Source organism: Euleptes europaea, chromosome 8 (assembly GCF_029931775.1).
Source record: "Euleptes europaea isolate rEulEur1 chromosome 8, rEulEur1.hap1, whole genome shotgun sequence".
NCBI classification, from domain to species: domain Eukaryota; kingdom Metazoa; phylum Chordata; class Lepidosauria; order Squamata; family Sphaerodactylidae; genus Euleptes; species Euleptes europaea.
The window spans coordinates 96904178-97044651 of NC_079319.1; the positions used below are offsets into that span (position 1 = coordinate 96904178).

General features: G+C 45.8%; 1 protein-coding gene and 1 pseudogene across 1 annotated transcript; both read left to right on the forward strand.

Moving 5' to 3' along the window:
* The first annotated feature begins 9821 nt into the window (after positions 1–9821).
* CDH20 (cadherin 20) lies at positions 9822–93667 on the forward strand. The gene is made up of 11 exons (XM_056854150.1): positions 9822–10067; positions 32902–33196; positions 35552–35671; positions 39955–40122; positions 43996–44183; positions 67518–67771; positions 79047–79183; positions 83448–83569; positions 84998–85115; positions 91937–92188; positions 93165–93667. The coding sequence occupies exons 1-11, from the start codon at positions 9822–9824 to the stop codon at positions 93665–93667; spliced, it is 2403 nt and encodes an 800-aa protein (XP_056710128.1).
* Positions 93668–106875: 13208 nt separating this feature from the next.
* On the forward strand, positions 106876–110181 carry LOC130482176 (uncharacterized protein K02A2.6-like; annotated as a pseudogene).
* Positions 110182–140474: the final 30293 nt, after the last annotated feature.

Below are 140474 nucleotides of genomic sequence, written 5' to 3' on the forward strand. Positions count from 1 at the left end.
CATCACTAGAAAATATTAAGATGATTTGATCAGGAGCGCAGCTCTCTTGTAATCAAGGGTGTTTGAACAAGGTATGTTCACCTGGAGAGCACATTCCCCACAAAGTTCTCAGCAAACTAAATTCTACCACTAAATAGAAATACTAATAATTACCAATAAACTTCTTCTTTTTTGCCATCAAGTCACATCTGACTTATGGCAAGAGACGATCAGAGGTGATTTGCCGCTGCCTGCCTCTGTGCCACAACCCTGATATTCCTTGATGGTTTCCCATCCAAAATACTTGCCAGGGTCAACCCTTCTTAGCTTCTGAGATCTGACGAGATCAGGCTATCCTGGGCTATCCAGGTCAGGGCATTAACTTACACTCCATTAATAGGTGCAATCCATCTTCAGCCATGTATGACTAGACTAGAGGACTGTGGACTGGACTCTAGGATAGTTAGACTAAACTAGAGGACTGTGGAGTGGACCCTAGGATAGTTAGGTGGATATGGAACTGGTTGCAGAACCACACTCAAAGATTAGCTGTCAATGGCATTTCATCTGAATGGAGAGGTGTCCAGTGGGTGCCACAGGGTTTGGTTCTGGGCCCGATACTTTTCAATATTTTTATAAATGATCTGGATGAGGGTGTGGAGGGACTACTCATTAAATTTGCAGATGACACCAAACTGGGAGGAGCAGCAAACACACCAGAAGACAGAGATAGAATTCAACGAGATCTGAACACACTGGAAAAGTGGTTGGATGTGTACAGGATGCAATTCAACAAGGATAAGTGCCAAGTTCTACACCTGGGTAACAGAAATGAGGGACATACATACTGTTTGGGGATACACTTCTGGGCAGCAGTGTGTGTGAACAAGATCTTGGGGTTCGGGTAGACCGTAAGTTAAATATGAGCAGCCAGTGTGATGCAGCAACAAAAAAAGCTAATGCAGTCTTGGGGTGTATCAACAGAGGTATAACATTCAAATCGGAAGATGTCATAGTTCCGCTGTACACTGCATTGGTCTGGCCATACCTGGAGTATTGTGTGGAATTCTGGAGGCCTCACCTCAGAAAGGATGTGGCCAGAATGGAGCAGGTGCAGAGGAGAGCAACGAGGATGATCAGGGGCCTGGAGACAGAGCCCTATGAGGAAAGATCGAGGGAGTGTGAGATCTAGTTCCATGATAATCCCATAAACAGACATCCACAGACAGGCAGTCCAAAGAGAGTTGATTTATTGGAAAATTCACAGGTTAACAAGCTAAGAGTCAAATGGACACTAATGAAAACTACAAGCACAGTACAGGGCATATATGGAAGAGCATAGGGCAAATCGGGGTAGATCTGGATGCCATGGCAACCCCCCTCCCAGGAGCTGTCAGGGAGGTAGGATTCTACCGGCATTCCCACAGAGTTCAGTCTAAACACGTTGTTTGCAGGGCTATAGGTGGCCTTGGCCAGCACCTGGAGAAAACCGCAACATTCGTTTCTCAGGCCATGCCTGACGGAGTCAGGAATGTTTAGTCTGGAGAAGAGGCGGTTGAGGGGGGACATGATTGCTCTCTTTAAGTATCTGAAGGGTGGTCACTTAGAGGAGGGCAGGGAGCTGTTCCTGATGGCAGCAGAGGATAGGACTCGCAATAATGTTTAAATTGCCGGTGGAGAGGTACCAGCTGGATATTAGGGGAGGAAATTTACAGTAAGAGTTTTTTTTTTAAATAAATTTTTATTGGTTTTATATCTTTTCCATTAGACAAGCAACAATTTAAAAATATATAACATTTAAATGTCTAGGTATGTTGCCATATTCTAAGTACATAATAATAAAAAAATAAAAAATAAAAAGAAAATTTTTTTGACTTCCCCTTCACCTCCGTCTGCCTCTTAATAAAATGGTTAAATTCCGTCATGATGGGTTCTGATCCTAATTCTTTCCAATAAAACCATAACATTTTCATTCTTAAGCTATATAATCTATTCAATATTAATTATTAACATTATTATTATCACATGGATCAGATTAATAAGTATTCTTCCATTTTTCCCAGTCCTAATTCATGTTTACAGTAATTCATCCAAACCTCCCACTCCCCCGTAAATTGCTCACTGTCCTTATGATTTAAAATAGCTGTAAGTTTCGCCATTTCCACCAGTTCAAACATTTTTATAATCCAATCTTTTTTTCCAGGAATATCTGCCCCTTTCCATTTAGCTGCATACAGCAGTCTCGCAGCTGTTGTAGCATAGATCAAGAATGTCCTTTGTATTATCACATCATCTGGGATCATGCTGAGTAGCATCAATTCCGGTGTTTTGGGTACATTTCTTTGAAAAATTATTCTTATTTCATTGTAAATCATATCCCAAAAGTCTTTAGCTTTATCACAAGTCCACCACATATGATAAAAGGAACCAATTTCTTTACTGCATTTCCAACATTTAGGGGAAGTCACCTTATATATCCTTGCAATTTTCTTAGGTGTTAGATGCCATCTGTACATCATTTTATAAATATTCTCCCGAATTGATTGTGCATTTATTCCTTTCAAATCCTTTGACCATAGTCTCTCCCATTTATCTAAGGCTATATTGTGCCCCACAGTTTGCGCCCAGTCAATCATTGTTGGTTTTATTGTTTCCTGCTCGCAGTAGATTGTTAGAAGAAGACTATACATTTTAGAGATCAGTTGAGTCTTATTATCTAACAAAAGTTTGTGAAACACTGACCTATCCTTAGCAAATCCATTCTTCATATCTTGCAAAAAAACAGATTTAATTTGATAATATTGGAGCCATTGCAGGTCTTCTTTTAAGAATTGAAAGTCTTTTAATGAATATTTTGTTCCATCCCAAGCAATCAAATCTTGATAGGTTAAAAACTTGTCTGGTCTAAGTGGGCGCAAAGTTAGCATTTCTTGAGGTGAGATCCATAACGGTGTTACTGGTTCCAAAATATGTTTATACCTCATCCAAACATGAAATAAGGAGGACTTGATTATATGATTACGAAATGATGCTTGTATCTTAATTTTATTGTACCACAAATAGCCATGCCATCCACTTATATTGTCGAATCCTTCTAAATCTAACAGTCGTGTATTAGATAAATTAATCCAGTCTTTTAGCCATACTAAAGCAGCCGCTTCAGCATATAATTGAAAGTTTGATAACGCAAAACCTCCTCTAATTTTAGAGTCCACTAAGTATTTATATGCAATCCTCGGTTTCTTCCCTTGCCAAATGAAGTTTAAGATGTCTTTCCTCCAAGTATTGAGGTATTTGATATGTGAAATTATAGGTAAATTTTGAAACAGGAAGAGTATTCTTGGTAAAATGTTCATTTGGACTGTAGCTATACGTCCTAAGAGTGAAAGTTTTTTATTAGACCAGATGATCATGTCGGTTTTTATCTTTTCCCATAGCTTAAAATAATTATTGATTATCAGTTCTTTATTCTTTGCCGAGATCCAGATTCCCAAATACTTGACCTTGATAGTCTTCTCCCATCCTGTGTAAAAAATAAAGTCTCTCTGTTCCATTTCTGTCAGATTCTTAAATATCGTTTTTGTTTTTTCTCGATTAACTTTAAAACCTGAAACTTTCCCAAAAATGTCCAAAATCTCCATCAAAGCCTTCATTGATTGTGTTGGTTCTTCTAAAATCAGCAAGAGGTCATCCGCGAAAGCTCTCAATTTAAATTCATGTTTCTTAATTCTTAGTCCGCGGATGTCCTCCACTTCTCTTATTTTACAACATAATGATTCCAACACCAAAATAAAGAGTATCGGAGATAAGGGACATCCTTGTCTAGTCCCTTTTCTTATTGAACAATTATCTGACATTGATTCATTTACTAAAATTTTTGCGTACTGGGATGTGTATATTGCTGATATGCCTCTCAAAAAACGGTCTCCGAAGTTTAGTTTCTCCAATATTTTTTTCATAAAATCCCAAGAGACCATATCAAAGGCTTTTTCTGCATCCAAAAAAATAAAGGCTGCTTTTTGTTGACTATTCTGGTCATAGTATTCCAACGAGTCTAATAAGATTCTGATGTTATCTTTGATTTGCCTTCCTGGAACAAAACCCGCTTGGTCTTCATGTATTAATTCTTTAATGAAATGTTTTACTTATTCGATAAGACCGAAGCGTAAATTTTATAACCCACATTAAGTAGTGAGATAGGTCTATAATTGGAGGTTTTTTCCGGATCTCTTCCTTCCTTAGGTATCAATGATATAAATGCATGGGACCAAGTCTCTGTGGACTCCCCCTTGTCCAAAATTGTATTGCAAAGTGATAAAAAGATTTCCATTAAACTGTCTTTAAATGTTCTATAAAATAACGCAGTTATTCCATTTGGCCCGGGTGTCTTGTCCGTTTTCTGTTTCATTATTGCATCTTGTAATTCATCCTTAGTGATTGGGGCATCTATTATTTGTTGTTGGGCCATTGAAAGAGATTTCATTTGTATTGAGTTTAAAAAATTATCAATTTTCTTATTCAAAATATTGTCTCTCTGATATAGCTTAGTATAAAATGTTACAAATTCTTTTTGTATATCTGTAGTTGTATACACAGGTCCTTTAGATGATTGAATTTTTGTTATTATCCTTTTTTGAAAAGAATCTTTCAGCTGAGATGCCAAAAACTTCCCTGGCTTATTCGCATGTTCAAAATATTTCTGTTTAGGAAATTTTAAATTTCTGTTCATTTCTTCCATCGTTACCAGATTCAATTGATGTTTTGATGCAGATATCTTCATTAAAATATCTTTTTTTTCATCATCTTGTGTTGCTGTAAGGAGTTTCTGTTCCAATTTTTGTAAATCCCAAAGAATATTATTGGTAAGTTGTAGTTGAGTTTTCTTCCATGCCACATTTTTCTGTATCATAAATCCTCTTAATACTGCCTTGAATGCGTCCCAGACTGTGTTTAGAGATGTTTCTCCATTGAGATTTAGTTCAAAAAAGTCTGTGATTAAATCCTGTAATTGCTTTTGAGTCTTTACATCTTTTAAAAGTTTATCATTCAATTGCCATCTAAATGCCTGCTTGCTGTTCCACTCAATTGTAACTGGATTATGATCCGAAAAAGTTCTAGGCACAATTTGAATTTTACGTAATTGCATAAAAATTGATTTGCTGGTCCATATCATATCTATCCTGGAGTGTGAGTCGTGTCTTGCTGAATAAAAAGTAAATTCTTTGGCTGTAGTATTCATAGTTCTCCAGATGTCCTGCAGTTCCAGTTCAGAAGCCATGGAGAAGAAGGTTTTAGGTAAACATCCTTCATTTTTGTCTTTTGCTTCCGATTTTTTATCCGTAGTCGGTGAAACAACGCCATTAAAATCTCCCATCAAGAGAATCTGTTCATTTGCATATTGAGAGATTACTTCATGTAATTGTTCATAGAACTTTGCTTTCCCTTCGTTAGGTGCATATATTCCTACCACAATTGTCTTTTGCCCCAATATTTTTGTTTTAATAATTACAATTCTTCCTTCATCATCTTTGTACAATAGTTCAGGGCTCAGACTAGGATGTGCGTATATCACTACTCCCTTCGTTTTTGTTTTAGCTGAAGTGACAAATGCTTGTCCAAGCACTTGTCTATCCAAATATTTTCTGTTTCTTGTTGCAATATTAAGCAAATTAGGGAGTATTTATATTTCTGTAGATGTTTAAAATTCTGTCCCTCTTAATTTTTTCATTCAGTCCATTCACATTCCATGAGATTACTTTTGCCATACTGTAATATTATACAAAGCAAAATGTTAAATTTATTGATCAGCACCACCTTCTGCTCCCTGTGGTTCCTCTTCCTCTTCTTCGTCCTCTTCTTTTTGTTCCGAAGTTAAGCCCCTAAGTTCTCTTATATTTTCTCAGAAATTTCCCAACATCTGTTGGCGATGTGATTGTTGTCTTTATTTCTTTGTAGGTAAAGGCCAAGCCCTGTGGCATTATCCATCGATATTTGATACCATTGGCTTTCAAAACAGATACAAATTCTTTGTAATTACTCCTCTGAGAGAGCAAATGTCTTGGTATGTCCTTAAGGAGTATCAAAGAAATGTCTCTTACTGACACTGGGTTATCATAATGGATCTTCATCATCTTGTCTTTAATCCTGGTGTCATAGAAGACTATCATAAGATCCCTTGGCTTAGATCTCTTCATTCTTGCCGGTAATGGTACTCTATAGGCTCTATTTATTGCTTGGCCTAATACTTCTTCTTCCATATTAAATAAGTAAGCCAAATTGGGAAGGAGAGTCTCTTTATTCTCACCCATCGCCTCTGGTAGATTGCGTAGACGAAGATTGGTTTCTCTGACCTTCATCTCCATCATAGCAATTTGGTCCTTTGCAACAACCTGATTGCCTTGTATTGCTTCAATCTGTTTTTCTTGGGATTCTATTTTTTTCTTTGTGTCTTTATGTTCTTCCATCACCTTTTTAATTGATGTGTCCATAGCCTGCATATCCATCTGCATAGTTGACATTTGAGCCTTGACATCTTTTACATCTTCAGTAACAACATCCAATTTCTGATTAATGGCTTGGGTCGATTGACCAAGCGTAGTCATCATAGAAGTCAGTTGTGTCATCTGGGTGGCTAACATATCTTGTAATTTCTTATCCATGGTGTTCTGTGTGGTTTCTTTAAGTTTAGTGAAGGCAGGACTATGTAATGAGCTAGAACGAGGGCGGCCAGACATTTACATATGTTTAAAGCTGGGGGAAAAAATCACCTCTGGCAGGATTAGCAAACAGTCAATAAAAGGTAGGCCCCTGATCAGCTTTTTTTAAAAAAAATTCGGGTCAAATAGAGCGGTTTTCCACGTAGAAATAGTCCTTTAAAGTTTTAAAATACCAACGAGTTTCCGGACGCTCTAGGTCGGCAAAAGCAGGAAGTGCTCCGAAAGTTCCTTACACCGCGGACCTTCTACCGCCTCTTCTCGCTGGTTGTTTCCTTCAGGAACTATAACAGTGTGACGCGAGTGGGACGTGTTTCCGGTCCTGCGGGTTGGTTTCTGATGTTACTCAGATGATAGAGAGGGAGTAAACAATACAGAGTGTCTTCCGGTCTTGGATATCCCCTGTTTTACAACGTGGCTGGAGGACTCTTTAAACCAGGAAGTCCAAAAGTTGTTCTCCCTCCCCTTCCTCTAAAAGACATGCATCTTATTGGTTAGGAGTTCATTCCATCACAAGTCTATCCGTCCGGCTCGTTGTTTTGGTTATAGCTGATCAGTTTGATAAGATTCCTGCCGTTTATGCTGGTGGATCTTTTAGTCCAAATTCATCTGGTTACAATTGGGGAGGGCCAAGGCTACTGGGAATATTTTTTATACCCCCTCTGTTATTCGGTGTGCCAGTAAGGAGACGAAGAATTCTCATGTACTCACTTGGGCGCCTGGAGGTGAGGTACTTATCTTGATGTTATCCTTATGTTGTGAGTGAGATGGTGGAGGGTAGAGTCTTCAGCCGAAGTTGCGTTTTGGCAATTGTATTCCCTTGGTGCCCGCGGGACCGGCATCTAGATCTCTGGGGGACTTAAAGAAGCTCCCTCAGAGTATCTAGGAGGTCAAACCACACGGAGGGCTGCAGGGAGTTCCTGCTACCCAACCCACTTGCAAGGGTTGGGTTGGGGTGAAATAAATCACCCCTATTTAACGCGAACTTGGATTCCCCCCAGGAGCTCTGGGGGAACGTGGCACTCACCCCAGCGTCACCACCGGAAGTACAGTAAGAGTTTTTGACCATGGAATCAGCTGCCTAGGGAGGTGGTGAGCTCCCCCTCACTGGCAGTCATTAAGCAGAGGCTGGACAAGCACTTGTCAGAGATGCTCTAGGCTGATCCTGCATTGAGCAGGGGGTTGGACTAGATGACCTGTATGGCCCCTTCTAATTCAATGTTTCTATGATTCTGTGATTGCAGCCATCTCCATATCATATGGTAGAGAATTCTATAGGCTAATAAGCAATTCCTTTGGTCGGTTCTGAGCTTTTAGACATTCAATTTCATGACTGACTTTTTGTTTTTCTATTCATTTTCTACACACTGTTATTGTATAAAGTTCTGTTGTGATACCCCAATTAGTTGTACCTTTTCTAAACTAAAAACAAACAAAAAAATCCCACTAAAGCTTTATTTTTCCTGTCATCAGAAAGGTTCAAAAACACCCTTGAGACCAAACTCTGTTTAAAAGAGACGTTAGCATAGATGTAGCAGGGTAAAATGGATACCAAGAGTGTATTCATAGGTTTCCACTGGTATTTATACCCCTCCTTAGAGAGCAGTGAAAAATAATATCATAATAGTTTTTGCTCTTTTGGAAGGATTCAGTTCTGAACATAGGGATGCCAGCCTCTAGGGGGGACCTGGGGATGCCCTGGATGCTTTGGAGAATGGAGTCTATAGCACTGTACCCCCACTGAAGTCCCCTGTCCTCCCCAGGCTCAACCCCCAAATCTCAAGGAGTTTCCCAACCTGGATCTGGCAACCCTACCCCCCTACTTCCCCCACTGGTGGCTGGGGGGGACCTGGCAACCCTATCTGAATATGATAAGTCCAGCACCTCTTGTTTGTTTGTTTTATCATCTTCTCCAGATAAAACAATTAATCACTTCATAACAGACAGCAGATGAAATTTTAGTACACTTAAACCGATTTTTAAAGAGTAAATATTAAACTTCCTGAGCACTGCACTTGCCCCCTTAGGAAGCAGAGGCAAAATGTTTCCTTTTTCTTTTCCAGAAGAATATCTGAAACATTAAGCTCACTGGCTTCATTGACAGAGTAGAGGAGTGCAGGGTCACCTCATTAAACCCAGCAAAGCAGAGAAAGAAAAGAGGGCTACAAAGCGTGGCCCGGAGTGAGGTCACCAGCTAATCGAACTCGATAACAACAAAAGATCTTTGACTGATGAGAAAGTGTCCTCCGATGGAGGTCGGCATTTGTTGGCCCAAATGAGTCTTTCCGGCTGAAGGAGGGGAAATTTGTTAGCTTGACTCACTGAGGCAAATGCCACAATAGCATGCCACCACCGCCCTCTGAGAGCCCTTTTTGCCTCATATAACGATTAACTGACCATTCAAAATCCTAGAAATGTCACATTAGATGCGGTGACCAACTCCTCAGAGAGGAGTCAGTGGAGTGTGAAGCCTGGCATGAAGCAGCTAACGTTTGGGTGCAAAAAGAATAATTAAAGTCAGAAATAATTTGCAGCTGTTAAAATTAAATTGAATGTATTAGTAACATCCCATGCACATGCATGCTTCTGTAAGGTAACAAGGAGCAATTTGCAGAAGGAGAAAAAAAGACAGGAGTATTAGTTGTCTATTATAATTACTATGCAACAACTCCTTCTTCTTCTAAACATTATCAAAGGCTTCTGGTCATAAATATTTCTTAAACAATGTTCTGTTAACGAAAGCCAATCAATAATACAGTAAAAACTGGCAGCTATCTTAGCGAAGTGGTTCAGACTTCCATTCTGGCTTCTCAATCATTACCTTCGTTTGGGAGAGCAGGACTGCGGGCTATAAGGAAAGATTTTTTTCCTTTTTATGGAACCAGGCCCACCTTGTTATCACATTTTTATGAGGGAGATCAAATACTCTGAGACGCATCTCCCTCTTTTTTAACTGTGTTCAAAGTTCCATGTTAGATATTTGGTAATAGATCTTCTTTAACTTTACAGAGCCCTGTCGTCCTTAAAGCGGACAGTTCAAACTGCTTGAAGTCTTGGACACTCCAAAGGCCTGTCCATTGGATATCTTTGAAGGACCGGCACTACGCCTGGAAACACCCTGGCGTGCCCATGTGGACTTCAGGCAGAATGGGCAGTGTGAAGTGGTCCGGGTGCTCTCGCGATAACACAATTGTAATGAGGATGAACCTCATTACAATTGTGTTATCGGAGAGCACCGGACCACCCAGTAAAGGCCAAGAAGAGAGCCTGTCAGACAATTTGTTTCTGCATCAGCGAATGAAGAGGAGCTGGGTGTGGAACCAATTCTTTGTTTTGGAAGAATACACTGGAACAGATCCTTTGTATGTGGGAAAGGTAAGAGGCAAACCATCTTCAGGGCATCAGGTTGTTGCTATATCAGACCAAATGCGTATCTGTATATAGGATATAATTTGTATAGTACACAATGTGTGTGTGTGTGTGTGTGTGTTATTTCCATTCCTTCTTTACAGAGTAACCCAAACACATACCATTGTGGCTCAGCGGTAGACTATCTGCTTTGCACGCAGAAGGTCCTAAGTTCAATCCCCAGCATCTCCAGTTAAATCAGGATTGCCAGGAGGGTGGTTTTGGTGGGCAATTGCTCAGGCTGCTCCAGAGTGGGGATTGCACACGCAGCCACATGCACAATTGCCCCACCCCGCCCCCCAAAACCTCCCGGCAATGGAGAGGGGGGACCTGGCAACACTAAGTTAAACACATCTGGTAGTTGGTGATGCGAAAGGCCCTGGAGAGCTGCTGCCAGTCAGAGGAGAGAGTACTGTCCTTGATAGACCCACAATCCAACTCGCTATAAGGCAGATTTCTATGTCTTTGTGTGTCATGTGTCTAAGACATGTCCTTGCCCCAAGGAGCTGACATTGATTCAAAGGTGGCTGTGTGAGAGCACAAGACACTTCTGCTTACACAAGTGGTGTGTTCCTGGGTTGCATCCATTTCCCGTGCTGCTGAAGCCCCATAACATGCCATGGGGTGCAGGGCATACACTGTATTGTATTACCTTGATTAGTCTTAGTAAAAGCTATTATGTGACTTATCTTTTTTAAATTTTGCTGTGGACCAGTGCACCTATCTTCATTTCTTGTCCATTCGAAATAGCATCAAAGACTATATTAATTTAACTAATTAGGGGAAAGAACAGAGCAAGAGAACAGGGGAGAAAGTAAGAGGGAGATGATAGTAACAGGGGATGATACATGCTTAAGCGTAGTTCTGGGTCAAGGTAAGGGCAAAGGAATTAAGCTAAAGGCTTCACTCAAAGGGGTAGGTTTTGAGGAGGCATTTGAAAGGTGGCGCTACCCCAGTTTCTTATTCGCCTGCCTGTTCTTCCCTTGGTATGGAGCTCTGATATATTCCAGTTCCTGAGAGTTTCCAGCTATTGTCACTTTGAACTGTGAATAATGTCTGTTTTGAGAGTCTGCTGATGCTTTGCCTTCTTCCCAAAGATCAGCACTATCAGCTGTAATTGGATGTCGCTTTTGAAAATCTCCAGCTGTCTTTATAGGAACAGCTCATGTGTCATAGCACAGAAAGGTGGTATGGACCGAGAAGGATTAGGTGGGGACAAGAAGGGGTTGCAGCTTCCCAAATGTGTATATGGCCAACATTACAGGGGAAAAAGCAAAATCAAATGCAGATTTTTAAAAGCAGGTTTCTTCAAGAGACCTTCCTCTTCTTGATGCATTGCCTCTGGTTTAATGAAGAGTGATTGTAGCCAATTCATAATAAGAGAGCCTGGTGCTGGAGCTGTCATTACCAAGTGTGCAGCCAATGCCAGAAATAGCAACCGTGTGTTTAGTTGCACCCTCCCAACAACTATAATAACTCACTGCTGTTTTGGCATAGCTGGTGTATTGTCCACCCCCGCCCTCACCAATTGCAAATGACATGGACATGTGTCAGGAAAACGTGCAGCATTATGTAACACAGTGCATTCTCCTTGAAAGACCCATTTCACTTGGGTTTCAGGTACAGTTTTAGGTCTGAAACTTCCTTGGTCACCCTGGCTGATGGCCTTCACCAGAAGAGAGACAGTATTCTTCCAGACAGGTTAACCGAAATAACTTTTTGGAACAGCACATTCCAGTGGTTCTGTTCCTGCCTTGTGAGCTGATTTCAGATGTTAGTGTTGAGCAAACAACTGCTTGGCCCCAGGACTTCTCAGATCTGATGTTCTGTATGTCTCCAGCACAGTTTAGATGAAGCTGCTGGCAGAAACCATCTAGAATTCTGGTCCGAGGTTTCACTAGAGTGCAGATGGCACCCAGCTCTATTTCTCCTTTGCAATTGGGTAAGATGAGGTAGCAGATGTTGTGAACCACTGTCTGGAGGTGAAAATGGATTGCACTTGGCTGGCCACAATCTGAAATTCAATCCAAATAAGACTGAGAAACTGTAGGTTGATAATAACGCCTGACAGAGTTTCTGGATTTGCCTGGGACATGGCTGCGCTGCCCCTTAAGAAGCGGGTGTGCAGCTTGGGGAGTGTTTCTAGAGCTGGGGCTACAGGGAGCTTAAAGAGATCCTCCAGGTTCCCCCAAAATCTGAATTCAGCTGTTTGTGAAGGATCTTAGCAGGTTTATTTACATATAATACAACTTTGGTCTAGAACCTCTAATTGCAACAACTCCAGCAGCCATCTTAACAACAACACTTCTTCTTCCTAGCCACCACCAGGAGGCAGACGGCCTCTTCTCCAAACATGATCTCTTTCATAACTGTATCATCCTTTGTAACTATCACACAGATGAATGTACCGTGTTTCCCTGAAAATAAGACACTGTCTTATATTTATATTTATTTTTCCTCAACAAGACACACTATGCCTTATTTTTGGGGGATGTCTTATTTTTTATTACCATAAGTACGGTATGTGTCCCGAGTCCGCGACCCGGGGCGGACCCTCGGGACTGCGCCTCGCCCCCACCGCCACACCGGGGGACCCTCCAGGAGAACCCTAATGCCTGGGGAGGCAACCCCACTTACCAGGCCGGGGGGAAGAGGAGGCGAGGGCGGCCGAGCCCGCCGGATGCAGAGCCGGAGGGGGAAACGGGGGGAGGCCGAGCGCCGACCTTGCACCTCGGGGAGGCAACCCCACTTACCAGGCCGGGGGAAAGAGGAGGCGAGGGCGGCTGAGCCCGCCGGCGGCGCGGGTGGATGCAGAGCCGGAGGGGGAAACGGGGGGAGGCCGAGCGCTGACCTTGCACCTCGGGGGGAAGTGGGCCGGCCCGAGGCAGATGGCACGGGTCCTGGGGGTGGGGGGACAACCCGGGGGACCCGACAGAGGCCAAAGCTTGGCCCCGCATTCCAGCGGGGGAGCGAGAGTCCACCGCGAGTGGTGGCAGATCGCGGGGGGAGCTGTTGGTGGGAGAGGGGAGTGGGGAGAAGACGGGGAACGGGAGTGATCGCCCCCTGGGAGGTCGGAGCCCGAGCGCGGGAACAGGGAAAGACTGAGCCCAACGGCCCACGGAGGGTGGGGCTCAGGGGAGTTTAGTCTCTCTCTCGCCACGCCTATCACTATGTCTTATTTTCGGGGTATGGCTTATATTGTGCAAATGCTTGGAAATCCTGCTACGGCTTATTTTATGGGTATGTCTTATTTTCGGGGAAACATGGTACGTGTCTCCTGTGTGGTAGGTCACTCCTTTAATCAGCTTTGGCTGGTTTACTTAGGGTTGCCAACTCCAGATTGGGAAATTCCTGGAGATTTGGAGGGTGGAGCCTGGAGAAAATGAAGTATGGGGAGGGAAGGGAGCTCAGCAAGGAAGTGACGCCATAGAGTCTATCTGTAGGGTTGCCAGGTCCCTCTTTGCCATTGGCGGGAGGTTTTGGGGGCGGAGCCTGAGGAGGGCAGGGTTTGGGGAGGGGAAGGACTTCAATACCATATAGTCCAATAGCCAAAGGGGCCATTTTCTCCACGTGAACTGATCTTTATCGGCTGTAATAGCAGGAGATCTCCATCTAGTACCTGGAGGTTGGCTACCCTATCTACTTGCCAAGCTACCATATTCTCTGGGAGAATTGATCTCTGTAGTCTGTAGGTAAGGTGAAATTCTGGAAGAACTCCAGATTGATATCCTGAAGCTTCAGCTGGCTCAAAATGCAGCAGCTAGGCTGCTAATTGCTACTAGTTACAGGGACTGTATCTTATCTTGCCAGTCTTGACTCTGCTACCAGTTTACTTCAGGCACAAACCAAAGTGCTGGTTATTACCTATAAAACCCTTCACGGGATCAGGGTGACCAAAGGCTTTCGTCACAGGCCCTGCTGTATACAGTCCGGGGCTAGATGGAGACGGTAGCACCTGAACTGAAAATCTCCATTGGTACGGAAGCTCATCTGGAAGATGTTTTTATTCTCCATTGACTTTCAGGTATTTCCCCTTTCTTGATAAATAATTTTATTATTTGTCCTGCTTTACATAACTTCCTCTCCCCCACAGAGTTTCATTCATTTTATGTTATTGCCTTTTTAGCGCGCTCTCTCTCTCTCTCTCTCTCTCTCTCTCTCTCTCTCTCTCTCTCTCTCTCTCTCTCTCTCTCTCAGCTTTTATGCTGTGCTTTTGGTATTTTTAAGATCTTCACACAGTTGTTTTAAAATTCTGGTACAGTTTCTGGTGGTTTTATTTTTCAGTGCTGTTTTTAGTTTTACATGACACTAGTGTTTTTCATCTGCTCTTTTTAGTGTGCTGTAAACTGCCTCATGGATATTTTGTTACGAGGGGGATTAAAATATCTTTTAAAAAACATGTACTAGGTATTGCAGGGGAGAGGACTGAACATGCAGTTAGTGCCTTTAATGTAGGGTTGCCAGGTCCCCCCGGCCACTGGTAGAAGATGGGTAGGGTTGCCAGGTCCAGGTTGGGAAATACCTAGAGATTTGGGGGGTGGAACCTGAAGAAGGCAGGGTTTGGAGAGGGAAGGGACTTCAATGCCATAGAGTCCAATTTCCAAAGCAGCCACTTTCTCCAGGGGAGCTAATCTCTGTCACCCGGAGATCAGTTGTAATAGCAGGATATCTCCAGCCACCACCTGAATGTTTGCAACCCTAGGGATCTGATCTCTGTAGTCTGGAGATGAGCTGCAATTTCAGGGGATCCCCAGGTCTCACCTGGAGGCTGGCATTCCTGCTTTGGTGAGGTCCACATGTTGAATGGAACATATAAATCTAGCCTGAATCTTCTGTACCCTGATATTGTATAATGGCAGTCTCTTCGTCTGTTAAAGTAAGAACAATATATTGTTCTTCTAAATTTGAATCTAAGCAGTTATGCATCCTTCTCTCTTATAAATGGAAAGTGTTAAAACTGTAGTGAAAAATTAGGTACATTATATTCTTTACTCATAATCTTCCTTTAGGGCCAGAGAATACATTACATGGAAGATAAACACAATTGGATTTCCCCCCATATTTTCTTTCAGTTAAAATATAGAACCTAAAGGGAAGGAGAAATGGATTAGAGCTGCAGTTTATGGGGTGGTGTAAGTTGTGGGAGGCACAGACTCTAGGGTTGCCAGCTTCAGGTTGGGAAATCCCTGGAGATTTTGGGGATGGAGCCTGATGAGGGCAGGGTTTGAGGAGGGGAGAAACTTCAATGGGGTATAATGCCATAGAGTCCGCCTTCCAAAGAGGCCATTTTCTCCAGGGGAACTAATCTCTGTTGCCGGGAGATCAGTTGTAATCCCAGGAGATCTCCAGCTACCACATGGAGGTTAACAAACCAATGTAGAAAAGAAAAGAAAAAAAAATACCCCAAATATTGAAACTATCAACTATTATTATATAATGCTTACACATTAATGTCCGTGTGTAAAGTAATGAAAATCACATATATTGTTCAGGCATCACTATATTAAACAGTGGTTACAAAAGATGTTATAATTACAGACACTGCGATTACACAAAATAATACTATAACTGGCATCGAAATGTTAAAACAGTTTAACAGCTGTGACCTTGTTCCAATTAGCTGTATCTGACAACAGTCTTGTTTCTCTCTTTTTAACAAGTACTTAGGTTCAAGACTTGTTTCGTCAAAAAACTTCATCAGAAGTCTTGTATGACTACTATCCTTCCTTCCTCCTACTATCTCCCAGTAATCAGTTTTTGTTCTGAGGGGGAGAGAGAGGGATTGCTTACTTCTTGTTAGCCAGAGGGTGTTATATGGAGATTATTTTTCTCCTTCTCCAGTCCCCACTTTATTTTACCTCAGATAAAAAATATGACACCAGAATTAAACAGTATTCAAAGGATGGGTTTTGAGGGGAAACTGTATTAGAGGGAAAACACCAAAACCATATATATATGGAAACTGTATTAGAGGGAAAACACCAAAACCGTATATATATATTTACAAGATTCACTTCAGAGATGGGCAGATGGCTTAGATGGCACAAAATCGCACTTCTTGGTTACAGTTCACAGCTTCAGTTCATAGATTAAGTTCAGTTCTTAGATTTTCCCATAGATGTTCCTTTACTGGACTCTGATGCTAAGCTATCAGGAAGGGTAGAGATGAAAAACCCGTCTTTCCCAGATAACTCAGAAGTATGGAGAATCCTGCTTGACTCTCTCTTCCTGTTCTCAATACTGAACTACCCCACGCCAGTGTCAGTAGTCCCTTCATACATCCCTGTAATTGGAATATCTCCTCTAGAGCCTATTCCTTCTTTGTGACCTAAGAAAGGGCCCTTCTCCTCTCAATCTCCATCCTGTCACACCAAAGGTTGTGTTTTTCCACTTCTTAGGCCAAATGGAACCCTCAGGTTCTCAGAGTCGTCTACAGCTTCTCACGCAGGTTATCCATCCTAGAACCCCCGGCCTTTCTGTCAGAACCCAGAGAGTGAGCCACCAAGCTCTGCCCCCTCCTTGTGTCTGAGCTTCTTCTGAAGATTAACTCCTCGTCCATCATATCTTGCAATAAACCACAATTATATAATCAAATGAACACATTTTCTACATTGGATTGTTATATTTGTTATTGTTATCTTTACCCCTCCCCCTCATATTTATATTGAGACTACCTGGAGGTTGGCAGCCCTAGCAGACTTCCAGCAACACATCTAGGGTTGCCAACCTCCAGGTGGTCAGAGGCGATCTCCTGCTATTACAACTGTTCTCCAGCACATAGAGGTCAGTTCACCTGGAGAAAATGGCCGCTTTGGCAATTGGACTCTATGGCATTGAAGTCCCTCCCCTCCCCAAACCCCACCCTCCTCAGGCTCCGCCCCAAAAACCTCCCACCGGTAGCAAAGAGGGACCTGGCAACCCTAAACACATCACATACCTGGGGATGTACCAAAGGGAAAATGTATTGTCATTAGACCCTCAGCCGTGAACTTCAGTGGGGTTACTTTGTGCCAGTTATTCTCTTCCAGCATAGCCCAACTCCCAGGTTTGTTGTGTGGATGAAAGGGAGGGGAGAAGAACCAGAAAATCCCCAGAGGAAGGGCGGAGCAAAAATGTTTCAGATAGACGAAAGGTGCATAAATCTCATGTCCACTTAGTGAATAAGTGATGTGCATGCTGCGATGTCATTGGTGATGAGTAACACCACATTTCTTTCTTTTTCTGCTGCATTTGTAATTCTATTTTTCCCCTTTTTCATAAAAAGAGTGCTCATCAGTTGTTTGTTGCTTCAGCAATAGAACTCCCATCTGGCTCTAGTTTTTGGGTGTTGGGTTGTTTCTTAGTTGCAGAAAACAGCTGTCTCCTTCCCTAAACTGTTAGAACATTAACAGATCAGATCTACAAAAGTTTAAAGACACAGAAACCAAGTACCAAAATGGAAGGCTAACAATAGGAAACTGTAAGGTGGTGGCTTCTACAGTGAGGGAAAAAAGTATTTTATCCCCTGCTAAATTTGCCCGTTTGCCCTCTGATGAAGAAATGACCAGTCCATAATTTTAATGGTAGGTTTATTGTAGCTGTGAGAGACAGAATAACAACAGGAAAACCCCCAGAAACCCAGAAGACAAACGTCAGAGATTGATGTGCATTATAATGAGTGAAATAAGTGTTTGATCCCCTATCAACCAGCCGGGTTGGGGTTAGGGTTAGGGTTCTGCTGTCGACAGAAGCAATCAATCCATCAGATTCCAAACTAGCACCATGACCAAGACCAAAAACCTGTCCAAGGATGTCAGGGACAAGATTGTAGACCTGCACAAGGCTGGACTGGGCTACAAGACTATTGCCAAGCAGCTTGGTGAGAAGGTGACAACCCTAACCCTAACTCTAACTGTCAACCTCCCTCAGTCTGGGGCTCCATGCAAGATCTCATCTTGTGGAGTTGCAATGATCATGAGAACGATGATGAAGCAGCCCAGAACTACACGGGGGGAACTTGTCAATGAGCTCAGGGCAGCTGGGAAACCATGAAAACAGTTGGTAACACACTACGCCGTGAAGGACTGAGATCTTGCAGAGCCCGCAAGGTCCCCTTGCTCAAGACAGCACATGTACAGGCCTGTCTGCAGTTTGCCAATGCACATCTGAATGACCCAGAGGAGAACTGGGTGAAAGTGTGGTGGTCAGATGAGACCAAAATTGAGCTCTTTGGCATCAACTCAACTCGCCGTGTTTGGAGGAGGAGGAATGCTGCCTACGACCCCAAGAACACCATCCCCACTGTCAAACATGGAGGGGGACATATTATGCTTTGGGGGTGTTTTTCTGCTAAGGGGACAGGACACCTTCACCGCATCGAAGGGACGATGGACAGGACCATGTATTGTCAAATCTTGGGTGAGCACCACCTTCCCTCAGCCAGGGCATTGAAAATGGGTTGAGGATGGGTATTCCAGCATGACAATGACCCAAAACACACGGCCAAGGCAACAAAGGAGTGGCTCAAGAAGAAGCACATTAAGGTCCTGGAGTGGCCTAGCCAGTCTCAAGACCTTAATCCCATCGAAAATCTGTGGAGGGAGCTGAAGGTTTGAGTAGCTACACATCAGCCTCGAAATCTTACTGACTTGGAGAGGATCTGCAAAGAGGAGTGGGACAAAATACCTCCTGAGATGTGTGCAAACCTGGTGGCCACCTACAAGAAACATCTGACCTCTGTAATTGCCAACAAGGGTTTTGCCACCAAGTACCAAGTCATTTTTTGCAAAGGGATCAAATACTTATTTCACTCATTATAATGCACATCAATCTCTGACATTTGTCTTCTGGGTTTCTGGGGGTTTTCCTGTTGTTATTCTGTCTCTCACAGCTACAATATACCTACCATTAAAATTATGGACTGTTCATTTCTTCATCAGAGGGCAAACGGGCAAATTCAGCAGGGGATCAAATACTTTTTCCCTCACTGTACCTCCTTATTATGAATTGCAGCCCATGAATATACAGAACAACTGACTCTGTCATGGGGCCAAAGACAGGAGCAGCCTAAGTGGGCTGCAATAGCAGGGGGGAGGGAACAGAAGAAATCAACACCTTCCTCTTAAGAAAAATGAAGCATACATGGGATTGCCAGCTTCGGGTTGGGAAATACCTGGAGATTTTTGGGGGTGGAGCCTGAGGAGGGCGGGGTTAGGAGAGGGGAGGGACTGCAAAGTCATAGAGTCCAATGGCCAAAGCAGCCATTTTCTTTAGGGGAAGTGATCTCTGTGGCCTGGAGATCAGTTGTAATAGCGGGAGATCTCCAGCAACCACCTTAGGGCTGGCAACCCTAAGCATACAACAAGATATTATACATTAAAAATGGGGGCACTCTCTCACTAGAAAAAGACTGTAGCGAGTCTCCAATACAAGCATTCATTTTCTTTGCTTCTTTCCCATCTCTGGTGATTTTTTTTGACCACCTGAGCTTGAATGTGTACATTTGTAGATTACTTAATCAAAATTGTAATTTAAGATGGCTTGTTAAGTTGGAATCCCGGTGATGGGCTGCAGGATTGGAATTCTGGAATGACCGCCAAGCACTGAAAATGAACACAAAATATGATAGTTGTAGTGGTTAAAGTGTCAGACCAGGATCTAGGAAACCCAGGTTTGAATCCCCACTGTGCCATGGAAAGTTGCTGGATGACTTTGGGCCAGTCACACACTCTGAGCCTCAACCCCGGCAAGTATTTGGATAGGAGACCTACAAAGATTACCAGGGTTGTGACACAAAGGCAGGCAAGGGCAAACCACCTCTGAATGTCTCTTGCCTTGAAAACCCTGCAGGGTTGCCATAGGTCAGCTGTGACTTGATAGCCAAAAAAAAAAGATAGTTTGAATTGTCCCTTAAACTTTACATATTCTTTCCTTCTATGTATACCTGAATTTGTTTCTTTCTTGTGATAGAATGATCTAGTGGTATCTGATGAAGGGAGTTTTGACTCTCGAAAGTGTCTACCCTAGAAATCTTGTTGGTCTTAAGCAAATCTTTCTGGAAGCAAATCTTGCTCTTCTACCGCACAGCAACATGTCTACCCACCTGAAATTACATAGGACAGTATTTCTTGACTGCTAGCAAAGCGGAAGACCTTTTTTCTATCTTTGCTTTATTATGCAATCTAGAGAGAGAAAAGAGGGCCCATTGAGCTTCCCTGTGTTGTTTTTTCTAGTATCCAAAGGATGTTGTTTTCTAGCCAGCTTCAGTTCCTACCGTTTGTGATTCATTGTCTACCTGTTTTCATTCTTGTTGGTAGAAACATTTATCTGATTAACTGCCTTTATTTTTATCTTTGTTTTGCATCATTCTGTTCTTATACAGGTCCTTAGAACCTATATACTTTATTTGAGTTACTTGGATAACTTCTGCAAAGGCAACAATCTTACAGATACTTCTACTGTAGGGCTGTTGATTCGGTTCGTCCTGAACCGAAAAACAGCCGAATTTCCCCCAATTCAGCGCTTTTCAGTTCGAGAGGAACCAAATTCAAAAAAAGGTGGGAAAACAACGAGCCGAATTCGGTGAGTTTGGGCGATTCCCGAATAAATTTGGCAGGTTTGGCGTCCCCCGAACCTGCCTTTTCCCACTGTTGAAGACCCTCCTCCCACTTTCCCAGGAGTCCCGGGAAACTGGGCGGTGGGTGTTTAAACTGCTCCGCGCTGCCTGGGCTGGCAGCTCGGAGCAGTTTAAAGACCCCCACCCACCTTTATTCGACCGAATTGATTCAGGAACGCCGAATCTTGTGCCGAATTCCCCAGATCCGAATTGGGGGAGTTCGGACTTCGGCATTTCCCGGATCAAAAAGGGGCCGGATTTTGCCAGATCCGAATTGTACTGGGTTTTTTTTTCAACAGCCCTATTCTACTGTATGTTCAGCCCTATGGAGTGTGCAAAAAAAAAAATCGGGTAAATTTCTGGTTCAGGTTTATAGGGCCCCTTTTTCAGGTAAACCAAAATAAGCTGAATGCCCATAACAGTAAATGGGTATTCAGCATATTTCAGTTTACCTGGGCAGGCAGCGTGGAGCAGTTTAAACCCCTACCGCCCCCCTTCCTGCCACTCCCGGGAAAGCGGGCGGTGGGGGGGGGTTTAAACTGCTCCGCTGCCTGGGTTCTGATGCTCAGCTGTTGCGTCCAACAGCTGAGCATCGGGACCCAGGCAGCGGAGCAGTTTAAACCCCCCCCACTTCCTGGGAGTCCCGGGAAACCGGGCGGGGGGGTTTAAACTGCTCTGCGCTGCCTAGGCAGGCAGCGCGGAGCAGTTTAAACCCCCACTGCCCCCCTTCCCGGGAGTCCTGGGAAGGGGGGCGGTGGGTCTTTAAAGTGCTCCACGCTGCCTGGGACTGGAAGCCAGGTGGTGGTGGGGTTTAAACTGCTGCTGCCTGGGTCCCAACACTCAACTGTTGGGCGGGGTCGCACCCCACAGCTGAGTGTCGGGACCCAGGTAGCGGAGCAGTTTAACCCCCCCCCCACTGCCTGGCTTCCCGGGACTCCCGGGAAAGCGGGCGGTGGGGTCTTTAAGCCGAATTTGTTCAGGAATTCTGAATTTCCCGCCGAATTTGGCATTCCCAAACAGGGGGGGTTCGGAATTCGGCCGAACCGGACCCAAGTCGGCCCGGGTTCGGCCGAATCCGAACCGGACCGAATTTTTTTTTCAACAGCCCTAGTTGTATCCTCCCCCTAGATTAGTCCCTAGGTGGTCTTGTTGATATTAAATAGAGTTTCTTTCCCCCAAGATAGCAATTCAGCTGTGACTATTTGCCTCAGTGATTTAGGTACATCATCTAAACCCTTTCAAATCCTATACATGTAAAGTCACAAATATTTTCTAGAGGTGTATCTTTTAAAAAAAAACCTTCCATTTTTAAAAATTCACAAATGGATGCTAGCATGGTGTCAAAATTGCTGTGTCAAGCAATTTTGCAGATAAGCGCACATGAATTTATTTTTGCAAACATAGCTTTTCTTTCCATTCTTGCAGCAATACCTGTGCATGCAAATGAAAATGTTTGTTAATATTGAGGAAAGTGTGTCCATTTTTTATTAGTAGAGCTCTCATGCCTAAATATAACCCTAAACATTTCAATGCCTATTAAATAAGGATGAACCAAAACTTTTTTTTATTTTGTGCATGTATTTTTTTTTGGTCAAAAAGTGCATCTCGTTGTGAAGAAATTCACATTATTTTGGTACTGTTCTTTTTCTCTCTCCCCCCCCCCCTAGTACTGTTCTTTTCAATGCCACTTCCTTCCTCTTTGCTCTCACAGTCTTTTACTTTCACACTACGATTTAATCTTGTTGGTTGCAGCGACTCTTGTGATTTTGCCATTGACATCATGGTGCTTCAATTGACATCATGTTGTCATGGACTCTCGTAAACAAAGTCACATGGGCTGGCACAGCCAGTCATATTATACAGCAGTGAGGGCAAATGAGGACAAAGAAGCAGGGTGAGGATGCCAGTAGGAAGAAGCAGCCAGGCAAACAAAACTGTGCCAGGCGGCATCAAAACAACCCCACTGTTTGATACTGTGACTAGGTTTGCAATGATCGGATTGGCTGTCTCAAGTGTGATTTTAAAGCATAGCTCAAAATGAGAGAATATTCCGTTTAGCCAAATCTTCACAAAGAGCAGTTAAAGAGTAAGAGGTTGGGAATAATTTCCTCCTCCAAAAAGAGACCTATTCTTGGCTCCCTGATTGGTAACTATCACGTTATGGAGCTGAGAGAAGAGGAAGCTTCTTTTTTTAATTCACTGTAAGTAGTGATGCGCAGAAATTTCACTAGGGTTGCCAGGTCACTTAAATCCAGTGCCCAGCTTGGAAGTGGGGATCACATGCACCTGTGGCCACACCGATGTGATCGCATAATTTCTGGTTTACACACGAAAGCGCTGCATCGCAACAGGCCTTTTACCACTCAAACTGGGAGTTTGAGTGGTAAAAGGCCCGTTGCGATGCGGCACTTGCGGGTGTAAACCAAAAGTGATGCGATTGCATTGGCGTGGCTGTACGTACGCAATCCCTGCCTCAGCTTTGCCCCCTAAACCTCCCCCAGGGTGGGAACCAGGCAACCCTAAATTTCACCCACTCGTATCAATTTGGAGTGGTCTTTATTTAATTCTTAAAAATTCTCCTGTTTATTGCGAAATAATGCAAATTTTTCCAAGGTATCACTCCAAAGTTCATACTCTTCTCTCCTGTGACATCATAGGATATGAGCTAGGGCCTAGAAGCTCCTGTGATACATGAATCCATCGATGAACACATGAAGCTGCCTTTGGCTGTTGGCTGGTCTAATTAAACATCTTAGAGTGTAAGCTCATAGTTATTTGTTTTTGCATGGACCAAGTTGTGCATTTAGGGTTGGCCATACATGGTGCACAGTGGTTTCTTTTGTATTATTATTATTATATTCAACAAATGTGCAGAAATGGACAACTGAGGAGTGTGTCATGGAGCATGTTGCACTCAAGGATTGCCAGCTCTGGTCTGGGAAATACCTGGAGATTTTGGGGGTGGAGCCTCAGGAGGGTGGGGTTTGAGGAGGGGCTTCAATGGGGCAGAATGCCATAGAATCCACCTTCCAATGCAGCCATTTTCCCCAGGTGCACTGATCTCTGTCCCCTGGAGATTAATTGTAATACCTGTCTCCACCTGGAGGCTGGCAACCCTATTGCATTCCCCCAAAATAGCAAGTTTATAGCGTGGCTCGGAGATGCTAACTAGATTGTGAGCCGAATCTGCATGGGCACAAAGAGGCTGGATGAGGCAACATGTTTATCGTTCTTTAATTAGATTGAAATGAGATAGATCTGCAATGACAGAAAAGTCTGGGTGAGGCAACATAACTCCTGAAACGGGATGGAGGGCAAATTAATGACTTGCATGCTGTACTGGATTGAGTAAAAAAAGAAGGAGAGGAACCAGTAGTTGGTTAATGAAATAGCAACGTCCTTGGGGGGCAGACACCTCTGGGGTATGTCAGAGTATTGGGTGAGGTCTCCAGTGTTGAAAAGACTTTTGTTATTGAGCATGATTTATGCCACTGAGCTGCTTTCCTTGCAGCAACACCCTTCCTCTTCATCCCTGGGAATTGCCCATGTTATGGCTCAACCCAAGCACCTTATGAGACTCCCCCAGTTTCAGATCCCCTGGTCCTTAGGCAGTAAAAGGGGGTGTCTATTAAAACAAAGCCATAAATAAGAGGGTAACACTGCTATCTAAGGGGTTTCGGCTGGGGGAGGGGAGTGGGGTCCTCAATCTCTAGTTGCGGTCTGTAGATCTCCAGGAACTACAACTGATCTCCAGACTACCTAGAGAAAATGGTTGCTTTGGACAGTGGGCTCTATGGCATCAGTTTCCAACTTTTGGGTATGGTGACCCAGCCAAGGGCTGGCCTAAAGATGTTTGGTGCCCTTGGCACCCATCTAGTTCAGCATTCAATTTTGTACAATGGCTAACCAGATGTTTTTTTGAGAAACCAACAAACACCACACCTGCCCCCAGCATGAACCCCAAGCAAGTGGCATTCCAACATATACAGCCTTTGCCTATGGAGGTTAAGATTCCAGCCTCTGACCACCCCCTCCTTCTCCATTTCTCCCTCTAATCCCCCCTAGGATTGTAACTCACTCTAGTAACCATCGCAACACAGTTTACTTTATCAACATGTATATGCAGTGAAGAAAAAATACCTACTAACGTATGACATGGAAGATGCTGTTTTCAGGGTCAGATCTTGGTTTCCAGAATACATTATGCGGCATTCCGGTCTGATATTTCTACGCACTCTGCCTCTTTAAATCCTCAGAAGAAGCGGCGGCAAGAATCTGACATTACAACTATTCCAATGGGACTACAACCTAATACTAGCTTTAAGATTCAATTCTCTGTAACCATATAAGATAGCAATCTCACTGTTTTTTGCTCCAGTTGTAATTTGGACGCATCCATAGTAGGGCGTTAGAAAAATACGGCAATTTACACTTACACAGCTATTAATGCCCTATGAGGAGAGACTTAGGGAGTTGGGTTTGTTTATTCTGGAGAAGAGAAGGTTGAGGGGCGACATGATAGCCATGTTTAAATATTTGAAGGGATGTCATGTTGATGAGGGAACTAGCTTGTGCTCTGTTGCTTCAGAGACTAGGACACGGAGAAATGGATTTAAACTAAGAGAAAAGCGATTCCACCTAAACGTTAGGAAGAACTTTCTGACGGTGAGGGCTGTTTGACTGTGGAATGCCCTGCCTCGGGTGGGGGGTGGAGTCCTCTTCTTTGGAGGTCTTTAAGCAGAGGCTGGATGTCCATCTGTCGGGGGTGCTTTGATTGTGGGATCCTGCATGGCGGGGGGAGAGTTGAGGTCACTGGGGATGTGGGGGGGAGGTAGTTGTTAATTTCCTGCATTGTGCAGGGGGTTGGACTAGATGACCCTGGTGGTCCCTTCCAACTCTATGATTCTATGATTCTAAGTGTTTATATGTATTTATGTAGTTATAGTGTTCTTGTGGTATATGGTTAGATAGATATTTAGATAGGTCAAATATATGCTCACTCCTTTGTTATAGTAAATATTATATTGCATTCTGTACTTATTGTGTTATGTACATTCATTATAACAGGTGACAATTTTGATTAGGTCATAGTGCTGTTTTTTTTATCCAGTACCTGGAGGTTGGCAACCCTACTGAGGACTGTTATATTAATGTCATTTTAGGCTTTGGAATATTTTTCTAGGATCCCTGGCTTGCTTTGTGTCTTGTTTCATTACTGATAATTCTGACGTTTTTATTGTATTACATTGTTTTTATTTTGTGTGCTACCTTGAGCTGGTCTCCAGAGAGGCACCCTCAACATTTTCTGAATAAATAAAGAAGAGAAAGTACAGCTTGAACTTTCATAAACAGTCTAAAGGCAGAGGAAGCCAAATAGAAGTCAAAAGGAGTGCCTGCCCTCATACTGTCTGAACAGAACTTTCTTGTTGAGAATACAGATCTCATATTGTGGCACAACCTTGATCGCAGATGAGAAGTGCTGACTCTACATTGTTATTTCGACATTTTAGTCATCTTGATCCATTCCAGAGCGGCACACTGACAGCAAGCTTAGAACAGATTCCTTAGCTAAACAGAAATACATGGAGTTTTGTAATATGCTTCTTCAATTACAGCTGCAGTATTGCTGATTCAGGGTATGACCCACACCACATCTTCTGAATTCAATAAAAGCAGGAGCAGAGTTTATGTAGGCCAAAAGCAGGACACTGACAGGTTGGGAAGAACAACCCTCCCCAAAGATGCGTGTCACAAGGTCATGCTGCCTGCTTGACATGACTTAGCACTCACCTTTTGCAGTCAATAAAGCCCCACTGACAAAAGAACAAATGAGAGTTTAATTCCTCATAGGAATTTAAGATTGATCTGGCAAGAGGTATAATGCAGTCTGTTTGTTAATGAATCACAAAAAAATTATCTTGAATTTATAGCATTTTTTTCTAAGCCTGAGTATAGATGTCACATGACATTGTTATCAACTTTTAAAAATCTTTGCCAGTGATTTGTCATAGGATCTCTTTTAATCTTTCAGCCTGTTTTCTCCCTGGTAAGTTGTGTGTACATGTACATACATATATGTATAAGTGTGTATATAAATATATACACTTCTCATCTTTCTGCTCTATATGGTTGCCAGCTGCTGCTTGGGTAATACCAGGAGATTTGGGGTGCAGCCTGGGGAGATCGGGGTTTGGGAAGGTAAGGTTTGGGAAGGGACCCCGGAGGGGTATGATGCCATAGAGTCTACCCACCAAAGCAACCATTTTCTCCAGGGGAACTGCTCCATGTCAGCTGGAGATCAGTTGTAATTCCAGGAGATCTCCAGCTCCCACCAGTAGGTTGGCAACCCTAATTTCAGGCATTGTAGACAGTGGGTTGGATTCAGCCAGTCTTTTCACTCTACCTCACCCAATTTCCCTTTTTTTATTACAGCCCCCATACCAATTGGCATTTGTACATGAAGGTCCCACAATCCCTAGTGAAGCCTCTTTGTTAGAGAGGATTCCCTCCTTCCTTTTTCACCAGCAAAAAACCTGGTTGGATCCAACTCATTGTGCTGTACCTGGTATATGTACTTTACACACACACAACAAGCAGTGCTTTGAACTTGTTACGAGAGAATTAACTAAGTGAACTGGTGCCAGAAACATTTTCAGATTGCTCAAATCCCTCCCACCATATAAGGTCATATACAGAGAGCAAGAGAAAAGGGAGAGAACATTGTTATGGGGAAAGCTAAAAGCAGAGACACAATCTAATGGATTGACTTTTACTAGCATTCAGTTCACAACGCTTCTACTGTTAGTGTGATGCATAGTGGAATCACATTGCATGGAAGTAAACACAGTTCTAGGATAGGAACTAGGTGTGATAGCAACTTAGGGATTACCACAGCAGCCTGTGCAAGAGCCATGCTGCAGGGGTTTCCACACCACCAAGGAAATGTTGAAACTGTGCTTTTAAAGTTGTACCTCATGTCCACACTAATGGTATGAAGAGCGAGGCATTTGCAGGAAGGGGGTTATTATGTCTGCCACTTCCCAAGGGTTCAAAGCACAGCAATCATTGGCTCATTGAATGTGAGGAAGCTGCAAAGGACCAGGCACTTTAAGCCACTATCATGTTAACTTTTTCAGCCATCACTGTGTTCTAAGCAATTATGTGATTTCACTTTCAGGATCCCTTTAATGTTACTTCTAGCAGTTTGGGAACCACTGCAGTTTGTGGCTCATATGTATTTTTTAGCTGCCTCAGAGGCCCTGATTGGGCAAAAAGGCAGGATATCAATTTTGATATTAAATAATAAATAAATAAACCAAACTACATGAATATAGAGCCCTGTGGCGCAGAGTGGTAAGCTGCAGTACTGCAGTCAAAAGCTCTGCTCATGAGTTAAGTTCGATCCCGACAGAAGTCGTTTTCAGGTAGCCGGCTCAAGGTTGTCTCAAGCCTTCCACCCTTCCGAGGTCGGTAAAATGAGTACCCAGCTTGCTGGGGGTAGAGTGTAGACGACTGGGGAAGGCACTGGCAAACCACCCTGTAAACACAGTCTGCCTAGTAAATGTCGGGATGTGACGTGACCCCATGGGTCAGTCATGACCCAGTGCTTGCATGAATATAAAATGGAATGGCTGCCATGGCTGAGCTCCTGGGAAAGAGTGAAACACAAGTGTTACAGAGAAAATGAGTCACTCCTGTGTGCAATGATGACAATGAGCCCATCGTGCGCAGTGATGATAAAGGTCCCATGCCAGCGGCATCCCTCCAGTTACTGGGAAGAATCATATCATGTGTTCCTCCCATGTGGCCTTTGCTACAATAAAGTACTTAAGCCTCTAGCTCAATGATCCCCAGTGTGGCACCTTGGGGTCCATTTGCTTCCTCCCCACATAGGGTTGCCAGCTCCAGGTTGGGCAATACCTGAAAATTTTGGGGGTGGAGTTTGAGGAGGGTGGGATATGGGGAGTGGAGGGACCTCAGTGGGGTATTATGCCATACAGTCCACCCTCCAAAGCAGCCATTTTCTCTAGGGGTACTTTTCACTGTCACCTGGAGATCACTTGTAATAGTGGGAGATCTCTAGCCACCACCTGGAGGTTGGCAACCCTATCCCCAAAGCAAAGAGCCAATCCTTGTTTTCCTCCACCTCATTGGAGCAGAAGAACCTAGAAACAACTGTCTTCATAGTTGAAGGATGCTTGGCTTACAACTTCGCAACATTTGTGATTGGGGCGCATTTTGTGATTTGCCACATTTCCTCAGCCAGTTTGTGGTGGCAACTATTCCCTATTCTCAAAATTCTACAAGTGCCTGCAGGCTGAACAAGATTGGGGACCCCTGCAGCTAGGGGTGTATGATTTGCTTTATCAATGTCAATACAGCTGCAATTATGGTTGCCAGCTCTATATTGGGAAATACCTTGAGATTTTGTAGGTGGAGCCTGAAGAAGGAGGGGTTTGGGGAGGGGAGAGACTTCAATGTCAATGTCATAAACTTCCAAAGCGGCCACTGATCACCTGTCACCTGGAAATCAGTTGAAACAGTGGGAAATCTCCAGCCACCACCTGGAGGTTGGCAACCCTAGCTGCAATCCTACAAATATTTATAAGAAAGGAAGTCCCACTGATTTCTCTGTTCTTCTGCATAAACATGTTCTTGGTTGGGCTTTCAAGGCTTTCTGATAATTAATCTTTTTGCTTTTCTTCCCACACCGAAAAGGTGGGAAAAGCAAGTAGGCCTTAAAGGTAAAGGTCCCCTGTGCAAGCACCGCGTCATTACCCATGGGGTGACGTCACATCCCAACGTTTACTAGGCAGACTTTGTTTATGGGGTGGTTTGCCAGTGCCTTCCCCAATCATCTTCCCTTTACCCCCAGCAAGCTGGGTACTCATTTTACCAACCTTGGAAGGATGGAAGGCTGAGTCAACCTTGAGCCAACTTCCGTTGGGATCAAACTCAGGTCGTGAGCAGAGCTTGGACTGCACTACTGCAGCTTACCACTCTGCGCCACGGGGCTCTTTAAGTAGGCCTTACAGGGAAGAAATCTTCCTAAACTTATTCTGACAAGTTACCAGTTGTGGTTCCATAAACCATTTGATCAAGCCTTAAGTGATTTTCCCTCTTAATATTTTCCATTATTTCACAAGGCAGAGGTGTTTAGCAGGCATGTAACTAATTGAATCATTCTTCTTTCCTTTTGTAAAGAGATAATTGATACTGTATTTTGCTTGTCTATGTTCTGTTGCCTCCCAGATTATCAATGCCTACTCAGAACTAATTAGCCGCCATGCAGTGTGCTAATTCACTAATTCCCTTTAATATTCTAGGGTGCATTATCATCTGTAGCAGCTCTGCTGGTGTGTATATTCAGATGTTCCAAGCCGCTTTACCTGTGGCTGCTCCTTTTCAGTGGCTGTTAAAACTTTCTCGTTTCCCGATAGTTGTGTCCCCCCCCACCGCCGCCCCTTCATAGTTATTATGAATTTCTATGAAATCAATTCAGTGCCCTACTGTCAGGCTGCTTTCCTACATTAGATTTAACCTTTTGTTAATAATGAAATATTAATTTGGGGCCAAGGAGAACTGTCATAAAATATGCAAAGGAGCAGTTGCATGTTGTATGAAAAATGCGTTCCTACTAACAGTTTTATTTCTTTTATAGGCATCTTTTGTAAAACAAATTGCATATAATTGCCACTTCTGAGTATGATGATTATGATTTACTAGTTAAAAGTCTGTTGGGAATTGTGGGGGGGGGGGAGTTCCAAATAGGGTTGCCCACCTCCAGGTGGCACCTGGAGAGCTCCCACTATTACAATTGATCCCCTGATGATCAATGGAGAAAACGACTGCTTATACCCTGCTAAGGCCTATACCCTGCTAAGTTCCCTCCCCTCCCCAACCCCCATCCTCCTCAAGCCCCACCCCCAAATCTCTAAGTATTTCTGAACCCAGAGCTACCAACCCTAATTCTAGTCCTTTCCCCCAAATTACTGCCCTGGTTTTTGACTCCTACTTTCCCCCTTCCCATTAGCCATAGCAGTCATATACATGAGTCAGGGCAAGAGGCCAGGCTAGCTATGTTTACAAACCATCCCAGCAGTTTCATGTAGCTGTTTAAAAAGTATGGGAGACAAAACTGAACTCTGAGAAATCCCACAGGACATTTCCAATGAGGAAGAACAGCAGTGTTTCAGCTCTAATATGGAACGTACACTTTGAGAAAGGAATGGGAGTGCCCCCAATCCTGAAAAGAGGTTACGAAGAAACCATGGTTGATAGTTTTGAAAGCCACTGGCAGGTTACAGCAGCCTACGGCCCCAGAACCATATGTAGCTCAGTAAAGATCCAGATATGGTTCCTTTAAAAAACAAAATCTCTAAATTAAGGTATATTAGAAGGGTAGGTGGTGTGCTAGAATAACCAGTATGTGACAACGATTTTGTGGGACTCAGGATATTCTAAGAACTGCTTTACAGAAAGGAAAATGATAGAGGTGAATATTTGCCAGTAAATCCAAGCATGAACCATGCAGAGAAGTCTGCCAAGTGCCATAAAACAATCACTTGAGGCCACTCCTGTGTATATTTATCTGAGACTTCATGTGTACCATGTCCTAACAGAGGATTTGCAACCACCAGTGTTTGACCTGTATGAATTATTAATCCCCGTGTCAGCTATCAATAATGTTCAGTTGTATGTGTTGAGTGATGCAAATGAGCTTTCTTACACTGGATTGTTGACCTCTTGCTCTGAATTTTGATATAGTTCAAATCTTTAATTGTAAAAGGTATTTGTAAATTTAATTGTAAAAGGTAATTGTAGACTCCTAGTTTAGGAGAATCAGCAGGTCGAATGTCATGGAAGTGGGCAGTCTAAGAAAGCAACTAAAGATAAGTATCGGAGTTTCAGGCTGGGGTGTCATCAATATGCTGATGACACCCAGCTTTATCTACTGATGGACGGCCATCCAGACTCTGCCCCGGACACACTGGCTGGGTGTTTGGAGGCCATGACTGGATGGTTGTTGCAAAGTCGGCTGAAGTTGAATCCAGCAAAGACGGAGGTCCTGTGGCTCGGCCTGGGGTGCCAGCTCCCAGCTCTTGGCAGCGTGCAATTAACATCTGCACCTGCTGTCAAGAGTCTGGGTGAGGTCCTGGATGCCTCCTTATCTATGGAGGCCCATGTCGCAGCCGTGGTCAAGGCGGCTTTTCCCCATCTCTACCAGGCCCTGCAGCTAGTTCCTTATCTTTCCCGCCCTAACCTACCCACAATCATCCATGCAACGGTCACCTCTAGGCTGGATTACTGTAACTCGCTTTATGTAGGGCTGCCCTTGAGACTGATCCAACAACTCCAGCTGGTCCAAAATGTGGCGGTGAGACTCCTGATGGGAGCCTCGCCCAGGGAGCATATAAAGCCAGTGCTTTACCACCTGCACTGGCTCCAACTGGAGTATTGGATCAGGTTCAAGGTGCTGGTTTTGACCTTTAAAGCCTTACACAGTCTGGGACCCTCATATCATCAGGACTGCCTCTCCTGGTATATCCCCCAAAGGACATTAAGATCGTCCGATGAGAATTTACTGGTGGTCCCTGGCCCTAAGAGCATGTGGCTGTCCATGACAAGAGTCAGGGCCTTTTCAGCCCTGGCTCCAGCCTGGTGGAATGCTCTGCCTGGTAACATCAGGGCCCTGTGGGATCTGAAAGTATTCCGCAGGGCCTGCGTGACAGAGCTCTTCCACCAGGCCTACAACTGAGGACAGCCGCTGATATCAGCTTATATCATCTTATACCATCTTTACTGGCCTCCCTCCCCTTCCCTCCCTTGAATGGGAATAATATAAATTGAAGGGTTGCCACCTGTATGGTGTCTACAGTTTACTTAGAATTTGTGCGCCATTATTTTAGGGTTTTAGAGTTTTATTGTTTGGTTTTATTAAGGATTATATATATTGTTTGTTGTGCTTTTAAATGATGTTACCCACCCAGAACCAGTTTGCTGCGGAGGGCGGGTTATAAGTCAAATAAACAAATAAATAAATAAACAAATAAATTGAAATTATGACGATAATGTTTAATACGAAAATCTAAAATTAGAGGGGGGCTACAAGAAGATCAAAACTGTCCTCCCGCAATGAATCTGCTGAACAGCTCCTCGGATGTTCTGTGTGCTGAAGACTCAACTACCTCTGGTTCCTTCTTGCAGCTCCATTCTGATATGGACAGAGGAGATGGATCGATTAAATACATTCTGTCAGGAGAAGGAGCAGGTGTTGTGTTCACCATCGATGACACTACTGGGGATATCCATGCTATTCAGAGACTAGACCGGGAAGAGAGGTCCCAGTACACACTGAGAGCCCAGGCCCTGGATAGGCGGACAGGCCGGCCAATGGAACCGGAATCTGAATTTATCATCAAAATCCAAGATATCAATGATAATGAACCCAAATTCCTGGATGGGCCATATGTTGCTTCAGTACCAGAAATGTCACCAGTGGGTAAGAAAGACATTTAAAACATGATTTTAATGTTTGGAAAACTCATTAGTATACAATCTGCACAAGATTTGGAGTCTTGTTCCAGCTCCTTAGCAGGGAAAAATTCAAAAGGAAGGGTTGAAATTTGATTTTGTCAATTTCTGGCTGTTGGGGAACAACTACTTTAACGAACTACTGTATAAAACTTCAGTTGTGAAAGCATCATTTTAGTAATAGTGTCCCAATGAAGAACTGCCACACACACATACACGCACACACCAATTCCTGTAACCTCCTGACGGACTTGGAATCCTGTCCAGAGACGTGGGATCAGCCACCCTTTCTCCACATTTCCTGTTGCCCCAGCACACTGAATTTTCACAGTTTATGCCCCATGACAGCCTGCTGCTTATTGGTGATCTGGCAGGTGATTGACAAATCCCTTCTTTTGTAGTCCTAGGCAGAGGGCAAATACAGAAGATTGGTCTAGCGACGAATAGGTCACCTGTATGTGGCTTGCTGAATCATGACACGCAACCCCAATGCAGATGGTTGTTGTAGCAGTGATGCTGAGACCACATACACAGTACTGCGGATCTAGGCTTTGCCATCAGCTGCCATCGGTGCCCCGTTACAGAATGCAAAGAGCCAGACGGAACATGCCCTGATGACAAACAGCCTTGTGCTTCATTGATTTCCAAGCTATGTAGTGATCCCCTGGGACCCATTACCAGCCAGTGTAAATTAAAGCATTCATGAGCCTCAGCTGGTTTTACACCAGGAGCTAAAAGAGACTCTGACTGCCCATAGCTTAGATCGAGAGGAGGCAAAGGTGGTTTTAAAACAACCTTAAGTTCTGAAAGGTTTATGGGATATGAAATCCACTGACCAGTTGTGTAACATCAGGCACGGCACGAATTGTAATAATTCAACCCTTCGCAATTGATAAACCGATAGTGAAGTCCTGTCCACCTAACTGCAAATATTCCTCACACTGAATATATTACATTTGGGTAGGCATATAGACTACAGTTTCACATTAATATTTCTTATTTTTGTCACTGCCTTTCTGTTCCTGTTCTCAACAGCATAAGCCAAGCATACATGTGTGTCTGCTTTTGTTTTATTATAGCATCGGTCCACATTTCTTCTCCCCTCTTTATTTGTTGGTTATTGTTCATTTTGTGCTGCAAGTTCTGTAAAACTGTGATTGTGGGTTTGTTCTATCAAGCACCAAGTGTATCTATAGCTGTGTGCATGTGTCTGTGCGCATGGCACAAACATGTCTCTTTCCAGAGTAATGTAAATCACAGCTTTTATCCTTCTTAAAAAAAAAAAAAAGTGCCTAGCCCTCATGATTGCAAAGGTAAGTTTAGAAAAAAGTGTTCCAATATGTTCCTGATAACACATGATACACAGCCAAAGTTAAGCACTTTTAAAATCCTTTTGATTTAAGTGGGAAAGAACAGACTATGAACTGAATTGTGCCGTTAGCCTCAGTGGAAATTAAAAGTGCTCAGCTTTCTTTAGATCATGTCTTATAACATATGCTAGCATCACAGAGACATTATACCAGCTTCAGGTAGGAAAAAGTACATTTTTGATAGTGTTGTATACATTTTTGACTAGGGCTGTCTGGATCTGATTCATAGGAGCAACTAAAAATGGACCCTCAAAATTAGGGTTTTTAAGGTCTCACGATTCTGCACCCACACAAGCAAAACTTACAATTTCTCCATATTTTTTAAGGCAACTGTTTCTGAGTAGAGAGTAAGTGTGCCTTACTTACCAGCTTTACTTTGGAATCTACCATGACCCTGATTCTCAGTTCACATTTCAGAAGAGAGCTTCACCTGGCGTTGCATTTATAACATGGCACAAGATAGAATGTAGCTGGCAAATGATTGTGTCATGGACATTTTTTTCTTCCCATTACAATTTTGTGTTTGTTATATTCATCGTATCATTTCCAGTGGCCTATTCCAGGGTTTTGAGGAGTTGTTTTATGTGGCAATAGATTTCGCAAGGTACTGAGTGTGTTTTAAAACTGTGTTTTTGAAGGACTGCAGGATTTATAGGCCAGAAAAAAGGAGGGTGGGGAATGAACACCACCTGATTTTTAACAGACCTCGAAGGACTGCTACTTCTCTACGGATTATTTACTGGCCCATCGATGCCTGATGGATTTGTGCCTGTATCTCCCATTAGGGCTAATGACTTGAATGTATAAATCCCTCAAGCGTCACAAACGAACAGGCTCCCAAATGAAGCTTTTGTGCAACAAGACATTTATATTCACTGAACCTAGTTAGATCATATGTCCTTTCTTCACATCTACAAATCGAACAAGGTTTTGTGCTGTTTTTTTTTCCTCAGGCACCTCCGTTATCCAAGTGACAGCAACAGATGCTGATGATCCTACCTATGGGAACAGTGCCAGGGTGGTCTACAGCATCCTCCAAGGACAGCCATATTTCTCTGTGGACTCCAGAACAGGTAATTTCATTCAAGAGAAAAATCTGATGAGAATGTGACATTTCCCATTAGCTTTCATTCAGCATTCACCTTAGGCTTCATCATCAAAATCCAAGACATCAATGGCTTGCAAACGCTATTTTTTCACAATGAAGCACCAAGAAGTATTTTTTTTTTTAAAAAAAAACACCTTGAATGAGGAATAGTGTGCCCAATCCAACAGCAATTTTAAGCTCATGCAATGAAAGGGAAGGGAAGCTATTAACTTCAGTGGACAGCACATCCAATTCTTGAGAGAGCAAAACTACTTAAGTGAAAGGGAGGTTAAAAGATAGGGAATAGACAGATTGGCATGCTGGGGGAACTGGTAAAGACAACGCAACAGCTTTATGAGAGAGCCAGTGTAGTGCAAATTCAGCTCTTTATTCCTTGCAAGGACTGTAGCTACCACCACAGGAACACATGAAGCCGCCTTCTACCGAATCAGACCCCCCTTGGTCCATCAAAATCAGTATTGTCTACTCAGATGGGCAGCGGCTTTCCAGGGTCTCAGGCAGAGGCCTTTCACATCACCTACCTGCCTAGTCCCTTTAACTGGAGATGCCGAGGATTGAACCCTGGACCTTGTGATGCCAAGCAGATGCTCTGCCACTGAGTCACGTCCCCTCCCACAAATGTTGCTGAAGGCAGAAGAGGATTTCTTTCCTTGAGCAGAGGGTGTTTAGAGGCAGTGATGGGAATAAGGAGGAAGCACTGCACAAGCACATACTGAGGGGATAGTGGGTGCAGGTAGGGTTGCCAGGTTCCCCCCCGGTCACCAGCAGGGGATTGGGGAGGTGGGATTGTCAGGTCCAGGTTGGGAAACTCCTGGAGATGGGGATGGAGACAGGAGAGGTCAGGGACCTCAGAGGGGCACAATGCCACAGAGTCCACCCTCCAAAGCAGCCATTTTCTCCAGGGGAACTGATCTTTGTAGTCTGGAGATGAGCTGTATTCTGGGGGATCCTCAGATCGCCCCTGGAGGCTTGCATCCCTAGGTGCAGGTGATTGCATTCCTTGCTGGCACCTGGTTCTGCTATCCATTCTTCATCAGGGCATTCATACTGTGCCCCAACATCTCTGTCACCACCTCATCATGCCTTCCAGTAAATGTATGAAATCATGTTTCCTCTTCAACAGCACTCAGAGGTGGTAGCTGCTTTCTTCCCAGCAAACCATCCCACAACCTTATATGGTACAGTGGATAGGCAGATGGACTGAACAGGGAAGGCTTGAGTTCATATACTCTGCCATGTTGTTCGCTGGGTGACTTTCGGTCATGTCGTTTTTTCCCCTTAGCCTCACTTTCCTCACAGAGCTGTTATGAGAGTAATATTTAGAGCCATGTGTGATGCCCTGATCTAAGAGCAGAATAAAATAAATGCAATAAATAAATTATGGGATGCGAAGCTACACAGTCTTCCAAATGACCTGATTTGGCTTCTGTAAGAGTGAGTCTTAGCGGCCCCTCCAAAATCATATTGTCTCAAAAAAAACATACAGGCAACCGGGAGCCACACAGTTAAACTGTACATCACAAACTGTGTAACAGATGACTGGGAGTCCTGCTCTCAAAAGCTTATTGCAGGCTTGCAAAAAAATTACTTGCTTGATTGCATTTGATTAATAAAGACTGTCTACGGATAACAAGACAGCATTTTCTTTTCATCTACAAGGGAAGTTCTAGACAGACAAGAACAACTAACCATCATGACTGCTCAGGGTCTTCTTGCTAGAAACGAGCAGACCCACCCCAAAGCAGGCCTAAAAGTCATGTAATCTGCGCCATATCAATAGTGCCGTATCAATAGTCTTTTTTGGACTTTAACCAGGAATGTGGGAAGCCTGTCTGCTTCCATGTATGTTCCCACCTACCTATATAATGGGTGTCACATCTTCGGAATGCTTGTGTGAAAGAGATAACCAGTTTTTGCTACAAAGCCAAATCACTGTTGGTGCACTACATGTTTATTAACTACTATTGCACTCAAAGCCAAAGGCTTCTTTCAAAGCAACTCAGTTCAGATCTAAATCATTGTTGTTTGTTGCATATACTGCACAAGAGCTTGTGCATCCAATCAATACTTTTTTATTGATCTGGTGATAATTATACAGAAACTTGACACCTGTTTGTAACAGCAAATATTCACTTTGTACACTGGAAGCAAAAAAAAAGATGGATATGTGTGGCTTTCCTAAGATTCACATAATTACAAGTAATTGCTAGGGATGCTCATCGATTAAACTGTTGCAACTGATTAATCAACTGCATTTAATTAATCAATTGATTAAATATCCCTAATATATGTGCATATTGTCAAAATCTAAATTTAAATGTCTTTTTTAGGTGAAACACAGAAATAAAGTGCTGGAACAGACTTCAAGGATCATCTAGTCCAACCCCTGCACAATGCAGGAAATTCACAACTCCCCCCAACTACCCCAGTGAACCCTGCTCTATGCCCAGAGGAAGGCAAAAAACCTTCAGGGTCCCTGGCCAATTGGGCCTGGAGGAAAATTCCATCCTGACCCCAGAGTGGCAATCAGCCTTAGCCTGGGCATGTGAGAAAGGGCCATGAAAGCCAAGCACTGACTGAACCTTTCCTGCCCTCCCTCTCATGATCTGCCTAAGTTCACAGAATCACCATAGCTGTCAGATCAAGCCTCTGCTTTAAAACCTCCAGGGAAGGAGAGCTCACCACCTCCGGAGGAAGCCTGTTCCACTGAGGAACCGCTCTAGCTGTCAGGAAGTTCCTCCTATTGTTTAGCCAAAATCTCTTTTGATTTGCTTTCAACCCGTTGGTTCTGGTCCAACCTTCTGGGCAACAGAAAACAACTCTGCTCCATCCTCTATATGACAGCCCTTCAAATACTTGAAGATGGCTATCATATCCCCTCTCAGTCTTCTCCTCTTCAGGATAAACATAACCAGCTCCTTCAACCTTTCCTCATAGGACTTGGTCTCCAGACCCCTCACCATCTTCATTGCCCTCCTCTGGACCCATTCCAGTTTGTCAACATCTTTCTTAAATTGTGGTGCCCAAAACTGAACACTCCAAGTGAGGTCTAACCAAAGCAGAGTAAAGGGATAAAATCACTTCACGTGATGTGAACACTACACTTCTGTTGATGCAGCCCAAAATCACATTTGCCTTTTTAGCTACCACATCACACTGCTGACTCATGTTCAGTGTATGGTCTATTAAGACTCCTAGATCTTTTTGGCACATACTACTGCCAACACAAGTCTCTCCCATCCTATAATTATGCATTTGATTTTTCCTACCTAAATGCAGAACTTTACATTTATCTCTGTTGAAATTCTTTTTATTAGTTTTAGACCAGTTTTCCAGCCTGTCAGGATCATCGTGTATCCTGGCTCTGCCTTCTACCGTATTTGCTACCCCTCCCAATTTAGTATCATCTCCAAATTTATTCCTTCGTCCAAATCATTTATAAAGATGTTGAACAACACAGGGCCCAGGACAGATCCCTGAGGCACTCCACTAGTCACTCCTCTCCAAGTGGATGAGGAACCATTAACAAGCACTCTTTGGGTGCGATCTGTCTACCAGTTACAGATCCACCTAACAGTAATAGGATCCAAACCACATTTTACCAACTTGTCAACAAGAATATCACGTGTAACCTTAACAAAAGCCTTACTGAAGTCAAATTAAACTATGTCCACAGCATTCCGCTGATCCAACAAGGTAGTAACCCTCTCAAAAAAAAGGAAATAAGGTTAGTTTGAAAGTGTGAGAAAACTTAAACTTTCAGAAATGCCACCCATTCTAATAACAGCGAAGGTCATTTAGATTTTTTATTCCATCTCTCGGAAATAAAATTACATTAAAATACACAATTATGCCTTTATCACTCAGCCCTCACCAATTTAAATTACACAAGGTCACAACTCCAATGTATAAAAACAAAATAAACTCTTTCTTACTCAAATGTCAGTTGGAAGACTGGGGCCATGTTCTTCTTCAAATGATTCTCAAGTGACCAAACCCTTCATGTTGATTCCTTCAGTGAAGAAAGTGATTCTACCGATCTCATTGGAGATCAGCATTTGCATCTAGACTAGAATGAATAAAGTCTGTCTTCATTTTTAAAGGGTTACCAAAAAAAAAAAAAAAACACTTGCTTTACCCTTGAAAAGAAACAAAATTAAACAAACAGAAGTTAATAATTTCTTTCCTTGTGTATTATTAACATGTCTTTTTGCTTCCTTGTTTTTTCTTCCCCTGACTTCCTCATAGGTTTAATTAGGACAGCACTCATGAACATGGACAGAGAAGCAAAAGAATATTACGAAGTGATTATCCAAGCCAAAGATATGGGCGGACAGCTGGGAGGATTAGCCGGGACAACCACTGTCAACATCACCCTCTCCGATGTCAATGACAATCCACCCAGATTTCCACAGAGTAAGTATCTGCCCTGATGGTTTTTAGTTGCCAGTTGTGTGGGATATTGGGCCATTTGATTCAATATTCTGGGATCCCTCCAGGTGTACTTCTAAGTTCCAGCATATCTGTCAAGGTGTGGCATTCTTATTTCCCTATCTGGATTTCCCTATCTACATTTTCACAAAGTAAATATTAACTAAGTATTCAGATTTCTGGGGTGTTAACCATAGTAAAAAGAAGACGATAATTGCACAATAAAGATTTGTTTGTGTGCGTGTGCCCATACACCCACTGAAATTTTGTCTTGAATCAGTTTCTCTTTTTTTCCTGTTTACCTGGCTAGCTACATTTCCTTTTTGCATCTTTCAGTGAAAGGGATTTGATTTAATTTCTGATGTGTTGCACAGATAACAGCCAAGGGGACGTCACACAGACTATGGTAGAAATTTCTGCAAAAATACAACGAGTTTACAAATGGCAAGGTGAAAAAAACCCAGAACGGAAATAGCAACATTTAGCAACCCCAAAAAACCCCAAACAAACAAACCTCTAGGTGCAAAAGCAATCCAAAATGAGGCCAGAAGGCTAGTGACACAAACAGAAGGAGAAGGGTGGAGATGCAAGAATGGACAGAGGATAAAGGTGGGAAGGAGAACCAGTGAGGGGGTATAGTAAGCAAATTAATATATCAATTCCCCTTTGCTAGACCAAGCAAGCTACAGAATCTTATGTCTGGCTTTTCAGGAGATAAGAAAGTGTAGTGTTGGTTTGGTATAGATATGGGGTTGGATTAGTGTTGCCAGCTGGAGATTGTGGGGGTGGGGCCTGGGGAGGGAGGGGTTTGGGGAGGGGAGGGACTTCACATTCCAAAGCAGCCATTTTCTCTAGGGGTACTGATTTATGCTGCCTGGAGATCAGTTGTAATAGCAGGAGATCTCCAACTAGAGTTGGCAACCCTAGGTTGGATCCAGCCAGCTTTTCCCACTCAATCCCACCCAATACCCCTCTGTACCCATGCTGACATGACTTTAAAAAAATTATTTATTAAAACATTTGTACCCTGCCTTTCCTCGTGGTTCAAGCAGGACTTCTGTCCATGCTGGCTCCGTGATCCCCACCAGTGTAGCTGTCAGCTCTGGGCTCACCAGACAAATCCCACAAACAGACGTCCAGGCAGGTCTTCCATGGAAAGCTGGTTTATTAAGAAATATACAGCGAGTTACAGAAACAGACTTGAAACCCGATAAGGATACTAATGGGGAAATACGAAAGGAACAGGAGTTAAAAAGGAGAAGTAACTTTCAGGGAGGCTACTGGTTGCTAGGGCAACCCACTAAGATAACACTTATTCCCAAGAGAGATCAAAGACTAAACAGAGCTAGGACTGAACAACAGTAAGACCTTGAAACCCCACCTGGTCTGACCACTGGGAGCCTTCCCAGGCCGGTGCCTGATTTTTGGGGTGGTTGGAGGGAACCGCTTGTTCCTTTCTCAACAACTGAAAAGCTGGCTGAATACAACCCATGAAAAACAGAAGTTGTCTCAGGCCAGTCAGCCTGAGAAAAGATTGTTGGAAGGTTCAGTTGAGATATAAAGTCTACGAACATTACCAGGACCATCTTGGGAAAACAATGCTACAAAAAATGTGGCAAAAGAAATTAAAAGGTGTATTTATCCATCAATGAGACTTAACAGTGATTGAGTCTGAAATTTGCCACTAAGATCAGATTTCTGTGCAAGTCTTCTCCATTTCCACAGTTTAGCACAACATTGCAAATTCAAAAAGTCCTACATACAGAGAGACACACGCAAAACCGATGACCTGCTTTGCATATGAAAACCACAGGCCAGTCAATCTCCTCTGGTTGTCCAAACTGTGCCATCTGCATTGTTCCACCCACAGTGCAGATGGCTAGAGAACCCGAACCGTGCCAACCTAATCCCTGCAAAATGTCCTCTGCAGATGTCCTCCTTACTTAGAAAAAGAATTTAAATCAATTTTCCAGTCATTAGTAGTCCAAATTAGCCTCTTCCTTTTTTTCTTTTTATGGAAGAGTCTTATTTTTGTAGAACAAAACAAAATACAGGCCAGTTATGCCCCACTAAACAACTACCCATCATTATGATGGGCAGAGGATGCTGGGAAAGGAATCTGTGGCTTAGCGATACTGTGCGGGGGGGAGCACTTCCACCGTATGAGACCAGTGATCCAGAAACAAGTTTTCCTTCACTGTGGCTGGAAAGATGCAGTGCCATACATGTAGACTGCAGCCATGGGAAAAAGTAAATAGTCCTATGCAGTTACTCCAGGCTAAGCCCCTTAATTGCAAGAAGCTTGGTGGTAGAAAGTGCTGTCAAGTCACTGGCCTTTTATACAATCTCAGCTTCCTCACATCTAACTTCCTGATTATTGGGGCAGGAGGTCCAGTTATGCGCACGTTTTGCTCCCTCTAGTGGTCCCTTTGATATAACATCAGTTTTTATGAGGCACAAAAAGCTGCTGATTTAAACTACAGGGAGAAACACTTCATTTAAAGTTGTGTGATGTTGAATTGACCATCAGAGGGAGCAAAATGCATGCATAACTGAGGAAAAAGCCCGCGAAGAAACAGGAAGTTAGACACAAAAAAACCTGAGAATGCATAAAAGGCCACAGCTGACTTATGACGACCCTGTAGGGTTTTCAAGGCAAGAGAAGTTTGAAAGTGGTTTGCCCTTGCCTGCCCCCATGTGGGCTGAGAGAGTTCTGAGAGAACAGTGACTGGCCCAGGGTCACCCAGCAGGCTTCATGTGGAGGAGTGGGGAATCAACCGTGGTTCTCCAGATTAGAGTCCGCCCCTCTTAACCACTACACCACGCTGGCTCTCGCAAGGAACTTCAACTGGAGTAATTCTGCATCGGTTCACATTGTGAGTCTGTTGCCGAGAAAGCCACAGAGAGACTTTTGGCAGCTTAAAGGTTAGCAGAGTTATTGAGGCATAAGTTTTTGTTGACTAGACTGAATTTTGACAACCTCAGTACTCTTATATTGTGAGCTGTTTGGGTTTGTGATATAATGGAGGGGTAGGCAAGAAGCAGCAGCAGCAGCATCTCAAGGCAGTTCTCTGAACCACCAGGAATAAGCTGCATATTTTGTGCCTCTGACATGTCCTACACTTTAAAACGTAGAACCATTCAGTCCATTTTAGCTCCTCCAGGTTATTCATGCTCTCACCAAACTTACAGTTCCAAAATTTCCAAACAGTTCTCTTTTCAGTAAAATGACTAAGTATTGCTACCTGTGGCAATAAGTCACATCATTCTTGGCACCTGAAGACAATAAATAGTGCCGGCACCTGAGTCCAGAAATCATATGGCGACAGAATGGCAGGGAAAGGAACCTGCCCAAACTGCAGTGTATTTATAGGGATCAAGGGAAGAACTTTTGAACACTGTAGAGTTGTCTTTTCCTCAGGCTTGCCATTAAAGCGAATCAGTTATGCACCAGTTTTGCTGTCGTTTCATTTCAAGTTGCCACAGGAAGTGTGGATGCTTTGATGAGAACTATTTAAATATGCCCCCAATATGCTGGGAAGCTTATTGAAACTCAGCAAGGGAGATTTAAATTTGCTTGGGCTTTCTCTGTTGGAGCTGACCCCGTGCTTCTTCGCCTGCCATATGGAACTTTCAGATAGAACTCCCTGTAGACTTTGTGATTTGTTGAGAGTGGTCAGTACATTTTGTGGCGTTTGAATGTGTCCATTTGTTTGTTTCGCGCACAGCCCATCCAACATCGAGCGTTTTTAAGGCTCCTTGATTATGTTGCAAAGACCTTAACGTCGGTTGGAATGTTCTTTAGTGATTTATTTATTTATTCCATTAATTTGTTTTTCTCCATTTTGTTTCTTCCAGAACATTATCAGATGAGTGTATTAGAATCTGCTCCCATCAGCTCTACCGTGGGCCGTGTCCTTGCTAAAGACTTGGATGAAGGCATTAATGCTGAAATGAAATATAGTTTAGTGGATGGAGATGGACTGGATGCCTTTGATATTATGACAGATCCTAATTATCAAGTTGGCATAATCACAGTGAGAAAGGTAATGTTCATATTCCTCAGCAATGCACAACTAACACCACTTGCCATTATTGCTGAACTGGCTATATATCTTAATTTCCCCTGCATTAAAAAAAAAATTGCCCTGCCCTGAATGGTTTGGGCTAGTCCATTCTCATCAAGTCTTGAAAGCTAAGCAGGGTTGGCCCTGGTTAGTATTTGGATGAGAGACCACCAAGGAAGTCCAGAATCACTACACAAAGGCAGCCAATGGCAAACTACCTCTGAACATCTCTTGCCCTGAAAACCCTATGAGGTCACCCACATATCAGCTGCGACTTCACAGACTTTCTACCACCATATTAAAATATCAATAATAATAATAATGATGATATCGCTTTTTATACTGCCTTCCTAATTTTTTTAAATCCCCAAAGCTATGTGTTGTTGTTGTTTTTTAAAAAAAAAGACTTTAAAACCCAGCAAACTCAAGTTTAGCAATTAATTTCACAGAATCAAAGCTTTTGCAGAAAGGAAAGTTTTTACCATAACCTTATTTGGAATATTTTAGCATTGCTTGGAAGTGCATTTCTACGATACTATTATCAAGAGAGCTGTCCATTACTGTCTGTATCTGAAAAAGCAATTCCTTATGGGGAAAGCCAAGATCAGATATTCTAGTGTATTTTTAAGGTAAAAAGCTGCTGTAGGAGGGGCTAAGATGGTTTGGATTGGGGGCACATCACAGGTAGAGGGGATTAGTCCTTCTCACACACACACTCATACACACACACGCATGCTGTTTTCCCAAAGGAAATCAGATCCCAAGTGCCGCACCCTGGCCAAGAGAGGGAGTCCAGAAACTGCCTGCCTCTTGGGGTAAGAGTAAGCCAAACCATCCAGCTGCCTGGGACCTCACCGATGGGACTACTGCTCAACATCTACACCTCTTTGCTGGAGAAAGCCCCTGAGTCAACAGTTTCCTGCCCAAGCTTGCATCACCACCTTTCCCTGTGCTTCTGGGATAAAACCTAGACTCTCGCAGAAGCAATACCACCACCCAGGGGGTTGCCACCAAATAGGGGACATGAGGGCCTGTTATCCTGTTGGGAGTTGGTGCTGGGAACATTAAGATCTTGTTAAGCACTTGGGGGAGAGGGACTATTAGTCTTCGGCAGTCTCCTTATGGGGAGGATAGCTAGTGGGTATGTGCTAGGGTTGCCAGGTCACTCTGGTGGAAGGTTCTTAGGGCAGAGCCTGCAGGGTTTGGGTAGGTAGGTAGGTAGGTAGGTAGGTAGGTAGGGTTGCTAGGTCCCTCTTTGCCGCCAGTGGGAGGTTTTTGGGGCCTGAGGAGGGCAGGGTTTGGGGAGGGGAGGGACTTCAATGCCATAGAGTCCAATTGCCAACCCGGCCATTTTCTCCAGGGGAACTGATCTCTATCAGCTGGAGATCAGTTGTAATAGCAGGAGATCTCCAGCTACTACCTGGAGGTTGGCAACCCTAGTATGTGCCCTGGATGGCAGACTGCCATTCCCCTGGTCCTGGGCAGAAGTAGATATGATAGAGGGAAGCAGACTGGCTTAAAATTTATTAACGTTTTCAAAAACAAAGAATAACATACAAACATATACAAACACTTCCATTCATATATTTTGTGCTTACTTCAGGTTATCAGTTTACATGAACATTGTTATTCTGTTATGATATTTACTTAAACATTGCTGAACTTAACTGTGTTTATACTCAAGAAATTTATCTTTATTTACTACTTATTCAGGATATGTGACTATTATTTTCTATCTCTATTAAAAACAATTTTTCTATAGTTTCCAGTTAACATATTCAAAATAACATTCCATTTCTTCAATGAGTCTTCAGTCATTCTTTCTTTCAAGATGTTGGTTAATCTGGCCATCACCACATATTCTTCCATTTTTTGTTGCCACATTTCTAAATCCGGAACAGTCTCTTGTTTCCATGATGCTGCCAGTACTATCCTTGCTGCAGTCGTCAGATATCCAAAATGTTCTCTATGATTATTTTCCAGATTCTCTGGTGCCAACCCCAGTAACATAATTTCCGGATTCATTGGAAATTTGATTTTCAAAATCTTTTGCATTTCTTGATGAATCTGTATCCAAAATTTCTTAACTTTTTTACAAGTCCACCACAGATGAAAGTAGGTTCCGTCTTTGTCTGCATTTCCAGCAGCGGCAGTCGCATGTTTTGTCTATCTTTTTTAATGTCCTTTGATGTGATGTACCATCTGAAAAATTGTTTGTACCAGTTTTCTCACAAATTATTACTGGCAGTGAATTTAATTGACCTAGTCCATAGTCTTTCCCAACTGTTTTCTTCACCCTTGCCCCTCCTGGCTGATAAAAGCTGCCAGAGGGGGACTGGTTGAGTGGGCAAGAGGAGCAGCAAATGCTCCCTAGAGAGCGGGAGTCATGCTGCTCATGTTCAAGGAGGCAGTGATTAGACCAGTTTTGAACAAACCCTCCCTGAGCCCTACTGGGTTGGGACTTTTCCAGCCAGTCTCCCATTCTTGGGCAAGGTGCTTGAGTAGGTGGTTGCTTCTCAGTTCCAGAGGCTCTTGGAAGAGACTGGTTTTCTGGACCCATTACGATCTGGCTTCAGGCCAGGATTTGGAGCAGAGATGGCTTGGTCTCCTTGGTTTATGACCTCTACCAAGAACTGGATAGGGGGAATGTGGCCCTGTGTAAGCTCTAGTCCCATGATAATCCCATAAACAGACGTCCACAGACAAGCAGTCCAAAGAGAGTTGATTTATTGGAAAAATCCACAGGTTAACAGAAGCTAAGAATCAAATGGACACTAATGAAAACTACAAGCATAGTACAGGGCATATATGAAAGCATAGGGCAAATCGGGGTAGAGCTGGATGCCATGGCAACCCCCCTCCCAGGAGCTGTCAGGGAGGTAGGATTCTACCGGCATCCCCACAGAGTTCAGTCTAAACACGTTGTTTGCAGGGCTATAGCTGGCCTTGGTCAGCACCTGGAGAAAACCACAACATTCCTTTCTCAGGCCATGCCTGACATTCTGCCCCCCCCAAAGGCCCCCCTTCAGTTTCCGGGAGCTGGTCTGTGAGGGTAGGTGGCATGGAATTCGCGGACCAGGTGAGGGGCGGAGACATCGCTTGAACGCACCCATTCATCCTGAGCGGAACTGAAGTGCTTCCAGTGAACTAGATATTGGAGAGAACCATGATGGATACGCGAGTCCAGGTTTTTTGCGATTTCAAAATGCTCCCCCCCCCCACCATCACAGTCGCCTCAGGCGGTGGTTCAGGATGCCACTCCGGGGAGGGGACATGCGGTTTCAATAGACTGACATGAAACACAGGTTGAATTTGCCTCAGTGATTTGGGGAGTGAGAGTTCTACAGTTGATGATCCGGGAAATGGGGAACGGACCCACATACTTGGCACTGAGTTTGCCGCATGGGCGGGTTGATCGTAGATTCTTGGTGGACAAATAAACCAAATCTCCCACCCTGTACTCTTTACCCGGCGAACGGTGTTTGTCAGCTTGAGCCTTATATTTACGTTTGGCTCTAGATTTTTTATCAGCCACGGACAGGTTGTCTGAATTGTGTGCACCCAGTTAGCCACATTGCCACCTCCCTCCTCCCCTGAAATACCAAAATGGCCGATGGGGCCAAAGTCTTGTCCATATACAGCTCGAAAAGGGCTAAACCCAGTGGACTGGTGCACAGCATTATTGTAAGCATATTCAGCAAAGGGCAACCCAATCATCTTGATGGTAATTAACATAACAGCGAATGTAGCACTCTAGCACAGCATTTACTCGTTCCGTTTGACCGTCTGTTTGGGGATGGAAAGCGCTTGACAGTCCTTGTTCCACCCCAACTAACTTCAAGAAAGCTTTCCAAAATTTAGCCACATATGTGCTCCCGCGATCGCTGACCACCTTGTGCGGAAAACTGTAATCGGAAGACATGTGACACAAAGAGGCGGGCCAACTTTGGGGCGGAAGGGATACCTGCGCAAGGTAGAAGATGCACCTGTTTCAAGAACAGGTCTGTGATTACCCAAAGTACAGTTTTTCCCTCACTGAGGGATAGATCAGTCATAAAATCCATTGCGATTACCTCGCAGGGTCTAGTGAGGGTTTCAAAAGGTTGCAATAGTCCAGGCGGCTTGCCTTGGGGTCTCTTGGCAGTAGCGCACACTGGGCACCTGCGGACGAACGAATCTACGTCTGATTGCATGCCCGCCCACCAAAACTGTCTCCTCAGCAAGTGTAATGTTTTGAGAAACCCAAAGTGTCCTGCGGTCTTAGCTCCATGAACTAAACCCAAAACCTCCCCCCCCCCACAGCACTTTAGGAACATATAACTTTGAATCTTTGTACCAATAAACTCCGCATTAATTCAGAGAAGCCGGGAGGGTTTGGCCGGAGAGTTCTGCTTGGCAACTGCGACGATGAGTTCCCTTGAAGGAATCGGTAAGCCCCTCCACACCCGGCATTTTGGGAACTGTGCTGGCAGGCATCTCAGAAGGAGAAGGAGCCAGCGCCGTTAAGGGGGGCAGGGGGGCCAGTTCGACCAGGCGGACCGGTCCCTGCCCCGCAGGACTTGCACTGGTAGACTGCATGGGTGGAGGAGTCCATGCCGACGAGGGAGGCGAGGGGAGCGGAGTGGAAGGGCCGACTGACGTGGTCGGGCTTTGGGCTTCCCCCCCTTCCGAAAGCGGTGGCGTTGGGAGCCGGGTCTGCTACCGGGTTTGGACTGCCAGGGTGGGCAGTAAACCTCTCTGAGCAGGAGTGAATGAGTGCTTTTGGTTGAAAGGGCACTCGATCTTGGTAGGGTATTGGGGTAGTCTAGACAAAGCATCGGCCAGCAAGTTCTGCTTCCCTGGCACGTTTTAATATGAAGGGGAATTGATTAAAGAAGTCTGCCCATCGTACCTGTTTTGCGGACAGTTTCCGAGCCCCCATTAATGCCTCCAAGTTCTTATGATCGCTCCAAACTTCAAAAGGGACTTTAGAACCTTCTAAAAACTGCCTCCACACTGTGAGGGCATGCTTAACCACGGCTGCCTCCTTTTCCCAGATCGGCCAATTGAGCTGAGACTGCGTGAACTTCTTAGAGAAGTAAGCGCATGGATGCAGTTGGCCGTCCCCTCCTCGCTGCAGCAGCGCACCCCCCATTGCTACTTCTGAAGTGTCTACTTGGACTACAAACATTTGTTCACAATCAGGGTGTTTTAAAACCAGTTCGGAGGTAAACAGTCATTTGAGACTCAAAAGCGGTTTGACACTGGGGGGTCCAATTCACTTTGGCCGTAGGCAAGGTGGCTGCGCTTCCCTTTCCTTTAGTCTTAAGGAGGTCTGTAATGGGCAACGCAATCTGAGCGAAGTTGGGGAGGAACCTCCTGTAGAAATTTGCGAACCCGAGAAATCTTTGAACCTGTTTACGGGTTGAGGGTGGTTCCCAATTGATCACGGCTTGCACCTTTTCTGGGTCCATCGTAAGTCCTTGGTGTGAAATTAGCCCAGAAAAGTCAACTGCTTTTGGTGGAATTCGCACTTGGACACCTTAGCATAGAGCTGATTGTCTCTGAGACGTTGCAACACTTCCCTAACCAGGGTGACATGTTCTTCCATGGTTTTTGAATAAATAAGAATGTCATCTAAGTAAACCACCACTCCCTTGAACAGCAAGTCATGTAAGATCTCGTTAATGAGTTGCATGAAGACCCCCGGAGCCCCTTTCAACCAAAAGGCATCACCAAAAATTCAAACATACCGAAGCAACTGGAAAAGGCTGTTAGGGGCTCATCCCCTTCTCGAATTCTGATTCTATAATAGGCTTCGACCAAGTCTAATTTGGTGAAAATGCGTCCCTCCTTTAGCTGCCCCCAAAGATCTGAGATCAGAGGAATGGGGTAGGCATTGGTTTGGGCGACCTCATTGAGCTTCCGAAAGTCGATGCACAAACTCAAATCACCAGTTTTCTTATGCACGAAGAAAGCGGGGGCTGAATAAGGCGTGGTAGAGGGTCGGATGAAACCTCGAGCCAGATTCTTGTCTAAGAACTCACGGAGCACTGTCCTTTCAGAAGCGCTCATGGGATAAATCTTGCTTTTTGGCAGTTTTCCATCCCCCACCACCTCAATAGCACAGTCTGTTCTGCGGGGGGGGGGGGGTAACACATCACACTCCTGTACATTAAAGACATCCGCAAAGTCCTGGTACTCAGGAGGTAGTTAGGATGGACCAGTAGTGTCTGAAGCCAAGGCAGGAGTTGATTGGATTACGGTCTTGACAGCTACTTCATACCGGTGCCGTTCACATATCGGACTGGAAAATGCTAAAGTCTCGGCCTCCCAGTCAATGGAGGGGCTGGGCCCCTGAGCCAATTTATTCCCAACACAACACCGTAACGAATATTGGGGTCTATAGTAAAGTCAATTTGTTCCCAATGGTGGCCTATTCCCATCGCTATTCCCCAAGTGCGACGGTTCACTGGCCCACCCTTGAAATCACTGCCATCTATCTGGGTGAACTGAACAGGTGCCGTCAAAGGCACTGACTTAACTTTGAGTGCCTGAAACATGGCCTCATTGATCAAGGAGCGGGCACAACCAGAGTCTGTTAAAGCTTTAACTTGTAACTGGGGGCCCTTTCTATAATGTTGCAACACTACATCCACATAAACAGTCTCTCCCACCTCACTCGCCATTAAGGGAGCCTTGGGTTTTGCAGAAGCAGCTGCAGAGGTCTGTGGTGTTGCTCCATTCACTGCAGACCCAGTCCGTTTTTTGATTGGTCCAGGGGAGACTCCAAGTTCAGAGCAGGAGGGTCCTAGTGGCTGCCTTCCTCCGACGAAGCAGAGCTGTCCCCTCCCAGGGCAATTGTAATCCAGGACCCTGGCGGGTCCGCTGGTGATGGCTCACTTGCAGACTTCTCGATGTGAAGGGCTGGAGGCGCTCTCCATCCTGGAGCGACGCTACGATCAGTCGCAGCGCCTCTTCTCTGAGCGCATCCTCTCCCGCGAGGCGTCCCCTCTGGCCAGGGAGTGGGAGCCGGTTGCTCCGGATGCAATGGGCAGGCCACAGTGAAGTGACCCATGACACCACAAACGAGGCAGGCTCCCCTTTGGAACCACGACACTCGGTCTTGCGAGGGTTCAGCCAGTCTCTGTGGGGCAGGAGCTGCGGCCTTGGGAGGATTTTTCTGGCCTCCCCCCTCCTTGGCCCGACATCGGGCAAGAGAGATGAACTGGCGGCGGCTTTCCACTTCCTCCACCAGTAGGATCCACTCCTTCAGGGTGGCTGGATCCAGTTGCATATAAGCCCAGTTCAAAATCTCGGGGTGTAAGGCTTCTCGGAACTAATGCACCCATGTAGCCTCCGTCCAATCGATGATTTTACTAGCGAGTCGTTGAAACTCATCAGCAAACTCCCTGACCGAGGAAGATCCTTGCCGGAGTTGCAAAAGGGCAGCCTTGGCTTTCTCCCCCTGGAACGGGTCCTCAAAACATCGTCTTAATGCTCGCATAAATTCGTTGAGCGAGCGGACGGATCGGGCCCGGGTATCAAACTGCAGGATCATCCACTCTGCAGCCCTCCCAGTCAGAAGAGAAGAGACGAACCCTAACTGGCTATCTTCCGTGGGGAAAGCATGCCCCTGTTCTCTCATATAACTGTCCACTTGGTGTAGAAAGCAGGGCAGCGGCTCCGCTGAGCCGTCAAAAGTTACACAAAGTTGGGGCTGCTGCCAAGGTACAACCAAGGTTGCAGAGGGGCCCCTGGCTGAGCGGGCAGTCCTGGGGGTAGTGCTGGTGGTGGTTGCCCAGGAGGCTGCTGCGGTTGCTGTCCGGGTATTAGTGGCTGCCCAGGAACTGGTTGCTGCGGCTGCTGTCGGGGTATTAGTTGCTGCCCAGGAACTGGCTGTCGCCCTGGGGGTGCTGGCGGTACGGTTTGGGCCTGATGCAAGCGTCCATACCCACGCACTAGCACGTCCATTTGGTCTTGCATTTGGGCCATACGCTCCAATAATTCTCGGTTTTGATACTTCAAAACGTGTATCTCCTCCTCAGCCCCCCCAGTCCGTCGGGCTTGGCTAACACGGAGGTTTGTATTCCAGTCGTCTGAGTCCTCCTCGTCAGGCTCCACATTCTCATAATAGTCCCGCACGTCAGAGGCGAAGATGAGCCACCGTCGACGGGCCACATCCCGGGGCGGACAAGGTTCCAGGGAGAACAAGGGCCATTCTAGTCCCCCTCTCGGTCACGCTCCGGACGCCAAGGCCACCTGCTGCAGGGCGGCTTTTTTCTGAGCAGTGGCCGCCTCAGCCAAACATTGCTCCGCCACCCTTTGTTGAGCAGCCTGAGCCTGAGCCGCTTCCAAGGCGGCGGCACGAACCACCGCAGCCATTACCAGCTGCTCGGCTGCTTGCTCCAGTAGCAACTGAATTTCCTCATACTTGCCCAGTAGCGGTAAAACCTTGTGGGCAAGCTTCATGGAGGAAGAACCAAACTCTGGATGTAGCACCTTAATCACATCGTCCTCTGATGCCAGGTCTGGCGGTAATTTCATAAGGGACAATACTGTCTTGGCAGCCAGGTCATGCACGTCCCAGCTGCCCAGGTTGAGGTCCGGACCAGCCCCACTCCCAGCTCCTGCCATTGGGAATGAGGAAACGGACCCTCGGATTGGGACCGACGGCCCCCGCTGCGCCCCGCGAACTACAACCTCGTCAAACAGCTGGGTTAAAAGAGTTGCATCCTCTTGCGCCAACCTGGTCTCCTTTAGTAAAACATCCAACCACCAAAGTTCATTATGGGCATGGATATCAGCGCCCCGCGTCTCCCAGGGGGCCGCTGTCACTAGTCATGCCACTGCTCCACGACCAACTCAGTCAGTCGGTTGGACTCAGCTTGAGTCAGCTGTGCCTCTGCAAGGATGGCACGCAGTAGATCAGAATCCTCAGGGAGCTGACCCAAAGCTCTAACCCGACCTCCCGGTGAACCCGCCAGGGCTCCAGCCAGGGAAAACACCCTCGGGGAGCACGTCCTTAGCTCCAACCCGAGGTCCCGGCGATCCCTCCAGGGCTCCAGCCAGGGATAAAGGATGGATTGGATTAGTGTCCAAATGTAAACTCTAGTCCCATGATAATCCCATAAACAGACGTCCACACACAAGCAGTCCAAAGCGAGTTGATTTACTGGAAAAATCCACAAGTTAACAGAAGCTAAGAATCAAATGTACACTAATGAAAACTACAAGCACAGTACAGGGCATATATGGAAGCATAGGGCAAATCGGGGTAGATCTGGATGCCATGGCAACCCCCCTCCCAGGAGCTGTCAGGGAGGTAGGATTCTACCGGCATCCCCACAGAGTTCAGTCTAAACACGTTGTTTGCAGGGCTATAGCTGGCCTTGGCCAGCAGCTGGAGAAAACCACAACATTCCTTTCTCAGGCCATGCCTGACAACCTGCTAGTTCTGCAGGATCTGTCATCAGCCTTTGATACTATTGGCCATAGTATTCTATTGAATCACCTCTCAGCACCTGGCCTGGGGGCCCTGTGTTGTGGTGGTTCGAGTTCTACCTGGGATTCAGTCTCAGAAGGTGGTGCTGGGAAGATTCCTGCTCTGCCCCATGGCCTGCATCTTATCCCCCATGCTATTTAATATTTACATGAAACCACAGGAAGAGGCTATCAGGAAGTTTGGGCTGTGATGTCACCAATATGTGGATGATACCCAACTCTACTTTTGTTTTCCACCTAATTCCAAGGACACTATTGATGTTCTGAACCAGTGCTTGGAGTCAGTGATGGGCTGGACAAGGATGGACAAGCTGGAACTTAATCATGACAAGACAGAGGTGCCCTGGATAAGTAGAAAGGCAGAACAGGGACTTAAGATCTCACCTGTCTTGGATTGGGGCTATACTCACCTTGAAAAGCCAGGTTCACAGCTTGGGAGTGCTACTTGGCACAGCCGTCACCTTAGAAAACCAGGTGGCTACGGTGGTCTGGAGCGCTTTTGCCCAGCTGCGACTGGTGCATCAGCTGCACCCATTCTAGTCACAGCTCTAGTCACAGTGATCCATGGCTTAGTTACATCTGGATTGAACTACTGCAATTCACCCTACTTGGGGCTACCATTGAAGAGTGTTTAGAAGCTGCAGCTAGTGCAGAATGCTGCAACTCGGCGGCTGGTCGGAGCCAGCTACTGGGAGCATGTGATCCTAACAGTACAGCCATTACACCAGCCACCAATCCGCTCCCAAGCCCAATTCAACGTTTTGTCTTTTAAAGCCTTGCTTGGCTTGGGTCCAGATTATCTGAAAAACTGTCTTCTCCCATACGTTCCTGCCCGGGAATTAATATCACAGGATCAGGCTCCGATGACCCACCAAAGAAGCTCATTTGGTGGGTGAACAAGAGAGGGACTTTTCAGTGGCAGCCCCAATATTATAGAACAACCTCCCCAGGGAGGTATGCCTGGCCGCCTCACTTTCAGTCTTTAGGAGGTAGCTGAAAATGGTTTTATTTAGGACAGCTTTTAATTAAAGCAGTCCTGAACTGTGACTTTAAATTTCGATTTTATGCATTTTTATGTATTTAGCCAGTGTGTTATAGCGGTTAAGAGTGTCGGACTAGTACCTGGGAGGCCTAGGTTCGAATCTCCACTCATGCCATGGAAGCTTGCTGGATGACCTTGAGCCATTCACACACTTTCAACCTAACCAACCTCACAGAGTTGTTGTGAGGATAAAATGGAGGAGAGGAAAACAATGTAAACTGCTTTGAGCCCCCACTGGGGGACGAAGGCAGGAGTATAAATGAATTAATTAAATATTGTAAGCTACCTTGAGTTTCGTAAGGAAGAAGGGCAGCTAATAAATATTTTAAATAAATAAACAAAATATCTGAAAGGTTATCTCTCCCCATATGAAACTGTGAGCCAGTTAAGGCCATCAAACCATCTATGTTTGGCTTTGCCCCCTCCCCAAGACTGCCCATTCCTTCATGACTGGAACCCAGGATTTCTCAGTTAAGCTCCTACTTTGTGGAATGGATTACCAGAGGAGGCAGCGGGGATTTCTTCCTGGCAGATTTTCAGAAAGGGGTGCAAAGCAGTGATGGTTTAATTGATGTTTGAATTTCATCGAGTTGCACTATTTAGCATGTTAATTTGAATGTATTTTATTGGAGCTGTGTTTGGTTTTGCATTTCATTGTGTTTTATACAGCCCATTCCTGAAATTTGGGCTGAAAGGCCTTAAGAGGCTGACTCTGGCCTCCGCCGGCGCAGGGGCCCACACTCTGGCATGAGTGGCCCCAGTGCCGGCGTGCAGGCCTGGGCGCCAGTCTCTGGCCGCCGCAGCAGCAGCGCTGGGGCTGGACGCTGCCGCAGCCTCCCACCGGCCTCCAGCCGCCAGCACAGCCTGTGGGGCGGGGCCGACATTAGTCGGCCTCCCATTAACACCCCCTTTTTTTTATTTTCTTGAGATACGCCAGCTTTTTGCAAATTTTATGAGGGTTGCACTGGTTTTTTGCGCTGGGTAGAGGTTTCTGCGGTGCCGAAACCTCCTTAGGAGGCAACGCCGCTGGGTTGCCTCCTAAGCCCGGCGCAGGCATTTCATTCAGGAATGCACTGATAGAGTCTTTTGACTCTATTGTAGAAGCTGCCTTGAGCCCATTGTTTTTGGAGAAACACAGGGGATAAATTTTTTAAATAGATTATTGGTCCTTCTAGGAGGAAAATGACATGCACCATATTGTACCTGTTTTTCCCTCCTTGCTAGCATTAATAGTAGCTTAGGGAACATGTTTTCTGTCTGGAAAAGAGCACAAGGGAGAATTCAGCCTCTCCACTGGCTGCAGTTTCACGTTAGACACCCCATGGTTACTTTTCAATGTAAAAATATTTAGGAGATCCAATAATGGATCTCCAGCATCTTCTTTAGTTATACCCTGAGAAAGTTGTAAAAGCCCTGTAAGGGCTTATTTAAAGAATATATAAATTGGCTGTATACTGACAACTACCCTGAAAGAGAATTATGTTGTTATGTCACAAAAAGGATCTCAGTCTGAAATTAGCCTTTTAATCAACCCCCTTTTCTGTACCTTTAAGGAGTCTCAAAGCGGCTTATAATCACTTTTCCCTTCCCCTCCCCACAACAGACACCTTGTGCGGTAGGTGAGGCTGAGAGAGTTCTGAGAGAACTCACCCAGCAGGCTTCATGTGGAGGAGGAGTGGGGGAAACAAACCCAGTTCTCCAGATTATAGTTCACTGCCCTTAACCACTACACCACACTGGCTCTCTTTACAGCTTAATTGTCCTACAGGGTGACTGATTTGTTTGATATTTGCATTTAAACTGTGTCCATATTTTTCACTCTAGTCTCCAACAAACAATTATAGACTTCTCTATAAACCCATCAAGCTTCCTTTTTAAGTTGCAACTTCAAGATACATAGACAGTAATTAGGGCTGTCTGTAAACTGACAGCTAGGAACTGCTGTTCTTTCATGATGTTTACCGGAATGTAGTTTGTTCAGTGTAGTAGTCCTGTCTTATGTATCCTCAATTACAAAGAAATCTAATAGTTCACCTGCTTACTCGGACCACATTCATAGACACGTAAGGCTGCCCTATGAAACGCTTGGCTTCCAGCATACATTTTCCAGCTGGCCAAGCATGGGGCAAGCTGTGCACCTTCTTTCTATGCCCTTGGAATGGTGAAAAGATAAAACCACAAAGGCCTTCTGGAACAGATCGGATCTCAGCAGCTTCAAGAGGAAATGAGAGGAAATGACAACCTTGAACACATGAAGATAAATCACAGTGGGTAGCCGTGTTAGTCTGTTTGCAGTAGTCAAAAAGGGCAAGAGTCCAGTAGCACCTTAAAGACTAACAAAAATATTTTCTGGTAGGGTATGAGCTTTCGTGAGCCACAGCTCACTTCTTCAGATACTTCTGAAGAAGTGAGCTGTGGCTCACGAAAGCTCATACCCTACCAGAAAATATTTTTGTTAGTCTTTAAGGTGCTACTGGACTCTTGCCCTTTTTGACTACTTGAACACATGAGACTGCCTTATACTGAATCAGACGCTGGGTCCATCAAAGTCAGTATTGTCTACTCAGACCAGCAGTGGCTCTCCGAGGACTCAGGCAGGGGTCTTTCTCATCACCTACCTGCCTAGTCCCTTTAACTGGAGATGCTGGGGATTGAACTTGGGACCTTTGGCATGCCAAACAGATGCCCCTCCCCATCTTCCTATAGCAGGGAATTTGATAAAATGGGGGCCATCACGGAAAATGTCCTCCTATCCTCCCTCATGGAAAGCCCCCAGAGCAGGGCACCAAGTGACAATCAAAAGTCTTAATGCTTCTCCAGCCAGTAGTTTTTTCCTCGATCAACTTCCCCACTGTTGTTACCCCTGCCAGTGTTCCAGATGTGGGCTTGTCTCACTCATTTCTCAGGAGCTCTGCTTTTGGGGAGAGGAATTTTAGGGGACAAGTGATAGCAGGGAAAGCATTAAGCATTCCCTTCCTGTCTTTCTCCAGTGCACATTCACCCCTTCCTGAAGGTTGTTTGCATAGGAAAACGGGATGTCGGGGCTTTGGCACACTCGTGGCAACAGCATAACATGCAATTCGCCCTGAAGATGCTAATGTGCATACCATCCTTCTTCTGTCTTGTTTTACAACATCATTCAATTTACTCTTTTCTCTGTTTGAATTTGTGACTATTTCTGAATGTCTGACAAAACTACTTTCAGACTGAATGTGAGCACTTGTCCCTCATATAACTGTCCACTTGGTTAAGAAAACAGGGCAAGGCATCCACGGAGCCATCGTAGTTCACTCTTAAACGGGGTTGGTTCCACTGTATCACAGGGACAGCGGGTGGAGGTACGGGAGCTGGTAATATTGGAGCGGGTTGTCCCGGCTGCCTGGGGGCGGCTGTGCTGGCCCCCCTCCCAGGGCTGGCTGAGCTGGTTGCCCCCCTCCAGGGGCTGGTTGAGCTGGTTGCCCCCCTCCAGGCGGGCCACCTCCCTGAGGTTGGGCCGGTAATGTCAGGGGCTCTTGCGGTTGCGCCGGAGCCGCTTCAGTCCTCTGTAGACGGTCATAATCACGCATCAGTAAGTCCATTTGGTCTTGCCCGCGGGCCAAGCGGGCCGTCAAGTCCCAGTTTTGGAACCATAGGAGATGGACCTCCTCCTCAGACGCCCCGGTATGGTGGGCTTGGCTAGCACGGAAGTTAGTATTCCATTCATTTCGCTCAGCATATAATTCCTCCTCATCCGAGTATTCCAACGTGTCGGAAGAGAAGGCGAGCCGTTGTCTGCGCGCCATCTCCCGAGGCAGGCCACGATCCAGGGAAAACGAGGGAAAAGACCATCCCAGTCCCCCGCTCACCTTTGGCCGCACATCGGTTCCTGCTACCGCGTGCTCCTGAGTGGCGGCCACATCAGCCAACAATTGTTCCTCTGCCTGCTTTTGGTCAGCAAGCGCTCGGTCCTCCTTGAGTCTGGCAACCGCGGAGGCAGTCACTATTGGTTTGGCCGTTTGTTCCAAGAGTACTAGGATCTCCTTATGGTTACCCAACAGCGGTTGGATCTGTTGAGCCAGATCCACGGAGGACAGACCGAAGTCCAGTAATAAAACCTTCTCCACTTCAGCAATAGTTGCCATGGCGGGCGGTAAGTCCATGAGGAGCAGGACTGTCCGGGCGGCCATGTTCTGTGCATCCTGGCAGCACAAAGCGGGATCGGGAACAGTAGATGGGACATTTTCCCCTACAGCACCCGCCATCGTGGAAAAATCCTCATGCCCCTGGATCGGGGCCACTGGCAACTCACGAAGGGTGAGCTCCGCCAATAAATGAATCAAGGTGGCTAGGTCCTCTTGTGCCAGACGGAGTTCCTCGAGCAAAAAGTCCAGTTGCTAAAGGTCGTCCTGGGCAAGTTGATCAGTGTCCACAGACTTCCAGGGAAATGCCGCAGCCAGGCGACGCCACTGGTCACCCACGAAACCAACGAGCCTGGTGGCCTCCACATCAGTCCGCAGTGTTTCTTCCAAAACGTCTTGCAACAACTCTGGTTCCTCGTCGCATACCTCCCGTCGAGGAGACGAGGAACCTGGCGAAACCTCCAGGGTTCCAGCCACAATCTATGCACTCGGGGAGTACGTCCTCTGCTCCACCCGAGGTCCCGGTGATCCCCTTAGGGCTCCAGCCAGAGACAGTCCACTCAGGGAGCACGTCCTATGCTCCAATCCGAGATCCCGGCGATCCCTCCAGGGCTCCAGTCTTGCAACAACTCTGGTTCCTCGTCGCATACCTCCCGTCGAGGAGACGAGGAACCTGGCGAAACCTCCAGGGCTCCAGCCACAATCTATGCACTCGGGGAGTACGTCCTCTGCTCCACCCGAGGTCCCTGTGATCCCCTTAGGGCTCCAGCCAGAGACAGTCCACTCAGGGAGCACGTCCTATGCTCCAACCCGAGATCCCGGCGATCCCTCCAGGGCTCCAGCCAGGGACGAGAAGAAGGGAGGATTAGTGCCAAAATGTGAGCACTTGTCCCGTGATAATCCCATAAACAACATTCACAGACGAATAGTCCAAAAGAGAGTTGATTTATTTGGAAGATCTAAAGGTTTACTGCAGCAAACAGTTAGATTGGCACTAATGGGGATTAGAAGCATGATGCAGGGCCTATATGAAAGAGCGTTGGTCATATCAAGATAGCAATGGAAGTCATGGCAACCCCCCTCCCAACGAGGGTGAATTCCCACGGGGACTAGGCAGACTAGGAATTCGGCGGTTGGCAGAGCTGTCCTTGAACAGCACCTGGTGGAGCCAAAACAATCTCAGCCAGGCAGCTTCAGGGTAGAACAGGTCTGACACTGAAAAAGATTTATGTATCTGTTTATGTATTTACTAAATCTGCATCACCCCTTTCAATACTAACTTTTTTAGTGGGGTTCAATTTTAAAAGCATACCAATTATAATGTTAATACCTAACATACGTTAAAAGCTATAAAACAAAAGTATTCCATAAAACAAACAAACCAAACAGGAAATCTAAAAACAGCTTCATCTCAAAATCCTGGAAGTACGATAATGCTTTTGTCAAATCCCTAAAAGAAGCAAGCAACAAGGCCAGACATACCTCCTGAAACATTCAAGAGCACTGGGGCAACTACTAAAAAGGCCCTGTTCCTTCAGGATTCCACCACTTCATCTACAAAAGGCGGTACTCAGAGCAGTTCATCATTGGCAGCTCTTAAAGCATGAAGGGCATGGACAATATTCTTATTTGAAACAATATAAATTGAAGTTTGCTTTACACATTGGCCCTGATCCAGTTAAACTCATTTAAGGTTAAGCCCCTGTCAAACCATTCTTCTTCTACTGGTCAGTCAAAGTAGCTCAGTCAGGACTATTGAATTTGTATGTGACAATATAAGATGAATGTGTGGCCAGGGTTTAGTTTTACTGGGCACAGCCCTGTCAGCTGTAAATGAGGTCTTCTGTTTATTGGTGTAAAACACACTGTGACAGGTAGAGCACAGAAATGCATCCAGAGGCACAGCAGCCAATCTGAGTAATGTTCTGAATCAGGTAACAGGAGCTGTATCCTGGGCAAGTTAGGAGCTGACAGGGAGGAGTATTAGTCAAGTGCAGAGGAGTCTGGAGGCTGGGAGAGAAGGGTTAGTCTAACAGGAGCGTGGTTTAAAGATCTGATCTTTGGGTTAAGTTTCCTTGTTGCCAGAACTGTGGCTACTGAAGTGCTATAGTAAGTCAGCAGGGTATTTCTGAGCCTGACGCACCCTGATGCATGTGTAAAACTTAACATCCAACAACTCCTGGTTAAGTGTTAATATTTACCTCAGTTGTGTGTGCTTTCTAACATAAATTTTGTTCTTGTACCTGCCAGTGATAACTGAGATATCCAAGCTTGGGTATGTTATAGTCAGTGACAGATTCTATTCCCACAAACCCAGTTTTATCTTTTTAATTCAAGGATGGGACACACACACACACACACATTGTGTGCCATGGGAAATTGTACTCTGATTACAAAGAGAAATTGCTTTGGTGGGACAGCTACCCCCTCTGGAAATCCACCGCAGACACTTTTTATTTTTACCCTAAGAACATAAAAAGAGTCTTGCTGGATCAGACCAGTGGTCCATCTAGTCCAGCAACCCGTTTCATACAGCAGCCAGCCCTGTAGGACCAGCAGGCAGGGCACAGAGGCCGAGGTTTTCCCTTAGTGTTGCTTCCTGGCACTGGGTTTCTGAGGTTTGCAGCCTCTGAATATGGAGGTTCCCTTTCGTAACCATTACTAGTAGCCATTGATTGATCTATTCTCCACAAATCTGTCTAATTCCCTTTTAAAGTCATCCTTGCTTGTAGCCATTACTACTTCCATTGGGAATGAATTCCACAACTTTATTACTAGTTGAATAAAGAAGTATTTCTTTTTTTCCCGTCCTGAGTCAACTTTACTGGGTGCCCCCAAGTTCTAGTTATTAGGGGTGAGAGAGAAAAGGTTCTCCATATCCACTTACCTCACACCGTGCGTAACCTTCATGATATCCCCTCTCAGTCCTCTTTTTCTGAACTGAAAGTCATCGAATCTTTAGCCTTTCCTCGTAGAAAAGTTACGCCCATCCTTTAATCACTTGGCTGCCCTCTTCCGTAACTTTTCTAGCTCTGCAATATGTTTTTGAGGTACGGTGACCTGAACTGCACACAGTACTCCAAATGGGGCCTCACCCTAGAGCATTACAGTATTGGCTGTTTTATTTTCCATTCCTTTCCTAATAGCCCCCAGCATGGAGTTCACTTTTGTTCTGCCACCACAGTAGCTTGATTTATACTAGAATACTCAGAGGCTGAGACCAAGGTGTAGCAAGAAGAATTAAATATATAACAACTGACGAATTCTTATATGTTTGATTCTTTCTTGCTGTCCTTTGGTCTCCGTGTCTATCCTATTCCTAGGTGGTGGCTGGAAATCTCCTGGAATTACAACTGGCCTCCAGGTTACAGAGATAAGTTCACCTGGAGAAAACGGCTGCTTTAGAAGGTGGACTCTATGGCATTATATCAAGCTGAGGTCCCTCCCCAAACCCTGCCCTCCCTAGGCTCCACCCCACCCCAAATCTCCAGGAATTACCCAACCCAGAACTGGCAACCCTACCTATGCCTAGTAGTATTATGTCATTTGTTATGTTATGCAAATACACCTTCTTATTACTTTATTTGGTGTTTAAGTAGAGCACAGTCCTTGTGCTAGTTCTCACCCTTATCAAAATTCAAATATTCGGTTTCCTTTTCCCTAGCCCCTCTTTGGTTCTATGCTGAAGGCCACTGAAAGTATTGAAATAATCTACCAACTGACCGATGCAAAACTTGACCAATCAAAACTGCCCTATATAAACATGAGACTCACTGACAACCTCAGAACGAAAACCACTTCCTTGGCATCAGTAACTAATCAGCTTGACTCAGAAGCTTCCATGCTTCGTAGCTTGTAGTTTTACGGTCCTCACAGAAGCAAAATCATCTAACGTTTATTTTGTATCTTGACAGTTTCCTAATATTACACATTGCCCTGATCTGGATATCCCCAAGCTTGCCCAATCTCATCAGATCTCAGAAGCTAAGCAGGGTCGACCCTGGCAAGTATTTAGATGGGAGACCTCCAAGTAATACCAGAGTTGCGACAAGGAGACAGGCAAGGGTAAAACCACTTCCGAACGTCTCTTGCCTTGAAAACCCCACCAGGGGTCGCCATAAGTCAGCTGTGACTTGACTATTATTTGCATTCTATGTATTAGATAATGTTCTACACAAGATTTTAGCTGTTTCTCCACAGAATGCAATAAGCATATTTGTAAATACATGTACCGTTATTAGGAAGATAAGAAGGGATGTGACTGGAATGGCAGTAGCTCAGCGGCAGAGCATATGCTTTGCATTCGGGCCATCCCCTGTCCAAAAAAAGACTTTGGAGAGCTGCTGTCAGTCAGAGCGCCCTCAGGACGGAGCCGCCCCCACGAAACTGGGCTAAACAGTCCCAACAAAATTAAAAAGATTCTCCAGTACAATGGTTGCCCCTAAAACCAGCACAGCTGCTTAAAGTAGCACACATTTTGTTTTGATCAAGATCTGTACCAATTAAAAAGATTCAATTTTGTGAATATTCAGCACTAAACTCATTATTGTAATAGTAAAGAGAATATAACCATTGCCTGGCTGGAAATTAAACGACCAGCAGGAGGCCTCATAATGTTCCATAAGACCCTCGCAACTGTCTCCACATCCAATTTTATGGAGTTTCTTTGGTCATTCCTAGGCACCGCTTTGCAGTTGTCACTTTTTAATTATCATTTAACTGTTCTACATTAAAAAAAACACGCATTGGGTATCACTGCAGTACAGTTATCAGCACTGACTCCTATGTAAAATGTACAAAGGGAGGGGTGCGCGAATGCGCAGCGTGGAACAGAGTTTCATCTGCCCAAAGGGGGATGCCAGCATGGTGCTTTTCAGTATCACATTTGCTCTGTGGAAAAAGTCTCCTATAAAAGTACAACAATACTAACTGGCATAAACCAGCCAATGAAGGGCGCACTAGAAAGTCCTAGAGATTTCAGTGAAAAACAAGCATGTGTTTAAACTCTCTGCCATTGGTATCAGTGGAATTAACAGTGCCTAACTTTGACTGCATTACATTCATTAAAATATTATAAATGCACAGTATTTATATACCATGTCCCATATCAGGTAACGTTTTTACAGTGAGGGGAAAAAGTATTTGATCCCCTGCTAAATTTGCCCGTTTGCCCTCTGACGAAGAAATGACCAGTCCATAATTTTAATGGTAGGTTTATTGTAGCTGTGAGAGACAGAATAACAACAGGAAAAACCCCAGAAACCCAGAAGACAAAAGTCAGAGATTGATGTGCATTATAATGAGTGAAATAAGTATTTGATCCCCTATCAACCAGCCAGATTAGGGTTAGGGTTAGGGTTCTGCTGTCGACAGAAGCAATCAATCCATCAAATTCCAAACTAGCCACCATGACCAAGACCATAGAGCTGTCCAAGGATGTCAGGGACAAGATTGTAGACCTGCACAAGGCTGGACTGGGCTACAAGACTATTGCCAAGCAGCTTGGTGAGAAGGTGACAACCCTAACCCTAACTGTCAACCTCCCTCGGTCTGGGGCTCCATGCAAGATCTCATCTCGTGGTGTTGCAATCTCAATCATGAGAACGGTGATGAAGCAGCCCAGAACTACACGGGGGGAACTTGTCAATGAGCTCAGGGCAGCTGGGACCATAGTCACCATGAAAACAGTTGGTAACACACTACGCCGTGAAGGACTGAGATCTTGCAGAGCCCGCAAGGTCCCCTTGCTCAAGACAGCACATGTACAGGCCCGTCTGCAGTTTGCCAATGCACATCTGAATGACCCAGAGGAGAACTGGGTGAAAGTGTGGTGGTCAGATGAGACCAAAATCGAGCTCTTTGGCATCAACTCAACTCGCCGTGTTTGGAGGGGGAGGAATGCTGCCTACGACCCCAAGAGCACCATCCCCACCGTCAAACATGGAGGGGGACATATTATGCTAAGGGGAAAGGACACCTTCACCGCATCGAAGGGACGATGGATGGGACCATGTATTGTCAAATCTTGGGTGAGCACCTCCTTCCCTCAGCCAGGGCATTGAAAATGGGTCGAGGATGGGTATTCCAGCATGACAATGACCCAAAACACACGGCCAAGGCAACAAAGGAGTGGCTCAAGAAGAAGCACATCAAGGTCCTGGAGTGGCCTAGCCAGTCTCCAGACCGTAATCCCATCGAAAATCTGTGGAGGGAGCTGAAGGTTCGAGTAGCTACACATCAGCCTCGAAATCTTACTGACTTGGAGAGGATCTGCAAAGAGGAGTGGGACAAAATACCTCCTGAGATGTGTGCAAACCTGGTGGCCACCTACAAGAAACGTCTGACCTCTGTAATTGCCAACAAGGGTTTTGCCACCAAGTACTGAGTCATCTTTTGCAAAGGGATCAAATACTTATTTCACTCATTATAATGCACATCAATCTCTGACTTTTGTCTTCTGGGTTTCTGGGGGTTTTCCTGTTGTTATTCTGTCTCTCACAGCTACAATAGAACTACCATTAAAATTATGGACTGGTCATTTCTTTGTCAGAGGGCAAATGGGCAAATTCAGCAGGGGATCAAATACTTTTCCCCCTCACTGTAACTATGTTATCTCAATGGTATTTACAAGGACCTTGTCAGTGTCAGAGGCCTTCGCTGGTTCAGGCTCTTGCTCCTGACATGACTAGGCCTGATGGCCTTGGTTCACATGCTTTGTGTCAGATGGCCTTGGCTCTCATGCTGGTATAATCTGTACAGTTTCGTCCGTCCTGTTTGCTGCAGCTGTGGGGATAATTGGGCTACACTGCCTAGGAATCTCTTATCTCGGGTTTACCTCACCTTGTTTTGGTTTCACTGTGTTCTTAAGCCTGTACTTTCTTCTGTATCGTTATTAACAGCCTTCTTCTGTTTGTAGACAGTCAGTTCTTTTATTTACCTTTTGTTCCTAATAAAGTATTATTGCTTCAGGACCACTTGCCTGGATGAATTTGCTTTTAAGGGATGCTAGGGGTAAACGCCTGATCCTGAAATTCAGATGGGGTAGTGTTCTCTTTGCATTACAGGTAGAAGGGAAGACGTAACAGCTTGTCTTAATGTGTTTGTGGCCCAGCTCAGATTTGAGCCTTGGCTGGAACCCAGAATGCAGACCAGCATGAACTTGAAGGGGTGATCTCCTATTTGGTTCTCACAGTATAATTGTATTTTGAGCTCCATCTTGTTGTTTTGGGGGGTTTAAAGTACTGTTTTGGGGTTTTTTTACTGTTGATTTTATTGTACCAATTATCCTTGTATTATTTTAAATGGCGCTACCCGCCCTGAGCCGGCTTGCTGGGGAGGGCGAGTTACAAATTCGAAAAATAAGCAAATAAATAATTAAATAAAGCTATTCTATCATTTGCCATACCAGGAATGATGTCAAAAATTAGACGGTGTATCCAAATTCACATCAAGTTAGAGCAGTCTGTGGTCGTTTGTGCATGGGAGTTTTACCTGAGGCTTGTTGCTCACTGGGCCCACACTTTTCAGTTGCAGATCTATGCACTAGCAGTCTCCAAGGTCAAATCAGGCAGTATTTGAATCCCCACCCCTTGAAACACTGCTTTGTAATTGACTGTAGTGCTTTCTGTTAGAGAAAATTCACTCCGCCAAACTTCCATGTCCTGCACCCGGGCCGATCTCAGGGGAGATCGAAGAATCGGGTTAATGGAGGGATTTGTGAGGGCTGGCCATGAGGTCATCTCTAATGGACGGAAAACTCATGTATAACTCCATGGAACAACCGAGACAGATCAGGGGTGAACGTGAGCGAAAGTACCCATGCATAAACGACCTATGTATGTTGCAGTAGTTTCAGTGGAATTTGCATTTGAATGCATATCTGTATCTACATTCTTGCACAACGGATCTATATTAAGGGTGGCTAGAGCTGAGTCAAAGCAAGACTTGAAATGAGACCTGGCAACAGATACTTCTAATTAAATTTATTCCTCTACAGTTTCACAACCCTGCCCCACCCGCCACCCCAAATTTTCAGGGGTGCATACATAAAGAGAAGGTGGTAAACTTGGAGGAATATCATATTTATCTGTTTTTAAAACTTACTATATAGCTTTAAATTAGGGTTGCTAATTCTTGGGTGGGAAATTCCTGGAGACTAAGGGGTGGAGGCTGGGGAGAAGAGAGTTTGGGAATGTGGGGAGCTCAGCAGGAATGTGATGTCAGAGTGAACCCTCCAGGGGATAGGGGGCAGGGTTGCCAGATCCAGGTTTGGAAACTCTTGATGATTTGGGGATAGAACCTGGGAAGAACAGGAACCTAAGTGGGGCATAATGCCATACAGCCCACCCTCCAAAGCATCTATTTTTTTCCAGGGGAACTGAGCTCTGTAGTCTGGAGATGTAATTCTGGGGGGGATCTCCAGTTCCCACCTGGAGGCTGCTGGCATCCCTACCTCCAACGTGGCCATTTTCTTCAGGAGAACTGATCTCTGTCACTTGTAATTCTGGGAGAACTCCCGGCCCTACCTGGAGCTTGGCAACCCTACTTTAAATAGAAAATGTTTTATTCCAAGGGACCTGGCTGGTATTGCTCAAAACATTCACTAAAACTGGGGAGGTACCTTTTGGCGAAGTTTGAGAAGCACTCTTCTGGTTCTTTCTTCCTCTTTAGCCCTTGAGCTTCGAGACCAAGAAAAGCTACACTTTAAAAGTAGAGGGTGCCAACCCCCACCTGGAGACGCGCTTTCTCAACCTGGGCCCGTTCCGCGACACTGCGACTCTGCACATCAGCGTGGAGGACGTGGATGAGCCACCCGTGTTTGAGCCTAGCTTTTATTTTGTGGAGGTACCTGAAGATGTGGACATTGGGACCACCATACAAATGCTTTATGCCAAGGACCCTGATGTGACCAGCGACTCGATCAGGTTTTTTTTTTAAATTTCCACCACTCTAATATCCACTGTGTTGTCTCAGGGCTGTGATGGTTAATTTGGGAGACAAGTAATGCAGGTTCAAACGGCTAAACCAAAAGAGATGTTTGGATATCTTTATGTTAGGTATCGTTTTGTTATATAAGGCCAGTTTGTGCAACCAGAACCTCCATTGGCCAGTCATCTGTAGCAGAGTCAAGGCTTAATCAGACTCCCATAAATCCTGGGTTAACCCGCACACCGAGTCAGCACAGACGCATAAAACCTCTGCCTAGGGTTGCCAACCTCCAGGTAGTAGCTGGAGATCTCCTGCTATTACAACAGATCTCCAGACAATAGAGATCAGTTCACCTGGAGAAAATGGCCGCTTTGGTAATTGGACTCTATGGCATTGAAGATCCTCCCCTCTCCAAACCCTGCCTTCCTCAGGTTCCGCCCAAAAAAATCTCCAGATGTTTTCCAACCCAGAGCTGGCAGCCCTACCTCTGCCACTGAAGAGGCTGCACCTCACTGTTCAGATAAAGTACATTTCTTTATTTGTCTGTTTGTTCCAAAAGACATTCAGCAGTGGCACCAGACACATGGGGGGATGGTATTCGAAAGCCAGTCACATAAAATACCCTGTCTCTCATGTGTGTCTCACCTCAGAAGTGGGGGGAACATGAGGGATGACTTTAGAAGACAAACACAGTGTCTAGGTGAGAAAAGACCGAGGGCTGGACCCTGAGGCTTTATTGTACTAGCGTTGTTGGTGCAGAGACAAACCCCAACATGTCGTATATCCTTTGAAACGGAATAGTGTCCCGCAGCCTGCTGCTGACAGAATTGTGCTGGCTTCTGGACCTAAGGCTGAGTTGTCCCCGTGCACAAAATGTTAAACCATCCATGATAATATTGCAATTGGTGCAGTGGTTAAGTCCATACGGAAGCCATACTTACATGTTAAGAGATCCTTTAGCCCAGGGGTGGGGAACCTTTTTCCTGCCAAGGGCCATTTGCACATTTATAACATCATTCAGGGGCCATACCAGGTGTAGATCTCCCGGTGGGGGGGGGAGAGGCTAGGATTGCCAGGTCTCCAGTCACCACCTGGAGGCTGGCAACCCCAGGGGAGGCCACGCAGAGAAGGCCTGGAGGACTCCCCTGGTCCTCCCCCCTCCCAGGCGGGAGGGCAGCCAGCTGTGGGCCCGAGCAAACAAGGCGCCAGAGAGGCGCAGCCCGTGGTCGATCGGCAAGGGAGAAAGGAAGGAAAACAGAGAAAGAGGAAAAGGGAGAGAGGGATAAAGAAATGGAAAGAGGGGGAGAAAGAAAAGGATGGAGGGAGACAGACAAAGAAAGAGACAGAAAGAGAGGGAGAGAAAAAAGCCTTCCCCCCTCACACACACACACACACACCGGCCCCACGCGATCTGGCCCCAGGCTCCATGCCCTCCCCACCCCAGAGTCCACAAAAGGCCCCCTGAAGCCCGATCGGCTCCTGCACGCATGCTCTGCCACCAGGAGCTGCAGGCCTCTTTTCCCACCCCCCCTCTCGCTACTCAACAGCCGACAGGCAGCAAGAGGGGATCACAGTGTGCCCTAGTGTTCCTGCATGCTGCGGCTATAGGGGGCAACCTTGGGGGAAGCGTCCCTCCCCCTCCTCTCGCCAACCAACAGCTGTCAGTCAGCGAGAGGAGGTCCAAAGGGCGCCGCAGCATCCCTGCAAGCCGTGGCCCCAGGAACATGACTTGGGAATTTCCTTTCCCATCCTTAAGTTTGTTGTGTTTGGATTTCTCCGCCTGCCTCTTACCAAAGCAAAGCCAGAGAACGTGATAGGAAAGACAGACCTTTCACACACACTTTTCTCAAACATCACATTAAACATGTACAAGTAAAACATGCAGTTTATTGTACTTACAAGAGAATATAAAGCAAACAAGAAAACAACAATGTTTAGGTAAATATATAAGACAGAACTTAACAAACCCACACACAATTGACACACCAACAAACAATTATCAGAGCGCTCTGAGGTCGTTCCAAAGAAGAGACAGAAATGGTCTCTCCCTGAGAAGGACAAAGGGCTGGCATCTTGGAGGCTCTTTTATAGGCTGGTCTGTTGACAGAGGGTCCCAACCTGACACTTCCCTTGCCATTCTTTAGGAAGGGTTTTCCGCAAATTATGGCTTATTCTTGTTTGGAAATATCCTGTTCTCAAACAAGTTACTTAGTTTCAGAGTCTCTGACACTGTTTGTTCATCAGCCTGTGTGCATAAACAAATCCCTTCTCAATCTATGCAGATAATTTGTTGCCGGTTCTAGTGACCTTCCTATCCTTGAACATAATTTCAGGCACCTAATGTGCTTTGGGTTAATCAACTCCTAAATGCATTCTCCGTTACCCTCTAAGGTCAGGAGCCTAGTGGAAAAGCTGAAGTCAGCTAGCTTCATGTGGCTTTTAAACTGCAGGTTAAAATATCAAGGTATAAAGGTGGTTTTTCTTAACCCAAAATAATATATAAAAATTCTCACCATAGTCCCCCATTTTTGGGTTAAGAAGAACCCAAACTACTTATTGTCGAAGGCTTTCACGGTCAGAGTTCATTGGTTCGTGTAGGTTATCCGGGCTGTGTAACCGTGGTCTTGGTATTTTCTTTCCTGACGTTTCGCCAGCAGCTGTGGCAGGCGTCTTCAGAGGAGTAACACTGAAGGACAGTGTCTCTCAATGTCAAGTGTATAGGAAGAGTAATATATAGTCAGAAAGGGGTTGGGTTGAGCTGAATCATTGTCCTGCAAAAAGTATCAAAGGTATGTGGTATTAGGACAATGTGGTATGTTAATACCACACCCTCATTAGCACATTATCTTGATACTTACGGGACAATGATTAGCACATTACCTTTGATACTTTTGCAGGACAATTTGGTATAGCGGATATAGTTTTTGTGAATCCTAGAGCATCTAATGGCTTCATTTCCAGTTAGGGTTGCCAACCTCCAGGTACTAATGAAGGACCAAGGTTATACTTCATTCATCAACAAGCAAAAAATTAAGCAAAACAGAAATATACTCGAGAGTAATGTGTTACAGCACACAGCTTAAATTGGGTTAAAAATTGGTTAGATGACAGGAAGCAAATAGTAGGAATAAACAGACAGTTTACTCAGGAGTCTTTGGTGAGGTACCTTGTCGAAAGCCTTTGGAAAGGATACCTGGAATGCCCCAAAACATCTGAGAAATGAATTCTTATTAATTTATTAATTTATATGTGAAAAAATCCATGTAGGCAAATTTTAGATCAGAAAACAAACACCGCGTATCACTTTCCCCCAGAGCTGGATTCAAGTTCCGTAGCACCTTAGAGAGCAGCAAGATTTTTGAGGTCTGAGCTTTTGAGAGTCGAAGCTCCCTTTGTCAGGGCTTTGACACTCGAAAGCTTATATCCCAAAAATCTTGTTGGTCTTTAAGGGGATACTGGACTCAAGTCTAGCTCTTTTACGGCTGACCAACACAGCTACCCTCTGACACTTTCCCCCTAGCGTATCAGAAGAGGCAGCATGGCACAGTGGTTAAAGTGTTGGACCTGAGATTGCCAGATTCAAATCTCCACTCGTGGAAGCTCGCCAGTTGCCCTCGGGCCTGCCATGTTCTCTCTGCCTAAACTACCTCGCCAGGTCTTGTTGTAGCATAGGGTGAGAGGAGAACATAATAAGCCATTTTGAGTCCCCATTGGGGAGAACAGCATGGTATAATTTTTTTAAAAGTATCATTAAGCATAAGCCTTCAGAGAAAGAAATCTCTGCTCTTAGACTGTCACAGGAAAATGTACAAATTGCCACTTGATTTAGAAGCTTTTAAAAGTCTTTTCAAGGATTATAGGGAGATTTTGAGGAGAAAGGGGGTGTTTGCCTAGAGATCTGGAAAAGGGTCAGATTGCTTTCTGTGTAAGTACAGGAATGCCTGTTCATAATCAAAAGTGATTTAGCTGTAGTCTGTTAAATAGACTGCAGTATTACAGAAGTTTAGTGAACCCCTCTTAACTGATCATACCATCATTATGCCAATAGTAACAACGAGACCATGATGTTAATGCCAACACACAATGTTGGAGGTGCTTTACCAACATTCATTTTTATTTTGTTGCCTGTATGGAGCTTCCCCAGGTCAACAGTAATTACACCGGGGGTGGGGGGATTTTGGGATACCACTGATCATTTCAGTTAAAAAAGCAAAATTATATTTGACACTGAATTTTTTGAAAAGCCTGAGCAAATTCCAAAGGAGACTCTCAAATCCTCTTATTCCCAGCTTTGTTGGCAGTCGAATTACCCACATTGGAAGTTGCTGATTGCTGAAAGCACGGCCTGATTAATTCAGAATGACTCAGGAAGATTATGTAAACAGTTCAATGGACTCAAGTGTTGAGCGCCAGCTATTAATAATAGGGGAACATGTGCAAAGAATGCAGCACAAAGCCCACACCTATGCGGTGTGACATCCGTTATTAATGCTGTGCTACTAACCACAAGGCCATGTTCAGTTTCAGATACACGCTAGCCTTAAACTGTCAGAAGAGAAAATTTTAATAGACCTTTTCAAGAACGATCATTTTTTCACAGTCTTACAAAGCCATTGTGCCAATTTCCTAAATAAATCTAGCACCCTGGGAAATATGATCTAATTTTTTTCTCCTGTTCCCTTATTCTTACACAAAATAAAGTCTCTTCTTCCCCTACAAGCATCTGTCCAGTACTGTGTACCACAAGTTTCTCTTGCCGAAAACAGGACTTAACAGTTCACGTAGAAGCATTTCACCTTTGTCTCAGTAATCCTTACAGAAGTGTTACAGACCCCCATATCTGTAGATTAGAGACAGCATCCCCTGGAGAACTTCTGCGGACAGAAGGGGGGGAGATTTTTGCCATTTCCCATCTCATTCTGCAGAGCTCATGCTATCCCTGTGGGTCCCCCATCCACCAGGAACAGTATTTCTAAACACTTCTTGGGCTTCAGCTGGGGAATCAAGGAAGTCACAGTCCGTGGAGAGAAATTACCAGCAGATTCAAGGCAATTTCATAGCCAAACTGAGTTTGAAGCAGGGACTTCTCAGTTGATAAACTGTGCTCAGATCATTATGCTGCCCTACGATTCGGGTTGCCAACCTCCAGGTGGTTAGTATGGAGTCGGCTAGTTAACTTCAAGTCAATCACAGACACAAAGTACTCCAGAACGTAACAATTTATCACATAGGTGCAAAAGTGCAGATGTGCAATGAAAGACTTACAACTTACAACATACAATTCTATATACAATCCTATGTTCTCAATCCTATAAGGTAACAATCTCCACAATTTTCTCTTGAGTAATCTTCACAAAGGTAACTGGAGAGCAAAATTCAAAAAGTCCCATGAGGGTAAGGTTTCAATAGTATTTCTAGAAGAATGAAGAGGGGGACGATCATTTCAGTTCTTCTTCAGCCCCTTTTCCTGTAAAATCCCATTTAATTATATAAATTGTATCTTACATAGGTCCAAATCTCTCATTTCATTAGCAAATATCATTTTACTTACAGTTTAATTCAATTGTATATGTTCACAACTTATCTCCATTTTTCCATTCAGGATAAAGCTGCAGCCATGTTCTGTATATATTTTTTCAAAGTTCCCACCCAGGGTATATCATTTCACATATGCGGTTGCTCAGATGCTGTTATCTGTTCCCAAACGGATACAAATTGCTACTGCAGCAGAGAAAATTGTGGAGATTGTTACCTTATAGGATTGAGAACATAGGATTGTATATAGAATTGTATGTTGTAAGTTGTAAGTCTTTCACTGCACATCTGCACTTTTGCACCTATGTGATAAATTGTTAAGTTCTGGAGTACTTTGTGTCTGTGACTGACTTGAAATTAACTAGCCGACTCCATGATAATTTCCTGACTGCGTGTAATAGTGTGGTGGTGTATATTTGATTGCTCAACCTCCAGGTGGTGGCTGGGAATCTCCCACTATTACAACTGATCTCCAGGGGACAGAGATCAGTTCCCCTGGAGAAAATGGCTGCTTTGGAAGGTGGACTGTTCGGCGTTACATACCCCATTGAAGCCCCTCTCCTTCCCAGAACCCCGCCCTCCTCAGGCTCCACCCCCAAAACCTTCAGGTATTTACCAACTCAGAGCTGGCAACCCTACCTGTGATCCATACTTACATACCTCACATACATTATTCCACTAATTCTTAAACAATTCTGAATGGAAGCCTATTATAATGATCCCATCTTACAAAGGGCTTGACTATGTACCTCCAGCAAATTCGTAGTCGAGCTGAAATCTGAACCAGGAATGTTCTAAATTTGCTCAAAAGAAAGTTACATCAGCAGCGAGGGGAACTAATTGGAGGAGGAGGAGGAGGAGTTGGTTTTTATATGCCGACTTTCTCTACCACTTAAGGCAGAATCAAACCGGCTTACAATCGCCTTCCCTTCCCCTCCCCACAACAGACACCCTGTGAGGTAGGTGAGGCTGAGAGAGAATGACTTGCCCAAGGCCACCCAGCTGGCTTCGTGTGTAGGAGTGGGGAAACAAATCTAGTTCACCAGATTAGCCTCCGCCACTCACGTGGAGGAGTGGGGAATCAAACCCTGTTCTCCAGATCAGACTCCACTGCTCCAAACCACCGCTCTTAACCACTACACCACGCTGGCACCCAGGCCCATCACAATTTGCTCAGAACTAAGCCACATCAGGATTTTATTTATTTACTTCATTTACTTCTCTCCAATGGGGACCTAGAGTGGCGTGCATTGTTCTCCCCAGCTGCATTTTAGGTTAGGCTGACAGTACATTCCTAAGGAGAGTTACTCAAGTAGAGGTTTTGGGCACCACAATTTAAGAAAGATGTAGACAAGCTGGAACGTGTCCAGAGAAGGGCAACAAAGATGGTGAGGGGTCTGGAGACCAAGTCCTATGAGGAAAGGTTGAAGGAGCTGGGGATGTTTAGCCTGGAGAGGAGAAGACTGAGAGGGGATATGATAACCATCTTCAAGTACTTGATGGGCTGTCATAGAGAGGAGGGTGCTGAGTTGTTTTCTGTTGCTCAAGAAGGTCGGACCAGAACCAACGGGTTGAAATTAAATCAAAAGAGTTTCCATCTAGACATTAGGAAGAATTTTCTAACAGTTAGAGCAGTTCCTCAGTGGAACAGGCTTCCTCGGGAGGTGGTAAGCTCTCCTTCCCTGGAGGTTTTTAAGAAGAGGTTAGATGGCCATCTGTCAGCAATGCTGATTCTGTGACCTTAGGCTGATGATGAGAGGGAGGGCATCTTGGGCATCTTCTGGTCACTAGGGGTGTGGAGTGGGGAGGTAGTTGTGAATTTCCTGCATTGTGCAGGGGGTTGGACTTGATGGCCCTGGTGGTCCCTTCCAACTCTATGATTCTATGATTCTAAGTCTAAGCCCATTCATTTCAATGGGCCTGGACTGGAGTAACTCTCCTTAGGAATGCACCATCACAGTGCGTGACTGGCCAAGTTCACCCAGCAAGTTTGCATGGCGAATTGGAAATTGGAACCTGGGTCTCCCAGATATTAGTCCAGCACTCTAAACCACTACACCACAGTGGCTCTCAGGATATCCTATGTGGATTGGATCCTACCCTATATAGCCTTGCTAGGGTTGCTAGCTCTGGCTGGAGAGGTATCTGGAGATTTTGGGGGTAAAGCCTGGGGAGGGCGGGGTTTGTGGAGGGGCGGGACCTCAGCAGGGTACAATGCCATAGAGTCCACCCTCCAAAGCAGCTATTTTCTCCGTCACCTGGAGCCAGAGTGGTTGTAGTGGTTAAAAGCTGCAGACTCTAACCTGGAGAACTGGGTTCGTTTCCCCACTCCCACACATGAAGTCTGATGGGTGACCTTGGACTAGTTATAGTTCTCTCTGAACTCTCTCAGCCCCACCTATAGGGTTGCCAACCACCAGGTATTATCTGGTGATCTCCTGCTATTACAACTGATCTCCAGCCGATAGAGATCAGTTCCCCTGGAGAAAATGGCTGCTTTGGCAATTGGACTCTATGGCATTGAAGTCCCTCCCATCCCCAAACCCTGCCCTCCTCAGGCTCCTCCCCAAAAACCTCCCACTGGTGGCAAATAGAGACCTTGCAACCCTACCCACCTACCTCACAAGGTATCTGTTGTGGGGAGAGGAAGGGAAGGCAATTGTAAGCTGGTTTGAGACGCCTTAAAGGCAGAGAAAATTGGGACATAAAAAACAACTCTTCTTCTTCTTCTGTAATAGCGGGAGATTTCCAGGCCTCACCTGGAGGCTGGCAACCCTAATCCTTACCTTTATGTTATGCCTTTAAGCAAGCCCTGTTTGTAGCTTGGGTAGCGTAAGAGCAGTACGTTTCTGTGTACACAATAAGCAATACCGAATCCACAACCTTGGTAAATGAAATATCTAGCTTAAAGCGAGTTTGGTCCTGTTGTGGTTTCGTGGGTAGAATGTGATGAGCCAGGCTGTTTATTTCTGCTGCCAAGGCCAGGGTATGATGGGCAGCTCCAGGCCTGATTGGACACTCCCCAATCCTAATATGACATAGATCTCCTTCTCCAGGGTTCACACGCTAAACTTTATACTGTGATGAACCTTCTTTGCCAAAGAGGACAACTGTTCACTCATTCAAAGGGAATATTTGCAGTGGGAATATTTGCAGTGGAAGTTGTAGAGGTCAGTCTTGGATCAACTGAATGATTGGTTACTTTCCCAAATATGTAAGGATGTGGCCATTTCATCTTACTACTGGATTCCTGATTCTGACATATTAAGACCTTTGGGAGTGTTCCACACTGCATTCGTGGAAGCAGGATGGAGCCTTAATGGGAAAAGCTTTGCAGTATTTATTCCAGGTGGCAGGTTGCCGCAAAGTCTTTTTTCAACCGATTCAACAGATCCTCCAGCCTATTTAGCAGCACAAACCAATTTTAATTACTGATAGTTAAAACTATCCAGCCCTGTACTAATTGAAGTAAATGGCAGCAGGCCTAGGGGGAATACAATAATCTTTTTATATGACAGTTTTCAACGTACTGGGTAAATGAGATACGTTCCTGGCAGAGATGTTTCTCCTGATTGGAATCCTGAAGGACACCATATAATCAGTCAGTTGTATCAAACCTGTGTCCAAAACTGGTTCACAGAGAAATGTTTTCAATGAAATCAATATAAACCCAAACCTAAGATCTTTCACTTGCTTTGATCCCAAATGGAACAGAACCCTTAAACAACAAAGTTTATTCATTTACCTTATTTATAGTCAATCTTTCTCACTAAGGCTCAAGGCGGATAACACAGTGTGAGTGAATGCAGTCAATAAGATGAGAAAACCAATAACCAATGTTGTAGTATTAGGATGTGGAAATTAAAACCAAGTAAACAACCTGAAACAAAGCTGAAACAAAGCATTAGCATTAACATAGAACACAATCAATGCAGAAAATACATCATCTGATAATACATACTGCACAGTAGTATAGGACGTGTGCTCTTCCCCTTTATTAAAGCATTCTTCCTGAATCAATTCCCTTATAATAAAGCCCTATGATCTGTGTAAAAATGCCGTCCTGAATAATTTCAGTTTTGCATAGTTTGCGGAATTCCAGGAGAGGGGGAGCCTTCCTGACCTCATCAGGCAGGCTGCTCCATAAGGCGGGGGCCACAACAGTGAAGGCACGTGCACAGTCAGGGGTTGATCCTGCCCGTTTGCAGGGTGGCACCTGCAGATGAGTGAAGTTGTTATGGCGGAGCACAGGGGGAGAGGTGGTGGAGCAGATATATTGGTCCAAGGCCATGAAGGGCTTTGTATGTGATAGCCAGCACCTTCGGTTGAATCAGGAAACCAGCACGCTTCCAAACCCATTGACTTTGATGGTATAACTGTTCTTGGGATTACACCGCAAGCTAAATACGTCATCAAAGCTAATGCCATATATATATACATATACAGCAAGAAAGAGAGGGAGGGAAGGCAGCATGGTATAGCTTGATCTCATCAGTACTCAGAAGCTAAGCAGGTCGGCACTTGGAAGGGAGACCACCAAGGCTCTACATAGGAAGGCCATGGCCGACCACCTCAACTTCCAACTTGCCTTGAAAGCCCTTTGCTGGGGTCACCATAAGTCAGCTGCGACTTGAGGACACTTTGCACACACACACACACACATAGCATCTTCTCAATAAAACTGAAACGAAGAACATTAAATTTATCATGGTGATTATGACCGAGATCTATCAGGTCCAACAGTAGATGGTTAACAAAAGCTCACGAAAGGGTGTGAAGGTGGGGGCCGTCCTGTTTTTGTCTCCAGCATCTGCTACTCAAGGCTGTGATGCCTCTGAAATGGAAATTCTGTTCAAATGTCCACTCCATTAACTTTTTTATCCTTTATGAGTTTGTCTGATCATTTCTGAAAGCTCTACTGAGCCAGCAGCCTTCACTGCATCTTGTAGGTCCCTAAATTGGCGATATATGGGGCAAAGTAATATTTCCTTTTGTTTATCCTGCACCCACCATTGATGAACTTCATTGGGTATGCCATAAGTTCTATTATTATGACAGCAGGAGAAAGGTTTCTTTATTTTTGTTCTATCTTAATAGTTATAACTTTAAAAACTTCTCCCATGTCCTTCTTATTTGTCTTTTTCCTTAAACTAAAACAACACCACTCTGCATCCTTTCCTCATATGAAGATGCTCCAAGTTCTTGTTAATTTTGGTGTCTTTTCTTGTTCAGAAATCCTTTTGAAATGGGGTAACCAGAACTGTTCACTGTCCTCTAAATGTGGCAAGCATTAAACTTGTCCATTGCCAAGAAAGATAAAAATATCTGAAATTAGCTCTCCCCCTCCCCTGTTCCTCCTGAACAACGTAGAAAGAACATCTGGGAAATGAAATTCCTTTTGTCCTTTCATTGAAGAAGTATGACTGCCGAAGACATGGCAGTAGTACAAGCAAACATGTGTCAGGATCCAATTTTTAATTATTTTACTTATCACTGTCTTCATTTCACAGGAGTTACTTTGCTGTTATAAGGGTTTCGGATGTTAACCCGCACTAAATGTATTTGAAGGAGTTCAGCAGCGGTTCAGAGTTGCTTAGTTCTTTCCCAAACCACTTTTTACAATTACTGTCTGAAACTGAAAGCAAACCAGAGTGTTAAAACAATCCTAATGAAACGGAACTGAACATAAAATTTTAGCGGCATGCATAATGCCTTTGGAAATGTGTCCTTTTGCAGATACTCCATTGACCGGAGCAGTGATCCCGGACGATTTTTTTATGTCGACGTTACAACTGGTGCTTTGGTGACTGCACGACCCCTGGATCGGGAAGACATTGTGTGGCACAACATCACTGTCTTGGCTGTGGAGATGAGTATGGCAAATTCAAATTACGGTTACAATGGAAAGAGTCAACAAAGTTGTTTCATTTATATGCGCTTAAGTAGATGTTAATGCTGGATTCTCCCACTGCCCCTTTCCTATTATGTTTTACTGTCTTTGAACATAGAAACTGAACAACTATCAAGATATAGCAGCACAATATATTGTGCCGTCTGCATATCCTCCATATGTCACCCTCTTTGCATACTTATATACATTGGTCCCAATATTTCAATAGGCAAGAGAGTGTGGCATATTGTGGAGATGCAACCACACTTGAATACACATTTGTACAAAGGAAAAAGTAGAAAAAAGGAGGGGAAAGATGTTTGATAGTCTGCACTGTGTAATTGCTCTCCTTCCTAATTTAGAATGCTGTTGCTGATTCCCTCTGAGAGTGCTACAGTGGTGGTTCTCAACCGAGAGCCTAGGTGGGATGAAGGTTTTCATAACCATTACTAAACATTTACTTTTCCTCAATCCCCGTGTCCACCTGCAAGTGTGCCATGCTGTCTCCTGCCGATCCTACTACCATGGATTATCCATCTGCGGGCTTTTGACCTGGTAGTGTTAATCAGAATGCCTGGGAAACATACAGATGTCTTTCTCAAAAAAAAAAATGGGCACTGTTTATCATGGCAGGACCCAGGTTGTTTCATAGAGTAGGACAGAAGGTTGAGAACCAGTCGGCTACAAGATTTTCCCTCCCATACCCCTGGTAGGAAAGAGTTCACCACCCTCTCCCTAGACACCTTAATTGCAATATATATTGGCACTGACCTAAACCATGGTTAACTCTGACCAATGTTCTCATTAAACACAGATTTGAAATCAGCATCTGGTAATAGACCTTGGGGGGGTTTTCACGGAGGTTTGCAGTGGTTTCACATCTGTTTTACCACACTGCTAATTTTTTATTTTTCATGACTGCTTCGGATTTGGCCATAAAATTCGCGTCATCCCCGCCTCTTCTCAAACCTGTGTTGGTGCGATCTTTGATTTTGCCGTGCGGTTTTTGCCGCAGGGCTCCATGAAAATTTTTCCCTGGTTCGCATCAATTTTCCCCGCCCATGCCGGCTAATTTCTCCTCCCCTGTGAACGGCAATTGGCCGGGGGAATTTCGTGCTTGGACAAGAATGCCTCCCCTTTTGCTGCCTGCCTGCCTGCATGGAGTCGTGGCACTTCTCTCCCTCCCTCCGTCCCGGAGGCAGGCAGGCGGGTAGGCGGCACGCCTTCCCTGCCCCTCACTCGGGATGGGCCTTGGAGCCAGGCCCACACCTCCAAGCCCAGGGGGATGCCGTATGGCTCCAGGGGGAGGCCAGCGGGGCCACACTACATGCGCCTCGCGCGCTGGGGGGGGTGGGGGTAGCTTGGTCTAGGGCAGCTGGACCCACGGGGGGTTGTTCAATGGAAGAGGCTGTTGACCCCCCTACCCCAGTGGGGAGGGGAGGGGGGATTTTTGAGAATTCGGATGGGGAAAATGTGCATCCTGAGAGCGGAAAACCCAAGGCAAAACTCCCTCCCATCACCCTTCTGAAGAGGGGCGGCCAGTCTGGGTCTCCCTCCTCTCTCTCACGATGCACTGGGGCCGGATCGGGGCCGGCGCGCAAGCCAGAGGCCTTCTTTCCTCCCCCCCATGTATACGGGCTGGATCGGGACCAGCACGCCAGCCAGGAGCCCTCTCTCCTCTCTCTCACGATGCACTGGGGTTGGATCGGGGCCAGCGCACAAGCAAGGGCCTTCTGGGGTTTACAGTGGCCATTTATGCATGGGAGGTTTTGGAACAGCTCCAACCTGTGCCAATTCAAGAAGAGTGCCTTGGATTTGCCGCTCTATAGATGCACTTTTTCCCCATCCAAATTCTCAAAACTCAACAATCAGCCCCCAAGCACAGTTTTGAGAATTCGGATGGGGAAAATGTGCATCTAGAGAGCAGCAAATCCAAGGCACTCCTCTTGAATCGGCACAGGTTGGAGCTGTTCCATTGCCACTTTCAGCTAAACACTTCTCTGGGCACATGGATGCAATTCCTGCCCCCGCCCCCCAACAACCCTGCCTGTCATTAAAGGGCAATGGGTTCCACACTTACAGAAAATAGAGGGGAGCTTTGAGGAAAGTGCTGCCTTGCCCCCCCCCCATTGGAATCTGACTGTTCCAAAAGCAGAACGAGGGTGGAAGAAAAATGGAGGAGACCAGAGGGACTGGTGCTTGTTTTTTGTGCTGGGGGTGTGCCCACGGAGGCGAACCGCACGAGGTAATCTGCTGGGCAGAGTTGGAGCGGAGTTGGGGGTGGGCATAAACAATTAGCTTGTTGGAAGGGGAGGCCTCCTGCAAAGGGGACAGACCAAACCATTGTCGAATACAGCGTGCTTTGTTCCCATGAAAAACCAAAACTACACCGGGATTGACGGGGATAAATCACCGCCATGAAAAAAATAATTAAATCGCTTTTTTTTTTTTTTTTTTGCTCCATGGCAAGAGAGCATCAGAATTGTCCATGAAAAGTTGGCCCTTTGGTCAGACAAACCACAGTTACGAGGAAGCCAAAGTTATGCCTACACTGGCTGCCTGACGTGTCTGTTTAAATGCGCTTCAGCAGAAGCTACGTTTTGCATTTGATTGAGGGAATGAACTTAGCATTTAATTTTTGCACTCCTGGGGTTCTGCAAGTGAAATGGTAACTGTTGTTTACTCAAATCGTTAGTATTCAAAGGAATTATTTTTAAGTTCTTTTCAAAAAGCAATTCAGATAAGAGTGTTCTCTCCTTCCCTCTCCAAGAACTATTAGTAGCGAAAAAACAGATGCTCTGGATACCGCAGAGCTTATCAGAGTAGAGAGCAGCATTATCAGGGAAGATAGGAGGCTCAGAGATTTGTTAATGGGCTTGGAGCTTTTCGCTTCCAGGTCACTGGTTCCAACCCTCCTTGAGCCAGTAGCAAGTGGCTATCATTACCCTCTGCTTTCTCTTTTAGTAGCCTATAAGAAGTGATTTGGAAATAAACTTGTGTTTGGGATGGAAGAATTCTGCTTGCCAGGATTTCAGACATACAATGCAATTTCAGATATATACTGAGTTTGGGATCGTTCTGCACCCACACATGCAAACATAATGTGGATGCTTCCAATTTTGCTCTGTGATATCACACTGTGGGTAACAATGCTGCCATCACAAACAGCAACATTGTTTCCCAGTAATGGGTAGTAAAATTCATGATTCTATGTGATGTTATTATGCTGCAAGTTCCTCTCTTCCATCCTGGCCTGACATCATCATATCATGAGTTTAGTGAAGATGGGGGAGAACTAGACATATACCATATTCCATGGCAGCTCCTCCTCTCCCATGTGATTGCTCATGAGTGTTCAGAAAGCCAGAGACAGGCTCCATTACCCAGAAGGTATTGCATGAAAATACCATGTATCATGTGGGGCTACATGATTGTCCATATATGGTGGCCAATTATGGCCACTATGATTTGCACAATTGCAGTGGCCCTTTCTGGAGGCACTGTGATTGTGCAAGGTGCTGTGGTTGATTGCATGGATCCAGGAGGAGGTGACTTGGGTAGCCCCAGGCTAGCCTGATCTCATCAGATCTCAGAAGCTAAGCAGGGTCGGCCCTGGCAAGTAATAGGATGGGAGACCTCCACAGAATACCAAGGTCATGATGCAGAGGCAGGCAATAGCAAACCATCTCTTGCCTTGAAAACCCCACTGGATCATAAGTCAGCTGGGACTTGACGGCAAAAAAAGGAGGTACAAATACATTTAATTGGCACTGCCAGGCAACATCTGACTCGGTAAGGGGCTCACAACTGCCCCCGCCCACATAAGCCCCATGCATTATTTCATGGAAGTGGCCAACTATGTGAAGAGAGCTAAATTGTATATCACTGAAGCCAAAAACTGATTTCTAAATTCTTTGATGTGGAAATATTTGGGCTGATGACAAACACAATCACAAACTGGAAAACATGTACTAGTCAGAAGTAAAAAAGATGTTTTTGCTGTTCAGATTAAAAAATTTCCAAGGAGCAAATTCAATGGATACTTTGATGTATAAAACTGGGAAGACGTCAGTCACATCAGAAATTAAAACAGAGTAGGGAAAGCGCAGCAACACATCTGCCTTGACGCATTGATTGCCCAGCTGTTGTTTCCTTGGCAGCGTGATTTCCAGTACAGATTAACTTACCCAGGCTTGACACGCCACGGATGAATCTCCCTGGTTTTAATGGGTCCTGCTTTCTTTCAGACAACCCTTCCCAAGTTGGCAGCGTTGCAGTCACGGTCAGAGTCCTGGATGTGAACGACAACGCTCCCGAATTCCCCAGGTTCTATGAGGCTTTTGTGTGTGAAAATGCAAAGCCTGGACAGGTGAGAAATTCAGAAGGATTTTGTATGAAACTGATGCCAACTTCTGCATCAGAACTCCACTCCATATCCTTACTCAGAACAAAGAGGAATTGCATTGTAAACTCTTGTATAGATATTTGTTATGGCTTTATACAATGCCACAAGAGTGAGAACTGATTAGACCGGTGATTCTCATAGTATTACTTCCAGAATTATAACATTTCACTAACAGCTAGGGTTGCCAGCTCTGGGTTGGGAAATACCTGGAGATTTGGGGGGTGGAGCCTGAGGAGGTTTGGGGAGTGGAAGCAGTTGAATGGGGTATAATGCCATAGAGTCCACCTTCCAAAGCAGCCCTTTTCTCCAGGTGAACTGATCTCTGTCACCTAGAGATCAGTTCTAATAGCAGGAGATCTCCAGCCACCACCTGGAGGTTGGCAGCCCTACTAACAGCCCAAACCTAAGACTCTGAAACCAATGTATCACTGGCATGGCATTGCAGACATTTTTTTTAATTAAAATATTTATACCCTGCCTTTCCCATAGCTTAAGGCTGCTTACAACAAAAACACATAAAACCCCATATTACCTTCTCCTCCATATAAATGCCTGCAGCCTACACCACCTCAAAAGCCCTAGCAAACTGAGTGGACTTTCAGAGTCTCCTAAATACCTTCTCATCTCCTCCAGGATCCTCTTCCATTGGTTGGGTGCTATGATGGAAAAGGTAGCTTGATGCCAGGTGGACCGGGGCAGGGGCAACTAGCATGAACCTGAGGAGAGAGACATTGAAGGGAAGACAACACGCAGGTTGCACTGGAGCCCACAGCAACCCTGGCACAAACCACCACTCATGTAGCGCCATGCCACTGACAATGCCACTGTGGCTTAGTTTGTAGAGGATCTGCTTGGCATGCCGAGGGTCCCAGGTTCAATCCTCGGCATCTCCAGTTAAAGAGACTAGGCAGGTAGGTGATGTGAAAGACCCCTGCCTGAGACCCTGGAGAGCCGCTGCCGGTCTGAGTAGACAATACTGACTTTGATGGACCAAGGGTCTGATTCATTATAAAGCCTAACCATGGTCCCTTTAGACCGGTAGTTCCCAAAGTGGGCAGTACCACCCCCTGGGGGGCAGTGAGATTACCTAGGGGGGCACTAAGTGGCAAGGGGGCAGCAGGGGGCGCTAGAGGTGGGCCCCTTCAGCTGTGTTGTTGGATAGAGTAGGGGGCTCTGGGGTTGAGTTTGTGGAGCCAAGGGGGCGGTGGCCCGAAATGTTTGGGAACCACTGCTTTAGACGTTCCCCGTTGCCTTTGCGGCTGTCTTTCCCCAATGGCTGTCTTTCTCTGCTCGCTTTGTTCTCAAAGTGTAATCCTTAAAAGCTGCCTTCTCCCCCCCACACACACGCTGAAGCTGTCATCGGCCTCTCTGTTTCATTCTTGTGTCCTGCAGCTGGTTCAGACGGTCAGTGCGGTGGACCAAGATGACCCACAGGAGGGGCAGCACTTCTACTACAGCTTGGCGCCGGAGGCAGCCAACAACCCCAATTTCACTCTAAGGGACAATCAAGGTAATTGGAGCGGACGCCCATTTGTTATGCTAAGTAACGTCTTCTTCAGAGCTGGACTGGAGAGGCTGAGTCTTAACACCACATCATGGATTGCCGTAGCCAGTAATGCCCACTGACACCTGCCCCTTAGAGGCAGCGATAAAATGACATATAATTTTACGCTCTCTACAGTTGTACTGTGTTTGCCCCTCTATGTACACATTTCACAGTGACAGATTCTTTTAGTTTGAGGAAATACGCCACTGTTGTGCAAATTTAAACCTTGTCATGCTGCGGGCGTCTTCTCTGAATGGGATTTTTGCTCAAAAGTAGATGTTTTAAAAGGTTGAGGCTTGAAACTAGAATTGGGAAAAGTATCAGAGAGAGAAATTGTTTTGCTCTCGGGATCTGAGCTTTTCTGCCAGGAGCACAGAAAGGGACCCTGGTGTTTGGTTTGGTTTTCTCCTTTCCTGAGTTTTGTTTTGTTCTCCTATACTACTAGATTAATAGTGACTTACTTTAAAAACTGTAAGTCATGTGGGATGACGTTTGGCACAGAAAGCTAGAGAAAAAATCCTTAAAAGAATCCTTTTAAAACACAGGGAAACTGGTCACAAGAGTTGAAACTGGGAGGTATCCACTTATATACAGAGCGAAACACGCTTTTCTTTATCATATAAGTTATGCTTATAACTTTTCATATTTTATTTATATGAAATATCTATATCCTGCTGTATTTGCTTGGACAAGGTGGCTAACAATGCAACAAAAAATTGTGAGGCTATAAACATCAATTAACCATAAAACATACAGAGATTTAAAAACAGAGCTAGATCTGTGGAAAAATTTCACTCATCTCTGAAACTGCCCTCTTAGCATGGTATCCAAATGGCCCAAATATGTATATACCTTGACCAAAGGAGCGGTCTCCCTCCAAGGGGTCAGAAGACTATACACACCTGTGCTTTGGGCAAATATTATTGGGATCATATTGCCTGATGTATACCAAGGTCTAGGATTTAATCTAACGCCTCATAAGTGTGTGCAGATTCTTAGAGTAAACAGAGATTGGCTTAAATAATAAGGATTTATTTTTAAAAAGAGTAATAGCAAAGGGAATAAGCAAAGTGCATACAGAGTTTGAAAGGCGCACGCACACACACACACACACAAAAGAACTGTTCTACAAACCCTAAAGACTAGTAAAGCCGGTGTGGTGTGGCGATTAATGTGTCGGACTTAGACCTAGGAAACCCAGGTTCAACTCCACCCTTGCACCATGGAAGCTTGCTGGGTGACCTTGGGCCAGTCATGCACTCTCAGCCCTGACCCTGGCAAGTATGTGGATGGGAGACCTCCAAGGAAGTCCAGGGTCATGACACGGAGGCAGGCAATGGCAAAACCACTTCCGAATGTCTCATGCCTTGAAAACCCTGCAGGGTCACCATAAGTCAGCTGCGACTTGACAGCAAAAAAAAAAAAAAGCAAATGTTACTAATATAAAAAATAGAATGGGGGGAGGAGAACAGGGAAAGGAAGCATAAAACACTGGTCCTGAAGTCTGGTGAGGCTTGTCGGTAAGAGGAGGAAGCCCCCCAGGTGAAAGCAATCTTTACAGAGGCCTGCGATGGAGTGGTGGAGCTGATGCAAAGTCACGCACACCTTCCCCCAAGATGCGTTTTCACCTGGGGGTTTGGAGTCAGCTGCTGGAGTCAATTGTTGCGATGGGAATCCATGACTGGAACCCAAAAGCTGGGATTCTTGGGGCTAACTTATACCCCAAAAAGTGTGAAGACAGAGGGAGAAATCATACTTCTCAAAGCAGATCGGGTTGGAGTTTAAGGTTTCTAACCTCATTGGCTAGATCAGTAAGATAACAAGTAGTGGGAAACTGGGGGTATCGATTACTTCGTTGATGAAGTTTATGGCCCAAATGGAATAACAAGCTTAGGTTATATGCTCACCATTTGTTTGGATTTAATTGGAGGTGGAGGGAACATAGTGAGGGAAATAAATATATCGAGATCATGGATTCATGAGTTGATGTATCCTTGCTAACTGAAAAGACCGATCCTGTTAGGGTTTGTTGAGTGCCACATGTAATTAACTGAGACACTGTTATTACCTTTGATTGGGAGGGGGGGTTCTTGCTCTCCTTTGTCTTTTCCCAAGCATGGAGGTAGTAGCATTACATCGTCTCTTCAAAGTGCTGCAACCTGCTATGCCCAGTTTCGCTTCTGCCCCAAGATTAGAAAAATACATTCCAGTTTACTATTCCAAACTTTGGAAGAGGCCAAATTGAGAAATAAAATAAAAAGGATGCATAGCTCTTCTGAGGGATCGGTGAAGGGATCCTGGCTATGTACTTAAGCGCTGCTCCAACAGCCTGCTCATGGGGTAATAAGCATGCCACTCATGGGGTAATAAGCATACTTTCTGTAGGTGTGTCCTACAGATGGTGGTTGAAGAGGGCTGATACTCTTACGGGATGTTCTGGTCATAGCCAAGCCAACCTCCTTCATCAACTGTCAAACCCATTTCTAAGGCATGAGTCCCGAGAAGGTCCCGTCAACTGAGGCTAGCATACCAGAGAGCATTTGGGCCAATGGAAGAAGTTGTTATATGGGCGCATAAAGGTCTTTCAGGAAATACCCTGTGCTATGTAAGTTTACCCCCGGTCCTTTTCCCTACCTGCCTTGCCAACCTGCAAGAATTTCAGTTGCGCCTGGAAACAAACGGTGTAGAAATAAACAGTACTGTAGCATCACCTTGTGGTGAAAATAATTATTACCATATCCTGAGAACTGGAGAAAACTGGGGCTGGACTAAAAAACAGTATTCTACGCTGGTGATCCTCAACAGCATCGGACACTTCCTGACACTTTCCTTCTACGTGTGCCTGCAGAGCAATGCTTTTCTGGCAGTAGGTGCTTTCTGGTAATTGAATCTGGTCTTGGAAGAACAGAGAAACACTTAGCACTGGAGGAATACACTGCTTTTCTCCCTTTCAACGTAACTCAAAGCAGACGGCATACATTCAAAAAATAAATACAATTATCACAACAGGCCAAAACAGTGCAGATACAAGGAAGCCAGCCACAAAACTTTGCTCACCGGCTACCGAAGGCACGAGAAATGAGCTGTGCTTTACGGGACCTCTGAAGGCTGTGCTGGACTCGGGACTTTCCTTATATTCTTGGGGAGGAGCCTGCTCCACAACACAGGGGCCGCCATGGAGAAAACAGGCGCTCAAGCAGCTCTTTCTGACCTAAGTTGTTCTTTCTGACATAAGTGGGCAAATGATCCGTAATCCCTGGTGTGATGACCAGAGGTGCCTTGTAGGTACATATGGATATTACCGTAAGACTCAGAGGTTAGATACATAACATTTTAAAAGTAAATTTAAATATTAGTAGATCTGTTCACCTTAGATTACAACACGTTGGAAACTGCAAGAAGCAGAATGTTTTCTCACAGCAGCATATTTACAGCAGTAAAGTGACCATATCAGTTGTTTGCAAATGCCTGCCAAGATCTTCGGGGCACTGATTTGCTGAAACGTGTTGTTGTGACCATGTCTTCCTGTTTCTTGAGCATGCATTACTGATGGATTTAAAAGGAACCATCACAGCCATGGGAAGCAAGGGAGGTTCAGTTCACCCTCAAGGCGTTGTGCTAAGGAAAGGGAAGCTTGGGGAAAGTTCTGAGCATCAGAACTACTTTTTCTGACCCCCAATTAAGGCCGACTAAGGGGTAATTTGAGACAACGGCAGAGACCGGTGTGTTGTTCCTGGTTCTTTACAGTAAAAGATCACTTGTCAAGCTCATCCATTTTGTCAGTCGCAAGCATAGACATTTCACAGGTATGTGTCAGTCATCGGATGGTTTTGCCCTTTTGTGTGCATTTAAATACCAAGCTCCTTCATTTTTATTGGGAGCACAGGACCGTGAATCAGAAACATTCGGCTGAGGAATGCTAGAGTTGAGAGTACGGTAATAACTTTGACACTTCATTTGCATTGGCGACAATGTATTAATTCAAAATATACTTTGCGTCACAGAATGCAAATATTCTGCAAAAATTATCAGTGTAAAATGAGACTGTATTCTAAACATTTCCCCATCGATCCAGTTTAGGTGATTTTGGCAAAAACATTTTTAAAATCCATACTGGATTTACGTGCCACTGATTTTTTCTCTCTCAGGTATAGTCACTTGCAGGTTTACAATACAACACATTTCACAAGACAGTTTTGGCCCGATTCATATATTTGGACCTTCTCATGTATTACCACAGTGGTATGGCTGCATTCCCATAACCTGCATAGCCCCAGGCTAGCCTGATCTTGTCAGATCTCAGAAGCTAAGCAGGATCAGCCCTGGTATGTATTTGAATGGGCAACCTGTCAAGAAATACCAGGGTCGTGTCTCCACCCTCATGTCTTATTCCCATGGAACGAGTGCAATCCAAGTTTCTTAGAGCTGCCCTGCAATTGCCAAGATGTGTATCAAATGCTATGATCCGTTTAGAAACTGGCATGATGAAGGCTGAGGCAAGGGTTGTCTTGTCCTTGCTTTATGTCTGGCTGAAAATTAATTTCAACCCTAAGGGTCTTCTTCCACTGATTCTGTGTGATACCTTTAGGTCAAAGTGGATAATAGCCATTGAAGACAAACTAAATAAACTGGGTTTTACCCCCCTAGCACTACTTCAGTTAGGGTGGGATCAAGCTAAGTCAACTATAAACCAAAGGGTTAAAGATATTGAGCGACAAGTAGATTGAGCAAGAGTGCCCCTATTTATGGCTCCCCCCCCCACTCCAAATTTATCCTTACACCAGCAGCCTATCTCCGTTACTTAGAGGTAAACAAATACAGGAGGGCTTTTACCTTGGCTAGGTGCGCAGCCTTCCCCTCTGCTATGTTAGCGGGGAAATTCAAGAAGATGCTCAGGGCGGAGAGACTCTGCCCCTGCAAATCCGGGGATTTAAAAACCACTGAACATGTTCTCCTGAATTGTAACTTTTACACTATACCCCATTCTAAGTTTATTGAGCCCCTCATACTGAGAATGGGACCCGACAGGGAAAGAGAAAAGATAGAAACGCTCCTACAAGGAGATAATCCCTCAATCACCTCTCAGGTAGCAAAATTTTGTACGGGTGCAATGAAAATTTGTTGCCACGGAGTAGTCTCTTAGTCCAAATGGCAGATGTACCTTGGGTGTTATTTATTTATTTATTTATTTATTTTTAAGTGATTTAAGACTTGGACTGTAAAACTTTGTCGGTAAGACCATTTTAGTCCATGTATCTTGTTTTATCTGGCCAAGGGCCATAAATAAACAATCTAATCTAATCTACCAGGGTTGTGACATGGAGGCAGGCAATGGCAAACCACCCCTGAATGTCTCTTGCCTTGAAAACCCTAATGGGTTGCCATAAGTCATAGAACTATAGAGCTGGAAGAGGCCATACAGGCCAACTAGTCCAACCCCCTCCTCAGTGCAACATCATCCTAGAGTATCCCTGACAAGTGCTTGTCCAGCCTCTGCTTAAAGACTGCCAGTGAGGGGGAGCTCACCACCTCCCTAGAAAGCTGTGACTTGACCGGGGTGGGGGGGAATTCTCCATTTAGAAACCCAAGCACTTTTCACTCATTACATTCTGGCTGTGTGACCATCTATATGAGAAGAGCACACAACACACAACCCTCCCAGAGTTCGAGTCTGCGTGATCTTTGTGTTGTTTGAAAGGGGAAATGTATTGCTGGAAGTCTTGTGTGTTGCAACTTTCTAATTGAATCGTGGTCATGTGCACAGGGAGGTTCATGTGTAGCACGCTCTTCCATTATACATGGCCACAATGCCAGGAACATGATGACTTACAATGGCTACATGTCTCCAGGGATGAGATCTATGTTGCTTTGCTAATCTGTGGAAGTACGGATCATGTGGATCATCCAAATGACAAATCTGTTACCCATGCTACCACTATCATTACACGAGACTACAGGCATGAGATCAGAACGTACATGTTGTATCTCGGATACGGAGAACTGACCGTGCATGCAAAAGCGCTTTCAGGGGGCAGCCTGACTCCTCCGAGTAGGGCAATGAACAGAGTCTATTCATAGTAGTGGCAATGGCATTCTTTTCGTGAAAAGTCCTTGCTTCTGATGAGCTTGAAAGCTGCAAGGGCTGTTATGCAGTCTTGGAGAAGTAAGGAGAATGCTTTGGATTTCTAATAGCCATGTCTTATCTCATCATGTTATTTGCAAACAATAGTTGTAGCATCAAATCACTGTGTCATTTCATGTGACGCACATAAAAGGAACTTGGCATAGCACTTGAACGGTCAATTTTTCAACACCTCTAGAAACATTCATTGGGGTGAACTGGATGCTTGCCCTGACATTACGCTAGCGAAAAAGAGGTGCCTCCCCATTCCGCCACTCGTCGCTTTTCCACTGCAATCCCTCCCTCTCCCCACCCCCCGGCTTTTATCTTGTATTAAAGCCCAGTTGAGGAAAATTGGTTAAAAAATGGACACGCAGAGGCATTAGACAGAATCAAAGCCAAAGAAGACCTATGCATTCTCTTCCTGCATGGTGACTCCCCCCTGCAAATGCCCCCCAGCATTACACTCGTTCGAGAATCCAGTTTTTGTCTCATAATGGGTACTTATATTTGCAAGTTCAACACTATTAAACGGCAGGGCAAAGGCAAAGTCCTGAGTTTATGGGTTAATGAGGAACTGCTTTATAGTCTTTACCTCTAATACCCTTTACTTCACAAGTAAATACCAACTTCTTTGTGATTTCCCCCCCCCCCTTTATTCCAGACAATACAGCTTGGATTTTAACTAGGAGATCGGGCTTCCGGCAGCACGAGCAGAACACCTTTAACCTTCCTGTCCTGATAGCTGATAATGGGCGCCCCATGCTGAGCAGCACCGGGACCGTCATGATCCGTGTCTGCAGCTGTGATGACAAAGGCCTGCTGATGTCCTGCAATGCGGAGGCCTACGTCCTCCCGGTCACCCTCAGCAGAGGAGCCCTTATTGCTATTCTTGCCTGCATCTTTGTCTTGCTAGGTAAACTACGCGGGGCATTAATTGAAGGAAGGATAATTCCCTCCTGTTCTTCTGGCTCACTCGTACTCACTGAAATGGAGGGCCTATTAAGGGCTATCCAGCACAATGCTGATTAGACATAAGGAAGAATTTTCTAACAGTTACAGCGGTTCCTCAGTGGAACAGGCTTCCTCGGGAGGGGGTGAGGTCTCCTTCCTTGGAGGTTTTTAAGCAGAGGCTAGTTGGCCATCTGTCAGCAAGGCTGATTCTATGACCTTAGGCAGATCATGAGAGGGAGGGCATCTTGGCCATCTTCTGGGCATGGAGTAAGGGTCACTGAGGATGTGGGGGGAGGTAGTTGTGAATTTCCTGCATTGTGCAGGGGGTTGGACTAGATGACCCTGGTGATCCCTTCCAACTCGATAATTCTATGAATCTATGTGAAGTACTGTTTTGGATTTATATTTGGCTTAGGGTACAGCTTGACCTCTAGGTCAGGGGACTTCAATCTTTTTGAGTCTGTGGGCATATTTGGAATTCTGATGGGGCATGGTGGTAGATCATGATGGGTAGCCATGTTGGTCTGTTTGTAGCAGTAGAAAAGAGCAAGAGTCCAGCAGCACCTTAAAGACTAACAAAATTTATGGCAGGGTATGAGCTTTCGTGAGTCACAGCTCACTTCTTCAGATGGCATGGTGGGTGCAGCCACAAAACGGCTGCCACAAAATGGCTGCCATGGGAGGCGGAGGCGGCCACAAAATGATCACCAGAGCTTAACTTCAGTACACAATGGAGATCCTTGTGTTGTGGTGGCAGTTCTCCAAGGCAGAGAACCATCAACGGAGCATTTAAAGTGTAGACAAATATAGATCTCGTTTTTAAAACAATTAAATAAAACATATAAGCAGAAACATATAAATAGGGAGGAGGGCCAATCGCAGTCAGTGAGGGAATGCTAAACAGGGAAAAAAGTCTTCTTTTTGCTTGTTCCTTACAGTGCTGGTGCTGCTGATCTTATCGATGAGAAGACACAGGAAGCAGCCTTACATCATTAATGAAGACGAGAACATCCATGAGAATATTGTACGATATGATGACGAGGGGGGCGGGGAGGAAGACACGGAGGCCTTTGACATTGCTGCCTTTTGGAATCCTAGAGAGGCCCACGTGGCGATGAAGAGCAGGCAGGACATGATGCCCGAGATAGAAAGCCTCTCAAGATACGTCCCTCAGGCTTGCACGATGGACAGCAGCGTTCACAACTACGTCCTGGCCAAGCTCTACGAAGCCGACATGGACCTCTGGGCTCCCCCCTTTGACTCTCTGCAGACGTACATGTTTGAGGGCAACGGGTCTGTGGCCGAGTCGCTCAGTTCCTTGCAGTCAGCGACTACGGACTCAGAGCAAAACTATGACTATCTGATGGACTGGGGGCCTCGCTTTAAAAAGCTGGCCGAAATGTACGGCGCCACAGAAGGGAATGGCGGGGCCCTGTGGTAACAAAGATTTGCGAGCAGAGTACTCTGTACTCAACACAGCCATCTGAGTTGGTTACTCATCAGATGGGAGGACATGGGCAAAGTGGCCCCTACTACAAATAGCAATATGGTGCTTGAGGGTGAATGCAGAAGAAGAGTGGTAATACACATGAACTCTCTCCGGATCAGCTTTACTCAGTTATGTTAAAGTTACATTTGTAAACAATGATAAACGGAAAGAAAAGGAGGGGAGGGGGGCTTCCTGGGCTTTTTAAAACAAAATGGCTAAACTTGAACACTTCACTCCTGGACTAGAATGACATTATCCTCTTTTTGATGTACTTTTTTTCGACAGCTTATTAAGTTCTTTACATTTGGGTGTGAAGATGTGCAATTTTCAGTTCACAAGGAAATGGTCTACAGAAAGCTGTCCCAGGGAATTCAAGCCCTCCTTGTCTTGGGTCATGAAAGAAACACTTAAGTGGGGCTTCTGTGGCCAGCAAGAGTCCCTTAGCTCTTAAAAGCGGCCTGACTTTTGCCGCCTTGCCCAGAAGGATCTGAGTGGTGGAGGGGATTAGCGTAGGCAGTTGAGCGGCACTCCGTTGGAATGGCATCTGATCGATGGCCGTCTGCGTTAAGACTAACATCCAAGTAATGTGCGTTGAGTCTCTCCTCAGCTTTTTAAAAACCGACCTGACACGCTGGTTCAGAATGAAACCAGACGAGGAAAAGAATGCCTCTTTTTTTGCACTGTAGATATTTTTTCCATGTGCCAAATGTGGAGGGGGGGAATTAGATGCTACCAGTGAAAGCCAAATAAAATGAAAACAATTTGATAAATATATAGGTAAGAGGGGCTTTCCCAAACTATGTGAGTTCAAACCGAGGGAAGTTTACATACTGTAGGTAACCTACTTGAACAAAATGCAGTATTATACTGGAATAAGTGGATGTAAGAAATATTCCATATATAAGTTTTTGTATATTTGTTAATAATTTTGGTAATAAATATCATGTACTGGATACAATGCAGTACCTTAGAACCTCTTTTAATAAAAGTTAAATCAAAGGCAAAGGTGATTTATTGGATGTCTTACAGGCGGGGTGTTTTATTTTATTTTATTTTTTACCCTTTGCCATCACTGTTTCTTCCCCACACCATGTCACATGCTACTTTGGAAACTCCCTTCAGCTTGCAATGCAATATTTCTGGATCCATAGGGAATAAGGCAATGTCTCAATATTGGTTCATCGTGGGTGATGGGCCCTCTTGTGGATGGTCATATTGATCTCGATTGCATGTATTATCTGTCAATTGACGGAAACAAGCCTGTGCCTTTTAAGAACTCTGGGGAGTACTCTCTTATGTCATGACGGTTATAACACAACACATTTCCACCGGCAATCTGTAGCACATATGACCTTAGTGTTGGCAACCACCAGGTAGGGGCCGAAGATTTACAAATGATGTCAAGGCTATAGAGATTCCCCTCGAGAAAATCACTGCTTTGGAGGGTGGGTCTCTCGGACATTGTACCCTGCTGAGGTCACTTCCCTCCTCATACTCCCCAGCCGTGACCCCTAAATCTCCTGGAATTTCCCAAACTGGTGCTGGAAATATGGTTGCCAGGTCCTCCCTGGTGACCCGTGTGGGTGTGGGCTGGTAGGGTTGACAGCTCCAGGTTGGGAAACTCCTGGAGATTTGGAGGTGGAGCCTGGGACCTCAGTGGGATACAAGGCCATAGAAAGCATCCAAAGTATTCATTTTCTCCAAGGTCGTTTATGCATGGGTACTTAGACTCATGTTCGTCCCTGGACTGTCTCAGTTATGCATGAGTTTTCCGTCCATTAGAGATGACCTCACCCTCAGCCCTCACTAATCCTCAGTCTTCCCATTCCTATTATAACCTGATTCTTTGATCTCCCCTGAGATCAGCCTGGGTGAAATTAAATTAAAATGTGTATTTGTTCCACTATGGTGGGGGGTGGGGGTCAAACCACCAATCGAACTGCCCTTGTCATTTGAGCCACTTAATGAAATAATCCCCCCCAACACACACACACACACACACACACACACACACACACACTACTGGTTGGATTTATGATTTGTGGGCAACATTAATATGCCTGCCTCTTTTAATCCACCTAGGGTTGCCAAACTCCAGGTGGGAGCTAGCGATCTCCTGGAATTACCTGCATTGTGCAGGGGGTTGGACTTGATGACCCTGGTGGTCCCTTCCAACTCTATGATTCTAAGAGAGGGACATGGTGGGTTTTATCCTACCATCCTGCTCAGCCAAGTTTGAGGCCTTCCTCCAGCTCAGGGAGCCTCCTTCCAATGGAGGTGAATTGACCCAAGAGCTCTTTAAGCATAAAACAAAGGAGGAGGATTCTGCAGAGGAAAACATTCCTTCTAGCTGAGCCTTTGGCATTCAACACCTGTACCATAGAGACTTAGGATACCATATGTTTTATCAAGAGATCCCATAAGCCTACCCAAATTTAGATGTCCAACATTGCTCTGTCATTTCATGCCAATAGAATGCAGCTAATGAGCAAGCTGAGGACTTTCCCCTATTTTCATTTTCCTCACTTCTAAGTTCCTGGTTTTGGGGGAGGGTGTCTTCAATTCCACATGTGTTTTGCTCCCTCTAATGGTTGATTTGATATCACACAGGTTTAAATCCAGCATTTAAAAAACTGCAGTTTAATCTGCAGGAAGATATCCTGGATTTAAACCTGTGTGATATTGAATTGACCACTAGAGGGAGCAAAACACATACGGAACTAACCCCCTCCCCAAAGAAACAGGAACTTAGAAGCAAAGAAAATGAGAACGCAGAAAAACCCCGAATGTGTCCTTTTGTGGTTTGTGTAGACACTAATAACAATTTATCTTATATCCTTAACATCTAAATAATTTTCCTTTGAAAAGCCCTATGAGATTTTGCATATTACATAAATTCTTGTACAGGATGAACAAAAATTCCCTGGGAGTGCGCCCTGAAAAGTGTGTTGCATTTTTAATGTGTTCTGGTGTTTTCCTTTATTGTTTTACTGTACAATGTGGAATTCTCACACATGTTTTATTTACATTGATTAAAATATTTATACCCCACTTTTGGATCTACAAGGACCCCCAGCACCCCTACCAAAAAAAAACAGCTGACCAAGTACCCATAATTAAAAATCATAAATGAGCCAATGTAAAAAACATGTTAGACCACTTGTGGAAATGTTGAAAGATGCTAAAAGTCAGCACGAGGAAACCAAGCAAAACTTTATGTTCAGAAGAATTAAAAGAGGGCATCAAGTTAATTTCCACAGGAACCCACAACCAAATAAACCCTCCTCCTAAAATAGTATTTGACAGTATCTGCAAATACACAAAAGATGCTTCCTCCTTTGTAGGGCATGGTATTTCATAAACTTCATAAACTCTGTAGGGATATTTTCATAAATTTCATAAAGCCCAATCAAGAGCCAGTGTAGTATAGTGGTTAAGAGCGGCGTACCCTAATCTGGAGATCCGGATTTGATTCCCCACACCTCCACATGAGCAGCAGACTCTATTCTGGAGGACTGGATTTAATTCCCCACTCCTCCACATGAAGTCTGCTGGGTGACCCTGGTCTAGTCACAGTTCTCTCTGAACTCTCTCAGCCTCACCTACCCCACAAGGTGTCTGTTGTGGGGGAGGGGAAGGGAATGATTGTAATCCGCTTTGAGACGCCTTAAAGGTAGAGAAAAGCGGGGTATAAAACCAACTCTTCTTCTTCTTCCCATGATGCCATCCTCCCAAACTCTGAATGTGGTGGACATGGGACAGAACCTCTCCAGCTGATCTTAGTGTGCATGCAGGGTCATAGAGAACACTGTCCTTAATCTACCTTAGTAGGGTTGCCAACCTCCTGGTGGTTTAATACAAAAAATACAGCACAAGGCTCACAGAATGCTTAACCCACAATGCAAGAAATGTTTACTTATGGTGAACTAATGGTGAACACAAAGAACAAACAAACACAATGCTGTACAACAATAAGTCTATGAGAACACACACAACTACTTGTCAAAGAGAATATATACAAAAACAGTCCAACCTGGAGAAAAATGGCTGCTTTGGAAATTGGACTCTATGGCATTGAAGTCCCTCCCCTCTCCAAATCCTGCCCTCCTAAGGCTCTACCACCAAAATCTCCAGGTATTTCCCAACCTGGAGCTGGCAACCATACATCTTAGTCCTGAGCAGCTAACGCTTTAAGGTTAATCATCACCAGCACTTTAAATTGGGCCCAGCTACGCAGGGAGTCAGGAAAGTAACAGGAAACTGAGAGTAGGGCTAGCCTCTCTTAACAAACAGGCAGCTATGTTTTGGACCTCTAGATGTTCCCAAGAACTTTTGGGTAATCCTGGCTAGATCAGATTTCTCCAGGAAAGTGACGGGTGCCACAACAAGCTTAGCTCGTAAAAGAAGCTTGGGTTTGCACAGCACACTTCCTTAGCAAAACAAAACAAACAAAAAATGTAGAGTTTTTACATTGCGGGGGACAGATGGACATGGACAACCATTCCACTTCACATCAGAAGGTTAGAAGAAACCATGTTTTAAAATATAATACATAAAATATAATACATCATGACAGCATTTCCCCCCCAACAGCCAGTATAATTCTGGCTGTCAATTTTATGGCTAAATAAGGAAGTGTTCTGTGATGGTAAGTCGGTTAACCAAAATTAAGGAGATGACCTGTTGCTGGCCACAAGCAATTCCCAATTCCTTCCCTGGGACAACCATCCTACTAACATGAAACAGGTATTTTGCTAAACCACAGTGCCACTCAGTGGTCAATTGACAGATTTCCACCCATCAAGAATAGTTGCTGTGCTTTAAAATTATACCCATGGGTCACCAGCATTATTAATATAAAAATATTACAAAGTGGTTTTAAAAGATAAAAAGGAACCCCCTTCCCCAATTACACTTCTCCAACACCCTCCCAAGAAAAATGAATATAGAGCTCTAGTTCCCCACAATTGGTATAACAAAGCTCATAACATGAGTATGAAAGCCAGTGTGGTGTAGTGGTTAAGAGTGGTGGACTCTAATCTAGAGAACCGGGTTTGATTCCCAGATCCTCCACATGAGCGGTGGACTCTAATCTGGACAACCAGGTTCAATTCCCCACTCCTCCACATGAAGCCTGCTGGGTGACCTTGGGCTAGTCACAGCTCTCTTAGAGCTCTCTCAGCCTCACCTGCCTCACAACGCGCCTGTTGTGGGGAGAGGAAGGGAAGGTGATTGAAAGCCACTTTGAGACTCCTTTCAGTAGAGAAAATCAGGGTATAAAAACCAACTTTTCTTCTTTTTCTAAATTGTGATTTTATATATTGTGGTATTATTTTTAAAAGCTCATGAATACATGTTGGATGCTAAATGATTTATTTTTAATAATTCAATGAAAACATTGGATAAAGTATACAATGAATTTGGAAAAGAGAGTTTATTAAATCAGGGTTAGAATTGGGGGGGGGGGTATTTTAACCTTCACGTGCAAGTTAAGCATTGCTATTAATTCTAATGGGAAATGTAAGTATCTGTTTAAATCTTTCCAGTTGGAAAAATATTTGGATAAATTGTGCTCCAAATAGTTTATAGTTTGCTTTTTATGGTGCTACATTTTGACCCACTAGCGAATGAGTATTTATTCTTATTAATAAATATATTGTTCCCATTTTGTTGTATGCAGATGACGGAGTGGTGCTTTCTTATACTAGAGTAGGCATGAAGCGAGCTTTGTTAACTTTTGCTTCTTACTGCAATAAAATTTTTTTAAAACATTAATTATACCAAAGCTAAAATTTTAGTTTTCTCCAGATCATGGAATTGGGAGATCTGGAAAAGTGGGGATAGGGAAATTGAACAAGTTAAAACATTTAGATATTTGGGGTTGCTTTTTTTCTCACAATTTGAACTGGACTTTACATAGGGAGCAAGCCCTTGTCTCAACTAAGAGTAAGCTTTCAGCTATTACCCAATTTTTCTACAGAAAAGGAAACCAATTTGTCCCTGTGGCTATAAGAATCTTTCAGGCCACAATAATTCCGCATTTATTGTATGGCGTCCTGGATCCAGGCTTTTCACAAGGGGGTGGAACGGATAAATATGTCTTTCTTGCTGCGCATACTTGGTATACCCAACTCAGTTGGTTACCATACACTTTGCGCGGAGTTAGGCCTTCATCTTATTGAAAGTAGAGCCTAGATCTCTACTATTAAGTTCTGGCTGCACTTACACTTTCGTGCTCCCTCAAATAGCCTTATAGCCAGTTTGGTTGCCGACCCTTTTGTATTTAAATCGTCTGAATTCATACAAAGGAAAATCAATACTTTTGGCATTGATATAGAGGGGTTGGCAAACTCTGGGGATGCTTATATTCTTCGGATGATTACAAGGAGAATTTGGGATATGGAATTGCAGAAAATAAATGCTGGAGCAAACAAGATCTGCTCACCTACATCTTTTGGCCTTGCCTTTCCAAAAAGATCAATGGCCAATTATTTTTTCAACTTAACCCACCCCTCCCAGCGCAGAGCCTTTATGTTAGCCAGATTAAACACATTCCCATCAGCTATAGTTTCTGGCAAATACAGAACAAAAGAATTTGCAGCTGTCAGTTGATAGAATCAGAATCAGATGAGCATATCTTTTGTACTGTCCCCTGTATCATAACGTCTAGAATTAATCAATCCTCACAATACGCCCTTAAAAAATTTAACACATGATGGCATCAGATTTTTATTAGAGGACAAGACACCTGCTTTCACCGAACATGTGGCAGAGTTTCTGACAATTGTCATCAAAAATAAAAATAAGAGGTTAAAGAATAAATAAACAGTTTAAAAACAACTGAGGTAATTTGTAGGCACTGGACAACATCATAGAATCGTAGAATCACAGAGTTGGAAGGGACCACCAGGGCCATCAAGTCCAACCCCCTGCACAATGCAGGAAATTCACAACTACCTCCCCACTCCACACCCCTAGTGACCAGAAGATGCCCAAGATGCCCTCCCTCTCATCATCTGCCTAAGGTCACAGAATCAGCATTGCTGACAGATGGCCATCTAACCTCTTCTTAAAAACCTCCAGGGAAGGAGAGCTTACCACCTCCCGAGGAAGCCTGTTCCACTGAGCAACCGCTCTAACTGTTAGATAATTCTTCCTAATGTCTAGACGGAAACTCTTTTGATTTAATTTCAACCCGTTGGTTCTGGTCCGACCTTCTTGAGCAACAGAAAACAACTCGGCACCCTCCTCTATATGACAGCCCTTCAAGTACTTGAAGATGGTTATCATATCCCCTCTTAGTCTTCTCCTCTTTAGGCTAAACATACCCAGCTCCTTCAACCTTTCCTCATAGGACTTGGTCTCCAGACCCCTCACCATCTTTGTTGCCCTTCTCTGGACACGTTCCAGCTTGTCTACATCTTTCTTAAATTGTGGTGCCCAAAACTGAACACAGTACTCTAGCTGAGGTCTAACCAGAGCAGAGTAAAGCGATACCATCACTTCGCGTAATCTGGACACTATACTTCTGTTGATGCAGCCCAAGAGTGCGTTTGCCTTTTTAGCTACAGCATCACACTGCTGACTCTTGTTCAGTGTTTGGTCTACTAAGACCCAAAGATCCTTTTCACACACACTACTGCTTACAAACCTACAGTCTGGTTCAGGTTTGCAGATGATACATTTACTATTTGGAGCCATGGTGAAGAAAAATTAATGGACTTTCTAAACCATCTTAATAATATCCATCCAAACATTCAGTTTACCATGGAAAAGGAAATTGAGGGTAAACTCCCATTTCTTGATACCCTTGTCATCCGTAAAACAAACTTTCAGTTAGGTCACAAGGTCTACCGGAAACCAACTCACACAGATCGCTACTTACACAAAAACTCCAACCACCCCACCCCGACAGAAAAGAGGAATAATCAAAACATTAATGGACCGTGCAAGATGGATCTGTGAACCACAGTTTCTCAAGGAAGAAACTAATCATCTAAATCATGCACTGCTAGCAAACGGCTATTCCAGAAATGAAATAAGAAGGGCCATTAAACCAAACAAAAATCAGAAAACTCAGGAAAAACAGTCTCCCATAGGAAAGGTATTCTTGCCATTTATTAAAGGAGTCACTGATAGGATGGAGAAACTTTTGAAAAAAACATAACCTACAAACAGTGTTTAAACCCACCAAGAAAATACAACAGATGCGACAATCAGCAAAAAACAAAAGAGACCCCCTCACCTCTGCAGGAGTATATCGTATGCCTTGCAGCTGTGGACAAGTTTACATCAGGACCACAAAACGCAGCATAAAAACAAGGATAAAAGAACATGAAAGATACTGCAGACTTGGCCAACCTGAGAAATCAGCAGTGGCTGAACATGGACTGACACAAACAGGACACAGGGTCTTATTCAAGACACTGAAAGACTGGACAATTCTACCAACTATTTTGTCAGATTGCACAGAGAAGCCATTGAAATTCATAAACATCAGCACAACTTTAACAGAAAAGTTTAAGAATGAATAAGGCTTGGCTTCCTGTCCTGAAAACCTCCAGACTAACAAAAACTACAGTCCCCAATAGCCATGCAGATTAGCTTTGGATTTCACACATTAACAGATCACTTCAGGATACAATGGTTCCATATTAACATACCACACCCTCATTAGCACATTATCTTGATACTTACAGGACAATGGTTAGCACATTACCTTTGATACTTTTTGCAGGACAATGATTCAGCTCAACCCAACCCCTTTCTGACTATATATTACTCTTCCTACACACTTGACACTGAGAGACACTGTCCTTCAGTGTTCCTCCTCTGAAGATGCCTGCCACAGCTGCTGGAGAAACGTCAGGAAAGAAAATACCAAGACCACGGTTACACAGCCTGGATAACCTACAAGAACCAAAAATAGAAATATTTGAAAGGAAGGGGGGGAGAAACCTAAGCCTCGTTTTAAAAAAAAACTCCTGCTCAGCAACCACTCCAAGGAAGCAGGAAGTTTTTGAATCCCTGCCCCTTGACATGCTGCTTTGTAATTGGCTGTCTACTTGCTGTGAGAGAAACCAAGCTTCCGTGTCCCGCACTTTGCCTTATGCATGGGGATGTCACCCTGGCTGAGATGGAAGGAGAGGGAAGAATCGGGTTAACAGAGGAACGGGAAGACCCAGGATTTGTGAGGGCTGGCAGGGAGGTCATCTCTAGTGGAGGGAAAACTCATGCATAACTCCAAGGAACAGCCGAGACAGATGGGAGTGAACGTGAAAGTACCCATGCATAAACAATGAAAGCTTGTAGTTTAGACAGTAAGGAGACACAGGCAGCAAGACTAAAGCTCCTCTGTAACATCTAAATCTACTCTGCATAAGAAAAACTAAAATCTACCATTCGTCCTTTTAGCCTAGCAAGCTCTCCTTCACCTGCACCTGTTTGTTTCTTGACATTTGTAGAGCCGTGGCCTTAATTGCTCTGCATACATTCACCCAAAAACACTAATTGAGTCATGATCTCATTGCAAATGTCACTTTGCCTGCAACCACGGCCCTTGTAATTAACAGAGGACCAAGGGAATAAGCTGCCTCTCAGCCCATGACGGGCAAAAGTTCATTTCAAAAGCCGCATGTCCCTAAGCACTAACTGAACTGGCATGAGAGAAGCAAGTTGGAAAGAGATTGTTATGACGCAGTTGAACTGGTCCCTGGATGGCTGCTGTGGGAACGCAGGGCTAGATGAACTCTTGGTCTGAGCCAGCAAGGTAGGGAATTTCCATTTCAGAGCAACAGGTTTGTCGGCTGCGAGTTGACTCTTCAAGGTCACATCATTATGGATATTCCAAGAACAATATCAATATTTGAACAATAGACACTTTGAGGTAGGAAGCCCTGAAGCAGCTGGAACACTTTTCACAACATCAGAAATGCATACGGAAATCTGCCCGGAGTCACAGTAATGGAAAGAAAGCATGTGTGGCAACGAGAGTTGCCAGCCTCCAGGTGGTGGCTGGAGATCTCCCGCTGTTACAACTGAGGCAACACAGATCAGTCCAGCGTGGTGTAGTGGTTAAGAGCGGTGGTTTGGAGCGGTGCACTCTGATCTGGAGAACCAGGTTTGATTCCCAGCTCCTCCACATGAGCGGCGGGCCCCAATCTGGTGAACTGGGTTGGTTTCCCCACTCCTACACATGAAGCCAGCTGGGTGACCTCAGGCTAGTCACACTCTCTTAGTCCCACCTACCTCACAGGGTGTCTGTTGTGGGGAAGGGAAGGTTTGATTCTTCCTTAAGTGGTAGAGAAAGTCAGCATATAAAAACCAACTCTTCTTCTTCCACCTGGAGAAAATGGCCACTTCAGAAGGTGGACTCTATGGCATTACACCCCATTGAAGTCCCTCCCCTCCCTAAACCTCACACTCCTCTGGCTCCACTCCCAAAATCTCCAGGTATTTCCCAACCCAGTTTATTTGTGAGAAAACTCTTGCTAGAATGGGGGCCCACCAGCCTAAAAAGGATTTAAACAATTCCGGAGGAATCATATCCTCCCCTGGAGATTTACCATGGGCCAAGGAGTTTAGTAAACCTCTGACCTCTGCCACAGAAATTGGTGGCCACATTTCCCAACCCAGATATGGCAACCGTAGTGGCTACAATAGTTGTGGTGGCAAGAACAGGTGCATGAAGCCTACAGCCCAAAGAAGTTGCTGGAAGACTTGCCTTAAAGAGCTGTGTAAAGTGACCTTGTTGACTGATTTTAATGAAGCTGATTCCAGAGAAGCTATGGCCCATAGCAATTCAGGATTTCAAGGATTAAAGGTTTCTGCTGGTTTACTAATCGGAAAACATTTGCGGCTCAATAGCATGGAAGAATGTGGAGAGTTGTCTGCATATATAAACAACGAAAGAGGTGGAAGATTTCTGTAAGAAAAAACCCAACATGGTTCCACACTTGGGTTGCCACCTCTCCCGTAATACCATTTTACCATAGAGTTTTTTTGTAAATCTTTTGTAAATTTTGTAAATTCACAAGTTGTGAATTTCCTGCATTGTGCAGGGAGTTGGACTTGATGGCCCTGGTGGTCCCTTCCAACTCTATGATTCTATGAAATCCTAGAGCATCCCATGACATCTGCCAGTTTTCACCCATCAGCTTGCCAGGGTGACAGTGGCCCTGCAGTCTCCAACCCCTAATTATGCCTGAGGGTTCCTGGCTGTCACCTGGCAAGCTGTCACCTGTCCACACCTATTTCAGACACAAAGAACACTGATTGGTCCTCAGGGTTCTGGTTCATGGGTACAAAGCTGGAAATCTGTGCATTTCCCTCATCAGGCAACAAGGTGACCATGGGTAATGCAAAGATCTACACACAATCATAACATATGGAAAGGACTACTGATTTAAGGGGGGATTATTTTTATCCTAAAATAACAGTCCCTATTAAGATCCAAAGAAATTTATACATCAGGTTCCCAACCAGCATTAAGAATATCTTGCAGTAGTACAGTTGCCAACCTCCAGATGGTGCCTGGAGATCCTCTGGAATTACTACTGATAGCCAGACTGAAGAGATCAGTTCCCCTGGAGAAAATGGTTGCTTTAGAGGGTGGACTATATATTACACCCTGCTGAGGTTCCTCCTCAGCCCAAACTCTGCCTTCCAAAGGCTCCGCCCCCAAATCTCCAGGAATTTCCTAAGCCAGATAATTTACCCATGTGAGGCACCTCCCTCTCCAGCTCCACCTGTTGGCCTTCAGCCGTCCTGCCACACAGGAGAGTAGGCTTCCCCCAGGCCTCAGAATGAGAAGAGGTGGGGATTGCGCCACCTTGCTTCTCACTCTTCCCTGAGCCTGTGCTCTCCAGATCTCGGGGCAAACCTGTTGTGGGGTTGGCTTTACCTCTTCCCCAGCCTGCTGCCTCCTCCTCTGGGGGCCCTGCTGAGCCCCTGCCTGCTTGTGGTAAGTCTGAGGCAGCTGCTCTTGGCCCCTGTCTAGTTTGGGGGTGGGCCAACGGTGGATCCCGGGCCAGACAACCCACGAGCCACTCTGTGTGGAGAAAGGGCTCATCCAAGACTTGTCCACAGCTAAGAACTGAATGAGGACATGGTGACCATAGATTCAGTGGGCTCCGATGACTGTGGCAGCCACAGAGCCATCCAAATACACAGCATAAATTGCAAGAGAAAATATAAAAAGTGTAGTGTATGTATTTAGTAAGGGTAGTAAGCAAGGGGAGACTTAGGAGCTTGAGTTCCGTACGAAGGATCCTAAACCCTGCTCGCCCTATTGGCTAAGCAAACGGATCCTATTGGCCCTAAGCCAGCATGTCCCATTGGTCACTGAGAGGGTATTCCTCCCCTATCACGGATCGGGGGGGAGTGGCCGCAGGTGGCCAGGGAGGCATATAAGCAGGGCACATTCAGTGTGTAAATTAGTTCTGTGCTGAAATCAAATAAAGCTGTGTTGTTGAACTCAGTCTCTGATCTCGTGAATCCTTCCCATGAGAACAGTGGCGATGAAGACTGGGGAGCGGCCTGACTGACCTGCTGACTCACTCTCGTTCCGCGGTTCACAGTGACCGGTAGGCAGCCCGGTCCGCAACGCTGAATCACACGCCGGCTGACCCGCAGCTTCCGCCTCGCTCCATGACCTCGCTGTGTCCGGGCAGCCGGCCCGATTGCTGATTCGCTGGATTCTCGGGAGAGACGACACATGCCGCACGATGGCCACCATCGGCTCCGTAGAAGCCTTCGACATCTCCCGCCCCTGCGAGTGGGAGAGTTATGCCGACCGCATTACTTTCTTCCTGTCCGCCAACTCCATGACGGACGCTGAGAAGAAGCGCAACGCCTTCCTCAGTGTTTGCGGTCCCCGAACGTTCCAGCTGGCCAAGACCCTGCTGGCCCTGGCAAAGCTGAGCGCCTTGTCCTTCGACGACATCATTAAGACTCTGGGTGAACACTTCGCTCCACAGCCCACTCAGATGGCCCAAAGCCTGGAATTCCACTTGCGTGACCAGGATCCCTGAGAGTCCGTTGCCGAGTAGCTCACGACACTGCGCCAGATCGCGAGGTTCTGTGCATTCAAGGACCTCGATAGGACCCTGCGGGACTGCCTCACCTTTGGCCTCCACGACGAGAAGGTCCGCCCCCGCATCATGGCCAAGAAGGAAGTGAATCTGGCCACTGCCGTCGAGGAGGCCACCGCAGCCGAGACTGCAGCCAGGGGCAACCACCGCTGTGACCGTGCGGCTGCAGCCCTGCCCCATGAAGCAGCCCCTGTCCATTTTGGGGATGCCAGCGATGGCGACTCCGTGGATGAGGCCCACAAGATGTCCGCCACAGCGCCCAAGCCACGGGCCCCGGCATCGACGGCCTGCACCAGCTGCGGTGACCCCCACGACCGCCGCACTTGCTGGTTCCATGATGCCCATTGCAAGGTGTGCAGTCGATCCGGCCACATCGCCAAGGTCTGCCACTCGTCGAAGAGGCTGCCTCACCAGGAGAAGGATGGCGCTGCCCAACCGGTCCACACTCTCTCTGAGGACAATGACTACGAGTCCCCGTGCCGGGGCCTCCGCGACCGCCGCCGTGTCCACACCCTCGCCCTGCACAAGGTCCAAGGCGTTGACAAGCTCTCTACCACCGTTTACATTGAGGGGACCCCCTGCGTGATGGAAGTGGATTCCGGGTCCGCCCTCTCCATCATTTCCGAGGACACTTTCTGGGACCTTGCCAAGCGCACCTCGCTGCTCGAGCTGGAGCCCTCCAGTCTCATCATCACTGATTTCCAACGCCACCGTGTTTGGGTTTTGGGTGTCGCCGTGTCCGTGCAATATGGGTCCCTCACCAGCCACCTGCGCCTCGTCGTGGTCAAGGGCTGCTGCACCAGCCTACTGGGGTTTGAGTGGTTCAAAGCCCTTGGACTGAATATCACGGGCCTCCACCACCTCAGTCAGGCGTCGCTCGAATCTGTCTGGTCCGAGTTCGAGGATGTTTGGCATGGCCCCCTGGGTTGCTACAAGAGGCCGCCTGTCCGCCTCCTCATCGACCCTGCCGCCGCCCCCATCCGCCTGAAGCCCCGCCATGTCCCCTTCACGCTCAAGGACCGGATCAACGCGAAGCTTGATCGGCTCATCGCCTAGGGCATCCTGGTTCTGGTGCCCAACGCGAGGTGGGAGACTCCAATTGTAACTCCGTTGAAGCCAAACGGGGACGTCCGCATCTGCGTGGACTACAAGTGCACCCTGAATCGGGCTCTTCAGAGTCACGCGTACCCCGTGCCTGTTGTCAGCCACCTTCTGGCATCCCTCGCTGGGGGCCGGGTCTTCGCCAAACTTGACCTGGCCCAGGCGTACCAGCAGCTGCCGGTTGACGAGTCTTTGGTGGAGGCGCAGACCATCGTCACACACCGGGGCGCTTTCCAGGTGACCCACCTGCAGTTCGGAGTCAGCACTGCCCCGGGGATATTCCCAAACATCATGGAGGACCTCCTGAAGGGCCTGCCTGGGGTCGTCCCATATTTCAATGACGTCCTGATTGCCGCTGCCTCCGAGGGGGAACTCCTAGACCTCGTCCGCCTGGTGCTCGGCTGCTTCAGGACCACGGGGCTCACCATCAAACACGACAAGTGCCAGCTGGGCTTGCTGCAAGTGGAGTTTCTGGGCTACCTCATCGATGCTGCCAGCATTCACCCGACCCCATCGAAAGTAAAGGTGATCCACAGCGCTCCCCCGCCCAAGTGCAAACAGGAGCTTCAGGCGTTCTTGGGACTTTTAAATTTCTACCATGCCTTCCTGCCCAATAAGGCGTCAGTTGCTGAACCCCTCCACCGCCTCCTGGACAAATCGACCCAGTGGGTGTGGGGCAGGCCGCAACAGCGGGCCTTCAAGGCCGCGAAGGGCCTCCTCTCCTCATCCAGTCTGCTTGTCCACTTCGATGAGAGACTGCCGATGGTGCTTACCTGCGACGCCTCACCCTATGACATTGGCACGGTCCTGCAGCACCGGTTGCCGGATGGCCAGGAGGCCCCAATCGCCTTCTATTCCAGGACCCTCACCCTGGCCGAGTGGAACTACGTGCAAATTGACCGGGAGGCCCTCGCCATCGTGGCCAGCATTACGAAGTTCCACGATTTCATCTACGGGTGGCAGTTCACCATTGTGATGGACCACAAGCCACTCTTGGGGTTGTTCATTCCAGATCACCAAACGCTGCAGATCCTGTCACCTCGTATGCTCCGCTGGTCAATTTTCATGAACGCCTACGAGTTCCGGCTCTTCCATCGGCCCAGGAAGTCCATCGGCAATGCCGACGCCCTCAGCTGCCTGCCGCTGGAGGCCTCCGATCCCAGACCTCATCCCGCCTGTGAGGTGATGCTCCTAGAGTTGCTGCCCGAGCCTCCCCTCCATGCATCGGATATCGCCGAGCACACTGCAAAGGATCGCACCCTCGCCCGGGTCCTTAATTGGGTGGGGAAGGGGTGGCTGGTGACCCGGCCAGATGGGGAATTCAAACCATTCGCCTCCCGCCAGACTGAACTATCCCTGAACAAGGGGTGCCTGCTGTGGGGGAGCCGCGTCGTGATTCTGGCCAAACTACGCACAAAAGTTCTGGAGGCTCTACACGTTAGCCACCCAGGGATCATGTGCATGAAGGCCCTGGCAAGAAACTATGTGTGGTGGTCGGGCATTGACGCTGCTGTCGAGGAATGGGTGAGCCGTTGCCAACCCTGCCAGGAGTCACGCCTGGAGATGCCACGGGCTCCGACCCAGCGCTGGGAGTCTACCCACACACCCTAGTCCCGCATCCACATAGACTTTGTGGGGCCATTCCACGGTAAGACATTCTTGATTATCGTGGACTCCTACTCCAAGTGGCTGGAGGTGGTCAATGTGGGTTCCATGACCTCGAGTGTGGTCATCTGTGAGCTGCACAAGGTCTTTGCAACCCACGGCTTGCCCGACACCGTGGTCTCTGACAACGGGGCCCAATTTACGTCCTCCAAATTCAAAGACTTCATAGCCAAGAACTTGATCTGCCACGCAACCTTGGCCCCGTTCCACCCCGCCACCAACAGGCAGGCGGAACGGATGGTCCGAATGACAAAGGACGCGTTACGGCGCGTCGACTGCCATGACTGGGACAGGGGGCTGGTGGACTTCCTCTTAGCTCAGAACACAACACCCAACTCCGTGACCGGAAAGAGCCCCGTGGAACTCCTCATGGGTCGGCGGCCGAAAACGCTGCTCGACCGGCTGCACCCTGACCTGGTGCCTGAGTACCCAGGCCACAAGGTCTCGACCGCCACACCGAGGGTCATTGAGCAGGATGACCCCATGTTCGCCCGGAACTACAGAGCGGGCCTCGCCTGGATCCCAGCCACGGCCCAGGACACCACCGGCCTGGTAGCCTATCGGGTAGCCACCCCAGAGAGTGGCGTTCTGCGGCGCCACATCGATTAGCTACGCCTCCTCCCCACTGACTTGCTGGAAGCAGCCATGGTTCCAGCGCCACTGCCAACCCCCGTCACCAGAGAGCCAGAACAGCCGGAGTGCCCGGAGCCACCGTTGCCGCTGCCTGCGACGGATAACACCGACAACCCAGCAACCAAAGGTGAGATTGATCCGGCGCCAACGGACTGTCCAATGGCCCCCATCCTGGCATCGTGCCGTTCCCAGCGGAACCGCTGGCGGCCGAGCTACCTCCAAGACTTTGTGTGCTCCTAGTGCACCGCTAGGATCGCTCGGACTTAGGGGGGAGGGGTATTGTGTATGTATTTAGTAGGGTAGTAAGCAAGGGGAGACTTAGGAGCTTGAGTTCTGCACGAAGGATCCTAAACCCTGCTCACCCTATTGGCTAAGCAAACGGATCCTATTGGCCCTAAGCCAGCATGTCCCATTGGTCACTGAGAGGGTATTCCCCCCCATCATTTGACAAATGGATGGCTGGTTACAACATATTTGTAGGTGTTGTAGCCTCGGCCTACCCCGAGTGAGGGTGGCACCTTCTCAACCATTTGGGCAACGTTCTAAGAGCCAGAGCTTTGGCTGGCGACTCAGCCACCATCGACTACAATGAGGCCTTTAGAAAACGGGCCTCTAAGAATGAGAGAACCCGCTCGGACTTCATCAACGACAAGCTCTGGCTCGTGAAAGTGGGGCCACATATAAAAGGGAGGACAGAAGGAGTTAGGCCCGCCTGGGCCAATAAGCCCCGTAGAGACGTCAACCGATGTATATGCTGGGACTTCGGCCTAGGCAAATGCCAATGCAAGGCATGCAGGTTCAATCACTGCTGTGAGTCCTGCTTCGGCCCCCATCCACGCACTTCTTGCCCACGTGGCAATTCGAGTCAGCCTCCCTTTCGAGGGGGCAGGTCAGGTTCTGCCAACAGTAAAAAAGAGAGTGGCCCTTCATCCAACACTAACGCATCCAATAAATGAAGGGGCAGTGTTGGGGGGCCTGGCCTGCACACCTATTAAGAGGGACGCCTTAAGACCATTACTGATCGAATATCCCAACAAGGCAGCAGCACAATATTTAATGGATGGCTTTACGGCTGGTTTCCGTATCCCCTTTTTCAATGCCCGGGTCCCCACCGAGTCAGGTAACCTAAAATCGGCCAAAGAAATGCCGGAGGTGGTTGCCAAGAAAATCAGGAAGGAGTTGGAGTTGGGCAGAATAGCAGGTCCATTATCAACACCACCTATCCCCAACCTAAGGATTTCCCCATTGGGGGTGTTACCTAAGAAGGCCCCTGGGGAATTCAGGTTGATACATCACCTGTCCTATCCGAAAGGGGTTTCCATCAATGATGGGATACCGGCCAAGCTCACTACCGTTAGATACGCTTCCTTCGACCATGCATTGGGTATAGTGCAGGCCAGTGGCCACGCGGCCCAGCTAGTGAAATGTGATGTACAGTCCGCTTTCAGGTTGCTTCCCGTGCACCCAGACGATTTTTGTTTATTAGGTTTTCAGTTTCAAGGTTCCTCATATGTAGACAAAGCGATGCCGATGGGATGCTCAGTGGCATGTGCTGCGTTTGAGGCGTTCAGCACATTCTTAGAATAAGCAATACGCCACCGGACTGGGGTCCCCACTTTCACCCATTATTTGGATGATTTTCTGTTTGTAGGGCCGCAGAACAGCTCGCTATGCGCCAACTTGTTAACCGCCTTCACAGGGCTGGCCAAGACGCTGGGCGTACCACTAGCCTCTGAGAAAACAGAGGGCCCTACCCCAATTTTAACTTTTTGGGGTATTGAGCTAGACACAATCACAAGCACTTCTAGGCTTCCAGAAGAAAAACTCTTGGCGCTGCGTGCTTTACTCACTTTAGTGGCCAACAGTACAAAATGCACCCTAAAGGAAATGCAGTCTGCTATTGGCCACTTGAATTTCGCCTGCTGGGTCGTGGCCCCGGGCAGAGCGTTTTGTGCCCGGTTAAACAGGGCCACTCGAGGGGTCAAAGCACCTCACCATCGCATCAAAGTGTCCAAAAGCATCAAGGAAGATATTAAAATTTGCCGGCAGCATCGGATTTGGAATTTATTTCAATGGGCAGTGGTGCGCCCAGCGATGGCCCGACCGGTGGCTGGGTTCCGGCATTTGCTGGGATTTGACCTTTTTGGAGCTATTCCCACTGGTAGTAGCTGCTTCCATTTGGGCGGAACATTTCCAGAATAAAAGGGTCCGGTTCTGGTGCGACAATCAGGCCGTGGTTAGGGTCGTTAACAGACAAACGTGAAAGTCTGAAAGATTAATGCGTCTAGTTCAGCACTTGGTTTTAACATGTTTATCATTTAACATCACCTGTATAGTGCAACATGTACGTGGCTTAGACAACTGCTTAGCCGATGCGTTGTCTTGTTTTGGGAAAAATTCTGTCGCCTGGCACCAGAGGCAGACCTGCTTCCGCTACCCTGCCCGGAGGAGTTGAGGGCTCTTGGGGACACATTTTTATGAACAGCATACGGAGCTCGATTTCCTCTGCCACGGTCCGGGCTTATGACAGAGCCGCAGCCCAATTCAAGGGTTTTCTTCAACATGCGGGGGGACCCAGCACATGGTCAATCACAGAAACAATAGCACTTCAATACTTAGCCCACCTAAAAGATTCAGGGTATGCCGCCAGGACCATCAGAGTTCATATCACGGCCATTTCATTCTTTTCAAAAGCCCATGGGTTTTCTGACCCATGAGCGTCATTCCGGGCGAGGCGGGCCGTGAAGGGCTGGCAGCGAAACACAACAGCTGCCAGCGATGAAAGGAGGCCGGTTACTTTAGCCATGCTGTATGAGATGAATTCCTGTCTCCCAATGGCATGCAGGTCACCTTACGAGGCCATTTTGTTTGAGGCAGCATTATCCATCACCTTCTTTGGGGCGCTCAGGGTTGAAGAACTAGTGGCCCAATCCCGGCACGATGGGTCTGGGAGGGCACTTAGACTGGGGGACGCAAGCATTTCCTCTATGGCATTAACCCTGTCAATAAGAAGGTCCAAAACGGATCAGTGCGGTAAAGGGGCTACATGCCACAGGCAAAGAGGGGCCATGCCCATGCAGGGTGTTGCAGCGGTTTTTAAAAGTGCGCCCGAGAGGCGATGGGTATTTGTTTATCCATGCTGACCGCATGCCATTGATGAGATACCAGTTCGTCAGTGTGTTCCGAACCACGATCAGCTGGATGGGGTTCCCTGCATCGAAATATGGGGGACACTCCTTATGCATTGGAGCAGCCATGCTAGCAGCCGGTGCTGGCCTGGCAATGGAGCAGATACAGGCCATTGGTCGTTGGTGTTCATCGGCATAAAAGAAGTATGTCCGGCCTGACCGGGTTCTCCTTTAATTGTGCTTATGAGTTTCAGGATGCTGTCGGATGGTGTGGATCGTGGGCCACAGCATCGTTTTTTGGTCTGGTCGATATGCCATGGCGGTTGGATGGGGACGACATTTGGGCCTGGAGAGTGCCGTCCGGATTTATTGGCTGGGGCAACGAGGCATGCGTTGGCATTCGTTAATGCCGGTGATGTTACAGCTGGTAAAGGAGTATGGGGCTCCTCACGCTTTGGTTATCCAGTTGGGGGAGAATGACCTTTGCAGCACTCGAGGCAAAGACCTGGAAAAGGAAGCTTGCTGGGACTTGGCAGCATTGTCGGTGGCAGGCCCGGGAATGGTAATTTGCTGGTCAGATTTGCTTGAAAGGAGGTCTTGGAGAGGTGCCCGCAACATCAAGTGCATAGATATGGCAAGGAGGAAGGTCACCAACGCAATTGGCAGAGAGGTGGTCAGATTGGGGGGAACAGCAATATGTCAATGGGACATTTCCTTCCGCACGGCGGCATTATACCATTGGGACGGCGTACACCTCACCAGCTGGGGCATGGATTTATGGCTCCAGAGCATTCGAGGGGGCCTGATGAATTGGCTTCAGCTGTGAGATGTGGCGGAAGCTGCACGGGGCTGAGAGTAAAGGGGGGCCCTTGCAGCTTTTTGGCGGATAGGCATGGAGATGTGTCAGTTAGGAGGGAAAGCGGCCGGGAGGGGTCGCTTTCCTAACTCAGGGAATCCCAATATGGGGTTTTGGGAGAGGCGTCAAGGATATGCCCTGGCTGAAGGGTAGGCTGTCTGCCTCTTCCCAAGTGGCGGGCAAAAAACACCCAGTGGCGATCATCCTGGTGTTTTCCTGGCCCGCCGTTCTGGTTGCTCACACCGGGATCACTGTGGGCTGGTTGGCACACCGGGCCGCATTGGGGTCGGCCATGACACATCGTACATGCTGCACCATGGGGGTGGCAGCTGTCGCCAATTCCAAGTTGTGGCTTATTACCTTCCAAATATCATTTCAATCTTTCCAATTAATTGTTATGAAAGTTGTTGTTTAATAAAGTTAAGTTGTGTTAAATAGTCAATTAGATGTCTCTTACTTATAAAGTAGCGCGTCGGCTTTCCCTCCCATTTAGCCCTGGGTCAGCAAACTGTTTGAAACAAGATGCTGGACTAACAAGATCACTGGTCTAATCCCGCAGGGCTTTTCTTATGTTCTTAATGTCATTGGCTAACCCAGAGTATTGATATAATGAGAGAGAAAAAAATGTTCTGTATCTATTTTCTCCATCATTTTATCATCCTCTATCACATCCCCTCAGATTCATTTTTCTTCTAAACTAAAAAAAGCCACCAACACCTTTCCTCATACATCCTAGCTATTACACACTGTCTACATGTAGATAGATAGATAGATGATAGTTTATTTGCGGCCCTTGGCCAGATAAAACAAGATGCATGGGCTACAGTGGTCTTACCGACAAAGGTTTACAGTCCCTGTCTACATGTTTATATTACACTATTGCACAGTGTGCCTTAGAACACAGAGAGCTAGTGTGGTGTAGTGGTTAAAAGTGCCGAACTAGTATCTAGGAGACTCCGGTTTGAATCCCCACTCGTGCCACGGAAGCTTGCTAGGTGACCTCAGGCCAGTCACATTGTCTCTGTCTAACCTACCTCACAGTGTTGTTGTGAGGATAAAATGGTGGAGAGGAGAACAATGTAACATCATTTGGGTCTCCATTGGGGAGAAAGGCAGGGTACAAATGAACTAAATAAAATTACATGTGTGGTCTATGTATAGTATTATATATAGCACTATTGTAAAAATAAATTTCAACGCCAGCTGGAGGCAGTCACTTAAAGGATAATACAGAAATCTTAGGGAGGCAACTTCTTGTACCCTTTTTGGAGGCAGACGGTGTAAGTTTACCTCCTGTTTCTTACTTCTGCCTAATTTGAGGTTGCCGTCTCTTATCTTGGCCTTCCCCAGACTAACGGCAGAGATTGGACACAATGCAATCAGTACCAAGCTGTCTGGTTGCATGAAAGAAGCTTATTTACTGAGACATGATTTTACTGGCACGGCATTTCAAACAGACTCTGTCTTGGCAAGTGGAGGGAAATTATGAACCAGACAGCAAGTGCGGTCTAATGAACAGACTGACACTGGTGACTGGCTGTCGTATGTAATGACCTGAACGCAAGCGGCCATTCAGAATCTTGCTTTCCAATATCAGCACTGTGAGAAAATTCTCATGTGCCCATTAACATGCAGTGTAGAAAATGACTGCGTCTACCTCATTAATCATTTTCTGCAAGAGAAACAATTTCCTTGAATGTTATTTTGGCAACAGTAGATCATTACCTATATCAAGAAACTACTCAATTGTCATTAAATCTTGGGCGTATAAGTAATTGGAAGTGAAGTGCAGATATTGTAAAACTGGGTGGAGGTGCCACACTGGAAAATATGATTGACACACAAAAATATTTGCACGTTGCATCCAGTTGTCATTATGTTCTGTCTGAAGCTGCTGCAGTCGCATCACAGAGGGATATTTTTAATCGGATCTGTTGGTTAAAGTGGTGGCAACACAATTTGAGTGAGAAAGATGGGTAGAAAGACAGGATCCTATGTAGGGTTGCTGGAGATCTCCCGCTATTCCAACTGATCTCCAGCCGATAGAGATCAGTTCACCTGGAGAAAAATGGCTGCTTTGGCAATTGAATTTTATGGCATTGAAGTAATTGAAGTCCCTCCCCTCTCCAACCCTGCCCTCCTCAGGCTCCGCCCTCAAAATCTCCAGGTATTTCCCAACCCGGACCTGGCAACCCTAATCCTATGCCTTTTGTTTAACAGGGTTTCCAGTGTTCATGTGGAGCCTGGCCATCTCCGGGAATTATAGCCTTACCACCAAGATCAGCTCCCCTGGAGAAAATGGCTGCTTTGGAGGAGGGAATCTGTAGCATCACATTCCTGCTGAGGTCCTTCCCCTCCCCAAACCCCATCCTCCCGAGGCTCCACCCCCCCAAAAAACATCCAGGTATTTCTCTCCTCTGAGTTGGCAACCCTATTGTTTAATGACTGAAACATACTTTTTTACCTGAATTAAAACTGGAAGCACATTTCATTCTTACCCTTGAACAGGATCACTGTAAGAGCCAGAACAGAGATGATGGGGGTAGCCACATGTTATTCATGAATCTGCCATGGTCATGTACAAAGAAGGGAAAGGGCCCAGTATTATGAATAACTAAGAAGACCTTGAGTGGGAGAAACCAAACCCTTCCTCAACTTTTTGGGGCATTGCTGAACAGCGTGTCACATATTTGGCAGTGATGAGCACAATGGGCAAGCAAGCCACGAGTTAAAGCAGTGGGTGATTCAGCATCCCTGGAGATAAGTGCCTGCTGCAACAGAAGTTGTAAGAGAAAGATCTACTCATCCCCAGAGGAGCAACTCTTGTGTCTCTGCATGAGTCGCTGTTCTGAAATGGCCTCTTATGAAGACAGGCGATTATGTTGAATCAGAAATAAATGAATGATCCACAGGGAGAATTACCCATTCCCGACAGAGATGAATAGGGCAACATGATGTCTAGTTAAGCCCTCATGCTAACCTACCTCACAGGGTTGTTGTGAGGCAAGAATAAAAGAGAGGAGTCATAAGAGTCTTCATTGGGGAGACAGGTGGGATAAAAAAGGAGTAAATAAATAAATTTTGTTGGTGGAAAGCGCCGTCAAGTCGCAGCTGACTTGTGGAAACCCCTCTAGGGGGTTTTAAGGCAAGAGATGGTTGGCCACTGCCTGCCTCAGTGGTCTCCCATTCAAGTACCAATCAGAGCTGACCCTGCTTAGCTTCCGAAATCTGATGAGATCAGACTCGCCTGGGCCATCGAGGTCAGGGCAAATCAATATTGTGTGTGTGTGTGCTGTCAAGTCACAGCCAACCTATGGGGACCTGGTAGTGTTTTCAAGGCAAGAAACATTCAGAGTTGGTTTGCCCTTGCCTGCCTCCATGTGGGCTGAGAGCTTTCAGAGAGAGCTGTGACTGGGCCAAGGTCACCCAGCAGGCTGCATGTGGAGGAGCGGGGAATCGAACCTGGTTCTCCAGATGAGAGTCCGCTGCCCTTAACCAATACACCATGCTGGCTCTCAAAATAAATATTACTGAAAAGTAAATAAACAGAAAAATATTTCACAGATAGTGACCAATAACAACTGGGTACAATGGCAGAAGAGATCAGAGGACCCTCCTCTCAACCCCCCCCTTAATTTCTCCCTTTTGTTGAGAATCCCCAAGGGCCCCCGTGCGTGTGCCAGGGAGCCTCCAAGGAATCTTGCTGCAGATACTAATACTAGTAGATACTAATTTTCTATAACATGCTGCGCTTTAGGCAGACGGATTAAAGAACCATTTGATCTTGAAGAAGCGGTTTAAAGTTGCTTTGATGACTAAAGGCCCAGTGGACACAACAAATTATCTCGTACAAAGGATTAAGAGAAGAAAGGACATTTTAGATCAAAAGGAAACTGTGTATTTATCCTTTTATGTATGCACATCAGGTCTGGAAACATTGGCGTATGTAGACCCTCACTATGCATATCTAAATTATAATACGCTCCATTTAAAAGAACGGTGGACTCTGATCTGGAAATCTGGGTATGATTCTCCACTCCTCCACATGAGCAGCAGACTCTAATCTGGAGAACTGTGTTTGTTTCCCCACTCTCCACATGAAACCTGCTGGGTGACCTCGGGCTAGTCACAGTTCTCTTAGACCTCTCTCATCCCCACCTACCTCACAGGGTGTCTGTTGCGGGGAGGGGAAGGGAAGGTGCTTTGAGACTCCTTAAAGGTAGAGAAAAAGTGGGGTATAAAAACCAACTCTTCTTCTCAAAGAATCAGGGTCACATGCACATACCTGGTGGTGATATCACATGTTCTCCAAGTTTCCACCTAGCAACTTTGGTTTGGAGCAGCGCTAACCTGACTAGTAGGGTTGCCAACCTCCAGGTGGTAGCTGGAGATCGCCTGCTATCACAACTGATCTCCAGCCAATAGAGATCAGTTCCCCTGGAGAAAATGGCCGCTTTGGCAATTGGACTCTATGGCATTGAAGTCCCTCCCCAAGCCCTGCCCTCCTCAGGCTCCACCCCCAAAATCTCCAGGTGTTTCTCAACCTGTAGCTGGCAACCCTACTGGCTAGGAAAGATTTTCAGTTTTGCACTTGGACTGGCACTAAGACCAAAACTTCTTACCAAAGGTTGTGGTTGATGGATAGATGAAAGTGAGATCTCTCATAGCTCTGGAAGGCATCCAGCTGGTCCAGATTCAGAAGGCAGCTTTAAGATTAGATATATTCGAATACTGAAGACTCCCTGACATAAAGCAATATGGCTGTCAACGAGAGAAAGAATCATTCACAAGGTTCCTGTCATTTTCCAGATAACTGTTCCTCTTCTGCCAGAATGCTGTGGTGTCACCTGCCTCGTGGCTCAAAATTCTGACAGCAGGCTTCCATTCAGAAATAATCCAATGTGCAATGATTCTCCCAAAAGGAAAGATTACTCGGTAACCCAATTAGCACCTCATTAACCTTTACCTTCAAGCTGTCCATATGCTGCATGCACTTTGCCATATGGTGCACACAAATTAAGCATATTGGGGGCTTTTTAAAATTTCTTCAGCCTTTTTTATTATAAAGGTGCTTACCGGCCACTTTATAGATCTGAAACAGACATTCAAATGAAAGAGCTGGGCACATACAGGGAGAAAACGCTGCAGCAATGAGCCCTGCCCCAAAGCAACACACTTTAATCTAAATGTATATGCATTAAGCCTATATGCATACATTGATTTGAATTGACCCAATGAACCTGGTTATGGCTGTCTCCACACATAGTTTGGGACCCCTTCTGGGTATTGAATGGTAATGAAGCGGGTCAGTGCCTTTCAAGAGACTAGGCTCTTAGAATCGACCCCTTCCTGAAAAGGGATATGTTATCTTATTCAGCCAGTCACCTACTAAGCAGGACTCAACTACTTCATGTTGCCACATGCGCTGCCCAACCTCCCGCCCTGGTCTTGGCAACTACCTCAGAGACTCACTGTACTGTCTAAGTGTTAACAGCCCGACGCTCTGGGCTAGCGCTCCGCTGTGTTACCAGGCTGTCCAGGACAAGAGACCGGGTCACCCCTGCAGAACCAGCCAAAGGGAAGCCATGATCCTGATTGTCTCCTGATCCAAAGGGAAGCCATAACACCGAGGCGAGAGCATCACGCCGCCCTCTCCTACCGTTCCCCCCCAGTATCCTGTGAGAAAAACATCCACCGCAATCGGCATTAACAACTAGGAAGAACTCCTCTGCTGCATCCCTGGAGTGTAGAGATACACACCTTCCTGAGGTATTGTCGAACATGAGAAGATTGAGTCAAGCCATCCCGGAGATATGCAAATCATTGGTGCCAGCTTAGTTTACAAATTGTCACTCTGCCCGATCGCTGTAGCCAAAGTCTTTGATCCCTATTGTTTTAGATAGGAGCCATCTGGGGAATCTCAACCCCACCCCACCCCAGAGAAGGGTATATTTTGCCCTCCCCGACAAAGCAGAGAGGTTCTGCCCTACCTCTCCCTCCTTTTACCGGGTGTTGAGTTTTGCGGAACTCCACACCCCCTCCTTTCCGGTGACTTGGCTGGCACAAGGCTCCGATACGTCCCTCTCCCATCCCCCGCTATATTTTATTTTGTACCTATATGCCACGGATTTTGGACATCTCCACTTCTAGATCGGTAACGTATTACCCAATCCTCTCCCTTGAGAAACATCTCTAATCCTATCTCCTTTTTATTCTTAGTTTCTTGTATGTATGTAGTTGCAACACTGAATGAATGAATATATAAACACTTTTAATCTGGAAATCCTTGGTCTGTCATTATTCTGAGATTCACTGAAAACAACCCTGGTATACATTGGGTGATTCCGCTATATAAATAAATTAGTGCCGCTGCTCATGCTAATTTCCCCAATCAAAGAGCAGTTTCAGTAACATTTACCTACTTTTAAAAAGCAAGTCTTTTTATTGATATACTTCCAGTAAATATGTGTAAATGCAAGTTACAAAGTATTTATGTTCAACAACAATGTATTTAACAATATTTGTATATGCAGCAACAATGTATGCAACAATGTATACTGTTAAGCAAGCACGTTCTACATACTGTTCAAAATCTTAATCCAACGTTTCAAATATAACAGTCAAAAACCACTGATTTAGGTTAAAGTATCTAATTCAAATTCTAGAATAATATATTAGTAAAGCCATACATACCGATCAGCCTTTTCTGAGACTCTCTAAGAGAGAAGTCTGAAGTACCAGTCTTACTGGGTCTATATTTATACTATTTCAGTTACCTTGAGGCTGTGCGTTACTGCTCTATTTTAAGCAGCCTTCGATATTTCAAGTCACCTATTCCCTAAACATGCTGGAATTTCCCCTGTCAGGAGACTGTATTGCTAACTATAAACAATCAGTTTTAAGTTTTATCATTACTCTATATACATATTTAGTATCATTCTCATCTATAGAAAAATAGTTTTCATTTGAGCCTATGCATTAATTTCTAGGAGCCTAGTATCCATATGTAAATTATAAAACATAATATAGTTCACATTACAATATTTGTATAATTTGGACAGTGCACTTGTACACCTGTCTATGATGTCATAACATTTAACATCTGTGATCCTGCTGGAAATCAAGCAGTATGCTATTAATGGATATTCCAGTAGCCAGTACTGATTCTGATGTCCAAGCTGGAATTTCTCCAGTAGGCCATTGGTAATGATAGACTGGAATTTCTCCAGTAGGTCATTGGTAATGATAGACTGGAATTTCTCCAGTAGGTCATTGGTAATGATAAACTGGAATTTCTCCAGTAGGCAATGAATGTTAGGTGAATGTTACTTGAACTTATTAAGGTGTCTGTAAGAATGTGAACAGTGAAATGTAAGAGACAGAAAGCCTTTTGCAGAAGAGTATTCTTCTTCCTTTTAAAAGGAAATACATTTTCTTAAAAGGAAATATATTTTCTGTATGTTGTGTTTGTAGTTGTGCTATATTCTGAATATTTCTACATATGTACAACACCAATACCATGTTCATGTGCTCTATATGTCAAAGTCTGTGACAGTAAGACCCATATATTTTTATGTGCATGGCTTTTGACATACTGACAATGGACATGCATGTGTGTGTGTGTGTGTGTGTGTGTGTGTGTGTGTGTGTGCAAGCGCGCGCACGTGTGTGTGTGTTAAGTGCCGTCAAGTTGCTTCCGACTCATGGCGACCCTACGAATCAATGTCCTACAAAATATCCTATTTTTGACAGCCTTGCTCAGGTCCTGCAAACTGAGGGCTGTGGCTTCCTTTATTGAGTCAGTCCATCTCTTGTTGGGTCTTCCTCTTTTCCTGCTGCCCTCAACTTTTCCTAGCATGACCGTCTTTTCTAGTGACTCTTGCCTTCTCATAATGTGACCAAAATATAATAGCCTCAGTTTAGTCATTTTAGCTTCTAGGGTCAGTTCAGGCTTGATTTGATCTATAACCCACTGATTTGTTTTTTTGGCAGTCCACAGTATCCGTAACCCTCTCCTCCAACACCACATTTCAAAGGAGTCTACTTTCTTCCTGTCAGCTTTCTTCATTGTCCAGCTTTCACACCCATACATAGTAATAGGGAATATGATGGCATGAATTAACCTAATCTTGGTGGCCAATGACACATCCTCACACTTCAGAATCTTTTCTAGCTCCTAGCATATGCATATGTCGAAGGGCAATCTCATACCACCACCACCCATACATGCATTGATTGAATGAGGGCTGTTTACGACAGACAAGACATAGGTATGAAAATGCTGTTAATACATGGCTGAACCTAAAACAGGCTCACTACTGGGCTATATTGGTCCTCGACATATGAAGAAGAAGAAGAAGAAGAAGAAGAAGAAGAAGAAGAAGAAGAAGAAGAAGAAGAGGAGGAGGAGGAGGAGGAGGAGGAGGAGGAGGAGGAGGAGGAGGAGGAGGAGGAGGAGTTGGTTTTTATATGCCGACTGTCTCTACCACTTAAGGAAGAATCAAACCGGCTTCCCTTCCCTTCCCCTCTTCACAACAGACATCCTGTGAGGTAGGTGGGGCTGAGAGAGCTCTAAGAGAACTGTGACTTGACTCGCCCAAGGTCACCCAGCTGGCTTCATGTGTAGGAGTGGGGAAACCAACCCGGTTCACCAGATTAGCCTCCGCCGCTCATGTGTAGGAGGGGGGAATCAAACCCAGTTCTCCAGATTAAAGTCCACCGGTCCAAACCACTGCTCTTAACCACTACACTACTTTTTATTTCTTAGGGTTGCCAGGTTCCTCTTTGCCACCAGCGGGAGTTTTTGGGGTGGAGCCTGAGGAAGGGGTGGTTGGGAAGGGGAGGGACTTGACATTCAAGTTCTAAATACTCTTAATCATAACTTTGGGAGAGAGTCAAGAGTTACTCCATTACTATAAAAGACAGAGCCCCCTGCCTTGGGGTAGGAGACGAGGGAATTGGTTTCAGATCCACTTGGGATCTGTCCTTCCTCTCTCCACCTATATGTGCGCTTTGAATGTTAACTGTAATGTCTTTTCTGGATATGCATTGCTTCTTTATTAAAGCTATTTCCTTTAGAACTCAGACTTCTCTGATTCCATTTTTTAAATCATGTTCGGCTTGCAGACACCACCCACATCATAAATCTACAACAACATCACTTCTGGCACAACTAAAAGCGACATCACTGCATCCCTAGTGATGCTCTAGCACAGGGGGTCCCCAGTGTGGTTCCCCATGGGCACCATGAAGGCTTTATTCTGGTGCCTGCCAGGTATTTTCAGGAAGTGGGTGGGGCCAGGCAAGGCTTCCGATTGACTATTGGAGATTTGATTGGCTGTGCAGATTTTTTTTAAAATGTTGCTTTGGCAGCAGCTGCCACCACAGCCCAAGGACCTCTGCACTGTGTGACTGAAGGTGAAGCCGTGGCAGCCATTATTGTGTCTGGCTCCACCTCCTGCGGCAGCCATCTTGTGACAACCATTTTGTTGCTGTGCCCACTGTCACTATGGGACGTCCAGTTGCAGCAGAAGTGATGTTATCACATAAAGACGCTGGGGGTCATCTTCCCCACCCTACTGTAAGCACTTGGTCCATAGAAATCCAAAAACCACACCAGGAGACTTAGTAGTCAAACAGAGTAGGTTTACTGGTAACAGAGGCAAACAGAGCTTAGAAGTCCAAAGGCAGGAATGGAGGGGAAATGGCAAGCATTTGATTATATGGGAAACCAGAAAAGCAGCAGCAATACAGTCTCAGGACATAACTCCAAACGGTCTAGAAACCCCAAGGCTCCCACGGGCGCCTACTAGCTTCAAAGGGAATAGGAATGCGAGCGGTTAGATAAACAGTCCTTGAAGGAGAGTCTGTGAGAAAACGAAACCATCTCAGATACAGCGAGCAGGCCTGACACCTACCCCTTTTTTTCTTGCTGCCCAGCAGAGCAGCGGCAGAAAGAGCCAGCCAGGGGCAAAAGATCCCCATCCAAAGTGGGAACCGGTCAACCCTATGGATGCCCCATGGTCACAGGAGATCTTTGAACAGTTCTGATATTTCTGAAGGGGTGGGGAGGCTGTCATTAGCCACACTGAACCATGGATCCCTGGTTGAAAGCACTCTCTGTCACACGCATGTCCCTTTCATTCTCCACCTATAAAAATGAGAGAAGTAGCTATGATTAGGGTCGCCAGCAGCCAGGTACTAGTTGGAGATCTCCTGCTATTACAGCTGATCTCCAGCCGATAGAGATCAGTTCCCCTGGAGAAAATGGTCGCTTTGGCAATTGGACTCTATGGTATTGAAGTCCCTCCCCTCCCCAAACCCCGCCCTCTTCAGGCTCTGCCCCAAAAACCTCCTGTCGCTGGTGAAGAGGGACCTGGCAACCCTAAGTTATGATGGAACTCCTGCTGTCTTAAAGGTTCCTGCTTTAACCCAGTAAGCAATAACACCAGGTTTTCTGTATCAGCTGTCATGCCCCAAAAGTTTGGCCTCCCACATGCAAAGAAGAAATTTAGTTATAACAAGCTTTATGGGGGTAGGGGGATGATTAAGGTGATCATTTTCTTGACTCTTAAACATGATACCGGAAGACTTCAGAGACCTTTATATATATGAACATTATATATATATAATGGCATTGCAGATGACTGTGCAAGAATTGTTCCCTGATAACGTTTCAGTACAAAATTCAATTAAAAAATGTGTCGTGTAACTCAGTGCTGCCACTAGATGGCAGTACATCAGAATGTTAATGATAGATAGATTGTTTATTTGCAGCCCTTGGCCAGATAAAACAAGATACATGGACTAAAATGGTCTTACCGACAAAGGTTTACAGCCCGAGTCTTAAATCACTTTAAAAAAATTTTTAAAAATAACATCCAAGTTACATTTGCCATTTGGACTAAGAGACTACTCAGTGGCAACGAATTTTCATTGCAGCTGTACAAAATTTTGCTACCTGAGAGGTGATTGAGGGATTATCTCCTTGTAGGAGCTTTTCTATCTTTTCTCTTTCCCTGTCGGGTCCCATTCTCAGAAGAATGTTAATGTATACCTACAGACAAACAATATAGGATACTGTTAAAGGCTTTCATGGACAGAGTTCATCGGTTCTTGTAGGTTATCCTGGTTGTGTGACAGTGGTCTGGGTATTTTCTTTCCTGACGTTTCGCCCACAGCTGTGGCAGGCATCTTCAAAGGAATAACACTGAAGGTCCAGTGTTACTCCTCTGAAGATGCCTGCCACAGCTGTGGGCGAAACGTCAGGAAAGAAAATACCAAGACCACGGTCACACAACCTGGATAACCTACAAGAACCGAATATAGGATACCTTCACCTTGTTTTCCAGTTGGTGCAGCATCCTGCTACCATCAGAAGGGTTAAACATCTGCAGTGTGTAACTGAGTGAAACAGGAAATGTCTAAATGACAACCACAACTTACCCTCTCCTTGCAACAATTCAACAGTTGAACAAAGCTAACCTATATCCTTCCGTTAAGCTAATGTAGCTTCAATGTAACACACCATATTTGGAGAAGAAAGTGTTGCATCCTCCTTGTGTTTTCCAGCAGTATACTTTACAGCTGTTATGTAGCAATCAGTAACCAGTCATTGGTTCTTGTTGGTTATCCGGGCTGTGTGACCGTGGTCTTGGTATTTTTTTCCCTGACGTTTCGCCAGCAGCTGTGGCAGGCATCTTCAGAGGAGTAACACTGAAGGACAGTATCTCTCAGTGTCAAGTGTGTAGGAAGAGTAATATATAGTCAGAAAGGGGCTGGGTTTGGGTTAGGTTTGAGCTGAATCATTGTCCTGAAAAAAGTATCAAAGGTAATGTGCTAATCATTGTCCTGTAAGTATCAAGATAATGTGCTAATGAGGGTGTGGTATGTTAATATGGAACCATTGTATCCTGAAGTGATCTGTTAACATGTGAAATCCAAAGCTAATCCGCATGGCTATTGTGGACTGTAGTCTTTGTTAGTCTGGAGGTTTTCAGGACAGGAAGCCAAGCCTCGTTCATTCTTAAACTCTGTTCTTTTCTGTTAAAGTTGTGCTGATGATTATGAATTTCAATGGCTTCTCTGTGCAATCTGACAAAATAGTTGGTAGAATTGTCCAGTCTTTCAGTGTCTTGGAATAAAATCCTGTTTCCTGTTTGGGTCAGTCCATGTTCAGCCACTGCTGATTTCTCAGGTTGGCCAAGTCTGCAGTATCTTTCATGTTCTTTTATCCTTGTTTGTATGCTGCGTTGTGTGGTCCCGATGTAAACTTGTCCACAACTGCAAGGTATACGATATACTCCTGCAGAGGTGAGGGGGTCTCTTTTGTCTTTTGCTGATCGTAGCATCTGTTGTATTTTCTTGGTGGGTTTAAACACTGTTTGTAGGTTATGTTTTTTCAAATGTTTCTCCATCCTATCAGTGACTCCTTTAATAAATGGCAAGAATACCATATTCACCCTTGTTCACTATTGTTCACCATTATTTCACCATTGTTTGACAACAAGTTATTTCCTATGGGATAAAGAATTTTATGAACAGATTGATGGAGTAGCTATGGGAAGTCCACTCAGTCCAGTAATAGCAAACTTTTTTATGGAATATTTTGAAAAGACAGCATTAGAATAGGCACCTTACAAACCTACAGTCTGGTTCAGGTTCGTAGATGATACATTTACTATTTGGAGCCATGGTGAAGAAAAATTAATGGACTTTCTAAACCATCTTAATAATATCCATCCAAACATTCAGTTTACCATGGAAAAGGAAATTGAGGGTAAACTCCCATTTCTTGATACCCTTGTCATCCGTAAAACAAACTTTCAGTTAGGTCACAAGGTCTACCGGAAACCAACTCACACAGATCGCTACTTACACAAAAACTCCAACCACCACCCCAACAGAAAAGAGGAATAATCAAAACATTAATGGACCATGCAAGATGGATCTGTGAACCACAGTTTCTCAAGGAAGAAACTAATCATCTAAATCATGCACTGTTAGCAAACGGCTATTCCAGAAATGAAATAAGAAGGGTCATTAAACCAAACAAAAATCAGAAAACTCAGGAAAAACAGTCTCCCATAGGAAAGGTATTCTTGCCATTTATTAAAAGAGTCACTGATAGGATGGAGAAACTTTTGAAAAAACATAACCTACAAACCGTGTTTAAACCCACCAAGAAAATACAACAGATGCTATGATCAGCAAAAGACAAAAGAGACCCCCTCACCTCTGCAGGAGTATATCGTATAGCCTGCAGTTGTGGACAAGTTTACATCGGGACCACACAACGCAGCATAAAAACAAGGATAAAAGAACATGAAAGATACTGCAGACTTGGCCAACCTGAGAAATCAGCAGTGGCTGAACATGGACTGACACAAACAGGACACAGGGTCTTATTCCAAGACACTGAAAGACTGGACAATTCTACCAACTATTTTGTCAGATTGCACAGAGAAGCCAATGAAATTCATAAACATCAGCACGACTTTAATAGAAAAGAAGAGAGTTTAAGAATGAATAAGGCTTGGCTTCCTGTCCTGAAAACCTCCAGACTAACAAAGACTACAGTCCACAATAGCCATGCAGATTAGCCTTAGATTTCACACATTAACAGATCACTTCAGGATACAATGATTCCAAAATAACATACCACATCCTCATTAGCACATTATCTTGATACTTACAGGACAATGATTAGCACATTACCTTTGATACTTTTTGCAGGACAATGATTCAGCTCAACCCAACCCCTTTCTGACTATATATTACTCTTCCTACACACTTGACACTGAGAGACACTGTCCTTCAGTGTTACTCCTCTGAAGATGCCTGCCACAGCTGCTGGAGAAACGTCAGGAAAGAAAATACCAAGACCACGGTCACACAGCCCGGATAACCTACAAGAATCAGGCAACCTTTCCTATGGGAGACTGTTTTTCCAGGGTTTTCTGATTTTTGTTTGGTTTAATGGCCCTTCTGATTTCATTTCTGGAATAGCCGTTTGCTAGCAGTGCGTGATTTAGATGATTAAGTTCTTCCTTGAGAAACTGTGGTTCACAGATCCGTCTTGCACGGTCCATTAATGTTTTGATTATTCCTCTTTGATTACATGGTAACCAGTTAGTTACCATGTGCAGTTTTATGTTAAAGATTCAGGAATGGGTTAGGCCCAAAGCTGAGATAGACATGTGTTTTAATATTTCTGTGCACTTTCTAAGTTTTGCCCTGGATCTTCCAGATGGAGGGAGGGTTGTAAATAAAAAGTTCCAAATTGATGTCATAGCTGTCCAGTGCTAACAGTACAATAGAAGCCTCTGCCACCCCCACCCCCGTCTCTTCCTCTCTGAAACTTTCTGCCATTCATGTCTCAACATGCCCCCACCAAAAAGGCCTGCCCTACAGCTTGAAAACATAATGCTTACAAAATTAGAAGAGGGCCCTTCTAGTGGCTTCTTATAATTAGTGTGCCCCATGACTATTCGTGCTAATTACACGCAAGCTGCCCCAGCATCATAGCTATAGGATTGCCAACTGGCCAGATTTTTCCTGGCAAGACCAGTTTCCCCCTGTTCTGGCTGGTTACTAGGTTGTCAGCTATGGCTTGGGAAATTCCTGGAGATTTGGGGGTGGTTTTTGGGGAGGGTGAAGTTTGGAAAGGGGATGTGATGCCATACCTTTCCAAAGTTGCCATTTCCTCCAGGGGATCTAGTCTCTGAGGTCTGGAGATCAGGTGTAATTCCAGAAGAACTCCAGGTACCACCTGGAGCTAGGCCACCCTACCAGTTACCAATCAGATGAGGTTTCCTTCATATCATGGATGGTGTGGGAAAGAAGTTTGTTTTTAACTGGCGAGTGCCTTCTAAGGCAAAGAATTTTGCTGTGTCTTTGCAGTACTAGGTTTGTAGTCAACTTTAACTTTCATTTTTAGCTGAGGGTTTTTGTGCGTCGATAGACGTGACTCTAAACACTGCAGCTGTTGGCTGCCTTTTCTGGTTTCCTTCCCCCTCCTGATATCTTCTCAGTCAGGAAAAGAAGAGAGTGGAAAAAGAGAGCACAATATCACAACATTTTGCCCCTATTTTGATGCTGTCTAGCAGTTAGGAACAGAATCTTGTTCTTCTTGAAAACTGTAATCAGATTTGCTGCTGATTGGTATTAAAAAGCTTTCCCAAAGCAATGATCAGAAAGTGTCAGTGATGTTCTGTTTGGTCTTTATGCATATTAACACTGAAGGAAGGTCCCACTGGGTTTAATGGGCTCTACCACTAAGTGATCCCCCCTTACTCTGAAAAAAGCCCTTGCTATGTGGAAAAGTGCACTCTATAAACTCTTACAACCCAAAATGTGTGAGTCTATAATGTACCACAGAAGTTCTAGTCTTGAGAAACCGGTCAGTCCTTTTCTCTTTTGTAACAAAATGTTTTGGAAGGCATTTCAAGCAAGATCAAAAAGGGACTGTAACTCAAGCAGGTGAGAACACTGTAGCTTTACACTTACATAACATGCATCTGGAAAAACCATTCAAATGTACTGTTCGATTGGGTCTTTTAAAGACTTGGAACAGTTTTGCAACTTAGATGTATTTGTCATATTCTGTTGGCTCCAGTCCTCCACCCATCAGCTCTGCCTTCCGTACATGGGGCTCCGTCCCGTGACTGCACTGAACCCCACCCCTGGAAGGGTAGGCCTCAGGCCTTCCCCCACCCCTCGCCCAGTTTTTTACCTTTTAAGGGTAAGTAAATGTAATGGCTAACTGTGCGATGCTACACCATGTTACTCGAGTTCAAGCCCAATAAAGTCAGCTGGCTTAGACTAGAGTTAACACTGCAGAGGGCTGAGTTGGAAGAGCAGCGATGCCTGCACCAAAGGCTCCTGGTTCACATCTTGCTTCTCCCATGGACTTGTAGACTGAGGCGAACTACCTTCCCTTCCCTCAGGCACAGCTACCCTTCTGCAATACAACAAAGATAATAATTCTGCCCTCCTTTACACGGGAGGGAAGGCAATGTGGTGCAATCAGATCTAGTCAGACTTCAGAAGCTAAGCAGAGTCGGTACTTGGATGGGAGACCACCAAGGATGACTCTGCAGAGGAAGGCAATGGGCAAACCACCTCTGCTTCTCACTCACCTTGAAAGCCCCTTGCTGGGGTAGCCATAAGTCAACTGCGACTTGACAACTCTTTACTCACACATGGAGGGCTAACGCACTTACTGTTTGAAACGTTTATTGGGCTTCTCGCAGGATATGTTATCAGATCTTGGGAAAACTGAAGCTTTTGCCAAAATTAAAAAGCGCATTAAAGAGCTTGATTATAACAGCACTACTTTTCATGCTTGTCGTGTCTGTTCATCCCAGTTCTTCGGAACACCCCCTCCACGTGGTCTGCCTGCCTATACATATTATCTAACAACTCCTCGTCTCTGTAGAGCTTTTTGCTTGGCTAGATTGAATGCTAACCCTTCTATGGTAATGCAGGGCAGAATTCTGAATATACCATACTCTGACAGGATCTGCCCTTGCTCTTCTGGCTCTATTGACTCATTAGCCCATGCCCTTTTGGAATGCCGCTTTTACGAGGAACTTCGATCGCACTATATTGCCCCCCTTTTAATATACAAATCCAATGCCTCTGTGACTGACAATGCCTTTTTTACTAAGTGATAGGGACCCCAAGGCTACATTGTCAGTGGCAAGATTTGTTTCAGTCCTTATATCCCTCCAACACTAGATATATGCTGCTCAAGATCAATTGATCAAGGAGCTTCTAAGGGATAAAAGGAAAGGAAAGGAAAGGAAACATTTATTGAGACGTTTTATTGATTCATGATCGCACTTCCCCCCTCCCTTTGGGGGTGGAACTGTTTTGCAGTCGTGTAATCCCCGTGGTTTCCAAAAACACTTCTAGAACGATGTTTTTCCTTTCTCCATTTTCCCAGACGGCTTCCCCTGAAGTGCAGATAAGAATGAGATGCTGTTTCTTTCTCCACCCCTCTGTTTGACAACACCCACTGTGTAGCCCATGTCCCCTCCTCTTTCCCTACGGTGGCCATTGTCTTTGGGTTTTTAAAAAAAATAAATGCACTTGGAGTAACATTGGATCGTTACTTGGAGTAACATTGGATCGGATCAGGCAAGTTATTTAAAGCCAGCAAAGAAGTGACCCATTCTCCACCAAGTCTCCTTTGTTTCTGTTGTTACAGACAGAGGGGGATCTACTGTGAAACTAATGAAGCTTAAGCTTCAGGGCCCCCAATCCTGGAGGGGCCCCCAAAGCAACTTTTTTTTAATGAGTGAATTTCTCTACAAAATAGAAGGGTTTTTTTAGTGATAGAATCATAAGCCAATGGGTTGAAGTACTTAATATTGACGTTAGAACATGCTCACATGGCCTCAAAATGTCCCTGTAATTGGTCAAATTTCAAAATTTTCTCGGGGGCTTGTAGTGCTTGAACCCCCAGCTGTAAGGGCTCACTGAGCTCACCAGAATCTATTCATAGCCTACATTTTGGCAGCTGGAACCTCAAATCCTTCGTTGGTGCACGGCTTAATAATTATATAGCTCAATGTAAGCCCTTGGCCTAAATCAGAACCAAAACAAACCACATCAGAGACAGAGACAGGTCTAAAAGAAGCTGGTTTTACTTGGTCTAAATAGGAGTACAGAGCATGAAGAAAAGCTGACAGCAATGAGCTCGCTGTCTAACACTCAGCAGTATAAAGGCTAGGATATTTGCAAGTGATTACAGAACACAAACATAGCTGCTGTTCCCAGGACTTCAAACAGGCTTCGGTATGCAGGCTTGTCCTTGAGCTTAGTCAGTAGTCAGGTCAGCGATAGAAACGAAAGCAAAACAAAGTAACTGAGATACAGGCCTGACATCCTGCCCCCCTTAAGGCCCCCTTCCTCCTGGCAAGGGGGATGGCTTGTCCGGGTGGGTGGTGTGAAAGGCGTTTACTAAGCGGGGGGCGGAGACATCTTGTGCACGCACCCATTCGTCATAGGCCGGGGGGAAGTGTTTCCAGCGAATTAGGTATTGCAGAGATCCATGGTGTATACGTGAATCCAGGATCTTGGACACCTCGAAATGTTCTTCCCCTCCCACCATCACTGGTTGTTCGGGAGGCGGCTCTGGATGCCAGTCCGAGGAGGCGACATGGGGTTTCAGGAGACTGACATGGAAGACGGGGTGGATACGCCTCAAGGTTTTGGGGAGAGTCAATTCCACGGTGACAGGGTTAATGATCCGGGCGATAGGAAATGGGCCAATGTACTTGGCACTGAGTTTGTGACAAGGACGGGTGGAGCGCAGATTTCTGGTGGAAAGATATACTAAGTCCCCGACTTGAAAGTCCTTACTGGGGGAGCGATGCTTATCAGCTTGCGCTTTGTACTTGCGTTTGGCTCGGTCTAGGTTGCTAATCAGCCAGGGCCAAGTAGTACGGAGGGCATGCGCCCATGAGGCGACATCAGGATCCCCCTCCCCCTCCGACCCTTCTACAGGGGCAATAGGACCGAAGTCCTGACCATACACAGCATAGAAAGGGCTGAAGCCAGTAGATTGATGCACAGCATTATTGTAAGCATATTCTGCAAAAGGCAACAGTTCTACCCAGTCATCTTGGTGATAATTGACATAACAACGTAAATAGCATTCCAGTACAGCATTGACACGTTCAGTTTGCCCATCCGTTTGAGGATGGTAAGCACTAGACAACCCTTGCTCCACCCCCACTAACTTGAGAAAAGCTTTCCAAAATTTAGCAACAAAACTACTTCCGCGGTCGCAGATTATCTTGGCGGAAATGAATGTAGCCGGAAGACATGTGCCAGGAAGAAACGGGCCAACTTGGGGGCGGAGGGAATACCCGCTAAGGGAACCAAATGTACCTGTTTAAAAAATAAGTCAGTAACAACCCATAGTACAGTTTGGCCCCCGCTAAGGGGGAGATCCGTCATAAAATCCATGGCAATCACTTCCCAGGGTTTACTGGGGATTTCCAGCGGCTGCAGTAGTCCTGGGGGTTTGCCTTGAGAACGTTTGACTGTGGCACAGATAGGGCAGCTGCGAACGAAGGAGTCTACATCAGAACGCATCTCCCCCCACACCAAAACTGTCTGCGCAACAGGTGAAGAGTTTTCAGGAACCCAAAGTGTCCCGCTGTCTTAGCTCCATGGGCTAACTGTAGAACTTCTCTTCGAAGTATTTTAGGCACGTATAATTTTGAGTCTTTGTACCAACAACCACCTTGCTCGAGTACACCTTGGGGCAAGGTTTGGGCAGTGCGTTCGGCTAGGCACTGAGCCCGAAGGGAGTCCAGGAAGGTATTGGAAATGATCACCCCCTCTCCATTTGTGGGAGAGGGAGAAGCAAGAGTTGATGGTAGTGGAGAGGGAGGAGAGGCTGGTTGCTGTGGAGCGCTGGATACAGGTGGCGCAAGGGGGACAGGCGAGGGAGCCTTCTGGTTAGGGCTGGATACCTTGTCAGCTACGGTATGGTTCCCCTGCTGGAGCCGGGTTTGGGCCCGGGTTTGCACGACCAGTAGGGGCAGGGCTTCCCTTTGCGCCGGAGTAAACAACGAGTCTGTCGGCCGATCACGTTTTATTGGGTATTGAGGCAACCGGGATAGGGCATCTGCAAGCACGTTCTGTTTCCCAGGTACATGTTTGAGAACAAAACGGAATTGAGCAAAGAAGTCCGCCCAACGCTGTTGTTTTGCGGACAATTTATGGGTCCCAGTGAGGGCAGTAGATTTTTGTGATCGGTCCAAACTTCAAAGGGGATCCTGGACCCCTCCAGGAATTGTCTCCACAGCATAAGGGCATGGTGGACGGCTGAAGCTTCCTTTTCCCAAATGGGCCAGTTTAATTGGGAATGTGCAAACTTCTTCGAGAAGTAGGCACAGGGGTGAAGGAGACCGTCCGGTCCTCTCTGGAGTAGCCCCCCCCCATGGCTACGTCAGACGCATCGACCTGTACAATAAACATTTGGTTCGGATTTGGGTGCTGTAGAACCGGTTCAGAAGTGAAAAGCCGTTTGAGGGCTACAAAGGCGGATTGGCATTGATCAGTCCATAGTATTTTGGCAGAGGGCAACGTTGCAGAAACCCCTTTACCCTTTGTTTTCAGGAGGTCAGTGATTGGCAACGCCACTTGAGCGAAGTTGGGAATGAAACCGCTGTAGAAATTAGCAAAGCCCAGAAATTGCTGCACTTGCTTGCGGGTGGAGGGCGGAGTCCAGTCAAGTACCGATTGGACTTTAGCGGGGTCCATGCTAAGGCCACGATGAGAGATTATGTATCCCAAGAAAGTTATCTGCTTTCGGTGAAATTCGCACTTGGACAGTTTTGCATAGAGCTGGTGGTTACGGAGTCGTTGTAAAACTTCTCTGACCAGAGCAACATGTTCCTCCATGGTTTTCGAATAAATAAGGATGTCATCCAAATAAACCACCACCCCGCGGTACAGCAGATCATGTAGTATTTCGTTGATGAGCTGCATGAAGACCCCCGGGGCCCCTTTTAGCCCGAAGGGCATCACGAGGAATTCAAACATTCCAAAACAGCTGGAGAAGGCAGTGAGGGGTTCGTCCCCCTCGCGGATACGGACGCGGTAGTAAGCTTCTACAAGGTCCAATTTGGAGAATATACATCCCTCTTGTAACTGTCCCAAAATATCCGAAATCAATGGTATGGGGTAGGCGTTGGCTTGGGTAACTGCGTTGAGCTTTCGAAAGTCAATGCATAGACGCAGGTCGCCCTCCTTTTTTCGGACAAAGAACGCAGGAGCAGAGTTAGGAGCGTTCGATGGTCGGATGAACCCTCGAGCAAGATTTTTATCCAAAAAGTCCCGAAGCACAGTGCGCTCGGAAGCGCTCATAGGGTAAATCTTGCTTTTGGTCAGTGTGCAGTCCTTCACTACTTCAATTGCACAGTCTGTGGCACGGTGGGGTGGTAAGGCATCGCATTCTTTAATGTCAAAGACATCGGCAAGGTCTTGGTATGCATCGGGCAGGGACGGTGGCGATGGGATATCAGAGGTCAATGCCGGAGCGGGTGGAGCCAGTAGCGCGACGTGCTGCCGGTGCTGTTCGCATTTAGAACTGGTAAAGGAGATAGTGTCCGTCTCCCAATCTATATAGGGATTATGACCCTTAATCCAATTAATTCCTAGGACCACCTCGAATTGGATAGGGGCTATGGTAAAGTCTATTTGCTCCCAATGAGAGGCAATACCCATCGCCACCCCTATAGTGCGATGATCAACTGGGCCCCCCTTGAAATGGCTTCCATCCATCTGGGCAAATTGGACGGGAGCTGGTAGTGCCTCGGACTTGACTTTGAGAGCTGCGAATGTGGTTTCACTAATTAAAGTGCGACCGCAGCCGGAGTCAATAAGTGCCTTGACAGGCAGTTGGGGACCCCCTTTATAGCGTTGTAACACTGCGTCCACATACATCGTATTTTCTACTTCTTTCACCTTCGTCGGTTTCATAGGTTTTACAGGAGAAACTGCGGGGGTCTGCGGGGACGTTCCATTCACCGCAGGCTGTGACCGGTTATTTGACAGGTCAAGAGGCGAGTCCAGGTTTAGCGCTGGGGTATCCCGGAGGTGATCCCCGTCCGAAGATGGAGAATTGTCTCCCGCTGGGGCACTTGTAATCCGAGACCCGGAGGGGTCTGTAGAAGTAGGAAGATCGGGAGAGTCTCTGAAATGAAATGCAGAGGGTGTGAACCGACCCGGCGTTGTACTGCGGGCGGCCGCGGTGCCTTCGCGTTGAGGCGTTCCTTGGTTTTGTGACAGGTCAAGAGGCGAGTCCAGGGTTAACACTGGGGTATCCCAGGGAAGATCCCTGTTCGAAGGTGAAGAATTGTCCCCCACTGGGGCACTTGTAATCCAGGATCCGGAGGGGTCTGCAGAAGTAGGAAGTGCAGAGGGTGTGGGCCGTCCCGGTGCTGTACTGCGGGTGGTCGCAGTGCCTCTGCGTTGAAGTCGTCTCCGAGCTCGGGGCGATGCATTCCCCCACTGGGAATTGTCCCCCACTGGGGCACTTGTAATCCAGGACCCGGAGGGGTCTGCCGAAGTAGGAAGTGCAGAGGGTGTGGGCCGTCCCGGTGCTGTACTGCGGGTGGCCGCGGTGCCTCTGCGTTGAAGTAGTACGGGTGCTGGTGTAGATCCAAGGAACGGGGCCCCTGGCCTTCCTGGCGGTGGCAGGACGGGAGCTCCGGGGTCTCCTGGCGCCACAGGCACTGCTGGAGTTACTGGCAACATGGGCGCTCCGCCCAGAGGTGCCGCAGGTTGCTGCGATAGAGCCTGATCAGGAGACCCTGGTTGTGGAGCTGGGACCGAGTCATCTGGTTCGGCTTGTATCTGCTGTAAGCAGTCGTTGTCGTGAAGCAAAAAGTTCATCTGATCCTGCAAGCGGGCCACTCGGTCTACGTGTTCCTGCTTGTGCTTTTGGAGCAAAAACATATCCTCGCCCACATCACCTAAGCGACGGGGTTGGCTGATTCGGAGGTTTGCAGCCCAGAGAGTGTCTTCATAGTGCAAGTCCTCTTTGACCCCCTTACGATCCGCCAAAACTTGATCTGCTTCGAGTTTGGTGGTCAGGGCCATGGTAACTAGTGGCAGAGCCTCCTGCCCCCAGGCCGGAATAGGTCCGGCTCGATCCGGAAGATCCAGTCGCGGCTGGATCTGAACCGCTAAGGTTGCTGCGCTGACACCAGAGGCGGGGGTTGACAGCTTAGCAATCCCGGCCATTGAAGTGGTGGTCGAGGTCAGTGCTTTCGGCCCGGGTCCGCACACCCGGGCCAGTCGAGCATCCTCCACTAGACAATTTGACACTAGGAGGTCGTGGCGGGCGCTGGCTTCCGCGCTGCGCCCATACAAGTCCAGTCAGGCGGCTACGTTCCACTTCTGCCCGATGAACGTTGTCTAGGGCGTCCTCAAAGGAAGGTATCAAGGATGAGACCCTTCCAGGGCTCCGGCGAGGAACCCGCTACCCGGGGAACAGATCCACCGGGACTCGGAGAGCTCTGTCTTAGCTCCCATCCGAGTGGCAGGCGAACCCTCCTGGGCTCCAGCCTGACTAATAAAAAGGGTGATTGGATTGCTGTCAGAATGTAAGCCCTTGGCCTAAATCAGAACCAAAACAAACCACATCAGAGACAGAGACAGGTCTAAAAGAAGCTGGTTTTACTTGGTCTAAATAGGAGTACAGAGCATGAAGAAAAGCTGACAGCAATGAGCTCGCTGTCTAACACTCAGCAGTATAAAGGCTAGGATATTTGCAAGTGATTACAGAACACAAACATAGCTGCTGTTCCCAGGACTTCAAACAGGCTTCGGTATGCAGGCTTGTCCTTGAGCTTAGTCAGTAGTCAGGTCAGCGATAGAAACGAAAGCAAAACAAAGTAACTGAGATACAGGCCTGACACTCAGCCCTTAGGGTAGAGCCAATCAGAACCATAAAAAGACATCTGAATTCTCAATTCAGGCTGCATTCGTCTCGCTTGTGCATTTTAACACCAAAAGACCAGATTTTCACCTCTTTATCCCTCTGATGACCCCCTCCCTATTATTATCATTTATTAGTTAAATTTGTAGCCCACCCTCATTCCCGGTCAAAGCCAGGCTCAGGGTGGGTGTCATGATCCTAGGCCTCAAGTGCGGCCTACAGGCCCTAGAGAGGCCTATATTAAAGTACCGGTACTTATCAGGCCTACATCTCCCAGGTACCCTCTGGGCCTTGTGATTGGTGGAAGAGGATTTGGAGGGAATGTAAGGTCGAAGTTCACCTGTGAAATCCCAATCACCAAATGTCCAGAGTAGTCTAAGAAGCTGGTTTAATCAGGAAGCCAGAGGTGAGTAGCAGAAACTTACAGGGAAAGGTACGAGGACTCTAATGGGGGGGGGGGGGAGCAGGTTGGAACATATACAGAAAACCAAAGGCACAGTTTGATCCCAGGCCAAGCCTGGTTCTCATGATAGATTACAGTTATCACGCAAACAGAGAGCGAGCAGACATAACAACCCTCTGAGTTACACAACCTTGGAGGCCAGCTGCACTCCCAGGCCTGGAGCTCACATTCTGCCCCCCCTAGGCCCCCCCTAATCCAATGGTGCAGGCTTATCCGGGTACGAGGCATGGAACTGACGCAGTAGGCGAGGGGCAGAGACATGACGATGCTTAACCCATTCGTCATGGGAGGGGCTAAAATGCTTCCAATGGACCAGGTACTCTAGCCCCCCCCCCCCTATGTATATGGGAATCAAGAATTTTGGACACCTCGCAGTGTCCCTCCCCCCCTACCATCTCAGGGACCTCTGAGGGATCTGTTGGATGCCACTGAGGCACCGGCACATACTGTTTCAGTAAACTAACATGAAACACTGTATGGATTTTCTTTAACGCTTTAGGAAGCTGCAATTCCACTGTTACTTCGTTAATGATCCGCGCAAAAGGAAAAGGCCCAATTTATTTCTCACTCAATTTTCTAGAGGGTCACAGGGATTGCATATTCTTGGTAGAAAGATACACCAGGTCACCCACCCTGAAGGTCTAATCAGGTGCCTGATGCTTGTCCGCCTGGGCTTTGTATTTTCTTTTGGCCCATTCTAAGTTTTTAGTCAACCAAGGCCATGTAGACTGTATGGTCTGAATCTAGTCCGATATCTCAGCACCCCCCTCCTCCCCCAACACATCCACCTGACTGACAGGTCCAAACTCCTTGCCATGGGCAATGTGAAAGGGGCGGAAACCAGTAGAGTGATGAACAGAATTATTATACGCATACTCTGCAAAAGGTAACATGTCAACCCAATCATCTTGGTGATAATTGACATAACAACGGAGGTAACATTCTAGGACAGCATTAACTCTCTGTTTGTCCATCCGTTTGGGGGTGGAACGCACTTGATAACCCTTGTTCCACTCCAACCAATTTGAGGAATGCCTTCCAAAACTTGGCAACAAACACCGACCCGGGATTGGAAATTATCTTGTGCGGGAACGAATGATATTTGAAAACATGTGTCACAAACAAATGAGCCAGTCTTTGAGCAGAGGGCATGCCAGCGCAAGGGATTAGATGTACCTGTTTGGAAAAAAGATCAGTAACCACCCACAACACAGTTTTCCACTGACTCAACGGCAAATCAGTCAGGAAATCCATGGCAATGACCTCCCATGGTCCCTGAGGCACCTCCAAAGGTTTTAGTAAACCGGTCGGCTTGCCGATAGGGCATTTCACGGTGGCACATACTGGATAGCTGCGGATGAAGGAGTCCAGGTCTGAACGCATACCCGCCCACCAGAACTGACGATGGAGCAAATGTAATGTTTTGACGAAACCAAAATGTCCAGCAGCTTTCGCTCCATGAGCAAGTCCCAACACTTCCACTCACAAAGCTTTAGGCACATACAATTTAGTGCCTTAACCCACATTTCCCCCCGCTGTTCGAGACCTGAAGGTAGAACTTTGGCATCCAATTCTGCCTGGCGGAATTAGAGCATCCCGAAAGGAATTGGGCAGTCCCTCTGGGACGATGGGTTCTTTCCCTGTTGGAGGCTGGGCTGAATGGTGGCTGTTAGTAGCTCCGAGTGCCGGCGGAGAAACAGGAGGGGTTGTCCCCCCAGTGGGCGAAGAGGAGTTATCAGCTGTCTGGGTTTGCCGAGCTTGGGCACGCATTTGAACTGCCAAGGTGGGCAGAATACCCCTTTGCTCTGGAGTAAATAGGGATTCGGTGAGGTGTTCCACCTTAACTGGGTATTGTGGAAGTCGGGAAAGAGCGTCAGCTAACAGGTTCTGCCTGCCCGGGATGTGTTTGATCACAAACTGGAATCAGGAAAAGAAGTCCACCCATCTAACTTGTTTTGCTGTGAGTTTGTGAGTCCCGGTTAAAGCTTCAAGGTTCTTGTGATCCGTCCACACCTGGAAGGGAGTTTCAGAACCTTCCAGGAAATGCCTCCAGACTGTTAACGTGTGTTTAACCACAGCTGCCTCCTTTTCCCAAATAGGCCAATTGAGTTGAGATTGGGATAATTTCTTTGAAAAATAAGCACAGGGGTGCAACCGGCCACCCTCCCCTTCTTGCAAGAGGGCCCCTCCCATGGCAACCTTGGAAGCATCCACTTGGACAATGAACGGGTGGTCACAATCCGGATGCTTCAGCACCAGCTCAGTTGTGAATAAACATTTCAAAGTCTCGAAGGCTACCTGACATTCCAGGGTCCAGTCTACTTTAACAGAAGGTTGGGTAGCAGCAACCCCCTT

Bases quoted from the DNA above. Each gene is read 5' to 3' on its own strand.
- CDH20 (XM_056854150.1), top strand. From the start codon at position 9,822: ATGTGGACTTCAGGCAGAATGGGCAGTGTGAAGTGGTCCGGGTGCTCT. The intron at 10,068-32,901 runs GTAAGAGGCAAA...TCCTTCTTGCAG, and splicing joins ATCCTTTGTATGTGGGAAAG to CTCCATTCTGATATGGACAG. The intron at 33,197-35,551 runs GTAAGAAAGACA...TTTTTTCCTCAG, and splicing joins ACCAGAAATGTCACCAGTGG to GCACCTCCGTTATCCAAGTG.